The 126,691-nt window shown below is 40.4% G+C and overlaps 13 protein-coding genes and 1 long non-coding RNA gene across 28 annotated transcripts; 8 read left to right on the top strand and 6 right to left on the bottom strand.

Moving 5' to 3' along the window:
* The first annotated feature begins 2,573 nt into the window (after nt 1-2,573).
* On the top strand, nt 2,574-9,418 carry LOC115583375 (translocon-associated protein subunit alpha-like). The gene is made up of 9 exons (XM_030420147.1): nt 2,574-2,731; nt 4,279-4,400; nt 4,492-4,585; nt 4,695-4,822; nt 5,958-6,092; nt 6,463-6,539; nt 8,103-8,181; nt 8,467-8,560; nt 8,687-9,418. The coding sequence occupies exons 1-9, from the start codon at nt 2,662-2,664 to the stop codon at nt 8,749-8,751; spliced, it is 864 nt and encodes a 287-aa protein (XP_030276007.1). The 5' UTR covers nt 2,574-2,661; the 3' UTR covers nt 8,752-9,418.
* Nucleotides 9,419-10,567: 1,149 nt separating this feature from the next.
* Nucleotides 10,568-17,040, top strand: LOC115583382 (neuritin-like). The gene is made up of 3 exons (XM_030420164.1): nt 10,568-10,976; nt 11,771-11,924; nt 12,662-17,040. Exons 1-3 carry the CDS (start codon nt 10,925-10,927, stop codon nt 12,894-12,896), a joined length of 441 nt encoding a protein of 146 aa, XP_030276024.1. The 5' UTR covers nt 10,568-10,924; the 3' UTR covers nt 12,897-17,040.
* Nucleotides 17,041-17,591: 551 nt separating this feature from the next.
* On the bottom strand, nt 17,592-23,115 carry sys1 (SYS1 golgi trafficking protein). The gene is made up of 4 exons (XM_030420163.1): nt 22,987-23,115; nt 21,145-21,407; nt 20,983-21,050; nt 17,592-20,188 (listed from the first exon to the last, which is right to left on the bottom strand). Exons 2-4 carry the CDS (start codon nt 21,304-21,306, stop codon nt 19,948-19,950), a joined length of 471 nt encoding a protein of 156 aa, XP_030276023.1. The 5' UTR covers nt 21,307-21,407; nt 22,987-23,115; the 3' UTR covers nt 17,592-19,947.
* Nucleotides 23,116-23,875: 760 nt separating this feature from the next.
* LOC115583369 (peroxisomal succinyl-coenzyme A thioesterase-like) lies at nt 23,876-32,669 on the top strand. 2 transcript variants are annotated; one of them, XM_030420130.1, is made up of 12 exons: nt 23,876-24,108; nt 25,526-25,648; nt 27,262-27,471; nt 28,055-28,154; nt 28,512-28,702; nt 29,130-29,305; nt 29,434-29,550; nt 30,313-30,398; nt 30,569-30,662; nt 30,761-30,841; nt 31,077-31,212; nt 31,324-32,669. In XM_030420130.1, the coding sequence occupies exons 2-12, from the start codon at nt 25,540-25,542 to the stop codon at nt 31,422-31,424; spliced, it is 1,401 nt and encodes a 466-aa protein (XP_030275990.1). In that variant the 5' UTR covers nt 23,876-24,108; nt 25,526-25,539; the 3' UTR covers nt 31,425-32,669. The 2 variants fall into 2 exon arrangements, with proteins under 2 accessions (XP_030275990.1, XP_030275989.1); XM_030420129.1 differs by having other exon boundaries at nt 25,521-25,648.
* LOC115583384 (protein S100-B-like) lies at nt 32,277-33,206 on the bottom strand. Its single transcript, XM_030420167.1, has 3 exons — nt 33,134-33,206; nt 32,827-32,970; nt 32,277-32,470 (listed from the first exon to the last, which is right to left on the bottom strand). Exons 2-3 carry the CDS (start codon nt 32,953-32,955, stop codon nt 32,333-32,335), a joined length of 267 nt encoding a protein of 88 aa, XP_030276027.1. The 5' UTR covers nt 32,956-32,970; nt 33,134-33,206; the 3' UTR covers nt 32,277-32,332.
* A 2,337-nt stretch (nt 33,207-35,543) lies between these two features.
* Nucleotides 35,544-41,661, top strand: inpp1 (inositol polyphosphate-1-phosphatase). The gene is made up of 6 exons (XM_030420139.1): nt 35,544-35,828; nt 36,506-36,711; nt 36,796-36,856; nt 37,090-37,290; nt 37,385-37,559; nt 39,349-41,661. Exons 2-6 carry the CDS (start codon nt 36,508-36,510, stop codon nt 39,839-39,841), a joined length of 1,134 nt encoding a protein of 377 aa, XP_030275999.1. The 5' UTR covers nt 35,544-35,828; nt 36,506-36,507; the 3' UTR covers nt 39,842-41,661.
* Nucleotides 41,662-41,665: 4 nt separating this feature from the next.
* dnajc14 (DnaJ (Hsp40) homolog, subfamily C, member 14) lies at nt 41,666-51,120 on the bottom strand. 2 transcript variants are annotated; one of them, XM_030420117.1, is made up of 7 exons: nt 50,953-51,120; nt 47,580-49,019; nt 47,371-47,477; nt 46,937-47,056; nt 46,585-46,745; nt 46,353-46,455; nt 41,666-45,158 (listed from the first exon to the last, which is right to left on the bottom strand). In XM_030420117.1, exons 2-7 carry the CDS (start codon nt 48,801-48,803, stop codon nt 44,864-44,866), a joined length of 2,010 nt encoding a protein of 669 aa, XP_030275977.1. In that variant the 5' UTR covers nt 48,804-49,019; nt 50,953-51,120; the 3' UTR covers nt 41,666-44,863. The 2 variants fall into 2 exon arrangements, with proteins under 2 accessions (XP_030275977.1, XP_030275978.1); XM_030420118.1 differs by lacking the exon at nt 50,953-51,120 and adding an exon at nt 50,447-50,938.
* A 2,047-nt stretch (nt 51,121-53,167) lies between these two features.
* On the top strand, nt 53,168-62,813 carry nab2 (NGFI-A binding protein 2 (EGR1 binding protein 2)). 2 transcript variants are annotated; one of them, XM_030420126.1, is made up of 7 exons: nt 53,168-54,023; nt 54,268-55,227; nt 55,341-55,474; nt 56,445-56,496; nt 56,658-56,772; nt 56,883-57,068; nt 61,153-62,813. In XM_030420126.1, the coding sequence occupies exons 2-7, from the start codon at nt 54,316-54,318 to the stop codon at nt 61,248-61,250; spliced, it is 1,497 nt and encodes a 498-aa protein (XP_030275986.1). In that variant the 5' UTR covers nt 53,168-54,023; nt 54,268-54,315; the 3' UTR covers nt 61,251-62,813. The 2 variants fall into 2 exon arrangements, with proteins under 2 accessions (XP_030275986.1, XP_030275987.1); XM_030420127.1 differs by having other exon boundaries at nt 53,169-54,023; nt 54,305-55,227.
* A 3,018-nt stretch (nt 62,814-65,831) lies between these two features.
* On the bottom strand, nt 65,832-71,028 carry LOC115583378 (uncharacterized). Of its 9 annotated transcripts, none has more exons than XM_030420154.1 (5): nt 70,918-71,028; nt 69,114-69,226; nt 67,363-67,497; nt 66,898-67,271; nt 66,343-66,804 (listed from the first exon to the last, which is right to left on the bottom strand). In XM_030420154.1, exons 3-5 carry the CDS (start codon nt 67,472-67,474, stop codon nt 66,628-66,630), a joined length of 663 nt encoding a protein of 220 aa, XP_030276014.1. In that variant the 5' UTR covers nt 67,475-67,497; nt 69,114-69,226; nt 70,918-71,028; the 3' UTR covers nt 66,343-66,627. The 9 variants fall into 9 exon arrangements, with proteins under 9 accessions (XP_030276019.1, XP_030276018.1, XP_030276014.1 ...); XM_030420157.1 differs by having other exon boundaries at nt 69,122-69,226; XM_030420153.1 differs by having other exon boundaries at nt 69,114-69,239; nt 70,918-70,977.
* A 12,548-nt stretch (nt 71,029-83,576) lies between these two features.
* Nucleotides 83,577-90,058, bottom strand: LOC115583363 (probable nuclear hormone receptor HR38). Its single transcript, XM_030420119.1, has 7 exons — nt 89,935-90,058; nt 87,557-88,393; nt 86,689-86,818; nt 86,269-86,432; nt 85,904-86,106; nt 85,632-85,810; nt 83,577-85,528 (listed from the first exon to the last, which is right to left on the bottom strand). The coding sequence occupies exons 1-7, from the start codon at nt 89,941-89,943 to the stop codon at nt 85,266-85,268; spliced, it is 1,785 nt and encodes a 594-aa protein (XP_030275979.1). The 5' UTR covers nt 89,944-90,058; the 3' UTR covers nt 83,577-85,265.
* A 4,956-nt stretch (nt 90,059-95,014) lies between these two features.
* On the bottom strand, nt 95,015-110,873 carry dgkab (diacylglycerol kinase, alpha b). 2 transcript variants are annotated; one of them, XM_030420114.1, is made up of 24 exons: nt 110,469-110,873; nt 109,663-109,744; nt 106,742-106,818; nt 106,343-106,487; nt 106,123-106,197; nt 105,956-106,005; nt 105,061-105,135; nt 104,807-104,923; nt 104,584-104,701; nt 103,877-103,965; nt 102,510-102,620; nt 102,331-102,429; nt 102,169-102,219; nt 101,139-101,212; nt 100,816-100,890; nt 100,641-100,726; nt 100,374-100,463; nt 100,109-100,269; nt 98,959-99,023; nt 98,776-98,866; nt 98,492-98,672; nt 98,250-98,370; nt 97,655-97,715; nt 95,015-96,862 (listed from the first exon to the last, which is right to left on the bottom strand). In XM_030420114.1, the coding sequence occupies exons 2-24, from the start codon at nt 109,733-109,735 to the stop codon at nt 96,782-96,784; spliced, it is 2,166 nt and encodes a 721-aa protein (XP_030275974.1). In that variant the 5' UTR covers nt 109,736-109,744; nt 110,469-110,873; the 3' UTR covers nt 95,015-96,781. The 2 variants fall into 2 exon arrangements, with proteins under 2 accessions (XP_030275974.1, XP_030275975.1); XM_030420115.1 differs by lacking the exons at nt 103,877-103,965; nt 104,584-104,701; nt 104,807-104,923; ... (5 more) ...; nt 109,663-109,744; nt 110,469-110,873 and adding an exon at nt 103,624-103,836.
* A 1,690-nt stretch (nt 110,874-112,563) lies between these two features.
* stx16 (syntaxin 16) lies at nt 112,564-120,591 on the top strand. Of its 3 annotated transcripts, none has more exons than XM_030420144.1 (9): nt 112,564-112,998; nt 116,471-116,482; nt 116,615-116,722; nt 116,848-116,988; nt 117,106-117,268; nt 117,368-117,456; nt 118,009-118,152; nt 118,477-118,557; nt 118,812-120,591. In XM_030420144.1, the coding sequence occupies exons 1-9, from the start codon at nt 112,918-112,920 to the stop codon at nt 118,911-118,913; spliced, it is 921 nt and encodes a 306-aa protein (XP_030276004.1). In that variant the 5' UTR covers nt 112,564-112,917; the 3' UTR covers nt 118,914-120,591. The 3 variants fall into 3 exon arrangements, with proteins under 3 accessions (XP_030276004.1, XP_030276002.1, XP_030276005.1); XM_030420142.1 differs by having other exon boundaries at nt 112,564-113,043; XM_030420145.1 differs by lacking the exon at nt 116,471-116,482.
* A 539-nt stretch (nt 120,592-121,130) lies between these two features.
* LOC115583377 (EEF1A lysine methyltransferase 3) lies at nt 121,131-123,137 on the top strand. Its single transcript, XM_030420149.1, has 3 exons — nt 121,131-121,579; nt 121,678-121,789; nt 122,130-123,137. The coding sequence occupies exons 1-3, from the start codon at nt 121,418-121,420 to the stop codon at nt 122,522-122,524; spliced, it is 669 nt and encodes a 222-aa protein (XP_030276009.1). The 5' UTR covers nt 121,131-121,417; the 3' UTR covers nt 122,525-123,137.
* A 1,769-nt stretch (nt 123,138-124,906) lies between these two features.
* Nucleotides 124,907-126,006, top strand: LOC115583385 (uncharacterized). The gene is made up of 3 exons (XR_003984358.1): nt 124,907-124,926; nt 125,070-125,173; nt 125,687-126,006. It is a non-coding gene; the product is annotated as an uncharacterized LOC115583385 (long non-coding RNA).
* Nucleotides 126,007-126,691: the final 685 nt, after the last annotated feature.

Raw genomic sequence — 126,691 nt, 5'->3', positions numbered from 1 at the left:
TAGCATATTATCTAGAATGGAGGCCCTGTCAATTTGTATGTTGTGCTGGCAGCCGGTTGTTAATTTTACATTAGACAACGCCATTTCCAAACTAATGTAAGTTACTGTTGTTCTCTGTTGGTGGAGGATGTGTAAAAGTCACATCCTTTGGAATGTGGTAGAAAATCCGAGTCCTTTACAACCAAGAGAGACGGGTCGTGTTGCAATCCACTCACATATGGCCAATAATTACTACATGTAAACTGCAACATATTGCTACATAAAGCCTCTTAAATATCATCATTTTGTCATGTTTTTGTGTAACATATATTTGAAAGAAACAAAGGCTATGGGTGAAATCCTTTTCAAACCTCAACCTTCAGAGAAATTATATCATTATGTCAGATGAAAATTATGCTTTAATTCATCAGCAAGATGCAATGACACGTTTGCTGTTAGACCGAGACAGACCTCTTTATAAAGTACGCTGTGAGCTGCTCGGACAAAGCTAAACCAGTGATGACTGAGACTAGCCAGAAAGTTATTCAAAAAAAGTGTAGCACTTTTACCTTGAAGAAGAATATACCGTCTTTTTTTGTTTTTTCTGTTTTTTTACTTTTATCATAATGACCTCATAAAAAAGGAAGGAAACCTCAATGTGTAGGTGGAGCTGCTAAAGCTGAGCTATAGCCTGAAAAAAGATACTTTAAATTTGCAACTGTGAAACAAATGAGGTCTTATAGGAAGTAAAGGTACAGTAAACCAGAAATTAGGAGACATTTAAAGACATATGTGATAATATGCTGGCTGTAAGTCCTGGTCATAGATTTGAATAAATAATTGGCTGTAAACTGTTCAATTAATCAATTAATCTTTTTAGATAACCACTTAATCTTTGTGAGTAATTTTCTGCTGGTTTCTTTACATTTCTTTTCTTTTGTTTTCTTTGTTCATACATGCATACTGGAAACTTCTTCACATTTCAAAATAAGGTCAATCCAGTGGCAACACAGATCTGATGCATCCTAGCTGTCAGGTCTTTTTTGACATATTCTGCCCACCAACACCGGATGAGCAGTTTCCTGCAAGGTGTGTGGGCTAATAGGTCAAGCCTTGTCCACACTTCAAATCAACAAACAAAGTATTTCAAGAAATCGATCTGCATGAGTAAGAAGTCAGGATGTGCTACTGAATGCTCTTGAGATGGTTTTATGGCAACGTGAGAGATCAGGAATAGTTAGAGAAATTAAATAGATGCACCTCCATGAGAGCGGAAAAAATCTCAGGTCGAGGTGCAAACAAAATGTACACTGTTGTTTTTAGTGTTTGATGCAGAAACCAAAACTAGAGCTGCACTTATCACTGTGCAGATTTAGTTGTCAGATTTAAGTGTCTGACTTAGATGTAAATATATAGAGTAAGTTATAATTTATATAAGCTACAGTGACTTCTTGAGGTCTTTAGGTCTTTTTACACCCTTCCTTGTGGTTTCAGCCACTGAAGTTCAGCTCACACAAACTGGAGCAAATTTTGTGCATGTTCACAGTTCATATTTCAAGAACTAGTTCAGAGATGATTAAAGTTCACAATTTCAAAAATGTTGCGGTCCCTTTCATTTCCTGATTTTGAATCAGCTGCTCTGAGCTCTTCTTTCTCAGTACAATCTCTCACCCATCTACTCCCAAAAGTATTGCATTAGATCAATGTATCACTTTTAGCAGTAGAAAATGAATAGGCCTGAAATTATTAGATTTACTATGTTAAGAAACATGTTCTCGCCTGACCTCATTATTGTTCATGCAGACAAGACAACAAAATATGTCGACATACTTAATATCTCTGGCCAACCTGGAAGTTAGCATTGCCCTGGTTCAGTTATTGCCACAAATAAGCTCTGTGGCAAAGACAAGTTCATTAAATTTGGTGAGAGGGAGTCATGCTATGCGGGGTGAGTCTTTTACGGAAGATGGCAAGTGACTCTGCTGTCCTGACATTGGTCAGGAGTTTATTCCACCACTGAGGCGCCAGAACAGAGAAGAGTCGTGACTTCGCTGAGCGACCTTTGTTTGGTCTCAGCGATGGTGGTACCAGCCGGCCAGCTGATGTAGTGCAGCGAAGACAACCTAACAACCATTCACACCTGGGCTCACCTAGCCCCAGCAACCCACTTGAAGTCCGGTTAAGTCAAAGACCCACAAGTGTCCCTGATGACCCTGAATCTCAGAGCTCACGCGTGTCCTTAGTGACTCTGTAAGGACACTCCCACACAGAGATAAAAAGCCTGCAACTCCTCTCCAGCTAGTTAGAACTGAAGAAGTGTCTCGGATGCGACAAGTCCAGATGCCTACAATACAGCACCTAGAATTACCATCACCTGGATGACTGAGAACCATCATCAACTTCATCATGAGCAAAAGCAGCCTGTTGTCATTTCAGTAGTTTGCACAAAAATTGTAAGAGAACAAAAATGTTGGTACGAGTTGTCTCTTGTTTTATTACACACGCTAAACACACACACACACACACACACACACACACACACACACACACACACTATGGCACCTCCCACAGCTGCTCGTCACAGGCGGGTCCAGGCTCTTTGTCCCGCCCCCTGCTCCGCCACCGTCCTCTCCTCTCCTGAACGCTGATGTGTTACTAACTTCAGCTCCAACTCTGACCAAAATGTTCAACTTCGGATCAAAATTGCTGCTGCTTTTCCTCCTGGCCTTCCCCTGTGGCCTCATATCTATCGGTAAGTCACGTTTCCTGCTTCCTTTGAACGTGTCTGCCGTCGCTTCTCCTCGGCTAAAAGTTTAAAAGTTGTTAGAGAGTCTTACTAAACATATTGACGTGGCACAGTCACATAGCTGCTGTACGTCGTCAACACAGCTCTGCTAACCTGGATGTATGGACGTTTAATCCACAGTGTGATGCTCAGTTATGAGAGGCTTGTATCTCATAAACGTACTCTGAAATGAATGAAGGTGAAAGTCGTCGTCCAGCTGCTGCAGTTAAAAGTGTGAAAAAACGTTCTCGACCATTAAATGTGAAGTTAAAATGTCAGTTTTGGGGCTTTCAGAGGTGATTTTAGTCAAACAAAAGTCTGTGTGGATGCAGACACAGTGACCGGCTGCTGGGACACGTCACCATAGATAAGATGGTAACTTGTGTTTGTGTTGGTACGTTACAACTTTTTCCCGCTGACACACATTAAAATGGAGACTTTTTTACAGGCCCACTCATACTGGCAATAAAAAGTCAAGTTTCACTACAGACAAGGAAATACCTGGCAACAATGAAAAAGTAGCAACAGTTAGGCTACAAGCTGATACAAAATAGAAGTCTATTGATGTGAATTATCGACATGGCTAATAACCAATTAAATCCAGCTCCAACATCACTTTAAAATGTTTAATTCATTGGTTGATTCGTCTTTTTTGCATTCATTACTTAATGAATGACAAATTATCTTAGTATTATGTACAATTCCAATTATACAACCAACTAAAGAGAGCCTACATGTGAATTGTTTTCAAAATAGCACATCATGTTGATCTCACACATTTTTTCAAAGCCACACTGTTTTTTTTTTCCTGTTTTTTTTTAGTTAGAGCTCGGTGATATTGACAAAATCCGTCAATATTTTACCAGATACTACTGGGGATGCACAATATACATCGGATGGATAAGTTACCATTCAGATAATGGTAAACTTATTTTATTGGCTATCAACCTTAAATAGCACCCCAATTGCGAAGGATTCAGAGAGGACTGGAAAAGTTCACGCTCCACAAACACACCAAATCTTTGATGCTCTCGTTGAGCTTTTGAATATTAAATCTCCCATCTTTGCTCACTTCATCTCAGCTTTTTTTACCCTCAGGTGGCACGAAAGGTTTTAAAGGTACAAAAATGTGTAGTTATTGATTATCTGTATCAGTTGAAAAAATCCATATCGTCAGCCTTCTTTTCTGGTTTCTTTCCTCTCATATGAAAGTTAACTGAATATCTTTTGATTTTAGACGAAATGACACATTTAAGGATGTCAGCTTTGGCTTTGAGACACGCTGATCAACATTTTTGGCCATTTTTTTACATTTTAAAGACCAAACCCATTAATAATCAACTGATACATCAACAATCAATTGCTTGTTGCAGCCCTAGATCCATTAGTATGATAATGTAGAAGAAACCAAAATCCTGATGTGTTTAATCTGTTATTGCAATTCAACCATTATGTCAATCAACCTCTATTCAATCATCACTCATATGTACCTTTGTGTCCTCCGACCCACACAGGCCACGTCTCTGCAGACTCTGACTCTGCTGAGGATATTGCTGACGACCAAGATGCTGCTGTAGATGAGGAGGAGGAAGATGAGGAAGAAGTGCTTGTTGAGGAAGATCAAATACAACCTATGGTATGTATCTTTTCATCACACAGCAGTGTGGCAAACCATAGATTTACATGCAGGTGATAAAGTAACAATGTCATGTTGTGTTCCTCCTCAGGAAGGAGACGAAGATGACGCCGATGAAGCAGCTGATAAACTTTTGGCATCTCATCCTGAAGCTGACACAACCATCATCTTCACGACAGGCGAAGGTTGGTTTGGCTCCATTTGTCAGGTTTTTGAAGAAAATTCAATGTCATCCTGAACTAATAAGTCAGTGTGCCACTCATACTATGTCTGTAACATGCTTTTTAATTTTAGAGTTTCATGCCAATGAGATTGTGAGGTTCCTGGTTGGTTTCACCAACAAAGGAAGTCAGGATTTCAACGTCCAGTCGTTGGAGGCCTCCTTCCGTTACCCTCAAGACTTCCAGTTCTACATTCAGAACGTAAGTTGAATCTGAAATAACAACAGACAGACACTTCTCCACCTTTGGACTTTATTTTAACTTCTTATGTAACAAAACACAGAACCGTTTTCAAGTCTTTCTATATCAGAATATGTTCCACGCTCTAAACTGAGGTCTTGCTCATAACTAATTCACCAGTATTTTGACATGTATTAACCCAAAAACAAGTTCTACTAGTGAATAAGTTATGAGCAGGACCTCACTTTAGACTGGGGAACATATTTTAAGTTAGAAAAGACTTGTTTGTGAATTAAATGTTAATTTAGTTAACAGTTAGAGTTTTGTTTTTTGTTCCATGATATGTGACCATATTTATGAAGTGCTTTTAAGGGAGAATTACTATTCCTGTGGTGTTACCACCTTATAAGGTCCATACTGAGCAAAGTATGTACAACAACAGTTTCCTTACATACTGTCAAATAAACAGTAATAACTGAAGTTACATGTGGATTTTAGCTGCAAACTCTTCTAACTCTTACTTAGCAACTTATAGATTCATTAATTTATAATTAAGTGTGTATAAATAAGTGTGGTAGGATGCTTAGTGGTAGGTACTTTGAAGTCATGCGATCATGATGTAGTTCATTTACAGCCTTAGCTTAACTTTTTGTGTTTGCAACTGAGCTTATTTTCTTCAATAATCCAAAAATCCAATTGGAAAAATCCCATAGGCTTTTTCATGGGTGAATCAGGGCAATGCAAACTTCTGGGTTAGCCTACAAAAATACATCCCTGTGTCACTTTGTTAATAAAGTGGTTCCTTTCACTTAACACAATAAATACAACAAGAAATCTTTACCATGTCTTCGGTTGGAACAGTAGGAGATTGCATGGTCCAAAAACTGTCGCTGAAAATATCACAGTATTATGCAATTATTAACATTATCGTCAGTTGCAGTAACCCTGAAATGAATAAAGGCAGAAGGGTTTATTTGGTTTAACAAATGCTTATTGTTATTTAACAAACGTTCACGTTGTATTTCTATATGGTCAATAAGCTAATGTACATGGTATAAAAGCCACCAATGTTCCTGCCATTGACCTGGTTTATAGCTGCAACGCTAACAGTGTCACAGTTTCATATCTGTGTTTTAATGATGTGTTTTTTCTGTAGTTCACAGCTTTGCCTCTGAACACTATGGTGCAGCCCCAGGCTCAGGCCTCCTTCGAGTACTCCTTCATCCCAGCTCAACCCATGGCAGGACGTCCATTCGGTCTCGTTATCCTCCTCAACTATGTGGACGCTGAGGTAAAAGGAAAAAAAGACTTTATAGAAAAATATTGGTGGCTGATGCTTGAGGTCTGTGCAGGTTAACTTTTTAGAGAAAAGATGTAGTGTGATGATGTTAGACAGTGACTGTCGAGATGCTCTGCAGGAAGGTTTCTCACAGCCGACCTCAAATTTGGATGATTCATGAAAATCAACACCTGAAGAAGTCAGTCTCAGAAAAGCAGTTTGTCTTTGAGCTTTGACTGTTGTTTCTGTGCTGTTAACGAATGATTTGATAATGGCTGAGTCATATTGGTATTGTGATGTGTAAAGGACAGCTCTCAAAACGTTTACCAAAGTTCTTGAGAGTCTGAGGTTCTTCTTTACAAGATTTTGATTTCTTTTTCAGGGCAGTGTGTTCCAGACCGCCATTTACAACCAGACTGTCACCATCACCGAGCGTGAAGAGGGACTGGACGGAGAAACGTAAGGCTTCTTTCCCCTGGGGTTTATTTTATATTCTATCGCAGAAATAACTATAAATGAAAATGTAGAAAAGGCTTTTGCTTTTTGTATTATTTCACTGCAATAATGGGGAAAAGAAAATAGACTGCAAGCTATAAACACCAAAATGACTAAATCTCAGCAGACAGTGGGTGGACACATTAAACCAATTTCTGCACCTCAGTTCTTTCCAAATCATGTGTAAAATCGTATTATTTTGCCCATCTATTACTTATTTTCCATGTCCTTGAAGGCTACATTCAGCTCTCGAAGGCTTCACAATACCAGCCTCCCAAGACGATTGCAGCACATGTAGGAACCTGTAAAAGGGAGGTGTGAAATTGGCACAAAAGGATCAGTTGTCACAGTCGGGCCGCTAGTGCAAGACACAGAAACTGTCACCAGCAAATTAGTTGAGCAAAATAGATGTGGTTTTCCATCCTAAGATCTCAGTTCTGATCAGAAAATGTTGCAATTGCAGGTCACTTATGGGGACAAAGAAGCCAATTTTGTTAGACCGGCAATTATGCAAAAAATCTGCTCTTGAATGCACAAACATTATTCAGTAACTGCACACAGCTAGGAGAGTTTCCATACCGTCTTCAACTGGTTTGGTCGCTATGGATATTTAAATAAATGACATCACTAAAAAAGCACTTGGAACATAGATGGCTAAGAAATAAGACAATCCATGGTGACAGGTGTGTACGTGAAGTAAATTGCATTTCTGTCAAGCTCTAAATTATGTAGTCAGTCATCCAATAGCCACAAAAACACCAAGTAACACTTTTGATGATTTCTGATTAAAGGAGTAATAGGTTAGGTAAGGCCAGAATTTAAGTTTGAAACATCCAAAAATGTACCTTAGTGCATCAAAATGTAAAAAAACAACAGTTTTGACACCATGTAAAAGATGTCTGCGCACTGTGTTTATGTATCGCAGAGATGTATACAGAGCTTAAACAAGCTAAATTGTCTGTTTACTCCTCATTAAACATTCTTCACTCAAACTTTACATATAATTCACCAAAACTGTCTCTGTTTGTTTCTCCACAATCACCTCTGCTTTAGTCGAAATAAATCCTCAATGCACGGAGTAAGACATGAAAATATTCTAGCTCTACACCCTCTTTTCTCCTGCTACTGATGTCCATACATCTCGTGTTCCCACCTGCTGTGTATTCATGTTTGCTGAGCTGCCGTAAATCACCTCTGTATTGGTCCCATATTGTCAAATTCTCCTCCAGCCCCAGCCTGGTGTCCAGTAGTGTTCACTGGGAGTGGTTGCTTCACTGCAGTGGTCGTGTCCCAGGCAAACTCCAGTCAGCTAATAGGGCCACTAGCTCCAGGGCTAACTGAGCTAATTAGCTAACGGCAGCTAGCTACAGCCATAGATAGCTACAGAGTAGTGTAGGAAAACAATCTAGTAGACAATGAGCAGCAGTTAGCAAATATGATGCCTCTTATATTTTTGGTGCTACCTTGGACAGGTAGCCATGTCTTACATTTTCACCTTTTAAAAAACTTCTTTTGTTTATTCTGCAGGATGTTCATGTACATCTTCTTGGTTGGACTGGTGGCCCTGATGCTCTTTGGGATGTACCAAGTCTTGGAATCAAGGACGGTATGTGTTAGTCCTTTTTCAACTCTTATGTTTTTAATGTTTGGATTATATAAGATAATATGAGATGGATCAAGCAGTTCCCTCTGTTGTCATGTAATAATGTAATGTAATAAGATATTTTCATGTGTAAGGCCAACAGCAGTAATTAACAATGCACTTCAATAAGGAGTGTCATCCATCCTCCTCCACTGTAAAATGTTCTCCTTAAAGAGGCTCATGAATAAAATAGTTAAATAAATTAAATCAAATTGGACGTGTTGTTGTCTTCCAACGTTTGTTTTGCAGAGAAAGAGAATCCCAGTGAAAATCGAGAAGGGCACGGGTGGGATGAACGATGTGGACATCAGCTGGATCCCACAGGAGACTCTCAATGTCATGAGTATGTTCACTTTGATAGAAATGACGGGCAAAACACTTGTTTGAGATGTGATCTTTTTCTCTTATTACTGTTACCCTCTATTTCAAATGAACAACACATATGTGATCTTTACATCCTCTCTTACAGACAAGGCTTCCCCTAAAGCATCTCCACGGAAACGAACCAACAGGGCAGCGGGAACAGATCAATAACGTGCTCCGTTTCCATCCATCATATACTTTCCATCAGGCTTTTAAAGCTCATTTCCTCGCCACAGTAACACAATTACCATCTAAAATGGATCAACATTTCTGGAATCCAGTTCTCAAGCAATGTGTTTAAGATGTTTGTACGGATCTCATCCTGCTGGTTTGACGACCAGAGAGCATCCTGGACTCTACTGCTCTGATCAGAGTGTGACCATTTAGAAACTGACAGTACTGAGCTACAGTTCAGTTTTAAAGAGACTTTTTTATCAGTATGTGAAAGGTGAGCAAAGATAAACCAGTAAGTCATTATTTTTTTGATGGATAAAGAAGGGGATTGTGGTACAAACTGCCACCCCATAAGAAACTGAATACATTAACTCTCTGTCTGTAAACACTATTGTGCCTTATTTGTTCTTTACTTGCTGTGCCCTGCAAAGACATAATGTTACATAATGTTCAGATATGATACCCCTCTTACCTTAACATCCAGTCACATATGGCCTTAAGTTAAAATATTGTTTTACAGTGGGATGATGGCAGCTGCAGTAGCAACAAACATCAAAATCAGTGTTCGCTGGAGGTTTCTTCGGGTTATTTTACCTGTTTGTTTATTGATTTTATTGTTGTAAGAAGCTCAGTGGAGCATTTTCAAAAACAATAAAAGGGTGAACAAAGTGATTTTTGTCCCTTTTGTTTCTCTCTAACTGTAAAAGCTCTATTTTGTGATCATTATACTGTTCTCATTTTCACTCTAACAGTTTGTGGTATACAGTTCAGGCAAAGACGCATTTTATATGGTAGTAAATGATTCTCACATTAGTATAACTGAATACATCAATAAATAATACAGTTAGTCAAATAAATAAATGGGCCATTAAAAAACATAAGAATTGATACTTTTCCTTGCACCTCCAAACTGTATAAGTACATTTATTTTACTCACTTATTATTGCAACATTTTTTATTTGCTTCATGCTGAGCCTGTATGATTATAAAACGGGTGTCTACCTACTTTTTAACTCAACACATCCAATTAAATTTAAGTAAAATAACAGTGTATAATTTATACCAATTTACTGTACTTTCTCACAGGAAATTACTAAAATGTGTAAATAAGATTTCTCGTGCTCACAATCATTGCACTGTGATGTGAACAGGAGATTATCAGATTTAATATACAATTTATTGATTTAAATGTTTATTTTGAATTTGTAAAGAGCAAGAAATAACAGACAAGAATAACATTTCAAAAACAAGCAATCAAATAGATCAAAAGCATTCCGGATGGACAGGCAAAAAAATATTTAAAGACAATAAAAAGCATAAAGCAAAAGAAATTGTTACTTTTCTGACTTGAGGACTTTGTTCATATATCCAAACAGGGTTGAGAAGAAGTATAAACTCATCTAATCCCAATCCTTCTTCATAAATCATTGAATGATCAGCTTCCTTAATGGTCCAAACCTGTACTCTAATCAATTTTCCTAAAGTTGTCTAACTATAATACTGATTACCTCATACAAAAATAACAATATAAATTCGTCACTGATATATTATCCTTATTTCATTATTTATATTTTTTTTATCAAACATATATCTATCCATCTATATGTATTCATTTCATATACATGTATGTGGTATAACATAATATACCATATCTGATTATGTGTATAAAATACAATTTATAATATACAATATGATGATTTTGCCTTATTTTTGTATACACTTACAATAAAATAAATCTAAGGAGATTAAATAATCACCATAAGACATACAATAAGCAGCTCACATTAAAGTGTACAAGGTGTGATGACGGGGTGAGGAGCTGACAGGCGGCAGCGTCCTGACCGTGTTGTGTGAGGGTTGCAGGAGGGTTGCAGGAGGGTTGCGCGGCGGTTCCTCCTCGGGGAGCTGAGGGCTGTCCGGTGCTGAGGGGGGAAGATGAGCTCAGCGCGCGCCGGGGGGCAGGTAACGTCAGCAGTCGGCCGGAGCAGGCAAAGACTGTGCATACACACCCACCAAGTGTTTATCGCCGCTTAATCACTGAGACACACCGACTCACATTAATAATGGGCAGCTAATCAGCTCCGTGTGACTCAGCGCCGCTTTTCTAATTCCGATCCATGACAGCCTCGGCAGCATCCCGCGCCCTCCGCTTGGCTTGAAATGGGATGATATGGGATTTTTCATGTCGACGAAGATCGCAGGGATTCTTGCTTTTGCCTTGGGTAAGATATCTCGAGCTCGTCCGTGGGTTTATTTGGGCTGCGAGCCACTTTGGATGGTCTGACAGAGAAAACTGCCTTATATCTTTTCTTTTTTATGTTTTTTTTTTCTCTTTTTTTTCTTCGTCTTCCTGCATCGGAAATGCCACTGCTGTGATCTTTATTTATCTCCATCAGCGTTGCATGATGGTTAGGATGAGACCTGTGCCGTGGCCAACAGCTTGTAGTACACCCGTCGACGGTGGATGCTGGATGTCTATACTTAGGCGATAGTGTGAGAGCTTCTGGGGATGCAACATTCAGAAATAAAAGCACTCACACTGATTATTTTCTCTTAAATGACACTTTTATTCATATTTCCTGCTTTGTATTTGTGCTTGTTTTTGCGTTATCTCCTAGCACAGTGTTGTACTGTGGAGATATTGTAGCATTTAACCTGCAAATAGCTCTGAAGAGAGCATTGCACCCCATGTGGAAGGAATGCATTGGCTGCAGTGATCAGGGGTGGACGATTTTTTTTAAACTAAGGAAAATGCTTATAATCAAATAAAAGATTTAATGTTTTTTGAGAAAAAGTTGCATGATCATACGCCGTGTTTGAAGCCACTGAGAGTTGGGAGATTGTTGAGAAAGACGAACCAGACTGAAACTATTTCACACATAAATTATAATACATATAATAATTTTTACTTGTGCATTTGTCAGGAACAAGCTGCAGATTTGTCTGTCAACCCTCGTCCATTCAAAGAAAATAGTTTAGGAGGGTTCAAGAGTGGTCACCTGTGTCTGTCTTGCAGTTTTCCTCTCCCTGACGGTGTCGGAAGACTCTCCAGATGTGAGGTGTGAGAACATTTATAAGGACTTCTCTGACTGTGTCCTGGAGCTGGGAGAGAGCATGGACAACTACCAGGAGAACGTGACCAGTGAGCGGGGAGTGGCGGCCGTGTGCAGGTGATAATGACTTAATCGGAGAGAGAGAAAGTGTGTGTGTGTGTGTGTGTGAGTGTGTGTGTGAGCGAGAGAGATCAGCATGCAGCATCCTTTTGTGCACAATGGGACATCTCCAAAAAGAGTGTGTGTGTGTTTTTATTTCAACCAAGCATGAGTGAATTTAACCAGAAAAGGCAGGATTTGAAATAAAAGCCTTAGTGAAAAAAATATAATTTGCAGTTAAATTGCATTTCCATTTCAATTTGTGTGAAATAATGCAGAGAGATAGAGTAAGAGGTATGCATTTTATAGATAACTGCTGAAGAGGAAAAAGAGCAGATGCCATAATCTCCGAGGGAGAATAGAGAAATGAACGGTGCTGAGACACCGAGCCATTGTTCTAAATAATTTATGACTTTGCTGCAGCAGTAATGAAATTCTGGGGACGCTTTTTGTCATTGTTACTGCACGCACCCCACAACCCCGGCACGCTATATGGAAGACAAAGATTTACACACGAGCCTCCTGCTGAAAAAGAAAAATGCCCACTTGCAATATCATCTGTGATATTGTTTCCTGTGATATTGCAGTTGCCATGGTAATTAAAGCTCTGTTTGACTTAGCCAGCGTAGCCGTCTGCATGATGGATAATTGGCAAGTAAGTTAATCCTTGGCAGCCAGGGCATGTCTGCATGCTGAACTGTGAGTTACATGGCAGATGCGGAGCTGATCTGACGATGATTCTTTGTTTGCCACAGCCACTGGGAAGCCTTCCACACATGTGCCCTCACCGCGCTGTCCGACTGTCAGCAGGAAGTCAGCTCCATCTGGGAGACTCTGAGGCAGGACTCCAGGAAGATGCGCTTCCAAGGAAGTCTGTTCGACCTGTGCAGCCCCAGCTCCTCTCCCAGCATAAGTTATCCCCTCGCTGCTCTTACCCTGCCACTGATGGGCATGCTGGTCCTGACTGGACCCGACTGGTCCTGTATATAGACTGGGGTGGTGTTGAAGGTGAGGAGGGTCTCCAGTTCCCCTGGGTTCAGTTCGCCTGAGCTCACACTTAAAGCCAAGGATTTAAGAGGGATAAATGTTTTAATAATTCTGACACAGAGCCATGGAGGTCTGTGGCAAGCCAATCAATATTTGCCGTGATGAAAAATGTTTGAGATCTTCTCAAATACTTCAGCTTGATCCTTCCTTATGTTGAGAAACTGATAGAGTAGTTCAGAAAATTGCCTTTCCACCGTGTCATCAGTGCAGGCAAACTAAAGCAATCGCTCCAAGTATTCAAAGGATTCCAATGCAATCAAAACAGCTTACAGTCAGACACCTGTGGCTCTTTGTTACCAATATACAAGGGGTGGACATAATATCATGAACACCTGTATGATCTAATGCAATCCAATACAAAAACTTTGTTTTAAGGCAGTGGTTGTGAAGTCGTGCTGGTTTTCAATATGAGACAGCAAGGTGTTCATGTTTTTTTGTCCACTTCTGTAAGCATGTGTTGCATTGAATCATTTTATCATGATGGTTAAAGGAATAGTTCAACATTATGAGAGACAGCTGAGAAGATCTATGCCACTCTCAAGTCTATGCTAAGTATGAATAGCCAGCAGCCAGTTAGCTTAGGTTAGCCCAGGGTGCCTATGGGTGCTCCCAGTTCGACATGTAACTCTCCGCACAACCACAACTTGTCGTTTTTACATTTTAACACTATACGATTAAACAAAAACAAAACAAAAGTATTGATTTTTAAGTTTTAGTGGTGCCAGTGTGCCGATTTTGTAACCTTTTGGCAGAGCTAGACTTGTTGTTTTCACCTGTTCTGTGTCTTTCAGCCAAGCTAAGCTACCTGGCTCCTGGTTGAAGCTCCATAGGCCTATTTGGGCGCTGTCCACACATACACTGTTTTTTTTCTTAAAACAAGCTTTCTCCTTGTGTTTTCTTTTTTTGTACACACGAAACTCATTGAAAAATAGAGCTTTCCGAAAACTCCAGCCAGGGGGAAGATATTCATAAACTCTGTTTTCAGTGTTTACGATTTGCATAATCAGTGATACACAAGTTTATAAGTGTTTGTAGCATGAAACGTGAACTCAGGAGTATGAGATTTGATATTTGAGTTGTACGTCGACAGAATGGATGATTTCTTGTTGGACATTATATTTAGGGAGACAGACATGTATGATACAACAATGGAAAAGAGAAAAAGAACGGGTGCTTACAATGTTTTGCAGGATGATTCTGTCAAGAGCATTCACATTTCCCTGCCTTTTCTATAAGTAGGCAACCGACTGGAATATACAATGTCAGGGTTCTCCCCAGAAATTTTTAGTATAGCGGCGCACCATCAGTCGGGGGGGGGGGCGGACGCTCGTCACTGTCAGTCCGGGGGGGACGCTTGATCGATCATCGCCACGGTTGACAGTGACGAGCATCCGTCCGTCCGTCCGTAACATTGTTGAGTATAGCAGCGCTGACCTAGCCGTATAGCGGCGCAGCGCCGTTGTTCCACCGTCTGGGGAGAACCCTGAATGTGCTAGACACCAGCATGTGCATGCCCAGTGTATGTGAATAAGGGTGGGATTTGCATTTTCAGACGTGTTGTATGGATGGAGATAATTTCGGAAACTGCGCAAATACAAGGCTGGACAGAGGTTTTTATTTTTATTTTTCAAAACTCTATTTCCAAAAATATTGGTGTACATGTGGACAAGGCCTCAGTGTGCGGGCGCGAGAGTGGTATCGATTGTCACAACTTCTTAAACTCAAACTATTCCTCTCATTTACAAGCTAAAGTTTAATCTCCAGTGAGTTTGGACAAATACAGCCAAGCCATCATGGTGTAATCAGCTATCATGTCACGAGAAAACAATTAAAGGAGCACTTCACCAAAAATGAACAGCAATAGCTTAGTGAATCTTAACTCGCGGTTATCACGAAAATTGCTGAAATACGTGGCAAATTAAAAAGACCAAACTGCACGTCTAAGCCAGACATTGATTTTACAGACTTGATTGGACCAAAGCAGGTGACTAAATAATGTTCAGATGTCTCACAGGTGAAATGCCGCTTTAATCTGTTTCTAAGTGTAGTAAATGTTTGTGTAAGTGACAATCAAGCCACTTGTATAGAACTTTTGTCCCCCGTTCCCCTCAACACGTCAGCCCACTGTGGCTGTTGATGTTGCACGGCTGCTATAAAGACACCAAAAACAGACATCTGACACGGCATCATCACACATTCACCTCGCTCGGCGCTTTGGTTCTATCTTACCCTCGTTCAACCTCCTGACCGGTTGATGTTTGCGCAAGAGGAAGACCTGAAGATTTCAGAGCTCAGTGTTTGTTTCACTCATCTTGCTCACTCGTAGTAATGTGATATTTCAAGGACTTAACTTTAAAGCAACATTATGTGACTCTGTGAGTCCCACACTATGCCCTAATCACTTGTGTTCACACTATGTAACTCAGGCAGGCGGGTAGGATCGCCCAGGAGATGTGCGTAACTTGGCAGCACGTCACACAACTATGTTGGTGAAAATGGATCTTATTTAATGGATGTAATGTTTTCTGGTCTCCCTCTGACTGCTCTGCCTCAACTCTCTGTGATGGTTTACAAACGAAAGATAGCTCTAACCGCTAACTGCTGCTAACTGTAGCTGCTAACTGTAGCTGCTGTTAGCTGTTTAGCTCAACTGACATCTCATCTGATAAAATTGTTACACCTATTTGTTTTTCAAGTGGTGGTGTTGAAACTGTGGCGGCGCCAAAATGCACAAAATACTTATTCCTACATACTGTTGCTCTAAAGTTCTCTAAGTACTGCATGAACACAGTATGTGATACAGTACACAGATAGACTACACAGACGAGATTGTCAAAGAAGAATCTGTATAATAATGCAGCTAGAAGTGATCATGAAAATTCCCAAATTAACTTATTTCAATGGCTGAGTACTCCTACACAGTATTTACTTTACTTTAAACACATATAATTAATCTCTAATGAAGACAAATTAAACTAATGGCTCGAGTGATCCAAAGCAAAAGCTTATTTTTGTAAAATATCAATACAATACCTTTTGTATCAACAGTATTTCAATTCAAGATCTTCCCGTTAATGCACTACAAAATTATGATGTCAGACTAAACAGATTCCAAACTGTGGTGCTCCATTTATCTGTTTCGTGCTTTTAATTGATATAACTCTGGCCTGATGTTAAACAAAGTCCACGAAGCTTCAAAAGCAGCCAAGGACGTCTGCCGTGAGTCTCATCAACAGAAGTAAGCTTTGAAGCTACAGTTTGTTGCATTCCCAAAGCCCATAAACCCCGTGAGATATCGCTAATTGTAAAGGTCTTTCAGTAATACTAGATTTCCTTCATTGGACTGTTACTGCAATAGTCACCTAGCTTCAGAGCAAATTAAAAATTAACGAGCAATAGCATCAATTTGTTTTGTTTGTTTTTGTTTTTCTAAAACTGTCACCATTTGCATATTTCCTTTAACACTCATGGTCCCAACAGGCATTGCACAATTATGGAATGATTTCTGTGGTCCGGGATATTTTCCAAACTCTTCTATCACAACTGCATGATAATTTTAGTGACAGTGCTTCAAGAATAACAAACAGTCTGTTGATTTGGACAAAGTGTACAGTGCTATTGATCTGTGCATGAAGTTAAGCTATAGCCCCTAAGTGTATCCGCGTCCTCTTTATGCAGATGCATTACCCGCCATCCTTACCTCCATTAGCATGTTTGTTCTAGTTGTTTCTATTTATTTCACGTTTCCATTGTGTGTCTGGTGGTGAGAATACAAAAAAACAGTTGTGACGTCCTCGAAGCATGAGCAATATGTACAGTCACTTCCAAAGAGAGGTCTCTAATCCCCTCGTACGCTGTTGAAGAAAGCATGAAAACAATTGTGTTATCATAAAGCATCATTAGACCACAAGGAAGTAACCCTAAGGACAGTTCAAACATGGAAAGAACTCCTGAATGTAAAAACAAGTTCAGCATCCATGGGGATTTTTCAGTTTACTGATAGAAAAGCACACTATTTACAAATCTGTATAAAGCAATATATGGCAGAGTAATGTGTTTGTAATAATAAAGCACCATGTTTAAAACATTTAGTGTGTTTGTGTGTGTTTGTGTGTGTTTGTGTGCACCACCTTCAGCGCAATAATAGAAAGCAGAGATCTAGAAAGCGGTAAAATGAGGGAGCATTTAATCGATGCGGTAAGTCCTCTGCTGTTCGACTCATTTACTACAGGAGCTTCTGTTTTTAGACGCCCCTGAAGCAAAGTGTTGGTAATGAGGATCGGAACCAGCATCTTTCAACTCGTTAGAGCTCGCCCATCTGCTTCTTTCCACCTGGACACAGAGGCGGTGGTGGGAGAAAATGAGGGATCAGGGCCCCGGGGCGCAGATCCAAACACATGCTTGTGGTGTGCCCCTCATTAGAAAACCTCTCTCTTACATCTGAAGCATAATGGCCAATTATTTTTTCCACCTACAGTTTCTTGATCGACTTTTACACTTTTTGTCCAATTCATATGAACAGGTACTGTTTTAATACACAGCATAAGCATGAAAGTACTTACATTGGAGCACATGCTGGTGCCCCCACCCCGCACTTAAATCTTCAGAGAGGCGGAATAAATGTGTTTCTGCACTAGAAACAGGTCAGAGGATTTAATTATATGAATAGGTTCAACTCTCCAGTTCTCTGTATTCAAATACATTATAAAGCTTAAGTTTAAAGGAATACAAAGGGGGCATCACATGAAAAAGGAGCCTTTGCTAGAAAAAATAGGTGATGCTGGCTTAACATTACTTAAAGGGAATAGTCAACAATTTGGGCGATATTAGCGGTCTTGCTGAGAGTTAGATAAAATCAATATTAGGCTTGAGCGATATTCAAAATTTTATATCACAATAGTGTCCCACCCAAATATCGCAATTGACATTATTATCGTCGTAACATGCTTACAGCAGAGACGACATGTAGTGTCACTGGCATCTCTTGGCTTGCCATTCGGTCCTCCATGTCTGTATGTCAAAGGGCTGCGTGCATGCAGTTACGCTACAGTAGGCCAGTTTACCTGTAGTAACCCCCCAGATATCCACACACAGAACTTAACATAAACTCTGCTGCCATGACTGCTCTACATGTAATTTATTTTCAAAATTAAAGCCAGAAGATGCCATAACAGCTGTTGGATATTCGATATTGTGAAAGGCAAATATCGCAATTTTAGATAATATGACATTTTAGCCCAAGCCTAATCAATATTACTTTCATGTCAGTGCAATAAATACCACCAGCTGCCTGTTAGCTGTGCCTAGCATAAAGGCTAGAATTTTTTGACTATTCAATGTATCAAGAAATACTCTGCAGATGGATCGCTAATGAAAAATAATTAAAAGATGAGTTAGTTGCCAGACAATCTGCTGGTTGTCATCAACTTTATGGTGTCAAGACGACAGCAGGAAGTCACAGCACCCACACAGCCCAGAACGATTGGTCATATAACCCCTGTAAAAGCACAACATATCATACTTGAGTTTTAATCGTACAAGATATAATGTGTTCATTAGTGGGCTGTAGGGGTGCTGGGTTACATTTTGTTTTAGCTTTTTCCAAGTTTCCAGTCGAAACTAGGCACACCGCCTGCTGCCTGTGGATTCATATTTAATGGACAGACATGAGAGTGGTATTGATCTTCTCATCTCACTTTCAGCAAGAACACAAATAAGTCTATTTCCCAACTATTGTGCAACTTTTTAATATGAACTCCTGCACGATATGATGTACTTATACTAAACTTTAGTAACCCGATTGCAAAACAAGACACTGCATAGTCCACATTATTAAAGGTGACAATCACCACACAGGATAAAAGTATATAAGTGTATGTGTTGCAGAACCTGTACTATTCAAATAATAATTAGCCGTAATTTAGACAGGGTTTAAAAATGAGCTGGAATTGTTCCAGAAACCATCAGTGCTGCACATTTCACTACATCACGTCCCCACAAACAGTGAAAGTGTTCTCAAAGACGCATCCTGCTGTCAGAACACAGCTGGTAGCTGACAAAAACTGTCCCCAATGTGGCCACAGCGTCTGCATAATACATCATGACATAAAGAGACAGAAACAAACAACCCAGGCTGTGAGTAATGCTGTACAAGCTTGACAAGAACGGCTTAAAACGAGCATTGTAAGACTGAATGTACAAAATTCATCCAGAAATGTAAAAATAAGACGGATTTTATACTTTAGAAAAAATTATGTGATGAGATAATAAAACATGTAAAGTCTCTCCTACATTGGGGTTTACATAATTATTGATTACCGCATATCAGAAAAACTATAGTATAGCTGTTTGAACGCTGAACCTGTTGCCCGCCATTTAATTTTTAGCAGCAAGTATTAAAAAAAAAAGAGAAAAAAGCGTGATGGTTGACTTAAATTAATTCCAGTGAACTTTAAAAACAAAACTGTAACTTTTTTTTGCCAATCAAGCCAACTTGTACTTAAATCAAAACCACAAAGAGTGAAGAGAAATGTCTGTTGTTGACCTTCACTGCTTTGAAGTTTCACTGGGTCGTTTCCTGTTTGTGCAGATGTGTACATAACAGAAACAAAGAAGAAATATTTTCAATCTAAAAATGCGGGAATGGTTATGTACTTAAAATGTACACAAAAAAATGTAATTACAAAGAAAAGAACATCTTATCTATAGTCATTAGTTTCAGAGAAATGTGTAAACCGATGCCTGCTTTTGTAAGCATTAAAACATAAATCTTAATATGCTACAGAGTTAATACCATCCAACATTTATCGGACAGCTATGAATAAATAGATCAGTCCATCTGGTGTATCACTTGAAGAGGAAATGGATGATTTTCCAACATCCAGGCTGATGAAGGTTCATCCTGTATTTCTTCTGCAAGCAGTGAAAGACTTCCTCTGTGCCAGGTCTTCACGGGTTAACTGTCCACAGACTTTCAGTGTGGAGTCATTAAAATTCACAGGTTAGATTTGGGTCCACTGTTGACTGGAATAGCCCTGAGCTCACTCCGCATGCACAAGTACTCTCCAATCACAGCCATCAGTGCCATGCAGGCCACATTGACGAGCCACCAGGACAGGGCGCCTGGAAGATGGGCGTTATAGATCCAGCAGCCGATCATATGGAAGAAGTGCACAGTGACTGTGAAGTCAAGGCACTGTTTCCCTCGACGGATGAAGAACCACAGGCCAAGGGCACTGCAGGAACAATGAAACAGAAAAGTTATCTTACCAGCCATGCTCATTTTTATTTCAAATTTGTGTGGATACAAAGATGTGTTTCAATCTTTTCAAGTACCAAATCCATTGTAAGAGTCCTTTCTGTCTGTTTCGGTAAAGAACTACAAAGTGTCAAATTTTTAGTTTGAGATGACAATATTGCTGCACATCTATCATCAATAGAATCAGACTCAGGTGTGAGGCACGAGGATGCCAATCTTGATAAGGCTTTGAGTTTGGGACTTTGTATTTCATATTTTAAAATATATAATAATACTACCAAATTACAGGAGTACACATATACATAAATCTAAACATATTCAATGAAAGGCTTCAAAGAAAGAGTTTTTTAATACACTGAGTGTTTTAAGTAGAGAAGCAGTTCAAGGAGAAAGGTTGATCTAAAACAGTGATCTAGAAAATGTCTGTTTGTAGAGGAAAAAAACGTATAAAATAATGTAATTATTCAAGAGCACTCTCATTTTGATTATCAACCCAAGGTAACCGCTTGTTTAACATTACAATGCTATGAGCTTTGGGTAATTCCTTCAGACAAAGTCTTATGGATTTATGGAGAGTGTCCATAAAGGGCTTGAAATCTCTGCAATAGTGCACTCGTGCACTTGACAGTTTGACAGGAGGACAGGCCTAAACCAACTTTGACTTCCTGAGAATGCACTTCAAAGTCTGGAAGTCCGTGAGGAAGGACATTTGGGATTGGGGTGTTGTTTTTCAGCTGCTTTCTGCTGTGTGGAGAAAAAAAAAAGACTTACCAGGTAAGAGAGTTCAAGATGAATGCCATCATTGAGAGCCGGCCCTGCACTGTTGCAAAACCAAGGACCTGCCAAAGAAGAGCAAAGATTTATATACCATCTCAGGAATGTATAAACGTGCCACAATAAGGGTCAGATGGTCACAAAGACCTTATAACTTACGTTATAGCTGAAGATCTGGTCCAGTGACCGACTAGTTTGCACCAGACTGTCCACTCCAGCCATCCACAGGCCCAAGAAGCTGTAGTAGATGCACTGCATCAACACAATCTGACTCACAATGAGGACCGGGTCCCAGATGTAGCTGCGGAAGTTACTGGCCATGGTGGACTGATGTTACACATACAGGCCCAAAGGATGTTAACAGCTGGCCCCGACTGTTAACAGCTGGCCCGTCCAGTGTAACCTGCGTGTGATCACAATATCTGAAACACAGCAAGTTACATCATAATGATTAATATGCATCATGTCTTGAGTTTTGAAATGTAGCCCAACAGCTTTATTCCACAGACATAGGGATGCACTGATAGTGCTTATTTTGGCATAAATTGTAATTGTGATTTGATTCACAATGAGTGGAAATGATTTTTGCATCACAATTTTCACTTTCACTAAAAAAATCATGAGGTGACATTGGTCCGATCCGGATAAAAAACATGTTTTCTTACATCTGGAGAACAAAATTGGTAGACCAGGGCATCTCTGCAGAACTACAGCACTTCACATCATTATTATCTCTATCCTATTATCTCATTATTATCTGATTTTGATATCACGCCTGGCCATATTGCAATTTCGATGATATTGCAATTATTTGTCCAGCACTAACAATGACTGTAGCATTATAGCCATTTCAGTATCAACAGAGAAAGCCAGTCACTTTTCTGTGAGTAAGTTTCAAAACAGCTGATTCCTCATCTTTACAGATGGAAGATTAAAAATGGAGCATTACATTTTTGTGTTGCATCAAGTAGAAATGTTTGGAAAAACTCAGGTAAATCAAGCGCTGGAGCTTTAAGGAAGACAGTAAAATATAACAACTACTCTCTCCATGAAATGACTGCATGAAATTTAAAACAAATTGTTCTGGGGTTTTTTGGTGTGTAAAGAACATGTGACTTTTAGGGGTTTTATTTGCCTTCCTCCTACAGAGTCAACAGCTACTAATCATTGTCAATAGTCCAGGAACGTAAACCAGTCCAATCATGTCCCTTTAAATCAATTCTCTATCGAGTCTGAACTTTGAATACAGTTGAAAAGTTTAAATTAGAAACAGTGGGAAGCAAGGATTATAACCAGACTGATGCTTAATTTTTGAGGCTGATACTGATACAATAGTTAGGAGTTTAAAAGCCTCATCACATCATAACTAGGCAAAGATTACACAAACATATAATATGAACAACAATATTGATGTGGATCCTATACTCTCGATTGTATTGTAAATAACGATCAAGATACATACTAGCTGATCACGTGTTAGTGTTCTCCACAAAAGCTGTGTATAAGAGACACCGTCTCTAACTCTAGATTGACATTTCTGTACTGAAATAACTTTGTTTATAGGAGGGATATGAAGTCAAATGGATTAAATAAAAACATCAGAAAGGCTGTCATTAACCACATAAAGAATATGTGTTAAAACAAGCATAAACCTCTGTGTGTTGAATATCGAGCCAATTTATTACCACTACACGTCTCTCGCCGTGGCTGTATCACATATGCTGCATTTTCAAATCAAGCTAGCCCGGCTAGCAGCTAGTTTATGGACAGTTCTAGCGTGCTAGCATTGTATCGTGGGCGACTAAACTACAACCAGGCCGCCGTGACGGTCAATCAAAATGGAAATAAATGACAAGTTAAAACAGATATTAAACTGTGGGTGGAAACAACCCTAGTGTCTTTGTTGGTAACGTTAGAACAAGTTACAGCTTGTTAGCATGGCTGTTTTCTTTCGGAGCAGCAGGTGAGCAGTCTCAACAAAACAAGACAGCTGATACAGACCTGACGACTGGATTTCAAAGACGTCTGTGTGTTGTATTAATCCGTCTGGTTTCTTTATTTATTGAATACTCCACCGGTAATGGACAGGGCCTTGTAGTCGCCTGTCGTGCTAACAACACGGAAGTGACAGTAGTGGACCCGGAAAGAAAACTTTACAGCTAGCTCTTGATTTTCAAATTAAAACGTGTTATTGAGATTATCTGTGCTAGTTTTCTTGCGAAATTACTTATCTGCAAACAACGGCAGCAGAAAATATCCACATCGGGTTATCCACAATGTGCGATATTTTTCACACATTAAAATATATATTTTTTTTAATTTATCCAAGACCTACTAGTAGGTTATTTTTTTTATTTTGAAATCACTTCCCTTTATCCCCAGGAAGTTGTGACAGTAGTTCCAAATGTTGTCACACACTACAAAATGAAAATAAATCAGCCAGATAATTATTATAATAAAATATTATCGCTCCACGGAAAATTTCTCGCCAACAATTTATTTTGATGAAGTGATTCATCATATAAGTCGGTTAGCAAGCAAAAAATGTCAACCTTTGATTGGATTTAGCTTCTCAAAGCTTTTCTCTTCTTAATATTGGTGCAAGTTGACTTTTTTCTGGGTTTTGAGTAGTTGGCCAGACAAAAGTAATAGAAACAATAACCATGGGAACAAGAATGATTTCTGACATTGTATAGACATAGTTAATATTTACTTTAAAAGTAATCTTTATACCAAAAAAAAAATTAAAAATAATTATCTATCAATAAGCTCACAAGACCTGTCCATTCAAATGGAGAATGCATTTCTGTGAAACCTAAGTAATCCTGATATCTTACCATCTCGTTCCATAAAAAACTTCTATGTCATGAAAAGAGTTGCATGCTGGGTAACTTGTAAAGCTGCTCTGAAAACAGAGAGAACAGTGGTTTAATCAAAACTCTGGTTGATCGTGTAAAACATTGTGGCCACAATGAGTAAGATCAAGATCAACGTCATCCAAAGTAATAGCAGGGTGAAGCCCGGTCGAGCCCACCCCCTTCTTTTTTCACAGCTTCCTTGTTTTCTACCGAAGTTTCGTTTTTCAGCTGGACCTTTCTCTGACATCAAGGTGGACTCTGAGTGGTAAGATGATTTGATTTGCCAAATCACAGTTAAACTCCGTGACAGCACTGTACGAAAACGTTTTTCAATGTTTGAAAACAGAAAAGAAAAGCGAATCTGAAGTGAGAGATCAGGCCAGCCTCGATGACCGGACGACTGGAGTCAAGAGATTTAACATCCATGATCGATATCATGATCGAAAAGTAAAATACATTAAAATTAATCTCCACTGCAGATACGCATTGTAATACATGAACAAAAATATATAAAACAATGATAAACTATTTCTATAGCCGTATGTGTCCGCAGAGAGCCCCAGTGGAGTTTTGCTAAAAATATCCTTGACTTTTAACACATAACATTTAAAAACATTCACATTTTGGAGAACATTAAAGGAAAAGTTAAAATAAATTGCAACGCATTGAATATTAATTCATATTACTGAACTCAGTTCATGTTAGGATTGATGCTGACTGGGATCAGTTTGAAGTCACTTTATGTTGTGGGGTAAAATGATTTTAAATGGGAACGTCACCACAAAGTAGACATTTAGTAATAATTGTATTGTACATAGTTAATATCATAATTCATATAAAACATTTCTTGAGAAGGAGTTAAAATCCCAGAGAAATCCTGTTCACCAGAGATCCTGTCTGTGCCCATGTAAGATATTAAGCTATTTTTATGACAGTTTCTAAAAAAATTTAAGGAAGGTCACCTCAAAGAACAAAACTCAATGGTAATATCACCGTAGTCTAACTCTCATAAATCTTGAAGAGATTTGCTGAGATATTCAGTGGGATCCTTGGAATAATCCTGTCTATGATGTAAAATATGTGGTTATTTTACTCTACAGCTGTGTAAAAGACTAAAGGGAAAGTCATTCCAAAAATGTAAATGCAGTGTAACACACAATGTAACAACAGTGTGACAATTTCCTGACATCCAGACTTCTCCCTTAGGTTTAGTGCCTGGTTGTGGTCAGGATCATTCTGAACGAACCTCTAAAGAATATGTTCAGCAGTGCCCACAAAAAAACTACTTGGAAATGCTTGAGAGGGGAAGTAGTCTGTCTATAATTTAAGCACACATACTTCAAATTCTTCTGAAGCATTTTCTCCTTCTTTAGAGAGTGCTAGACTGAACTGTTTAAGGATGTATTTAGTTCACCATAACACACTGTAAGACTGGCTCGAACCTGCAGCCAAACTGAAAAAATCCAGTTGTTGCCAGGCTTAATCAGTCACAAAGCAACTTATCAGATCTGCTTCGTATTGCCAGACTCGGCTGAGGCGTTATTCAGGACAAAGGTCAAAGGTCGACAAGGGGGCCAATCGTAGCCTGAGAAATTCCTGCAGCTGAATATGGTTTAATTTTTAACTGTTGACGGGACAGTGACGCGAGTTTGATCTCTACTCATTACTTTTTTCTAGAGCAGACAGAAACGCCACGATGGTCCGAACACATTTGAGTGTGACAACAATACGGCAGCTCATAGAAATGAAGATGAGCACATGCATCAGAGTGCACAGGAACCTGGCATGTTTGCACCGTGCTGTGGGTAAGAACGTTTTTCATTCTTTTTCTGTATTTTTTCAAATGGGTTATTGGATGGCTTGTGTCTGAGTACAGCAGCCTGTGGATGTACTCCTGGACTTGTCCGTGACTATACGGTAGATGTGTTGCAAAGATTCACCCCTGTGTAACTACAGAGACTGATATTCTTTTTGTAAACGGCCATACTCACTAAGGAGGTTGTGTTATCTCCACCAAGTGTTGTTAGTGAGCAGCTCAAAAGCCTGTTAAGAGACATCTGGAGAGTTTAATGGAAAGTCAGAGCAGGAGCCAAAAAACAAACAAAAAAACAAAGACAATAAAAAAATAGAATTATTACCCTGTATTTCCTATACAGCTATTGTGATGTATATCACAATTACTTATGTACTTCAGTGTCCTTTACACATATTCAACTTCTTGATCGGTGACTTTCAAGAAATTCAGTGAATTGTCCCCAAAGTTTAAAAAGCTCTGTATTTTCCCCTTGGTGGCGTATGTCAGTTTCTCCATCGCCAGGGTATTGGAAAGGCTTCTTAACCAATATTCAACTGCGGGAGGCTCAGGGCTCTTCCAAGAAATTGCTATACAGTGTTTAGCCTGAAGGAAGCACAGAATGATAATCTTTTTATTTAATCTAACTCACTTGGGACTCGTCCTAGAATAAAAATCCGAGGGCAAGCAGGTAGTTTGGCGGATATAATATCAGATGTAGTTTGAATGACTTTTTCCCAGAATGTTAAAATTTTGGGGCAACTCCACAGGCAGTGAAATAATGTACCTTCTTCTTCAGTGCACTTAATACAGAAATCAGAATTTTTGTTATCGAAGCGATGTAACAGGACAGGAGTAATGTAAGTACGCATAATCCATTTAAATTGTAACAATTTCAATCTTGTGTTAATAGTGTGACTATGTGCATCTTGACACACTGTCTTCCATTCAGCTTGAGAGATTTCTGCATCTAAATCGTTAGACCAGGCCAATCTTTTACTGTCCGAGGATTCTTTGGATGCATCTGCAATTATTTTATACAGGTTGAGTTCAGGTTTTACAGTTGGCCCCGGCCTTGTAGATGCTCTAGTATGGTCTTTTCAAGACTTGGTTGAAGGTCATGTTGATGGAAAGTCAAGGTAAGTTTCGTAGTCCACAAGACATTTCTGGCGCCTCACAGCAAACAGCATTGCAGCATTCTCCATAACAACAGTAGCAGATGGGGACTTGTTCTAAAATGTCAAAAAAAATAATAAAGTTAAATATATAAAACGGCTCCTTACAGCTCGTCTGGTGTAATCTAGGTTTCTGGAAGTGCTGAGATCCCAAATTGGAAAGTAGTTTGTGCCCTCATTGTGCATTCGAGCCCTTGCACCCACTTCAGATTGGGTGTGAATGAATACTTTTAGCTTAGCAGCTACAGTGAAGATTTTGGTTTGTCTGCAAGTTATCTATCTTTACAAATCTATTTGGGATATTGGATTATGCCAGACAAGCTATCACTTTAAACACTTTAACTGTACGCATGAATGAAATAAACTTGTATGTATTCAAGAGCAAACATGAGTGAAATATCTCCCACAAATGCTTCAAAAGGTCTCAAGTATTTCTTTCTTCTACCTGTAGGTGGAGTTCGTTGGAAGAGCAGCTTTAGACAAGCCCCCCTCCTGACTGCTGCTCCTGTTCGTGGCCTCATAGATGAACAGATCAGCATTAAAGGACGTTTCCTGCCGCCTGACAGTCCCGTCACAGTTCGTGCACGGATGCATAGCGAGGAGGGTGACCTGTGGGAGTCATTCGCACATTACAATACGACTGCAGATGGCACTGTCAACTGTGAGTCACACTGAGTTTATAGAACAGTAAATTCCCTGATGATGCAACTACCTCAGATTTAAAGTCTAAATATATGAGATTGAACATTTAAAACAACATTATGTCAACATTTTTTATTGTACAGATCTACTATAGTGGAGTGATGGTTCCCTGAGCAGAGGATGAAGTCACACTACCTCTATGTGTGTTATAATCTGAGCTTGGTAACTGTGTCGGCTATCAAGTTAGTGCACGTTAGGAATTCTGGAGAAAAGTTAGTTGATTTTTTTCAGTCTCGTTCCCAGGTGGTCGGGTGACCCAAAGCGTCAGTATTTGAAGAGCTGGGAATGAGACTCAACAAAAAAAAACGTTGTTTTCCAGAAACTCGTACTGCACATTTAAGGTTTTGATTTTACACAGTTGCTGAAAGAGAACACAGGACGAGTATTATAGACAAAAGATGATTCCAATAAATGTTGGAAATGTTGGCATGATTAATTGTAGTTAATTACAGTTACCATTATTGATTTTTTACTTTGTAACATGAAGGTTTTAGACTTTTACGCAGACAGTTGTCTAACCTCTCCTCTCTGTGCCCTCACAGTGACCCGGGATCATTCAGTCGGGGGTTCATATTTGGGCTGTGAGCCAATGGGACTGTTCTGGGCACTGCAGCCGGCTCCTGGTGCAAGAGAAGGTTTAAGGCAGGTGATGAAAAGAAGCTCTCTGAGAGCTGCAGAGAATATTGTTTTTGGCATCAAACCCGACTGTCTGTTGTCTTACACACCTTCAGTGAAGACTGACATCTCTAAATAAACTCTGTTACTGATGGAGCTTGCAGTTGTTCAAGCACGAAACAATCATCATTTTAATAATCCAATAATATGCCACCACAGCCTGACTCAAAAACATACCGACTTTTTCCTTCAACATTCAAAAATGCACTTAAAAATGTCTTGTTTACGCTCCTTTTCCTGAGCACACCACTCACAGTACCACGGTAAATTGTTTGTCGTTGTCATTGCAATAAACGGTCACAACAGCTCTCCTTTTCTTCACAGGCTGAGGAAAATGAATGTGGAGACGCCAATCGTCATGCTCATGTCTCTATTGGAGGGCCACGTTTCCGCCAGTGAGGGACCGAGCACTGAGCTGGCTGTCGTAACTACAGAGCGCTGGTACATGGCACCAGGCGTGCAGAGAATAGAGATTCGGCAGAATGGAGTTGTGGGGACGTTGTTTTTACCGCCCGGTGAGCTCAAGAATAGAAGCGTTCACAAGTTTTAAGACATCTGGGCAGCACACGCTTTGTTTAAAATAGCTTTTTTTTTTTTGCTTTATGGCATTGTGTTTTACTCTCTTTGTCTACTTTGTGAACTGCATAAAGGGACCGAAACATTCTCTCATTTTCTTTAAAATTGCAATACAGGGCATTTTCTTGACATCTTGAGTGAGTATAATTTTATACGTATCCAAATAAAAACCCAGGCAGTTTAAGATATGTTTTATTTGACTGAATTAAAGGGGATTGTTGAACTTTGGCAGTGGGAATCAGATTGCCATTCTGGTTAGCTTTGCGTTTTGTTCGCTTCTGTTATACACTTACACTGTAACTGTCTTATGTAAGGTGCTTGAGAAATAAAGTTTATTCTCATTGTTATTGTACGGATTTCCTACAGGGCCAGGCCCATTTCCAGCCGTGTTGGACCTGTGGGGAATGGGTGGAGGACTGATAGAGTACCGCTCTGCCCTGTTTGCATCCAGAGGCTATGCTAGCCTCTCCCTTGCCTACATAGGGCACAAAGATTTGCCGGGGCCACAGAACAGCATGAATGTCGGTGATTCATACTTCAAGGTGAGAGACGAAGGTGGCTCTGCTATGTCCATTTCTTTCAGCATCACATGCCCCATTAAAAAGAAGCTCATGTTTACCTTTATTATTTTGTCACTCACTCAAAATCTACAATTTGTTTGTTTGAACAGTCAGCATTCCAGCTACTTGAAGATCATCTTCAGGTCGATGGCAGCAGAATCGGGATTATGGGTCTGTCCTTTGGAGTCTACCTGACTCTTCGAATTGCCACTAACCTTGGTGTTAAAGTATGTCTGTCTCTGTAATCCAATCTACAGTCTGATCAATACATACAGCTCCTTGTATGTATCAAATCAGACCTGTTTCATAAGAATGAATAGGTGCTTCATGTCAAGCAATAAATAGTAGATAATGACTTCAGTTGCAGGAATTATCGGTTGCTGTTAAACAAACCATTTATAAAGTTCCTCCCTCCTCCCATGCACAACTACACAGAGGTTGGTGGTGTTTGATCGAATGAAGGGAGGGAGCAGTGTTAGCAAGAACAAAGCAGTGAATCAGATAAATAAAATGTTATTTTCAGATATCTTCTACGTTTATGTTTTAAGGTACAAATAAACGTACCACCACAACTGCACAACCCTGCAGATTATGTGAGAATTCATCTGAAGCTTACACTTCATCCTGTTCACTGTTTGCCTCTCTGCTGTGTGTGTGTGTGTGCTTGTGTGTGTGTGTGTGCGCGCGCGCGTGTGTGTGTGTGTGTGTGTGTGTGTGCGCGTGCATGTGTGTGTGTGTGGTAAGAGTACCCGCAGCTAACAAGAGAGCAGTGTGACCTGTAACCTGGTCGCTATGCTACTACACACCACTGGCCAAACGTCAACCCCGAGAAACACACTTGTAGCAGGGCCTCAGTGATGACTGAGAGGGATTGTGTTTGTAATGTATTTGTCGATACATTATTTATTTATTTGTGTTTGTTTTAAGTCTGATCAGCATGTAGAATGAAGTTCACATCAACTTTTAACAATTTACGTCCTCCTTTCCAGCCATCCTGTTTGATTTGTGTCAACGGCCCTGTAGGAAGCACTTTAAAACTCATAGATCCAGAGGGCAGGGGCGGCAACTTTGACAGGTAAATTAAAGACGCAACTTGTAGATATTGATGTCATTAAGACATCACTGTTGAATTATTGCATGAATCCATCTGATCTAAAAGGATCTAGTTACAGGTGTGATATAAATGTCCAGCGTTTAGCTTTTGGTGGTTGTTAAAATATATGTCTCTGCTAACGTGTCTCTCAGTGAGCAGAAGTATTGGACGTACAATGATCAGGGCTACGTCAGTTTCAAAGACGTCTCTTTGCCTGCTAACCTGCTCCCTGAGAGCATAATGAAGGTGATCACAACACACGACACTCAAATCGATATGCAGATCAGTTCCATGTATCAATGATAGAAACGTCACTCCAGGATCACATCTTGTGTTTTTTGCAGGTAGAGCGCCTCACCTGTCCTTTAATGTACATAGTAGGGGAAGATGACCTGAGCTCGTCAGCCATAGAGAACGCAAACCTGGTAGATTATTTATTGTTTGTTTTCCTTGTTTTGTTTTGTTTTGTTTTTCCCAGTTTATAGAAATTATGTTCGATCAAAAGTATAGAATAGTGTTCTCTTATGTGGTTTTTGAGCATTTGAGCAGTAAAACATGGATTTTTAAACTTGTTAGCCGTGACTTTCTGTTAAATGCTTCTGTATGTGCCTGTTAATGGCTCACTGCGCAGTTATTAAGTGATGTTTTATTGGTCATCAGATTGAGGAGACCCTGAGTGCTGCAGATAAATCCCAGCTCTTCACCCGTTTGTCGTACCCTGGGGCTGGCCACCTGATTGAGCCGCCTTACACACCAAATGCAAGAATGTCCCTGTGGAGCGTCAAACCAAAAAAAGGTGAGCTCCGTCCCAGAGCTGCATGTAATCCTCTTTCAAGCTTGTGGTCATTACATTTGTCATTGTTCTACCATGAATAATAACCGCTGCCTGTTTTCCTTTCTCCTGCAGTGATGACTCTGTGGGGAGGCCATACTGCACCTCACGCTGAAGCCCAGGAGGACTCCTGGAAGAAGATCCTAGATTTCATGGAGTGTCATCTGAGACGGTGAATCTGTGGTGAATTGAAATCTCGAGATAGAAAATGCATTATCATAAATGAGACTGTGCTGCATTTATCTGATTGAGATTTACATACAGAGAACTGAGGCAGAAAGAAAAGAAATGCGTCTTTTAGAGATGTAAAGGACCTCCTAGAACTGGTGTGTGGTTCATGTATGACAGGCTGCGGATTCTCCACAAGGGGGAGCTGTGTGTTCGCTTAACCTGCCAACCAGCACCTGCAGTGGTGACAGAAAGTTGTGTAAGCAGCCGATGGACCCAAAAATGTCATGACAGCTCACAGTTGGATTAAAGGACCACTGTTTAGTTTTTGAGAAGAAATTCAAACTCATAATGAATGTTCAAAATGTTAATCAAACATGTTAATGAGGTAATAATTCATACTCAGAAATATTTATTTTACCCATAACCGAATAAACAAGCTGTTTTCAGAGTAAAATAGGGTCCCCAGTCAGTTTTATTTATTCAGGTTGTTTAGGCATAAAAAAAAAAAAAAAATCAGTTGCTGAAGGTCTATGATTTTATTTGATTTATATAATGATATAATTTCTTCCCCAAAATGACATAGTGCACTTTTAAGGGTAAAATAGAGGTTTTCAGACTGGAACAGATTCATAAATGCAGCCTGTAGATGGCTGATACTGACACAGTCCGGTTTCACTGTGTCCGTGTTGCAGTAAGTGTATGGTTCTTCATGTGTTCGAATTTTTATACATTTTATTTTGTGTACCAACAAAAGATTTAATAAAACATGTCATAAAGATCAAAATCAGTCAATACCTTCTCAGACACCTTGTTTATGTCCACTGATCACTCTCACGCGCTTAAAAAAATTCACACACTGTTTTTGTGATAAGTGCGTTTTTAATGATTAATATGTAAACAACTCATCACTGTGTTACGGCGTGAAGAGTTCTTGGCACGCTGAGGTGACCATGGCGATGAGGGCGATGAACTCTTTGAAGTCGATCTCAAGGTCTCCGTTCTGGTCGAGGTCCGCAAAGAGCTCATCCAGAGTGTCGCTGTCCTGGATTTTCTGTACAGCAGGATAAGTGAATGAAGGTGAAATATTTGGAGGATAATATGGATAGTAAATTTAACTACAAGTCCATTGAAATGCTTGTGACACCATGGGGTCAAACAGCTTGTTTCAAACAAAATTGCCAATATTGTGCCAAGTTTTCTGACGATTTGTCCAATAGTTCAGTTTAGACTAATAAATGGATCCAACAGCATCTACCAGTGCAGTTTTTTATCAACTTATTCAAGTAACTAATACCCAATAATACACATCTTAACTGTGGCGTATTGCTGTTTCAATGTACACATGTAACAAGCATTATAAGCATTACACATACCATATACATGCTGATATTTAGCTCCATAACATACCTTAATGAACTGACTCATCTCGTTGTTGATCAGCTCTTTAAGCTCTGCTTTCTTCAGCTTGCACTTGTGACCTGAGTATTTGTGGAAAACTTTGATAATCGTGATCATGCCGTTCTCCAGGTCCGACATATTGTCCCTCTAAGCCTGAAACAAACCAAACTCAAATCAATCCCACCTCACACTCGTGTTTTATTCAGTATGTTTTTATACATTTAATACATTGTAAAATGATCCATGCAGTTAACTTGTTATTATCGTGTAGGAATAGATGTAAGATATCTAAAAAATAAACTGTACTCTCTCTTACCTTCATCTGAAGGAACTCCTCTGCCTTGTAAGGATCCTGAATGCAACTGATGGCTTATTCAGTAGTGCGTTTAATGCCTCACCCAGTTCACAGTAGACACTTAACTGTATTGATCAACCACATGGCAGCTCTTCATCCGCCCTGCACTACGTAATGGTCGACTAATGGATACCAGTGGGCAGAGCCTTGACCAATAAGCATTTGCTCTTAAAATGTGTCACCTCACTGTAATTGAGTTTCCCCATTTCTTCCAGCAGTCTGAATGTCTGTGAGAGCCTATGTAAGTGACTAATGGGTGCTGTTTCCTGCCTCTTGTGGTCTGTTCACACCGCTCCACACTGTGTGATTTGGGTCTTTGATGCTTGATTAGTTCAGATAATGTCGAGCACACTCGGTGCGAGCCCAAAAAGCAAAATGTCTACAGAATTGAGCATATGTGAAGTGAATATGTGAGATTTGCAGGGTAGTTAGAGAGAAAGCATATTTCAGTAGTCATATCAACAGTTAGGCACACACAGACACTGAGAACAATAAGTCGTTTTATGTTTTATCAAGTACAGATTAAAAAAACTGTGTTTAAACTATTATCATGGTATTCTCCCTCCTTTCTACTGTTGGCTGTTTCCTCAAGTACAGACTGTACTTTGAACTCCTTTGCAGAGGTAAAGGGACTGGTTACTGCTTGTCAGTCATTTTCTAATTTATTTTTTGTTTGACTGGTCTTCTTTGAGAATTCATAGCATGAACGTACTGAATCAACAAAAGACAGGTCCTGTTTTACTAGCTACTTCTGTGATGGGTCTTAACATGAATAATGTTTGTTTTGTTCGACCAGCAGTCGGAGAAACGCACAATATTCAGTTTAGGATCGAATAAGAGAAATAAAAGCTACAATTTGTAGTATATGAGAAGACTGTGCCAGAGATTGTTTGGCCTTTTTATGTAATAAATGACTTAAATGAATTATCATTATCTAAATTATCATTATAAGTAAAAATGTTGTACTATATTAACAGTGAAAAGTAGATGCTCTGTCAGACATGAACACAACACTAGTTTTACAGTATCTTCCCAAATGCACACATGCAGTTTACCAGTGAGCAATACAGTGAGGACTTGAAAGGGGAGACAGTTTCCTTTCTTCTCTCGTATAATCTGTTGATAGAATTACTGGAACTCAATTGCTAAACATGGCAATATGGTTTGGCAATTTATGAAATGTGTTTCCTGGGAATAAGTCACCACCCTTCTGAGCACTTTGGCCCTCTGATATTACGCAAAGAGCAACTTTTCACAGAGATGTTTTTTAATTTACCATTTTCACATTTTATAAACACACAGACAATGATAATTAACTGCTATTGTAAATACATTTTAAAACAATGGTGAGAGTTTTTTTTGCTGACTCTCTTTGGACAATAAACTCAGGTGTGGGACCACTTTTAAAATGGCTACGTTCAGCAAACCCCATCATACTGCAAAATGTGCAAATAGGAGAGGCTATCAAGGGCTCCTTTTCCTAAATTTCCTTAGAGGGGCTTAAACCTCCTGAAGGTGTGCCTCTGGTCCTTTATGTGAAATTGTATGTTTATTTGTTTAAAGTTAGTTGTTGGCTCTTTTATATGCAACTGTCGTGGCCAGGACTTCCTTGTAAAAGAGATTTTGAATCTCAATGGAATTATTCCTGTTAAAATAAAGGTAAAATTTAGCAAATCATCATCACCAACGTATGGTGAGGATGAACAAACAAACAAACAAAACAAAAAGCTATTAAATCTGTCCAGTGTACCCAAAAGTCATACTTGAGTAAAAGTAAAGGTATTATGCTATAATATTACTTTGGTAAAGGTGTAAGTTACCTTTATGACTAGTACTTGAGTAAAATTCATAAAGTGGCTAATATTTAATGTCCTAAAGTATCAAAAGTAAAAGTAAATTATACATGTATTTACATGTATGTACTTTTTACAATGGGTCAACTGATTATTAGTTTGGACTGGTCAGATCAGATATTCATAGTTTTCTGTTTATCTCAATCAATTCGGGGTTGTTGTTTTCTTTTAAATCTGATTTCAAATCAAATCAATTAATATAAAAATGTTCTGGCTCTGATCCAGGCGTTTGAAAAGTAACTAGTAGCTAAAGTAATCAAATAAATTGAGTAAATGTGCTATATTTGCAAAATCTAGTAGAGTGGAACTATAAGTAGCAGAAAATGGAAATACTAAAGTGAAGTACAAATAACCTCAAAACTGTACTGAAGTACAAGTACCTGAGCACATGTACTCCATCACTGAAAATGTCCCACTCTAACTGAAATCACCCTACAATTCCCAGGGAAGTTTGAACGTCGCATTTGCATTTGAACGCACCACGGCACCACATCCTGTTGTCCGCACCTGGAAGAATACACCCACCGTGCTCTGTGCAGCTACGCGCCTGTCTGGACCTTGTGCTCGGCGGCCTAGATGTGAGGAGAGCGTCCGCCCTTCCTGCGATAGGAAACTCACTGACGTAAAGAAACCAGAGCAGACGGAGTCCAGTGTGTAATTGCTTTAATCCCAGTGTTTTAGTGAAATTCACCGTGCTTTTTACACTAAACTATCCGCGTTAAGTGACTGTGGGGCGGACTGAAAAACACAGCTACCGAGAGCGCCAGCCGGGTGGAAAATAAGCAGTGTGTGCACTGGTTTTGGTAAGGTTTCAGTCATTTCACACCGTTTTTGTGTCCTCTGACGTTAAAATTCCTTTGCTACAGTATCTAACCTCACACATGTTAAGCTAAACGCTAGCAAACACGCTCATTGGGATGCTAAGCGCGTAGGCGACAATATAGTCAGTTTACAGGAGTAAAGTTGTGTGCAGTCACAGGTCAAAACAGCTACATTTATCTTAGTTTTCATGTTTTTTTAATCCTCAGAGGAGATACAGGTACTGTCATTATCCTCTGACGTCACCACCAGCGCTCAGCACTGTGTAGGTGGATCTCAGGAGTCACTTTCTACAAACAATACTCTGCTTTTTGGTGTTTTTTCACACTAGAGATGCACTAGAGTACAGTTTTAATTGTGAATTTTAGCACACTTTCTAATTCATTAAGACATTAGAAATGTAAACGTGTTGTTGGAGAGGACTGTAAGCTGCATATCTGTTCTCGCTCTCTTCATATGCAGAGACCAGAAGCCACATCCCTCCTTCACACACTAGTCTTTTTTCAGAAATGCCCTGTTTTCATTTGGAGGCTATAATTAGCTCGGTGTGTGAAAGTGTGACCTGCCTCTTCTCTTTCTTTTTTTTTTCCTCTCACTCTTTCACACATAAAGTTTCCATCTCTGTGTTGACTAAACCCTCTCTGCTGTTATTTCTGTTCAGGCATGGCTGACCTGCTGAGGCTGCTGCTCCGGGTGGCTGAGAAAGCGGCGAACGTGGCTCGGGTCTGCAGGCAGGAGGCTCCCCTCTTTCAGCTGCTCGTTCAAGAGAAGACTGGAGACGACAAGAACAAGAAGTTCGTCCAGGACTTCAAGACGCTCGCTGACGTGGTGATCCAGGAGATGATCCGGCACGATGTCGGTGTTCAGGTAGGAGAAGTCGAACCGTCTGAATAAGCTGGAGCTGGACTGTGTGTTGGATGGTAATCATGTCCTGTCTGGTCTTTTGTTCAGTTCCCTGAGATGGCTGACTTCATTCATGGAGAGGAGTCCAATAAGTTTGAAAATGGGCTTGGTAAGTATGACTTACTATTACACTTAATATGGAAAGAGTAAGAAATAGCAGGACTAAAATCACATTTTACCTGAAGATTTGCACCTGAACCTCGCACTGACTGAATCATCTTTCATCCAAAATAATCAGCGTGTGTCTAAATATTTAATAATGCTACACATTGCCTGTGTCAATATTTAAAGTCATTTGTACTAAAGTAATCAAATGACGCTTCACTGGCTCTGTGTCACCAGGAGAGAGTGTGACGGTCACGGTGTGCAGTACAGAGGAGGAGACCGCCGCGCTGCTGGCCTCAGTGCTGGATGGTGACAAGACAGCAGCATCCCTGCTGGCTCAAGCGATCCACCAAGACCCGGCGACCATCGATGCCAACACAGACGGCCTGGCGGTGCCCCTCAGCCCCTCTGAGCTCGGCATCTGGATCGACCCCATAGGTGAAAGGCTGGATGTTGTTCTTTGATTAAGAAACTGATTCCTGTGGAGAGTAGAGCCTGAGTGAGAACTCTTTGTCCCTTGTTTTTCATGAAGATGCAACCAGCCAGTACATAGAAGGCCGAGAGGAGGTGCTGGAGGAGGGACACCTGTTTCCTTCAGGTCTGCACTGTGCTTTGGTTCTGATCGGGGTTTATCTCCGCAGCACAGGCGAGCCGGTCATGGGCGTCATCAACCAGCCGTTCAACTACAAGGACCCAGCAGGTGGACGGTGAGTGAAGACAGAAAACGCATTTCCTCTTCACCCTTGAGCTTCTGACAGGGTTAAACATTCAAACAGCCAAGAGACATCCTTAATCATGTGTAATAAACTTTAAACAACAGATGTCTTATTCCTTAGCTACTTCCATCATCAACTCAGGAAAAAAACAATGTGTCTAACACAATATTCCACCCCATTTGTGACTAAAAACATGAGACACCAGGAAAAACAAAACAGAAAGCAACTCAGCTACAGGCAATGGGAGTGAAATCAGTATTTGAATGGGCGTACTCGTGTTTAAAACACCTTCAAAAGCTTCAAAGAAAGTTGAATATTTAGTCAATTTTTAATGAGATTTCAATAACACCCCTTATGTTTGTGGTGGAACATTGTAGAATTTGATTGAGTTTCCATGAATGGATTGATAAGTGTTGAAGTGTTTCTGTCCATTATTTTAAATGAGGACAGTTTCCCAGGATATTTCTGAAGGTGTGAATGAGAGAAGTACAACACACCATTCCTATTTGAGTTAATATACTGATGTTTTAGGGATGTTTTATGTCAAATAAAAGTTGAAAATTGAGTTAAGCTGCAAAAAAAAGTGACAGAAGAATGATGTTAAAGAATTTAGAGTGTAGAAGAACATGTGGTGTGAAAGCAACCTTAATGCCTAAATACGTAATCCAATGAACGCCTTTCCAAATTTCCCCAAAACATTATAGGCATCTTAAAAAGTAGAATTTATAGCAATAGTTGTATAGTGCACCTAATAAAGGGGCCACCTCCTATGTGTCCTGTTTCAAAATGGACTCCGAGTCTAAACCAAAACACCACCCAGCTTGCAGTTAATCACCAATCGGCGACAGTGTTTAGCGGTCCGGTGCAGCACAGTGCATTCTGTTTGTTACAGGTTTTCTAGCTTTTTAAGCAAAAGGGAATACCACCACAGCCCTTCGTCTCTGTTTTCTTTGGTCACGTGGCACCAGTTTAAGAAATATTTGCGTCTTTCTACTTCCTGGACAGCCCAGTTTAGTGCAAGGGCCTTCTTTCCAGGGGTGAAATACCTCTTTATGATATCTAATAACAGATGTTTTCAATACATTATTTTCTTTCACTCGCAAATGTATACTCAACAGATCCTAAAATGATATCCTCATTACACTTCTTATGTGTGTGTCACCTTTCATTTCAGACTTTCAGACTGTCCAACCTAGTTAGACGACAGCTATGACTTGCAGCTCGGGCACTTTATTCCAACAAAAACATTTTCATCTTATTTCCATAAAGGAGCTGCATGTCTGAAAGGGCATTTTATTTATCAGTGACTTTGTGTGTTTGTACTATGTGAACCTTCCACATTCTCTGCCTTTATCTCTGGATCTTTTTCGCATCACCTCACACGGCCAGAACTCACATTTTGAGAGCAGTTTTTCAATTTCAAGTCAGACCAGATTCTCTACATGTCAGGTCAATCACAAAGCTGGGAGGAGTGTTTAGATGGTGAGGTGACTCACTACCTGAACGTTGTGAGCAGCTATCTAACCAAGATGTACTAAAGTTATGTAAATTATCAACTGTTCCTCAAAAGTTCATCCTAAAAAGTGATGATGACTTCACCCAGTAAACTATTTTTGTCAATATTTGACAGACATGTTTTTCAGCTAGCAGTGAAATGTTGGTTAATGTTGATGTTTTAGAGAAGAGATGAACTGTCAGTCATCTTGGGTATCATCTTGGGCTTTTTCTGTTCCTACAAGTAAAATATTCTCAACCCACCATTTATCACTTGCTTTCACAGCTGGAGGGGGAAGCATTTCTGGGGCGTGTCCTATGGCAGTGTCAACGTCTGTTCAGAGTCCCGGCCAAAAGATGGACCTGGGGGCAGGCTGTCTGTTGTGCTGAGCTCCAGCGAGAAGCTGGTGGTGAAGGAAGCCCTCACCTCGCTCTGCGGCCCGGACAAGCTGATGTACGCCTCTGGAGCAGGCTTCAAGATCCTCTGTGTCATTCAGGGCCTGGCTGATGTTTACGTCCTCTCAGAGGGAAGCACCTTTAAGTGGGACTCCTGCGCCCCTCACGTCCTGCTCCGAGCCCTCGGAGGGGGAGTGGTGGACCTGGCTAAGTGTCTACAGTCCAGCTCTGGGAAACCGGATCAGCAGACTGAACTGACCTACCACCAGCCTTACACCGAGCGTAAAGGAGCAGACCGCTGGGCTAACCACGGTGGCCTGGTGGCTTATCGAGACTGTTCTCAGCTCCCCAGCATCATGGGAGCTCTGAAAGGCAAGCTGTAGTTGAAAAAGCAGTGCAAGTAATCAGCACGAGCTGAAGCACTTCTTGTTGCATATATATGATCATATTAATGTTTTCTATATTAGTAGAGAATGGGACAGGGGTACAGGGTGAAATATTTTAATTATGAATAATACTGACTTATTTTGAACCAGATATATTTGCAAGTATATATTACAAGATGAACATCTGGTATGGGACAAATAATATTTTCAAATACTGTCAGGTCTTCAGTGGTTCTGAAGGGCGTAAGCTAACAGTGGGTGCATGATCAGGGGCAAAAAACATGAAGCTGAACAAGATTGGGAACAAACAAGTGTCCGATGATCCTCACACGACTGTAAAGATGCAGGTTAGAAAGATTTTTCCAGAAAGCAAAATGAGTACAACAGATCTCTTTTTGAAAGGGATGAAAAGAAAAACAGCTTAAAGCTGCTACAGGGAACTTCCTCATCCTCAGACACAACAAATTGCTTTAATTTTATGACTTATCCAACCTGGAAAAGTCAGAATCTGCCCGAGTTTGAACAGCTACACAAAAGTAGCCAATCTTTTCTCTGATGGTCCTGTTTGGTTATTTAGGTCGTCAGTATAAAGCTGCTGTAAGTGATGAATATATATTTGAACAGAGATCACTCTTATAGAGTGTTTAATCAGTAACCCGTGTCTCTCCTTCAGGAAATACATTATCTGGGATCCCAGCCCACTTTGTCCAATCAGGACAGAGAACTCCATAAAAGCTCAATACTTGGAGATGAGATTCTCCTGTTTGTACAGGAGGACAGAAAGTTGGCCCAAACGAGGAAAACATTTACAGCAGCTTGAAAATTGAGACTTGTTCATAACCAGTTAAAAGTTAACTCACATAATGAAATCCAAAATAGATATATAAATGTCTATATAAATGTGTTTATTGTTAAAATATCTTGTGTCGTTATGATTTTAAAAGCAAGAAACAGTAATTGTGTGTCATGGAGTGACAGGATGAGTGAAAAGGTTGATCAAAAAAAATAAGTTTGGGAACCAGAACCACTGATCTGCATCTTTCCAGGCGAGGGACACTTGGTTCAATGCAGTAGAAGTTTTAGACAATCATAGGAACGTTTTTCAGAGTCAGTTTTACAAAACATTTGTATGAGCGAGAAGTTGATGTGTGCTTCCTCGCAGCTTCATCAAACTGAGCATTATTTGTTTACCTCAGACCTGATAATCATTTATTTAACATTGCTTAGCTTTTGATCAGTCTGTCTACATGTCGCACTGAGGTGTAATATTAGTCAGAAAGTAGGGTGCTCACTGCTGGACAGCTGAGGAACACATCACTGCCAGAGGAAAGGTAGCGTGGCAAGATTTCTTCTGAAGGATTTCTCTTGGGATTTAAATTGCAATTATGAAAAGTGATATTACAAATTTTCAATTTTCCTACCTAACCTGTAAAAGGCTTTAAAAAGACAAGTGAGCCTCAGAAACAGTGTGCAGGAACCCGCACCTCTCTGAAACAACTCCTTTTAAGGAGCAGAGAGATAGATGTGCTCTGCCCTCTTTCCACAGCTGTAGCAGCATTAGTTAAAAAGGTCAGAGGAAGGAGAAGCCATATGAGGGAAAGCAGTGACACAGAGGGCCCTTTTCAGTAAAAATGAAATATTAAGCTAATTGTAGGGATGGCTCCTACGCAGGCTGACGAGCTCCTCTGAAGGACTGAAACACATTCTTATCAAGATGTTTGTAACCTTTCATTGTCACTGTATATGTTTAAACTGACGCTGTTAAGCAACTGATGAGTCATTTTTGTGTGATGAGCATAAAACAGAACAACAATGTGCATATATGGAAATCATCTTTATTTTGAAAACCAGAGAAAGCGGGGGGAAGAAACCCAACAGTGATATTTTTAAAACTGTTTGCCAGCCAGGGAACTCGCATCATAATTCCCTACAAAAAACCCTGATGATTGTCAGATATTTTTTGCAATACTTGCATATTCTGTTAAAAAATTGAAAAGAAACAAAAGAAATAATGTGTTGGCTCTTTCAATGATCTCTTCGAACTGCTACCTTTAACATACAGCGCTGTACATTCTCAAGTCAAGGTGGACATGGTGGGAAACAACGCGCTGCTTCACATGGTGGTTACAGCGGTGGATCCAGTTTCCTGAACAGGGAATGGGTTAGATAATTGACACTGTGTCATAACATGTGAACAGGAACTTAGATGGTCAAGGCCTAAACAAGGATGCAAGATGGAAAAAGAGCAAAAGTGTTTATCTTGATCTCTGTCGATCTCGTTCTGAATTTAAACCTGCCTGATTGGAAAAACAGAATAAGCTTAATTCTTATATTTAAAGTTGGTTTCATTTAAAAGGTAGGGCCTTTTCAGTTGGAAATAACTTGATGCATGTCTGGGAAACTTACAAGAGAAACTATTTGACACATGAAAACAAACATGGCAAACTTGGTGTCCTAGTTCGTTGAGCTCAAACAATAATTGGAACAAAGGTTTATCTTCTCAAGCTACCAGACAAACCCACATTACAACGCCATAAAACAGTTCTGATCTGTCTTTTATGGCTGTGCGAGTCAAATGTTTTTTCCAAAAATGTGTCACTCATTTAACATTCTGATTCTACCCCAAAGAAATAGAAAATCTTAATTTGCAAATGAGCTGTTAGCATAGTGAGCTACACCTCCTACTCAGCCGCAGCTGGAGGAGTCTGGTTAGGCTAAATTACTGATGACTGTTATGATGTTATTACCGGGGTTGGTGTGCAAATTAATACAAAAAAAAAAGATTGGACACGGTACTTTTCATCATCAACTGTCAATATAAAAAAATAGCCTTTATCAAATGCCTTATTACACATATTAGCCATTTCACTACACTCTCACAATTTTCCCATATCAGGTGTAAACAATATCAGATCTGTTTGCTTAAATTAAACTATGTTGAAAATTAAGTCGTTATTTTTATGCAATAACAAGAAACAAAAAACCCCAAATACAGCTTATTTAGTCTTTTCTCTTCTGGAGGGTAATCAGTTTTGATTTAGACTTTCTGTAAATGTGTGACTTTGACATTTTGAAAGCTGAACCATGTCCAGGAGGAAAAAAGCACGCGTTGATAGCACGACTGCGAAACTTAACAAGACACATGATTGGGTTTCTTTAATTGTAAGCTGTCAGGAGCCACTGAGATGTCACCGCAGACTAAAAACATAAATATGCACAAAAAAAAAAAAGAACGAGGGCGGCTAGAAACAAATCTCTGGCAGACTGTTTGCTGATTTGTCCTGAGCTGGGTGACGGTCGTGACAGATCACTGATGTAGAAGCTTCACATGCTCTGAAACAAAAAAATGGCACTTAGCGCGAAGAAGCAGGATCCTGGTGAAAATGGTCGACTAGAGCACTGTTTTCAAAGCAGGCTGAACAATTGCACAAATTAACTATGAAATTAACATGTTGCAAAAATATAACACTTTTTTTAGACTGTTGTCTCATTCAAGGCTTTTTGTGAAGTCTTCAGTGTTGAAACACAATGCTGATAGTAAACTAAACAGCATTGTTTTTAGGCTTACTTCAGTGTTTGTAAGAGAATAATATCAACTCAAATGATGTGCTGTTGTATTACTAACTTAGTAAATAAGTTTATCTGTGAATCAGCAGGGGGCAGTGTAGACCAATTAGATGCAGTCTTTTAAATAGTAATGAATCATTTTTTAAGAAAAAGATCAACATTTCAAAATGTCAAGGGGTCACTTTGAAGTTTTTGAGGCCTTCTCAAAGCAGCTCAGCTGGAGCTCCACTGAACATTGAACCAGCGCTGCGATTATAACACCAATCAGCAGCTGAAACAATAAACAGAAGGCAGACTCCGGCATGTTTGAATCTGAATAACTCAAAAGATTTCTTTTTTTTTTAATACATTTTCACTCATTCAGGTCCAGATTTCACATCTCGTCTACGCTGCAGGCTCACTGTCACATACATTTTCAGTGGGTGGTCTTATAATTCAGGGTGTGATTCTCTGGTAACTGCCACACAAATATCAGCATCCATTTTAGCCAAATCTTTAAATAGTTAATTTACTTACTCGGTTCTGAAATATCTAACCGTTGAAAGTGGACTACTAGAGAGAACAAATGTGTTATTTCAGAACTCAAGAGAGATTCAGGTAATATTTAATTCTGCATACTGTTGGTTTAAGAGACAATTTGCATGTTTATAGTCATACAACAGTGGTGCCCTGATGCTGGAGGCTAACTGACTGTGACTTTCATTGACGTATTTACACTGACATATGCATTGTCGGTATACTACCAGAGTTTCACACCAAACTGGTGGATTTTACCATAAAAGGCCAGCTTCAAAAAATGCAGTCGCTGCATGTAAGTTCTAGAATTTTTTGCTGTTTTTGCACATTTAGTTCAGATGTGTTGGGTTTGGCAGTTTTTCGATTCGTTTTTTAAATATGGTGGGAGGAGGTGAGTAACACTGACACAGTGAAGCTGCCCAGATCGTTAGTTTCTTCATGTTGATTATAGTGATCCATGTATCCCTCTTTTTCGACTGTCAGTCTCAGTTGGGAACCAATGCCAAACAGTAACCAACCTTATACATAACATCAATAACAAAAGTGATGGAACTGAGGTGTTAAAACACAGGTGAATAAATCATGCATCGCAGGATTTGGCAGGAAATTATGAAAGGTAAATGTTTTATTACAGCATCCCGATAAGGACTTCAATGCCAAGGCTACAGTCGTCTTAAGACCATCCAAAAATAAGGTGAAATGAGAGGTAAAGCACCATCACTGCTGTGTCTTCAACCCTCCTTCAATACTTCAGTCAACAGGCTCCTCTTCATAATCCAGTCTCTCTCTCTCTCTCCTCTGGCTGATCTGATGCAGCCTTACCCACATGAATCTGTTCAGATCTTGGCATGCCAACAGGCAGGCGAGAGACAAACATGGCCATTATTTATTGTGTCCCTGTGTTGTTATGTTGATACACTGAGAGGTCTACAGACTTCACCTCTGAAAGGGTTTGCGAACCTTCTTCCTCCTTCTGGGGGGTTTTCCACTTTCGGGCCATGTCTCGCTGGACTCTGGCCGGTGGCCCCCCGGCATGTAGAAACCTGTCTGGCTTGGGGGAGGGGAGAACGGGGGCGCTCCAGCACCAGGCGGCTGGTGATTGGGCGGACCTGAGGGGAAGAAGCCCCCGTTGGCAGCCATGTCATTTGGAGGTCCTCCCTTGAAGATGCGGTTGAAGAAGTCCTGTAAATCTGCCGGGTTGGTGGGACCGGGGGCGTGCTCTGAGGGCGCCCTGAAAGTGAAGGTTGGTAGATTCAGACATCTTTTGTACTGGAGCTTTGAATGTTTTTGCTTTTAGAAGAGTAACATGTGAGCACAATAAATTAACCCAATTATAAAGAAACTAAGGGTGGGATGATGATATATTTGAACATTAAGTATATCTCTTGATTAAAAGCGCAGGGAGTGAATTTTCTGCCAATATCATTAACACATCAATTGAAACATTAACATAAATTACTTACTTTCAATAGATGGAAAAATTATTGAAATGTAGTCATTTTGTTACCGTGTTTACATATTTTTACCTCTATTTCAAGAGTTAACTTCAGCACTAATCTTGTGTAAGTAATTAAAATATAACATTCTGCAATGATTTAAAATATAATTTAGCATCAATGTCCCCAAGGCCTATGGTGTTTGCTTCATATTTTCAAAAGAGGGAAACTAAATTCCTCAAAACTGCCAAAATCTCTTTGTGGATAAACCTGAGCTCTAAAGGAGGAAGAGGAAGATACAATTATAGATATTCCTCATGTTAAAAAAAAAAAAAAAATGTCAATCATGAATTTTCTACCCATTTCCACTTGTTATAGCTTTTTATCTTTCTTTAGATTTTTCTACTTTTGTGTGTTGTTAAGCACCGAATCACCAAGGCAAATTCCCTCTATGTTTAAAACTTTCTTGGCGATAATCCGGACTCTGATGCTCCACCACCATGCAACCACAACAACAACCCAGATGGAAATTAGGGATCATAATGATTCATTGATAAACCACCATTAGGAATTTAACCCATTAAAAATGCACCAAAAAGAATCCTATAATAAATTACAAATACTAGCTTTTTAAATGTATCAAAATAAAATACCAAATGCTTGAATTAGTAAATCAATTTAATTAAAATATATGGTAGCCTGGGTTGAATTTTGTCAGGCCAATTGTTGAATAGTGACAACAGGGCGCTCCACAATTAAAATGAAATCAACAATTTGTTTTTCTTAGTTTATCATCCAAGTAACTCTGTGTTTAATTTGTTCAATGAACCCCTAACGTAGCCTACTCGGATTCTGTGTCAAACATTCACGTCCAACATATCTAATATATTATTAATGATTAACAGATAATCGGTCATTGAGGCAGCTGTCTATCAATTAAAGAAACTACTTAAAAATTTGCAACCCAAATGTGAATACAAACAACGTACCTGTGTCGTGTGGGGTTGCTGTTGTTTTTCGAACCGAATGAGATGTGATAGGGCACACGGTGTGTGTCGGGAGAAATGACTATCCTTTGGCAACCTGCCCACTCTGAAACATGACAGCATCACAAGAGGTCACATGATTGAGAGAAAAAGTGCTCCGAAGCTTTCCTTAGTACATGAGCCCATGCAAACTACAGTAGCTGATTAAAGGGGAGCAGATTATTTTCATGTTCACCTGTAATATCATAGACCTTGCCGTCCATACAGGCAAAGTACGTGATACGAAGGCCCAACATGCTCGACTCGGCCCACAGGTCACCCTCCTCAGCACTATGGCAGCGGCTGCATTCGGCACAGAACCGGGCCTCAGCAGGTTCACGATCCATCTCGAACCGCCTGCGCACACACACACACACACACACACGCACACACACACACACACGCACACACACACACACACAGACACACACACAGACACAGATACAGATACAGGGTTACTCGAGACATGGCTCTGCAGTGTGTAATGCATAATGTTTGAGTTCAGTCTGAAGAAGTGTTGGACACAGGTTCATGATGACGTGGCGTACTTGTGTTTTCCTTCACACTTGGTACACATCATGGTGTTCATGGCTTCCTTCAGGTCATCCTGCAGTTTAGTGAGAAACTCGTTCATGGACTTTGAGAGCTCAGTTGCTGCCATACGCTTCCTGCGTGGGGAAGAAACAGGCTGGTTGGTGACACATGAACATAACAGGCCGAAAGGAATCAAACACTCTCTGAATATGTTTACAATTTTAGGCTCAATAACCAGAATTATTTCAGAAAAAAAAAGACTTACAATAGTTCCAATCAATTTGTATTTCTTATCACTAATTTGAATTTTGTATCAACTAACAAAAGACAAAAAAAAAAAAAAAACATCTCATAAACAAATGTTTTTAAAGATGTTTGATCCATTTTTGGTTTTGTTTTTCTTTACAATCCATGTGTCTTGTGATAACCGCTTCTTCTGTGCACTCACAACTCATACTCTCGTCGTGTCTCTGGGTTACTGACTATATCCCAGGCAGCCCTCAGTACTTTGAACGCCTCTCCAGCTCGTGGGTGTTTATTCTTGTCTGGATGGACCTGAAAGAGAGAGGACATGGGAGGAGGTTGCATGAGTAAAGGAGAGAAAATGTCAGCCTCAGATGCTGTTTATTAGTGGCTAATTCAGCTTCAAACACACACCTGGACAGCCAGCTGTCTGTAGGCCTTCTTCAGCTCAGCCTCAGTGGCGTGCACCTCCACGCCGAGCACTGTAAAGGGGTCGAGCTCATCCTCGGGTACCTCAGCCAACGCTAGCAGTCTCTCCAGCTCCTGGCCTGGCTGACCTCTCCCTGCTCTGCCGGGAGACTCAGGGCTGGATGGCGGTACAGGGCCATCCCTCCTGAACCTGATTCGGACTCTCTCCAGCAGGGACACCACCCTCTTCCAAAACCTTGACTCTTGAAAAGCTGTCCAATAGCGTTTTCCCCTCTCTCCACCAAGGCGGACCAATGCACCCTTTACCCACTGGGAACCAAGAACAACCAAAGCGCAGAAAAGTCTCAAACAAGATAAGGCAGCTGACTTTACCCACTTCACTGACCGAACTATTTTATCCACCAGGTCCAACACTGTGCATTTTGTCCATTTCAGAATCCGACTGGCATCTTCCTTCATTCCTGCTATGTCTGTCACCTTCACAAGAAGCTGCTGTCCAAAGTTGTAAAGTTTCACCCCTCCGGTCTCCACACCGACGCCACAATTGTGAGTTAATGTGACGATTATCTCAATCATCATGTGGACGCAGGAAATGCACCAGAAGCTCAGAGACTCTGACAGCATCTCCTTGAAAGCCAAGACGAGCTGGTTGCCTGTCCGCCTGCGACCTCGGTTCTGCTGATGGTGGTGGTGGTTACGTCTGCGGGTCTGCTTGTGCCGGCCACCGCTTGATGTAACATTTCCTTTTTGGACAGAGGAAAAAGCACTTTGACTGCTCTGCTCTGAAACCGATCCACTGCTCCTAAGTTTGAATCTCCTCCCGGCTCCCTCGTTCCTCCAACCAGACTCCCCATTCATGTGCTGCTGTTCCTTTGCTGCTTCATCCTCTTCTTGATTTATAACGTGCAAATTATCGTGATCTGTGTTGCTGTCATGCTCGAACCCATCTGAAGTCTCTTCATCATCCTCTTTGGCCTCTGGAGATCCATAAAACTCTGCTTCACCAATTCCAGAGTCTTGTGGAGTGGCTGGATTTGGGATGTCCTGAGATTTGAGATAGGCTGTTTTGTCCTCCAGATCGCCATCATCTTCATTCTGTCTGACCTCCCACTGTGGAGAACTGGTGACTGAGGCGGAATCACCATCAGGGGTCTCCTCATCGGCGTCTGTGACACCATCCATCTCCTTCTCAGCTGCTACCCTCTCCATGTTCCTTACAGCAATTTGGTTGAAGCGCTGTGAAATCTGAATATCATGGAAGGTGATATCCTAGATCCAAAAGCTGTGGCAACATTTTCCCCAGACTCTCATAAAGAAGTGAGACTGGGGGCTCCTAAGGGTCAGTCTCAGGTCCACCATATCAGCAGCCGCTTCCAGGTGTCAAAAAGCTTTTTACACACCTCACATAATGCACCAGGTCGTGGTCTGGAAAGCAACACATTGCGTTAAACATATTACAGAGTGAATAAGAATACTTTAATAAAGATTTTACTTCTTTCAGAAGTTATTTCTATTAAAATACAAGCTTTTACATTACACATTCTAAAACCTACAACAGACACAAAAAAGACCTTCGTGGAAGTGACAGAGAAAAAGGTGAGGCCACTATTATGATAGAGATTTATCAACCATTAGAGATTTTCCCTCACCATGGCAGCTGATCCTTTAATATCTCTGGGTACGTTTGACCATTATGGTAAAGTACTGACTTTAAAAAAAGAGAGAGAGAAGATATTTCTTTCCCTAGATTTGCCACAGACAGACATTCACATTTCGGTATTTAATCTATAGAGTTTCTCAACTGAATTTCCCCAAAAAGCTGCTGTATTATAGTACAGTACTTACAGTCATATACATCAAACATAGCCTAATAAGTTAGCAATCGTGCAAAAAAATGTCAAACATTTTACTCTTAACTGCTTTTCTCTGCATACAAACAGAATATCTTAGTGCTTGGCCTGTCGGTCGGACAAAGCAAGGCGTGGAGACATCAGCTCACACTCTACTAAAACTGTGACAGGCACTTGTCATTATTTTCCAACGTTTTAAAGACTGAACAGTATTATAGAAAAAAAAGACAGACAGATGAATCATTTAAGGTGCAACATGTAACAAACTACAATAATTAACAGAATGTGAAGAAATAACAGTTTTGATATTTTGACATCTGTGTACTGTCCACAGATAAATCCACTTATGTGAGCCAGCTACAAAGTAGCCTCAGCCGTTTCAACTCAAAGGTCCTGTGCTAGCAGTACCAACACCAGCACTCCCAGTGCTCCGAGCTCACAGTCCAGACAGACAGCTGCACAGTTTATCAAGCTAGCTGGCTAATGGCAGCTACAGTTAGCAGCAGTTAGCAGTTATTCTAGTGAGATGAGGATACATTTGAAAGGTGGCCAATTCTTACATATTGCACCTTTAAAATAATTGTTAGCTGAAGCCCTGTGAGGAATACATTTGTAATAACACAATGACACCATCAAACGTTTTTACCTTTCACTTTTTGCTACCAGTACAGTGAAGAAGAAACAATTTGGAGCCAACTGTTTTGCCACCAGTGTTCACTATGACTGTAAAATAGCACCTTCACCTTGTGAATGAGCTAAACTAAGACCTAATGAGTAATATAATCCCTAATGAATAACTTACATATAATGTAGACACATGACCTCATCAGTCCAGCAGTTGTGAAAGTAATCATAAATAAACTTAAGTTAAGACTTGCTTTAAAACATACATGTAAAAACAGTAGAATGCATTCAGTTATGCTGCTTAGTTGTCAGCTAATTCAGTTAACCAAAGAAAAACACAGTGCATCTAAATACGAGTAGCATGAATACACGACTGACCTTTAGGAACCAATAAAAAGCGGAAAAAACAGCCATTACAAACCCCTCGATCCTGCCTGGTGAGCAAGCTGACATACTAACTAAAAGGATAGATTTAACTCTGACAACAACACCAGATATTTTACAGGCGGCTAATGTTAGCAGACAGCCAGGGTGTTAGCATGAGGAAGCAGCCAGCAGGATGACAGACAGGCGCTACAGGGGCTAAAATTAGCTCGCCTCTGGCTGGCTAACCTGACAATATTCCGACTAAAAATGGTCTAAAACGAAGATTACACGACCGCGAAACAGCGAATTGTTAACGCCTTTAGCAAACAAACAACCAAACGAGCGGCTAAGTGTTAGCTAATAACAGTAGCGAGCAGGACTAGCTAATATTAACGCTTGTTTCCCCTTCCTGTGGGGCTGACGAGTAAGCTAGGGTATGTTTTGGACACCGCACTAGTCTAGTCAGGAAGCAAATTCATTTGCATTTTGTATTCAAGCATACTAGATGTCATATATACCTCTCGGATATTTGTGTAACCTTGTTTGTTAACAGACATCCAAGTGCCCGTGTTGTTTTTTTTAGCCACTTCTTCTTCTCCTGCTCCTTTTCCTACTTTCTTCCAGTTTCTTCTTCCTCCTCCTGCCACCTTCTTCTTCTTCTTCTTCTTCGTTGTTTTCCGGCGGCTAGCAAACAACTGAGAAAAGCACTACTGCCACCCACTGACATGTAAATAGAGCTGATGATTAATAATAGATCTTATTATTGTTTAATAGATTTTCTTATTAAATCTAGTATATATTGTCTTTTCCACACCATCCAACTTGTTAAAAGAGATAAACATAATTTTACCTTATATTAAAAAATATTATTTTGTTTTTGATTTTGTTGCTTTTTTAATTTTTGTAACTTTGGTTTTATGTATTGAAACATAACTTTTGTTTATTTACAAGACAACCCCTCACATTTTATTACATTCAGCACAATAGTGTTCTTTCAACTCTGCAGCAACTGTTCAAAGAAAGCCTTTGCTTGTGTGAGGGCCATTAAAAATGGTTGTGGAATCATTTGTTCCGTCGTCTTTTTTCGTGAGTGAAAGTCATCTGTGCTTTCTTCATGTCATGCCTCAACTACCGTGATGTCTTGTTCACCTGCACCATCGAATCTTATCCAGCACTGAATCTTTCAAAAAAAACACATTTATAGATCAATTATTTGCTCAATTTCTAATTTGTCTCTTCTGCTCCCCTGTCAGTTATAGGATTGACTGATACACTAAACTTATGTGGGTTTATTGTTTGCATGTCTTAATACTTTTGGCCATGTGGTGTATCACATCCTAAAACTGGTTTCTCCGTATCATGTGTGTTACTTCCTACTCACCCTGATCCTCTCTCTAATTTGCTGAGAGGAAGATGATCGAGCAGGAGCACAAAGACACAGAGACAACACACATCATGTTCTCAGTAAGCTGCAAACGCCCCCTAATGCGTTAAAGGGTAAGTCCATCAATTTTCCACATTCGAGTGTGTTCACAGGTCTTGGGGAGTACTGCTGCATATGTGACTAAAATAGTATAAAGCCTTTTGTGGCTCCAGATGAGAAGCCATCTGTCACCATCCTGCTGAAAAATGTACATCTTAAACATATACCAAACATTGTTCAAAGAGTAGTTTGGGTTTTATTTAAGAGTAACTCTAAAGTAATTTTACACATTCAAGTGTGTTTACGATCTTGTGGAGAACTTCTGCACATGTGAAAGAAAGTAGTAGGGTTTTTCTTTAGCTCTAGAGGAAGCTGCGTGTAATCTGATAAATTCCCTCCAGTGATGTCACTCACGGGCAAAGTTGCATTGTGGGTAATGTCGGCAGCAGGTTTTGAAAAGGTAGAAGAACGAGTGGAATAAAAAGGTGATATTTCTGGTTCTAATGTATCAATCAGATGTCCATGATGAGTCCAGCAGTGTCATACGAGTGCGATGCTAGACCAGTGAACTTTTTTCAAAACCTGGTGCCTACATTACCCATAATGCAATTCAGCCACTGAGTGACATCACAGGAGGCAGTTTATCAGATAACACGCAGCTTCCTCTGGAGCCACAAAAGGCTTTGTACTAGTTTATTTTTTCACACATGCAGTAGTACTCCTCAAGACCCGCAAACACACTTTAATGTGTAAAATTGTTGGAGTTACCCTTTAATAAAATCCTATGAACAATGTTTGGTATATGTTTAAGGTTTACTATTTTCATCAGGATGGTGACAGATGGCTTATTATTGTGTTCTATTGTTGCTGTTGTTTTTAACTGGAAACCGGCAAGGTTAAAGCTGCAAGCAAAGAACTGGTGCACAGCAAACACCATACAGTGCAGTCACTGTGTGTGTGTGTGTGTGTGTGTGTGTGTGTGTGTGTGTGTGTGTGTGTGTGTGTGTGTGTGTGTGTGTGTGTGGTGGCACCTCAGGCATTAGGCATGATGGTAATTATAAAACAGAAGTGTAATGAGCCCTGGTTTGCCCACTCAAGACAATATCACGTAGGAAAACTGTATTGTGTAATGTGATTTTGATATCAGCCGCTCCTAACAATACAACAGAAACAACATTTGCAGTAGAGACGGTGATACACGGTGAAGGCAGATCCTGGATGTGCACTGACAGACGGATGCTGCACTGATAGTTTGGGTGATTTGTGTGAATTGTCCCTTTAAATTTGCGACCAGCACTCGGAAAAGTACGGGGGGGGATAACAACTGGGTTTCACCTTTACACGTAGGAAAGAAAATGTACGACCACCCAGCTTCTACAGAAATAAGGTGGGAAAAAACAGCTCGCGGTCCACATCTGTCACGTCTGTACACTGTCCTCTGTGAGCCTGTATGTTGGTGTGATGACGGCTCGTATTGGGGGTCTGTGACACGGCAACCAAACTGTGGGAACCCCCTAAAGCCTCTGCATAAAAGACCAATCTTGAAGACGCAGAGGGTTAATTTCAAGCCCCCACCACCACCACCCACATCTCCAATTTGAAAGCCGCCTCTCTACCGGGAGAGGAAGGCTCTTTTTCGGTCAGATGGCGTGCTGCAGTCCGCCCCCGTCATTCTCCAGCCCACACAGACAGGGCAGCCAGCAACCAATACGGTGCGCCGGAGGAGGATTTCTGCCAGTGATTTCAGACGAGGTACGATACGCAAAGGGGATTTACTACGCCAATCTGAGCCGGGGAAGCTTTTTCAGCAATAAGGCGACAGGGTAAGAAAAAACGAACAGGAGAGCAACTGCGATGTGTGTCTGAGCGGGGTGTCTTCTGCTCAACATCTGGCTCCGGAGCGCTCGGCTGGTTTTTCTGTGTGAACTGTAGAGAATAATCCAAAGCGGGCTCCACTGGTCTGAACGGAACGTGCTGTTGTCTGGCAGACGAACCGAGATTAGTTGTTATGTCTTTGTCAGTTTCAGTCCGGGAGTAACGACCTGTGACATCGGGTGGCTGGCGAGACATTTTTCTTTTCTTTTTTTTGTTCTTTGTTTTTTTGTTTTTTTTTGCGTAAACACGCCAGCTCCCTCTGTGCACATCCGTCTGCCTGACCTGAAGAAGGTAAGAGAATTTCATGTTTCCTCAACTGTTTAGTCACATGAGGCTTTAAATGAAAAATATGTTTAAAAAGGTTGAAAGTAGACACAGTACATGGAGGAAGCTGCTCCAGAAACATGCACAAACTTCCTCTGACCTTGGTTTTATTCATGCTTGACCAACATAGAAGAGTGTGTGTCAGGTACACCAGGTGTAGTCCAAGTCTCAGACTAAATGAATAACTTGTAGAGGATTTCTCCACCTGCAGGTTCATGTCTTTCCTTTCTCCTGCCTAAACTTTCCAGTGCAGTGTGCCATGTCTCTGCCACGCACACTTGGGGAGCTGCAGCTCTATCGGGTTCTGCAGAGGGCCAACCTGCTGGCCTATTATGAAACCTTCATCCAGCAGGGTGGTGACGACGTCCAGCAGCTCTGCGAGGCAGCAGAGGAGGAGTTCCTGGAGATCATGGCACTAGTTGGCATGGCCACCAAGCCACTGCACGTGCGTAGGCTGCAGAAGGCCCTCCGAGACTGGGCGGCGAACCCTGCCCTCTTCAACCAGCCTGTCTCCAACGTGCCTCTCGGGGGCATCCCTCTGTTCAAGGTGGATGGGACGGGTGCAAGTGGACCAGCAGGTGGGCCCAGGAAGTCTGTGAGCAACGGGCAGCCGGGGTCTCCTTGTGAGAGGGAGGATCGGGCGTGTCTTACTCCAATGCACAGTGGGAGTCCCAGAAGCCCTTGCTCCCAGGCCTCCCCGCAGCCTCCGGACACACACTACAGGGAAAAACTGTCACCCATGGACCCGCACTGGCTCAGCCCGGAGCCTGATGGGAACTGCACTCTGGCTTCTGCATCTGGTATGGAAGAGGAGCCGCCCAGCCCTCCTCTGCTGTCCACATGTCCCCCAGGACCCTCCACATCTCCGAGCCCCTCGGCCTCTTTCGTTCCTGCAGCCCTGTCGGCCTGGCCTGGAGGACAGCTGGATGGGGAGACGGCGAGGGCAGTGGTGGAGAGCGTGGAGAGGCTCCTCAGGACCCTGCCCAGGTCCGATCCTGCAGAGGTGAAGACTCTGCTGAGGATGAACAAGAAGATGGCAAAGACTGTGGGGCACATATTCAAAATGGGGTCCCAGGACATGAACAAAGAAGAAGAGATCCGGAAGTATAGTCTGATCTACGGACGCTTCGACTCCAAGAGGAGAGAAGGGAAGCAGCTCACACATCATGAGGTAAATGCACCAGAGACAAGATGAAGCATTTGAATGTCTCAGAGAAAAGTATGTTGTGTCCTTATTGTCTGCGTGTCCGTCCCTCCTCCACTCAGTGCTTTTTTTCTCCTCAGTTGATCATCAATGAAGCCGCAGCCCAGTTCTGTATGCGTGACAATGCCCTGTTGCTGAGACGGGTGGAACTCTTTTCTTTGGCTCGGCAGGTGGCGAGAAAATGTGCCTACACCTCCACACTCAAGCATGCAAGGTAGGAGCACCGGCCATAGAATAGAGTGATGTGTTCGGTGACCAGCACACCTCACACCTGCTGAGTCCTGATTGCTCCTTGAAAAATCAAGAAGAAAATCTCTAAGTGAGTCGGGGAATTAAGTTTTTGTTCAAGTTAGATTCCTGCATGGCGGCATGGCAGAGTGGCATCGTGTTAGAACGAGCCACATGTGAAATATATGTAAATTTAAGTGCCACGTGGTTTCTGTGAGTCACATTCCCACCACTTTATTCATTTTCACAATGAACCTGGTTCAGATCACAGTGGGAATTAAACTCCAACCTCTGTAGTGTTCCTGTATAATGAGCTGAACATTGGAGCCGCACAGGAATACACAAATCCCCCACTGTGTGTGTGTGTGTGTGTTCACTTGCACAAAACATTTTTATATGACCTTTCTAAGAGTAACTACCAGCAGTTTTTTTAAACAAAATGTCCCTAATAATGAGTATTTGCCAAAAAAGCATATAACAATAACTAGCAATAACTAAATATTTATGAGTACTCATTAAATTATTTAAATATATCAGACTTGATAAGTGTTTATAGTGTCTTTGTTGAACTTTGTATTCATTCCAGATGATATTTTAGTTTTTTTTAGTATTTTCCTACTCTAGTCAGTGTTTAATAACCCTTCATCAAAAATACATTTGCAACAGTTAAAAATTATGTATCAGGTAATTTTACAAGTTCAATAAAAGTTGTACTCAGTGTGGATTCTTGTCTCTTGCGCACAAACATCTGCTTAAAGAAAAGCTTGTCTCAATTCAAAAAATCTTAAATCAAGGTAAATTTTTCTGAGCCTTCAACCTCCAACACCTTGCAGTCGAAAGCCCTGCAGAAACACTCTTTCGTGGACATTGAGTCAAGATTTTTTGTCAGGTTTCCTGTTTCCATGATCAACAATGAACTCTCACGTTCAACTGTCTGAACTGTTTATCTCCTGCAGAACAAATGCAGATGAGAACAGCCTGCTGCCCCACAAGAGAGCGAGACACGAGGTGAGTTCTTCAGAGCAGCGCTGCAGCCACCTGTTAACAACATGCAGCGGGGCTTCTTCTTCAGATGAATGTGTGATTCTAACACACAGCGCCGTGTGTAATTGTAGCCAAGTTTCAGGTTGTCAGATTATCAGCAATAGACTGACAGTGGTGTGTTTTAGGTGATTGTGCCCGAGAGTGTGTCATCTCTCCTCGGAGTGGAGGGCTCAGAGGGTTTGAATCAGAGAGCAGATGATGACAGCCTATCTGCAGAAAGCCTCGACAGTGTATCACACGGTAAAGAAAAAAAATGTGTTTTCTCTGCGCTCATCAGTAGATCATCATGTTTCTATAAGACCGTGGTATTTGACGACAGCATTTACACCCAAATCTGTCTGTCCTGTTAGACATCGGCTCACAGTGCAACCAGTCTCCATCGCCCCGACCCCACACTGACACCTCCAACCCTGCCAGCTGGAGTCGCCATCTCATACAGCAAACGCTAATGGACGAAGGGCTGCGATTGGCTCGGATGGTGTCACATGATCGGGCTGGCAAGATCAGCCTGGGGTCAGAAGGGACTCACTCTGCAGGTGACTTTTCCAATAATGACTCAACAATACTGTGTGCTTAGTGACGGACACTCAATAAAAGTCAGTTTGGCAGTCCTTCAGGTTCAAGGAATAGTTCAGCATTTTGGGAAATAGTCTTATTTGCTCTCTGGCAGACGATGAGATGCATAGATGTATCACAGAACGCTTCAAAAGTCTCTAGATTTTGTGGCCCACTGATGTGCACAGTGTTCCTCCTGCTGGCCCCGCCCATGGCTGCCTGCGCCGCCAATGGACTGTTACAATTTTTGAATTGCATTTCTTGGCTCTAGGAATTAAAGATATAAAACCTCAATGGATCAAAAATCCTAATTGACTTTATCTGCAGTTCAGAGTGTAATGTCCATAGTTATATAGATGTTATAGAAGAGTTTTACGCTGCAATACCACGATTGGCCACTAGGCAAAACTTGAAGCAAGACTGGGCGAGTGGTGCCATATTCCTGTCTTATAATCCATTTTAGATAGCTAGATGAGATGAAAAGGCTTATAGCTAGTTAGCTTATTGTAGCACATATACTGGAAAAAGGGGGAAACAGCTAGCAGCAAAAGTTGAAATGCAGCAAAAGTGCCCTCTTGGATATCCCTCTGTTAGATAAAATGTGAAAAGTGCCCTGTAGGGTGCCCTTCCAGTGCCCTTTCTGCTTTTGGTGCCCTTTTTATTTTTTTCCCCTTCCCCTAAATAATCCTGAGTCCACCTCTGGTTTCTGAAGTAGCCGACCCTTTCCCGTTTTCCAAGCGCATCGGACACAATTTTAATTTATGTTGGGTTACATAGAACCTGTTATCTTCTTCTACTTTGACTTTGTTTGTTTAATGTGTACCAAAACAGAACAGTGAAAAAAAATCACAATTTTGCCATTTCGCGAGGGGTTATGTGCTGAACTACTTCTTGGCTGGGAGCAGTTTTACACTTTGGATTTTGGAGAGATTTGAACAAACAAGATATTGAGTGTTAATAAGTGAGCTTTAGAGATGCGGGTAGGTGGATTTTGCAACCATCAGTCGGAGTCAGGCTAGCATTTCCCCCCTGTTCCAGTCTTAATGCTAAGCTAACTAGCTGCTGGCATTAGCTTCATGTTTCATGTACAGACATGAGAACGGTACACGTCTTCTCATCTTACTCTCGATGAAAAAGCCAGAAAGCTTGTTTTCCAAAATATCAAACTATTTCTTGAAGTTAAATTTGGGGTTGAATTAAAAACAAAGCATGTTGATGTTGGGGTGAACTGAGTGATGGCAGACAGAGACTCACTAACCTCCCCAAACAATGAATATTTTATTGCTCCAGTGCTTGAACTCTACTGAGTCACGCTAGGTGACGCCTCCCACCATGCACAGCTGAACTTCACCAGACTGTAAATTAGAGAGGGTAGAAGTTAGAAGGGGAAACAGAAGGAGGTGTAGAGCGAAATATAGAGGAAAAGAGTGAGAGAAGGAGGGTAGAGAAGATGGAGGGTGGAGGGGGGGTGTTACACTGTTATAGCACTTCCTTAATACCCTGTTACTGTAGCATTTCTGATGCATCACAGCTTCTCACAAGAAAGAGAGAGAAAAAAAAGAAAAGCAATGATCTGGGCAAGTTAGACGTTCTGGGCTGTGATAGCCAGTCGAAGAGATGAAGCAAGGAGAAGGAAGCCAGCAAAGACATGAGGGGGCGGGGAGGGAGGGAGGGAGAGGGGGGGGATAGGAAGTACTCCGTGGGTGGCAGAATCGGACCCCCCCTCTCAGCAGCGACTGACGTCAGAGTGTGTTAGGTGCGTGGGCTGAAGGGCGGGATGGATGGGGCGTGGGGGCGAAGGAGTGGGAGGTAATTGGAGGGGCGTTGCATTGACTCACCAAGCGACAGTGTACAAAAATAAAACCTGTGGGCAGGGAAATGGCACAGTCTTTTTTATACATCTTCTCCCTCTACCAAAAGGACTGCGGAAACAACAAAAAAATGACATATGTTTCATCTCTGACGTCGATCTCCCTCACTTTGTCTCTTTTCCTCTCTCTCTCTCTCTCTCTCTCTCTCTTTTACTCATCCAAGTTTCCTTCGCCTCATTAATCACAACTTTCTCTCACTTCCTTTCAACGTCACTGTCATATGCCATAACTGATCTTCCGCTGATGGTTCATATATTCAGGATACCGTTTGTCGTACATCATTCTGTACACACAATCTGATTAATCTAACCAGCTGTGTTTTTCCCTTTGTGCTGCTGAATGTGAGCTATTAAATTTTTGTGTTATGACAAATTGCCTTCTTCATAAGTTATTCCCACCTGATGGCTGAACAATGAGAGTCTTTTGAATTAGCAAATGAATAACTGAGCAGTCAATAAATGAATATTCTTTTACTCCATACACTTTTTGTGCTATGTATACACTCACAACCCAGCATCAGAGGTAATTGTGTCAGCACAAATACGCGTAATTATTATGAATAAATTCATGACTTGTAAACTCATATGTAGCACATTTTGTTCACTTGAGTTGTTGACTTCATCACAACCATATCACCAGCCCAAAGCTAATTACACTTGCAGACGTTTTGTTACTCAACAGCTTGAGTTGGTCATATGAACCATGATGACTTCACTCCACGTGGGAGAGTTTCTTGCTGAAATTCCCCAAACTATTATTCAAAGGTCTTCAAACAGTGGTTGTATCTTGATCACAATGCTTTATATTTGTCTTTTGCCTCGGTGTTACGATCATTTGCTGTCCAGCCGTTGATTTTAAAAGCAAAATTATGTAACTTTTATATCTTAAAATAACAGCTTCAGAATCATGTTGATGGTTCAGTGTCTTGGAACGGGTGAACGGTGTCTCTGTCTCAGCTATCACTTGTTTCTGCTCTATGCAGCTTCAGTGAGAGGGTAGGATCACAGCGTTACATACATGTTTACCGCAACACACACGTTCTCAAGACATAATTATGTTATTTTTGTTTGTAGTCAGCACCTACCTTACGTCTGAAACATAGTTACAGTCCTGGGATTTGTATTCACGAGTGTGGTGTCGCACTCAGAAACTGTGGGGGGCGCCAACTCGCGCAAAATGCCAATTTCTACATACTGTTGCTTTAAACATTAGGAGACCTTGACTTCCAATAAAATTTGCTAAAACACATTAAGTTAGAAATGTAATATTCCAGTCAATTGACACAGTTCACAGTAAATTTTAGGGTGTTACAGGCACCATCTACATGTAAGAAGATCCACTCGGTGCTCTTCATGTGTATTTTACTGTACTGTAGTTTACATATTTACAAAACACTCCTCAGCCAACAGCCTGGGTTTATTACATGTTCTTACCTAGAGATCAACTTTAGCACAGCACTAGATCCCAAGATTTCTTCATCAAGACCTTTAAAACCACCATTCTAATACCAATATTGGTAAACTAAAGGTGGCTTAAGCAGTTTAAGACTCTTTTAGCTGACTTGGAATAGTGTTACAGTATGTGTTTTCACTGACTGTTTGTTGTGTGGTTTGTTTATATTGTACATGCAATACACAATATATATTATATGTGTTGGTTTTGATGTTAAATTTACTTTTTCCTTTATTGTCTTATAAACACAGGGTGCGGATAAAAAAAGAGAGGAACAGCTCTCATTCGGCCACCCTGTATAAATAAAGGTTGAATGAATATATGTTTCATCGGTTCTCTGACTAGCATTGGTTCTTTAAAGCAACATTATGTAGGAATTGGCATTTTGCACGATTTCGCGCCCCCCACAGTTTCTGAGTCGACGCCACAGCCGTAAGCACAAATCCCAGGTCTGTAATGATGTTTCAGATGTATTGTGGGTGCTGACTACAGACAAAACTATGACATCATGGCAAGGTAATGTGTTGAAAACTTGTGTGTTGCAGTAGTCTGACTGAAGCTACATAGTGCAGAAACAAGTGATAGCTGAGACGGAGTGTTCACCGTGTTACAAGACACTGAACCAAAAACATGATTCTGAAACTGTTATTTTAAGGGGGAAAAGTTACACAATGTAGCTATAATTGACTTCTAGGTTAATTTCTGCATCATATCTCATCTGAAGTTTTACCTTTCTCCTCAGACCTTGACATTAAAGTAGAGAGGCGGAGTTCGATAACAGCGTGCAGGAGCAGTAGCCCCTGCATCACCAAAGATGACTCTAACCACCGTGGGAAATGAAGAGGCCCCGACGTTCATCAGGGAACTTGCTCTTAGGCCTGCCACTGAACTCAGCCACACAGCCTGTTGCTGAGCAGGGTTTTTTTTTTTTTCATCACTGACGTCTGATGAGGAGAAGACTCATACCTGCTTCAAATTCAATTCAGTAAATGTCAGAATTTACCAGCGACTGAGATCATAAACCTGCAGTGACTTCTAAATACTGAAGTTTAAAATGTTTTGACTTTATATTCAGTAAATATGTAGAGGAGACACTTTTTTTAAATACATGGACCATATGTCCAGATGATGGAAAAATCTGATTTTATCAAGAAAAACCTGATTATTTTGTCAGTCAATTTGTTGTGAGGAGTGTGTTTAAAGTGTTTCAGGTGAATTGGGCTCAACACAGCAGGGGGCACTGCAACTTTGGAAATGGACTCTGAACTCGCGCTGTGACATGCTGTAGTTGTGCAAAGGAAATGTGGTTTCACAGGGAGACTTTTATCTGCATTTACAGAAAGTTACAATATGAGAACAGTCTGATAACGTTCTAAGCAACTCCTCACCCTCAGGAAACAAATGGATGTTCTCGGTTCTGAAGTCAGTGTGTTAGATATTGTTTAAGACTCAAAAGATGAGGATAAATTAGCGTTTGTGACATATGTTGATCTTGATTACACTCAGACACCACCGTCAGGTTCAGAGGCCTTTTATCCTTTGCTGCACCATGAGATCAGGCATGCTGAGGTTCATGAGGTATAAACACCTGGTTCTTCATCGTCCACTCCCTCACATCTTCCTGTAATGATGTTTTTTGCACAAGCGGCTGATTTGGTGTTTGCAAGAGATAATAGTTCTTGCTTTTCATTATCTTTTACTCTGTGGAAATGTGCTTACAACACCTTTTCTTAAGTCAGCGGCATGAAACGAGAACGCAGATGATGACTTCATCGATCTCCAGTCGATTTTCCAGCTCTCAATAGTGAGGCCAGGTTTCAGGGTCTTGCTCGAGGGCCCTGCCCTACAGCAGCAATTGTACAGACTTTGGGGATTCTCCATTAAAAACTACACAGAAAGATTTTGAGACCACAGGAAATGTGGTGATTAGTGTAGTTTTTTGTGGGTAACTTACAATATGGAAGTGTGTTTTTAGGATGATTTCTGTAGTGTTAGATATTAACTAGGTGAACCTTATGTGAGTTTCCCTTTTATTTTTATTTCTTATGTCATTTGAGACTCAGTGAATTAGGGTGACTAATCTTTAGAAAAAGAAGAAAACTCATGCAGAGGTTTGCAGAAAGAAATCTCATGGTGCTTGACTCTTGATACAGCAGCTTCTACAAGCTACGTCAGCCTATTTGTCCCAGTTGAAATTGTTAAATGTGTTAAGACTTCATGTTATGACAAGGCTCGTGATAATGATTTTTGTAATCACAGAGTATGTCAGTGAGGTAGCTTGCTGTGCATCAGTTACACCTGCCTGTCTCTTGAGCATTAGTAACTTCCTCAGTTTATTATGTTGCAGAACAGATTATTTATTTTGTTACATCTCAATAAATGTTATTTTATTGCTTAAAGCCACGAAGTGTTGCATTGTTTTACCACAAAGGTTTTTTGTTTTTTTTCCTTTTTCTTGGCACTTCCGATGTGTCAGAGAGGCTGCAGGAGTTGCGTCACACAGCCAGCAACACCTCTGCTGCCGTCTTGTTTGTTGCACTGACGCTCTGCACCAAGCCTCCGTGCCGGCATGACTCACCTGTGCCAGCGATGTCATCAGCACTCATCCACTTACAGCCCTCCCTCACTTGATTTACAGACACCAGAGAAGATCAAGACACGCAATCTAAACCTCAGACAACTTCACTGAATTATTTGTTTTTTTGTTATTTATTTCTCTGTAGGTTAGCGTACAATTAATTAATTAATTAATTGTTCAAATCAAGTGTCGCTATTACGAGGGTGTCTGTAGGTCAGTCCATCACTGAAATATCTCAACTTTTAGCACAAGACATTCATGGTCCCCAGAGGATGAATCCTGCTGACTTTGGTGAATTTGCCTCTAGTGCAACCATGAAGTTGACATTTTTGCTTTTACTTAGAATATACTCCATAGGATGGTTTGGCAGGGAATGATTTACACGCATTTGTGGTTTCGAGAGGATGATTTAAAAAGATTATTTAAAAAAAAAGACAGTTTAAATTTAGTGCCACCTCATCTTAAAATGTCTGTTTGTCCAGTGCTTTGGATCAAAATACCTGCAAAGCTGATGACATTCCCACCAGTCTCAGCAGTAATTTATGTTACTGCTAATTAGCGAAATGTTAAAATGCTAAAACGCTAAACTAAGAATGTGAGTTATAAATATCAACATGCTGAGATAATCATCATTATTATCATTTAGCTCGAGGTAGCATACTGTAGACTCTCAGTCATGTTCCTGAGTTACACTCCCTCCACCACAGGACCAGTGAAGAGAGACATGGTCACATGTTACAGGGGATCTTTATATAAAAAGTTGCATTACCTTCTCTTAAAGGTCCAATGTGTAGGATTAAGCTGCATGTATCAGTAGCCCTTTTTAGATAGAAAAGGCGGCACATTTGCTCCAAGGTAAGGGCGGCAATGTGCCGGCCTGTCTTTCTAAAACGGAGGCATAATATTCCTCCTTTTCCAAAAGCCTCTGGGGTAGGCGTAAACATGTGACGTGACGTGAAGCTCGAAGTTGGGCTGTGAACAGTGACAAAGAATTTGTCTTCAAAATAAGAGCTTTACATTGCACCCCATTGGAGTTTAGAACTGGGTTTTTAGCGGGGGGCTTTTAATTTGAAAGTAGTGACCGTTCCTAGCTTGCCGCTATGACAACAAGCGAACAACGAAGACAGCTACAGAGACCGAGGCCGGAACATTTATTTATTGCATTTATTTTGTGGATGGGTTTAATGACATCCAATTTAACACAACACCTCTGATCTGTCAAAAATCTGGAGGCCGGGTCAGCACCTTGAGCTCTTTGTCATCTTCCTCAAACCATTCCTGAAACACAAAGGTAGGTGGTAGGTGTCAGAAAAATACCCACATGAATGCCAGGACTTAGGGTTTCCCTTTCCCATAGTGCATCCTGGTGCCGTCTCTTCCCCAGGTAAAACATACACATGCCCAGCCATTCATATGATGTAAAAGAAACCGTGATTGATGAGACCAGGTCACACTCTTCCTCTGCACCACAGTCTTTTTTCTGATGCTCAAAGATGGAGAGAGCATGGGCACTCTGACCGGTGAACAGCGACACAGCCTGATACACTTAAAGCTGCACTGTGTGTTCTGACGGCTTTCTGTCATAGTCATAATCTGGGTTTTTGGAAATGAGTGCTTGGTTGCTCTTCTGTAAGATCAGAACACTTCGCTCCTCGTGCCTACCATTGACCCTTGGTTCACTAGTTGTGCCTCCTTGGGCCACTTTTCATCGTCTAGACATCACAATTGTCCTGCCTCCAACACGTCACCTTCAAGATCAGACTGTTCTCACGTTGTCCAATATATCCCACCGCTTGACAGTTGCTCTGTGTAATGAAATGATCATTGTTATGCACTCACCTGTCAGAGGGTATGATGTTGTGGCGGGTCAGTTCATAAATAAAGTTATATGCTAACTGACTCACTTGATTATACATGAGCAACAATATCCAAGTTGTTTTTCTTTTTGTGTTTATGAGCGCAACAGATGAAGGGCACCGCCTTCATCAATCAGCTGTCGGCACCACTAATTAGGGAGTTCAATCTTTGAGTCTATTCTTAGCCCGCGCTGTTTCCTCAGTAACACAGAGCTGAGCTGCAGACAGCTGGTCAGTCTAATAACACTCCACTGCAAACATTTCAAAAGCAGCAAGATGACCACTGATTTAGTTATGAAGTCCAATTATCTGTATTCAAATGTCTGAAATATTCTTTAAGATTATCCAGATGAGGCAGATGTAGTTTTGAATGATGTTTACTGGGATGTACAATAATGGTTCAGTGATAAAATTAATCAGGTTAAATGACTTAATTTGTGTTGCTTATCCAAGCTTGAAAAATATGATTGAACTGGTGGGATAATTAAAGCAGTCTTGACAAGAAACTGTGTTCACACTGAAGTGCAGAGATCAGCCAAGACGTGATGATCAGACAGTCTTTATCGTGCAGAAACAGCTTTTTCTTTCCCTAATTAAGAGTCTGCTTATGAAATACTTGCATCTAAAACCAAAGCAAACAAAATTACAGTTACATAATATTATATATATTATATATATTCATTGGCCGGCACTGATGAACACATTTCATAACAAGTTAATCATGTCATCTTGTAACAAACGTGTCCGCCACATTTACAACAGACAGCAGGTGGAAACCTACCTATTATATTTCTAACAATTGTCTTCACAGTTATCTTTTCAAACAAGGACAACATCGTGTCTCCCTGTCCATGACCGACAGTACTGGCCAATTCATTAACAGCACACAGAAGGTCTAACAAATAAAAAAAACACAATTTACTGTCCCAAATAAACACTGCGGATATTTTTTGTCCTCCTGGCCCAAGAAAAAATAAGATTTCACAGTGAAAGGTAAAATTGACACAATTTAATCTTTTTATTTCAACAATGAACGTCCTATTACAATTCCAAGTGAATGCAAGCCATAAAGATCTACATGTTTTTGCTGTCACCAAAGTAGAAAAGGTGTTTTCACAGGTACTATTATGAGCTACATTAAGGCATCTGGGGAGGATCACAATCAGCGTACATTAAGTAGGGATGCTTCCACGTGAAAGACAGATGAATTACAAGAGGAAACGTAGTTCTTGCAGGTCGAAACTACAAACCGAGCAGTGATTATATATGGTTAATAATTAATGCTCTGTGTGAGCCACATAGCTTAAACAGTGAGCAAACTACTGGTATCTGGCCAGGCAGAGACAGTTTGGTGAGTTTTGGTATCATTTTGCTCAGGTCTGGATTGACTTAAATTTACAATAGTTTCGACAGAAAAAAAAGTATTTCTCTTCTAAACATAAATCTCAGAGACCTAGATCTCAAAATCTGGAAGATTTAAACCATGGCTACATAAGAGTACTATAGATGAAACAGTTTTGTATAATATGGGAAAATGGGTCTTTACAATACAATACCTCAGTATTTTGCATACATTTAAAGCGTAGGAAGTCTATCTAAACCCTTCAGTTCACATTTCAGAAACAGAAAATCATGCCAGCATCTGCACAGATCACCCAAACAGGCAAACAGCTAACCACATAACGAACAGGTCTACTCAGTGCTGTTTCCAGAGGTTGAACTGCTCCATCACAGCACATCATGTGAACACATATCTCATATTGGGAGAAAAAGTCGTATCGGTTTAGGTGATGTGGGTGTAAAGGTGTCGTAGGAACTCTCCTCTGGTGGTTGTGTCTCCGGGGAAAACCGCCTGGCAGAACTCACAAACGTTGGACTGCAGCGCCACGTCTGACATCAGCATCCCGTCAGACAGAGTCCGCAAGTCGTTGGGCAGGGAGGGTCTGTCTGTCCCAGGCATCTGACACAAACAAAGAGGGGAAGTCATGGAGGTTTTGAGGAACAACAAGGACAGATCAGAGAGCCCCTGCCCATGTCCAGTCAAGACACCTACCCTAACCGTGTGCATCGCCACATCTCCACACAGATGATCTGCTTGCAACACATTTCTTGAGGCATTCGAAGAAGCTCCTTGCCACATCAAGGAGTCCACGCTCAGCAAAGGTGCAACATTTTGCCCCAACTCCTGCTTTACCTTAGTCCGACGAGGCCCCTCCATACAGAGCTTGGACATATCTTCAGCGAGGAGATCAGAGAAAGTGCCCACATTTCTAGAGAGGCGATCGGCAACACAACACTGTGCTGCAGCGTTGTGTGCTGTGGCTGTCAGTGGTTGAGGATATTCAAGGAGACATGCAGGGATTTCTTGGGTGCACTGCACAGGGATGGACATCATATCACTCGCTTCCCCATTAGGGAGAGCTGCACCTGCAGGCAGACAGTTTTAAAAAAAAGCGTTAAGTGAATCCTGACTGACATGTTTCTAAGGGTTTGGTGTTACAATAGATTTCATACAGACCTTGCTGTTTCTGCAGAGCCGTTGCGAGTTGATGTAGCAGAGCTGCTTGTCTGAGGCAGAGTGACCTCAGGCGAAGGAACTCCTGGTACAGCTCACTGTACGCTTCCTCCATCTCACCAGCTCACAGATCCACAGCTAGTAAATACAGGTCAATACACAGAGCAGTACAGTAAACTTATATAACATACGCTTACATATACATGAATCACTCATCATGTAGACTAAATGTGGGAAAATATTGTTTACAGACATGCTTGCGGCTTTGTGAGTCTGTACTTTGGTACAACCGTGATATTAGAAAAATGCCAATGTTAAGGAAATATTCTCCGTCTTAATTCAGAATGTTAGCATGTTGGTTAGTTTGAGCTAAACACAAAGCACAGCTGAGGCTGATGTCAGTGTCTTTAGTTTGTGCTGGTATTTGCTTGTGAAACCAAACTTTTGGACGAATTGGTATTTCTACCTGATGATGGCGCTAGATGAAAAGTTAATAAAGTCATAAGAGCAAATATCTAGGGACCTGACATTTTCACAGTACTCCATCCAATCAGATGTTGTTGTCAAGATATTTCCGTCCAGCTCATGGTGGTGCCAGAGGAAAGGTTCAGGGGTCACTCAGGACCACTAGTAATACCAGTAGCAAATAAATAAAACAAATATATCCCATAGTTGAGGTGATATTCAAAGGTGCAGCCAGCAATCTGGAGAAAGTTAGTTGATTGTTAAGTCTCATTCCCACGTCGTTTAACGTCGATGCTTTGGGTTGGTGGCTTGGTTCGAGACTTTATTGTTTATTAAGTCTTATTTGAATGTGAATCAACAATCTTGCTCCAGAATCACCCACCCGACCTTTATGTCTGGATCCAAGTGGTGAACCGATTAACTGAAAAAGCCAATACTGCCATGTCGGCTAGTGCTGTTGTGGTGTTTTGATAGTGATGTCCATTACATTGTTTGATTTAGATGAGATCTGATGATACTGATGATGTTCATCATTTTCCTGCTACTTATAATGTTTAAGTGACCATTTGTACAATGTTTCTCCACTAACGTAATTACTTTTTTCCCTGCTGTACATCATTATCATATTATACATTTTGCCATATATAACCAAATCCAAATTATACAGTGCACAACAGTCAGGATTTTAAGAAATACAAAACAAAGAGTCCTCCACAAAATTACCAGAAACTGCAAAGAAGGCTTTGAAATAATAAACAAATACACTTCATATTTGATTTATTAGGTTAACTGTTTATATACTTTCTATGTATTTTATTTCCCAACAGATCTAGACACTTATCCACATTTCTGGGAAAATTGCCGAGGAATCTATTTTTGCCAGTAAGTGGTCAAATTAAAATATCAAAAGTATACATTGAGAAATAGACATAATGTCAGGATTGCCCCTGCTGCTCGTGGGGATCTTGGAGACTCAAATGTTTTAAGTGCCAAAACGTTCAAATTTCTTAGCTTATCATACAAAATATTTGTATTAAAGTCATCTCTCTTAGAAAATTACCAGTTTGTGCAGTTTGATCCTGGACCATATCTACTGTATTTTCATAAGTTACATTTCCTGGACAAGCAAGCCCTGAGAGGAGGTCTTCCGCTGACTGTGGTCTTACAGATATACAACCACAACATACCTTACTTTTAATTTGTCCTGTTTCAAACATGATGCATTGACTTTCTGCGGATACACAAGGTGATTGCATACTGTCAGCATATATCAGTTCTGATCTGCTTACCACCTTACAAGCTCATGTGTCGCTTCTCCAAAAGATCAGGACTGGCTTCTTGCAGCTGGGCTCAGGGTTCCTGTCGATCCTCATCGACGTCGAACAAGCTTCCTGTTATTGTCCTGCAATCAGACACTGTCTCACTATGTAAATCCAGACTCGAATCCCACTGAATTTGAGACAGTGAATCCATTCTTCAGATGACACCTTACCAGCCACAGTGACTGTAGGTCGAGTCTCTTTCTTCCAAAGTGAGCTAATGGAAATTATACTGACTTACGTATCAACACCTACTGCACTGGAAAATGTTGAACATAAGGAAGTAGCTCTTAAAAACAGGGAAGTGAAACTCCTGTCATATAAAAAGGAACCTCACCATCACTCAGTTGACTTGTTTAATGAGTGTCTGCAGATGCTTTATTAGCAATGATTACACAGAGGAAAGAGTCAGGCTTTATTTTTAATGTTAATAGAGCACTGTCTCTCTTGATTTCAAAATAATTTGACCATCAGCGATTGTTCCACTCAGTCTCTCCATCTGTGTTTTTTAAATGGTTTCGGCTGCTCATATGATTTTCTTGTGCTGTGACGGAGAGGAAACTAAGAAGAAGGCAACACAGCAGCGCGTTTTAAAAAGTTGTTAGTCAATAGAGGGACAAAGGCATCTCCTGCTTGCTATCCACAGACATGAATATTCCCAAATAAACTTGACAGGGACGTTATGGGTCTCCATAAAATCCCCGTGTTAGGCTCTGGATCAGTGAGGCAGTGAGGCTGCATCCAAAAACAAACAAAATGGATTTTCATAAACCTAAAAATTACAGCCGCAGCAATAAATCGATCAGTTGCCAACTATTTTAACAATCACATCTGTTTGATTAATTGTTTAAGGAAAAAGGTCAAAAAATTATTTGATTCCAGGTTCTTCAACGCGGATATTTTTATGGTGTTTGTGCATTTTACGGACCTCAATCTTTGGGAAACACAAATAAACATTTTTCACCATTTTCAGACATTTTTTAAATCAAAATTACTAATCGATTGAATAAAAATGAACATAATCGTCCGTCGCAGCACTGATGTAAATCGTACATCAAGTGCATAATGCCTCCCCACCACTTGTGAAAGATAGATTAAGATCTTTTACTCAAGCAAAAAAGCAATAATGCCCAAATAAGAGTAAGTACCTTCTACAGTCCTGTCAGTAAATTATCTTTTAGGATCCCAGTACACATGATAGGATAATTCCCACAGTAAATGTTATAAAATCACATATTATAGTGCTGGATTGATTATTATTAATGCATAGTGTGTAGACAGCATGGCATTGATATTGATGATATTTTAGGGCAGTAAATCACTACCAATACAACATATTTCTGTGTTCAGTAGGTCTATGTTTCTATAAATGCAATCTTAAGTTTATAATTGAAATATAGTGGACAAAAAGTTTTAAACTGTATACAATGGAAATGCTCAATACTCAGTTAAACCACAAGTAACTTGAAGTGCAGTACATTGAGTAAACGTGGTGTTATATTGTCCATGTATGGTCACATTATCATGTGTCAGTCAGTTTCAATCTTTCTAGCTCTCTGTCCGAACTCACATTTATCATAATTGTGTAATTTTCTCAGTAAAGTGGAAATGAAGAGTCACTCTTCACTTACTCAACCTGATTTCTCTGTTTCACTGAAAAACGCGGAACTCCGTCCGAGATGCATTTCACTTTGTGCCTCTTTTCCCAGACTCACATCATGTCAGGACAGTTTCCCCCCTCCCATGAATCACAAGAAACATCAAATGTACTCACACTCAAAGTGTCGTTTCATTCCCGGCAGGAAGTGCACACGCAGTTACTGATGATGATGCTGATAGTCATAATCCCTCTCCTGGCCGGACTGGAAAAAAGGATCCGCATTTTACTGTGATGACGTCACGAACCCAACCTTAAACCGGGAGTTCACCTGCGTCAAAGTGAGATACACCTGCCAAAATAACACTTCCTGCTCAGCGAGTCGCCTTCAGAATAAAAGGCGAACATGCTTGTAGTAGAGCCTTGAGAACTTTTCAGGGAGAGCTTTGAATTGAATGTTGGTGTCAATAAAAATGCTAAATACTACTTTTTTTTTTTTTAAATCAGCAACTGGATTATCGGCTAAATTGCTCCCACTTTGCCCTCAGGCCCCAAAAGGTCATATTTCTATATCTTGTTTGCATAATGATTATCATACTGTACAAGTTTTGGATCTATATCTTGTGTACACAGGCTAATGACTTGTGGGCATACAAATTATGATCTCATGGGACTGGAGACAATCCAGTTGCTGAATCTTCACTCATATTAGATGTTGCATAAGGGATGGATGGACTACAAGCAAGCTTTGAAGTGTTGAGCTGAAGACATCAGAACAACGGCAATACGAACAGAGCAGCAGGCCACGATTCACGCTGCTCTTTGTTTTGAGATTAGTAATACCTGGCCAGCTTTCCTATGATTCACTGGGAGCTAGGAAGCTTACATTTCAGCTCTGCTTTGAAACTAGATACCAGACGTAAAGATGGCACCCATTCAAAATAATGAGAACTGCTCGCCCGGTGCATACGACAAAAAATTGTTTTACTTCCCAGTTGTGCGGATCGTTAAATATGCACAGTAGAGTTTCTCCTGCTGGCATCGCCTGCAAGTTCCTGCTTGGTCCATGGAATTCACATTTTGATGACGTAAAAGATTATTAAAAAAACGCTTTTCTCAGCTCGAGGAGCTTTTTACAGGTATAAAACCTCCAAGGATCAAAATGTCATAATAGAAAGGGTCATTGTTGGCCTTGTTTGCAGTTCTTGGTGTCCTGTCAACACATTTACAGATGTTTCTTTTATAATCATGCACTAAGGGGAAAATGCTTTTGGGTCCACTGGGGAATTTTTCCTGCAGTGTATAGGAGTGGCCACTGGGCTCAGTGGTTTATTAAAATCCATGCTCCCCTCTCACATTCACTAGTTTGGCGCTTTGACACATGTAGGTGCTCTTATCTCTGATTGGTTGTAAGTCTTTCCAATTGAAAACAAAGCAAGCCCCCTGGAAGACCGCCAGGCTTTAAAGCCAATTCTATGTAGTGGCCAAACTATCACGTGATGCACTTTGGCCCAAAAGAGTTCCCACAAGCTTGCATAGTGAAAACAGGTGGATATCATTCTTTGAGCGTTATGAAACCAGTGGAATGACTCGCTTCCCTTTCAGAATTTGGTCTAATAACATTTGGAAAGCCTAGAAGAGCCGCACAATTGAATCATTATTATCCCCATTGAAGGGAGCAGAGGACTAAACCGTCAGTTAGGTGGCTCAAATGGCAAAGGGCCAGCAGAAATCTCACATGGAAAATCCCGGTAATTTCATGACGGGAAGTCAAACTTTTTTGGCTGAGCAGCTTTTATAGAAATGGACGGCACTCCACATCTGACACTGTTATCGGCAGTTCTTATAATTCGTCCATGGTACAGAGGCATTTCGGTCTGCACCCATGAAAATTAAATATGAAGTGAGAGGTTCAGGGAATACATATTTGCAAACTGGACCAGTACTAAAACTGATAGGAAAGTTATTATGGTCATTGGTAATAAACCATTCATCCATTTTCTTCTGCTTTTCTGTGGTTGGGTCATAGCAGCAGCAGGCTGAGCAAGGATTTTCAGATGTCCTTCTGTCCGGCCACATTTTCAGCTCAGCCTGTGAGTCGAGATGAATTCCCAGGCCAGATGAGATATGTAATACCTCCAGTGAGCTCTGGTACCATGGGGACTCCTCCCAGTTTGACGTACTGAGAAAACCTCCAAAGGACGGCACTCAGGAGGGATCTTCATCAGATGCCAGGACCACCTCAACTGACTTTTTTTGGCGCAAAAGAGCAGCAGCTCTACTCCATTCACATGTCTGAGCTCCTCACCCATAAGGTTAAGTCCAGCCACCCCATCCTCTGGCCCCATTTAGGCCTATTATGCAAGCTAGAATTTTGACCTCATAGTAGCGCTAGATGAAAAAGGGATCCACAAGGTTATTATAATTCATCCTGAGGGGAACATACACGTGTGTATCTGAATTCAAGGCACCCTATCCATAACAGTTATTCCAGTCTGGACCCAATTGGTGAACCGACCAACACATTGGCAGACTGTCATCTAGCCACACTGGTCCAGCTTGTGAAATCTGTAAAGTCATCAGCATCTGATGACAGGTGTTAGACTTGTGAACAGGTGTGTTGAGCTGGAGCCATGGTGAAGAGAGCCATAAAAGTGTTTAGTCATGTTTAGTCCTGTTTCCTCAAGGAGTGTGTGTGGCATTTGGGGCGTTCAGTCATGTGTTCACTGTGGCTGATATTAATCTAAAAATAGACCATCATTAATGCAGGAGGGCCCTATGGGTGGCATGCTAGCCTCCATGCCACCGGCCCACTCAGGAGGAACAGCAGTTTTTGCCCTCAACCCTTGACAGCTGAGTTTCACAGCCAGAACCTTGTGATCTGAGGACATGTGTCAACTCCCTCTACTTCAGACTGGTTATGTAACTCTGTGTGACAGATAGGCAGCCGTCTGATATGTCTCTGATATGTCTTTGACATGTCACTTCTGCTCCTACAGGATCCATTCGTGTCATTTCCTTCTTTTTGGCTCAAAAACAGGTGTTATGTGTAGTTTTTACTTTGTTATCATCATATCAATGTGTCATCATCTGCCTGCTGACCCGGTTAAGTGTAACGCCAAGTCAGAGCCACATCGACATTAACTGTTGTATCGTCTGTTAAGACTTTGCATTAGGGCCCATTATATAGGTGATCTATAATGTAAAGTGTTGATTGTTGTCCCCTTTTAAAAAAATTTCTACATTGTTAATTGTATGTAAACAGCAGTAGAAATAAAGCTGCATAAACAAAAACAACAAATAAACAAGAAAATAATACAACAATTCAAGAAAAGAGTGATAAAAATAAAATGTTACTGTTATAAGAGAAGAGAATTTACACAGTATTTATCACAGAAATTGACATTGGATCTTCACATGGACATTGGACATTTAACCTGTTGGGCCATAAACCACTGATTTTGATGTTAAAATCAGAGTAAAGACTGGTTGCCAGATTTAATTTCAAACTCTGTTAGACATAGTGAAACCAGTTTTCTCCAGATGTAATACATCTCTTAATTACTTTGGCCCCATATCAAATGTTAGCAGCTTCTCAGCATTCCAGAATTGTGGCAACGGTTTTCTGGCTAGCAGAGTGGATAGAGAGATGGAGCAGGCTACATACCGATCCCTCACACTACCTGACTCAACCACCCTAAATAGTGCGGTAGAGGAACTCGGGGAAACTCCCGATTACAAGTCAAAAAACAAAACAGAATAAATGATTCCAAAAAGTTAGTGAGCTGTGATATTGTAAGAACTGGAAAGAACGAGTTTCTCTGATCTATGAGGGAAGTATTTTATTTGAAAATGTTTTGTTATCTAGCAGGAGAGAAGTGTAATCTATACACAACTTTGACCTGTTTGTTGTATGACCAGCATTTACAGAATTAATAGTAATATTTAAATACCCTGAATATTTTCAACATAGGATTTCCACATTGCATCTGTAATTCCAATACCCTATTCATTCCATCAGTCTACACATATGAATGAATGAATCAAAAATGGGACAAAGAGCCTTTAATAAATGGTTTAATTGTCAAGACACTGTCAAAAGCAGCATGAAGAGGTTTCTCATACAGTGGTTCATCATATGAGACCTTAAAAAGTGTTGCAATTGTAAAAGAGGAAGAAAAATATTAAGTTTAGAGCCAAAACATCTGTTGCAGTTGCAGAAAGGAGGCAAGACTATCATTACCAGAGAATTCTCCCTTAGACATGATGCCCTCCTCCTCCTAAGTTGTGACGACCAGGTCCTCTTGAACTGGTCAAACTGGTCTGATCAAACTCTTATAAGAGGTCATTATGCTTATTTGTGGGTTCATGATTATATTTTGGCTTACTACTAAAACAAGTTTGCTTTAGTGTACAAAAACACTTTTCTCAGTTTTCTCATACTGTCCAGTTCTCCTGTCTCTTGGAAGCCCCCCTCCTGAATACCCAGTTTGCTCTGATTGGTCAGCTTACATATGCATGAGCCAGCACTGCTAGCAACAACGAAGCAGCTGTGCTATATTAATTGCGTGCCAAACTAGCTGCAGGGCACAAATTATGCAAATGTGACCTTTTTAACTCTCAAGATCTTTCACATGTACAAGAACATTTATAAAACACAAAAGAAAAGGAAAAAATAAAAAAATATGATAGGGCTCCTTTTAAAGAGCTGTGGATTAAAGTGTTATTCCTTTACATGTCTGTCAGTCTCTGCTGGACTGTCAAGGAGTGCTGGAAGACATTAATGAGTGCAAGGAGGGTGGTCAGTCTGAAGCCATGTGGGCAACCAGGAAGAAAAAAATAGTTAAATGGACAGCCAGATGCTGCTACTCTACTGACGTCCGCTGCATGAGTGGAGGCACCTTTGTTTCATTCAGGGAGGCCCTGATCACATTTGCACAGATTTACACATTCACACATGGAACCACAGTCTGATCTGTTGGCCACTGTTGGGCCAGTTGGAGTCAAGAGCCTTGATTAAGGGTAGTGGTGGTATTGAGGGAGGAGCAAGCACTGGCTTTTACTTTTCCCACCCACCCGGGGAAATTGAACCGGCAACCTTCTAATTGTAAGCTTGCCTCTCTACACTTCAGGCCACCCTTGGCCATAAGGTATTCTCAGGCCCATGCCTTTGAATCAAAGTGTGAAACAAGACAAAGCCTCAACAACAGGCAAAATGTATTTATGTGTACGCACAAAACACATCTGATTTCAATTTAGGCTGAAAAGTAAACAGAAATGATGTACGTGTTAATTTACATATAGAGAGGGAAGTGAGATCTGATCACGAGTGGTCACTCGAGACGTGTGGAGAAGCATGATAATGTCAGCCGTGGACTGACGTATTTGAAGCGGTCCACTCAGGATCAGATCACCAAAGATGTATGTTAATGCCTGTTATAAACAGGCCTCATGTGACAGCCTGTATGTTAAATCCTATTTTTAACAGCTCGTCATGTTTCCAAGGACGTGTGGGATCAGTTCAACAGATGCAACAAGTAACGTTACTTCTCATAATGATGAATAATAATGGATTTACAGCACACATCACAGTTAAAGAGGCTTCATCTGTGTCCGTCCTCAGCACAGTGTGAATCGTCAATTGATGCTGTTATTTACATCTGTGTACCACCTGTCTGCGCTAGTGTGTTTGCTGGTTTGCACCATGTGTTTGCCCTGACCTTGACCCCTCCCTCAGCGTGAAAACACACACACACACACACACACACACACACACACACACACACACACACTTGCACGCCACAACACACCCTGTCCACCAGGCCCCCTCCTCTACCACCATCTCTTTGCACTTGATCCCTGTGTTGGGGCTCTCTAAAGTGTGTGTGTGTGTGTGTGTGTGTGTGTGTGTGTGTGTGTGTGTGTGTGTGTGTGTATGTGTGTGTGTGTGTTTTGTGTGTGTTGGGGCTTTGCCGTGAATAACTTCCAGGCAGGCTGCCAAGAACTGTCATCTGCCAGTGCAACACTATCCATCCTGTCAATCTTGTTTTATAATTGTAACATTCTCATATTCTCCGGCTGAGCAGAGAGAAGTTTCCAACATAGTGAGACGCACATGCACAAACGCACGCACACACACAAACACCACACACACACACACAGACACACACACACAATGTCTTTACTTTGCTTCTTCAGCAGCGTCCTCACATCGTATCAAGTACTTTTTTAAAGCCATCGAGTTGTATTGTTTGTGGTTTGTGATATAAAACAGTCAGTGATCTGTTTGCGTTCACTTTTTCAGTTTTTTTTTTCCTGTTTGGATGTTGCTCCAAACACATTTTCTCTTCTCTTTTTTTTATCAAACAGGTTTGCAGAAGTGACATTCATCATTGCATTAAACAGGAAGAGTGTAAATTCATCTGACACACTCCCATTGAAGCTAATATTAGTCTTTTTCTCCCCGCCACAGTATTAATTTCATGGCTGTGAAGCACAAATACAAGCAAAATAAGTGCTGCTTGAAATCAAATGGAGACTCAAGGCTGCAAACTGCATGAGATAGACTGTCATATACATTAGAACCATTGGGGTGTAGCTTTGAAGAACGACACCCGCTTCCAAGTGGTGACTCGATAGAGTTGTAAGACTCAAGGACACAACGAAGACAGCCATTAAATGTCCACCAGGTTTTTCACCACGATAATTCAGCCAGCTCACCATCCACTTATGAATTTAATCCTGCTGGGACTATAGGCTTAAGACGGGGACAGTTATCACAAGGATGGCATGAGCAATGACGTCTGCCAACTCATTTATCACCGGACTCTGTTAGTGAGAGAGACCAGATCCAATTACAGAGGTTTCTATGGGCTCAACAATGGCCTGCTATAAATACACTCACAGAGGGTTTTCCACACTCAACAGCACACCCACACACATACTAGTACTGTGGCACAAATACACAGTACGTGTACAAACGAATGTGTGTTTGGATGAACATGGGAGACGATTGAATTGTGATGCCAACTTTGTTGGGCACATTCATCCTTTTTCTGAAACGTGGTCAGTGACCCCGAGACGCTCTTAAAACTAATATGAGTATCTGCTTTTCTGAAGCGTATGTGTAGGTGTGTGTGTGCAATAAAAGGTATTTAGAATAAGTAAAAAAAGAAAAGGGAGGAAGGAAACACAGAAGCCCCCGCTGAGCACTAAACAGCTTCACAAAGTTATTTACAGCTCAATCCATCAATAAACGACAGGTGCAGCATCCACACAAACAAACCTATTAGCTTTCCTCCCGCTGGAACAATGTCCTCTCCAGCAAATCAGATGCACACACGCACACACACACACACACACACAGACTCACGCACCAACATCTTTGTGACAGACCAATTCATAAGTCTTTTATGTTTCCCGAATGTGCTTCATTCATTCATCACTGTAAATGTAATTCTGGCAACACATTCTGGTCTGACATTCAAAGATTTTTCTTGAGTAAAAAACAGGTAAGCAAAATACACTTCAAGGTTTTAAAAGGAAATACTTTTGTTATGTTATAATTCAATATAATATTTCACTTTTGTTCTGACATTCATCGCCCTCAGAGGATGAAACCTGATGACTTTGGTGAACTGTCTTCTCATCAGCTTCGGCTATTGGAAAGATTGCCATGAGCAACCACTAGGAACCGTAACCTTTTTATTGCAATTTGGCCGATGTTAGCATGCTAACATACTTAAGATGGTAAACATGGTATTGTAAACCTCAGAATGTTAGCATTGTCACTGTGAGCCTGTTAGCATTTAGCTCAAAGCACAATGTAGCCTTAGTACAGCCTCACAGAGCTGCTAATCTGTCTTAGTGTCATTGCTGATGCATTTAAAAACTTTAAATTTTAAGACCCTTTTTTTTTGCAATTTCAATGTTGTCATGCTGTGAAGAGACTTTTGGACCAGAGACTTTACTGCAGACAAGCCTGGGCTGTCTTTGGATTTATTGTTCTAATAGCCTGCAGGCACTGGGAAGGGTTCTTTCATAATGATGATATTAACACTGGTGTTCTCTGGTTCACCTCTTGTGTTTCAAAGCCTAGCAAGTAAACAGCATTATACTTATTGCATAATCCGGTCAGTAACTGTAATGCTGTCCAATAATAAAGAAGCTTGGCTTTATCAAGTGGGCAGGATTGTACATGTACATCTTTTTCTGCACAGTGTGTGTATTGTGCAGCTGCATTAATAAAAGAAACTGATTTAAAAGTCATCGTATTTATATTCGAGACTATAGGGGACATCTTTAACTTAAGGGGGGCATAAAACCCAGTGGCTACTCGACCCCATCAGCATCCCTCCCGTTGATGACACCTCTGGGTGGTGGGTAATACAGAATGAACTCACATTTGGCCCAGTTGCTCCAAACCGTGCAAATACGATTGTCCCTCCTCCCCAGTGCCATTGCTGGCCTGCACTCGCATTGTTCCGGCCCCAACAGGGCCTGAGCACCGTTACCTCTTTACATGTCTACGTTGCATTAGAAATGCAATGATAATAGTAATTTAACAAATGCCATTTCTATGAGCTACAACAGGTTCTAGTATTACAGTGTAATGCAGCTCAATACATTTTTGTGCAAGACCTTGGAGGAGGATGACAGTGTAAGACATGATGAGACATCCTGCTTGAACAAAATGCTTTATTGAAAATATGTTTTAGAAATGCAAGCTACTAGTCAGCAGTTGGTGATTGATTGTTACACACACAGCTTACTATTTTGGTTAATTCATCTATCACAATTGCTAACTTTGGCCAGTACCACCATTTTAGCTGTTCATGAAACAATGACTTGTTTCTCTGGGGGGTTGGCACTCATTGCTACAAGCTGTCCATTCTCTACATAGCCAAAGTGAGAGCTGTGTCCTTATACTTTGCACTACGTCAAGAACGTTTCTGGTGGGTCTTGGACTCTACCAGGCTGCCCCTTGTCTCTGCCCTGTTTGTGATTTTCATGGACAGAGTCTCAAGGTGTAGATGTGGTGAGGAGTGTGTTCAGTCCGTGACCTCAGAATGGCATCTTTGCTCTTTGCAGAGCAAGTGGTTCTGCTGGCTTAAGGACCCAGTCTAGATGCTTCGGGCATTTGATTAGGGTACCTCTTAGACACCTCACTTTGCTGGATTTCTTGACACAACCAACTGGGAAGACACACAAAACCCGTTGGAGGGATTATATATCTCATTTGGCCTTAGAAGACCTCAGTACCCCCAGGAGGAGTTGGAAAGCATTGCTAGGGAGAAGGACATCTGGAATACCCTATGTATGGATGGATGGATGGATGGACGTAAGTTAACTAGTATACCTTCCATAGCTAACGAACAGCCTGTACATGCTTGTCATGCCTCTCACTAGCTTTCTGTTTATATGATAATGGTTATGGTTGTACTTCATTAATCCCTCATCGCTGCCATTGTATACAATGAAATAGAAGAGCTAAAAACAGAGCATTGTAAATGTAGACAATGTTTTACAATATATATTATTAATGAGTTATTCTTAATTAATCCAATGCATTATTGAAATTTAAAGCACTTCCCCCCCTGGAGTTCAAGGCTATGATCTGCAGACGCCGACTGTAAAACCTGTAGCTCAACATGCCTGTGCAGCAAATCACCATGACAAGTGAGCGGCATATTACTGGTCAGAACATAATCTGTCCTGTGTGTTCAGGGTGTAAGGCTACAGTTTGTACCTGAATGCAGAGTGTTGTGTGTCAGGGAACAGGTCAAAAGTTAAGGGGCCAATGGCAGCTCCAGATGGTACCTTTCCACTTTTGGAAAGAGGTGGTGTCAAGGAACAGTAACAGTTCAAACACGAGATGTTTTCACAGGGGAATGTATTTTGAGTTTGGGTTTGAGCAGTAAAGTTAAAGACAAATACAAATTCAGTTGGAACCAGTAAACCCTCTTATGAAACAGTACTCGTCTGCTGTTCCCATTACACCTGACTTGGTCAGCGTGCTTGCCATTTTGTAACATAATGAACTTCTCAATGTTAGCAAGCTTTCATACTGCCTCCTCCTCTCTTCTCCCCTTGCCCCGTTTTTTCCACTCTGTCTGCCAGTACCAAAATCCAGATGACTGGAACGTGGTGTACAGTAGGATCAGGTGTCGAGCGGCTGAATGCAGTCGGTCCTGCAGTCTGCTGTGGTTGAGGGCGGCATGGTGTCGTCTTCCCTTTGGTCAGGGATATTGCCAACATTGACGCCATGTGTGACAAAACAACACAGAGTCCGTGAAAAGGAGATGAAGGACTACTTTTGGTCACTTTTCATCACATCATTAATATGTAACACGCTTCAGCACGTTGAGAGCTGTGCTAAATTGCCTCACCTAGCCAGACTTATGGCCACACTTTGTTTTAGTGCTCTGCCAGCCCATGTATCCAATACAGCTTTCCTGTTTCCTACGTGGCACCAGTAACTGGGAAACATTTTCTAGATTCTTCTTAGGACACAGACCTAGGGATGTTTTAAATTTTTCTGTCAACAAATATCATCCCAAAAAATCAGTTGATCTTACAAACAAGTTTAACCAATGGCCAAAGCCTGATATAGCTTTATACAATGACAATTACTGAAATCAGTTTCAGTTACATTTGCTTTCGACAGCCTGACACTCATTAACCAGTAACCTACTGGTGGAAAAAAGGTAAATGTTGTGAAACACTAGAGGCGCTGTGCCTCAGGGGTAGAGCCAGCGTCTTGTTACTGGAAGGTCGCTGGTTTGATTCCCCTGGTCTGCATTAGCCTTATCAAGATACTGAGCCCGAAAACTGCTCCTTATGTGCTGGTTGGCACCTTGCATGGCAGCCACCACCATCATTGTATGAATGTATGAATTACTGTGAGTGGAAAAAAGCGTCTGCTAAATACTCTAAATGTAAATGTAATGAAGTTACAGGTAGTTGTACAGTTAACTTTTGCGTGAGAGCTGTCCAGCAGTCACATGAGTCGCAGAGCTAACGTTAGCTATTGCTTTTAGCTCATCCTTCCATTTCTCAAAGTGCTCTTCTATGTGTTTTGTCACAGTAGCTCTGGACCACAGTGACTGCAGTATCTGCTTGGATCACCGCATCATACTTTCACCCCAGGCTGGCAGCAATGTCATCTTGGGGTGCAAGCCATGTTCAGACATGGCAAGATGGTGTGTGTTCTTAATGTGGTAATAATATTGCTTGTACTACTACTAAACAATTTAAATTTAAATGTACATCAGACTTTGTTGGCTTTCTGGAGGAAATGCTCCCACACTGAGTTTTTTTAATTGTGCTTCACTTTGTACCTCGGACTGCACTAGTGAAGCCATTGCAGACGTGTGTCTGATAGCAATGACACTGCCAACAGTGGAAGCTGAAATGTTTCATTATCAAGATCACAAGCTAATTATTTCATTATCTTGAGATAATGAGATGATCAACCCTGTATCATGAGAAAACAAACGGTTGTTTCCTCTTATTACTTATGATTATTAGATATCAGGAGTGCCATGTCAGCATGCAAGGTGGTCTCTCAACAACAGAGGCAGCTGATTTACAAAAATATCAGATCAAGGATTACCTATTATTGATCAGTGTAACCTCAATCTTGCAAAGTTATATTCAAACTTTAATTTACCATTCAAACACCCACTAGTGTGGTTCTCATTTTTAGTTTGTATCAAACTGGACGGTAACTCTTCTTAAGGTGACTGATGTATGAAAGCTGCACGTTCACTACAGACAGCTGTAATGTAAACACTCTCACATCAAATCACAAGGGGGAAATGGAAAACGTTTATGAAAAGGGGATATTGTTTGCTCTGAAAGTCCCAAAGCACCCCACAGTGCAGTGCGTATATGTCGTGGTCCAATCTTATGACTCTCATGAAGTGTTTTCCTTCTTTTGATAAATGATGTTGCTATTATCAGTAAGAACACCTTATTATCACAGCACAGCACAGAAATTCTCAACTTCTCTACAACAAAATCAAAGTATTGGATAAAAAGTTTGAACTGTTCGTGGTTCCAGAGGAGAAGTCCTGTGATCACTAGAGTTATTAGGGGAACATCGAGGCATTTCACTGAATACCAGTGAAAGCCCAAAGTCAGGGGATTACCAAAAGTCACCAGGAATCGTCTTCTGGGAACCATTGGTCTTTGTTCAAAATTTCATGACAATACACCTAACAATAAGCTACACACATTTATTGACGTGTTCTTACCTAACAATGAACATACAGTTCTGCTGCTTCAAATACTCATTCATGTGACCAATCCACAGCTGAAATCAACAAATAGACAATGTATACCAGTTTGAATAACATTTGCAAGAAAAACTACAGTGTTCAGCTGTGTCAGGAAATGATTTAGTCTCTTTAGAAAATAAAAGTCTTGGTGATGATTAAATCTTCAGTAGAATATGGGCTTGTGGCTGAGAGAGAGTGGGGAAGTCAGAAAGAATGAACAGACGCACTGACACATTGTTGGTTTTGGTCTTTTCATGTGATTAAATGTCACATGAATATTGCCAGCCTCATCCTGTAGACATCTTTGTTAGCAAATACTTCCAAAGACAGAATACAAACTACACATCGCTTGAATTTGACACCTGGATTCAGTTACGTTATAGAGAAACGCTGTTCTTCCCCTTCAGAAACTAGAGAAAACTAAAAACACTCTGCAGAGGCAGAACATAGAAAATAACATTTTTCGAAGGTCACATGACCAAGAGGAACTATATCATATACATACCATATACCATTTATACCATTTACCAGAATTTAAACAAAGGCAGACAGTGGTGTATTTTCAAAAAGATTTAATATCAAATATTCTCTTTTAATACTCCAGCACCCTTTTTACGAAAGCCCCTGGCATTACTTTCAAAGTCCACACACACGTCCCAAACAACACACATACAGTAGGAGAAACAAGTATTCTTCATACTGATTGAGCACCGTTTTAAGTGCTCGTAGCTGCTCATCTTCTCATCACATTTCACCGTGACTCCTTAAGATATTCCTTAAGTTCATTTTGAGATGAAAATAAAAAATAAATCCAACATGTAAAAAAAGAAAAAAAAAACACAAAAAAAACCTGCACAATTCAGAAGAATGTGGAAGACAGTAGGAGAGTTTTACGCACAAGGAGCTGAGGTTCATAACACATGCGGCCAAAGACAAGGAACAATGTCGAACGTGAAACGTCTGCTTATGCATGTGGATTTTCAAGCGCTGTTGGGGTGAAAAAACAAATCACAGAAAAGGTAGACTGTGACTAATTGTGGATATGAAGAGACTCTGAAATGTGCTGTGACTTAATTTTAATCTGAACGGCTCTACTGTAGTCATGAATTTCCCTGGCTCACATGTGAACAGGATTTAGTACTTGCAGATCCTAAACCACCTGTCATCGCTTGGTGTCCTTCCAGTTTAGCAGTGTGAAGAGTGTGCAGTCAAGTATTATGTGCTCTTTGTCAAACTGTACCGACACTTCCTTCAGGCACATCGTATCAAAAGCTGGCGCTGCCCTGACCTCACATTCATCATTCATGAGTACGAAATTCATTCTGATTGTGTCATTGAAGCAGATCGGTTAATTTCTGCAATATATGGGTCTCCCTGCATGGGATGTTTGGAATGAAAATTCACTTAGTGTCACTTATTACAGTTCGAGGGCCGAGGCTTTATAAAAGGCACTTTCATTCAGCAAGTCCATTTTTGTTCTTAAAAGCCCTAGAAATATGTTGTTACAAGAAACAATGACCCTGCCAGCATCCGCCTTTACAAGGTGAGCAAAATGGCAGCACAAGAGCTATGGCAGAACGTTTAGTTTAGTTTAAGGCAACAAGGTTTGTAACTGGTAGTATCAAAATAAGAGTAAACTTTGGTCCGAGACCTTCCACAGGAGCACAATTAGGACTAAAACTATCGTTTGTGATACAAAGAAATTAGTAAAAATTTTCCCTTTTGAAAAGTAGGACTCTATAAAGCTCTTTCTCTAGCTCAGCTTCTTAGTGGGATCGAAAAGCGACTTTGAAAACATGCTTTTTAAGAGGTTAGTGTGTTTCTTTTGTTTTTAGAAAGCTGAGTATGTAACATTGCATTGCATCCACCCAAATATCCACGTCTTACTAGCTGCATAGCAGGACACATTCACACACGTAGCACAGCAATAAAGACATTTTACAAATGCACACAAAAACATATATAAACTGTGATCTGAACTCTAAATACTATCTCTGCTCTGTCTATGACAGTTTCATTGAACTGAAGTAAATCTATATAAGGTACTCACACAGGTACCATGTATTAAATTTAAACTTAATGTTAGAAAAATAATGGTCTCTTGAACAATGTCAGACATTTGTCGGCACACACGTCAGTGTGATAGATGGAGGTTCACCAGTAGAGTCCAATGATAAAATCTCACATTAAGTGCTTTCTGTCTGTCATTTTTACAAATATCACAGTCATGTTCATGTTTTTTTTTCAGAAGGGAAGAGTATCCATGAAGATTTTCTCCACTATCGGTGGAGGGGGGACCAGGTCCTCCAGTTTCAGGTAGAAGATGCGCTGTAGGCCTTGTGTGCATAGAGTCCTCAGTTCAGGGAGTTTACCCAGAAGACGAGAAAGATAGTTGGGATGGGTCCGGCTGGCTTCTGGTCCGTTCCCGCTCACGTGTTCCCTTAAACAAGTGATCAGATGATTCTGAAAGTCCTCCACCCGTTTGGGCTCTTTGAGGCCATGGCGATCTAGATGTAAAATATGTTTTTTTAAAAAGACAGTTCTGAATATAAACATAAAATTTAAATGCAGTCAGATTCTCTGGGATGAAAAGCAAACAGAAGCTCTCACCGGTGATGATAACTAGCGCTGCGAGGCAGGCGAACAAGGAGATGTCTAAGTTCATGCGGTGCAGGCTCTGGGAGAAATCCATGATGGAGTCAATCCAGTCACCAAAACTGCGAACACACTGCAGTCGGTGGAGGACCATGCCGTTACAGAAGATCAGCTTGTTCTTTTCAGGATTGGACCTGCACAGTTTCAGATCAAGAGAACAATCAGCATATTGAAAGGTGCACATGAGTCTAATGAAACAGAAGTTAACGTTGTTAAAAGCAGCCAACCTGTATGCGAGTCGCAGAATGAAGAGCTCAACAAAGGCAGATTCAAGGAGCAGCTCCTGGTCCTCTGTGCAGAAATCTGTGAATCCCGGGATGGTTTCAGCCCAGATTCTTATCACATCCAAAGAGCCCGTCAGCAGGTCATAAAACTGCTGGATGTCACCAGCATCCTCCTTTTCTTTCAGGTTGACAACTGTCTCCTGGTACTGAGGGGAAAGAAGTGGGGAGAGTCAGTGCTATTGTACAGAACTGCAAACACCCTCAGTGAGCTGCTCACTGTCTAAGCTTTCAGCCTCCATCCTGTATTGAGGTAACTGTAACTGATCTGATTGATACAAAGGAGCTCTGGTGCAAGTCGTGAGGTTTACCTTGGAGTAGTCGAGCTTGCCAATGGTCGGGTTTGAGTCTAAATGAGCCCTCACAAGAGAAGCTATGATGTTGACACTGGGAGTTGTGGATGAAGGCTCAGCCAGAGTCTTGGGTTTGGAGGGTAGACGACCCCGGCGACCTTTCAGGCTGTCTGTGCGAACAACTAAGAAAGAGACAGAAAAGAGGAGAGAAACGCTTAAAGCACACATTTGTGACTCTCACATGGCTGTCGCTGCACAAAGCAATTTAAAAAACAACTGCTCTATCAGTTTCAGTTTCCCTTTTTCTGCAGCTGGCACTGTATAGCTCTGGTTACATGTGTCGGTCATTCTTAGCTTTGGTTTCACAAGACTGTCATCACAAACTCCTCAGTTTCTCATCATCACTGGTAGCTGTAAAAGAGTCTGACTTTGCATTACCTTCTTTGACCATTCCCACTACGAGACATTTCTGGAAACGGCAGAACTGGCAGCGGTTTCTCCTCCTCTTGTCCACCGGACAGTCTTTATTGGCGAGGCAGACATACTTTGCATTTTTCTGTACCGTTCGCTGTCAAACAAGGAAAAAAGAAATACATTACTTTCAGTATACCGTCCTGCATTTTTATTATTGAGTAATTTGTCCAAAAAGCTTCGCTAGTCTTGCAGCTGCAGTTCTTTTGGCGCCTTTAAAATTTAGGACTCTCAGAACAAAAATACATTTAGTATTGGTGTTACCCAATAACCACTGGTGCATGACTGGTAAAAGCTTTATATTATTTCATTGAATAACTCAGTAGCATACTATGACCAACCACTGTATTTTCAAAGCTGAAACATATTAATATTTCAGAGTTTAAAAAATTAGAGTAATGATACTATTTTGATGCTTCCAGATGTTGTGGCATCAGCTGACTAAATGAAATGCACTCGTTACCTCGAGTAAAATTACGGATTTCTCTTGGTTTGAACATTGACGGAATCATTTGGGATAATTTACATCAACAACTTAAAAAAATATATAACAACGGTCATGTCCTTTTAAAGTCGTTTTATGCAAAAATATTGTATATTATGTCTTCACACAAAAACACAACACAAGGAAACACTTATTATAAGGATCACTTATGTTTGTGTTGTAACCAAGATGCGTCTGGTGCACAAACTTTGAACATTTGAACATTTCTTTGCCGTTTCTGTACAAACATTTCTTGTTACTTATTGAGATGTACACTGATATAGATATATGGTGTCTCAGTCAGACTCTACTCTGTAAAATAAACCAGCAAAATGCTATTCAGTTATTTACCTTGAAGAATCCTTTGCAGCCCTCACAGGTGCGGACTCCATAGTGCTGACAGGATGCATTGTCACCACAGACGGCACAGCGGCCCTCAGTGGATCCTGGGTTGTGGGTTTTTGGAGACATCAAGGTGCTCTCCAATAGCCTGGGGCTCTCCAGCGGCCTGTGCTCCAAGGACATGGGAGGACAATGAAGAGGAGAGAGATGCTGCTGAGGGGACAGGAAGAAAGGGTCATCCTGGCCTGGCTGAACATCCTGATGCTGCCCCAGGGGAGAGTGCTGCTCTGGTGTGGGGCTGAAGGTGAAAAAGGAGAGCTGCTGGGCCATGGCTGGCTTATCAGCCACAGAGGATGGGGGGGGCTGGGGGTAGGGGCTGAAAGGGGAATCCCAGACAGGTGCAGGTTGGGCTTGAAAGCTCGGTGTTGGAGGAGAAGCAGCAGCATAAACCGGGCTGCCATAGTAGTCAGAGCCACATGAAGACAGTGTTTCATCGAAGCAGCTGAGCGCAAAGGATCCTGGGTAACAGCCATACACCTGGAGATCATCCAGCTTCAAGGCTTGGCTCTGCATCTGAGGGCAGGAGTTTTCGGCTACCGCGGCGGGGCTGAATGAAACAGTAGAGGCAGGAGAGGAGGTGGTAATCTTGCAGGAATATGCATCGAACTCCCCCATGTAGCCAGTCCCCACCAAGGTATTGATGCTGGGCAATGAAGATGTAGACAGCTGGTCCTTTTGGCCACTGATGTCCATCATCAGCTTGGCACTTAGGTCAGGATTCAGGAACTCAGAGCTGAAGTAGGCGTCATGGGGCAGTGAGGCATACTGGGCTTGTACACAGGGCATCTCTAGGACGGAGCACAGCAACAGTCAATGAAAGTAATTCCAAATGCTTGTCCATGTGAGATACATTTTGTTTATGTTTATATTATTTTATGTCATACATCTTATGTGATTTAAGGCTATTTGAATCAAATTAACTTGACTTTAACTGACTTAAACTTGATGTAAACAAATTCAAATTTCAAAGTTGTACTTCCAATAAAACCCTATTTTTTTCTAAATAGAAGCATGACCTGCTTTTGCTTTAACATCACTGGGGATAGGTAGCTGATAAGAAGTTGTCTGCTTAAACATATGCACTTTATGTGACAGTGAAGTTCAGACACCCTAATAAATTATATACTACTTAATACTTGCTTATAATACTTGCTTAAATTAGTTGGGTCAGCATTTTTCTAATCCTCCCTCTGAAACCATCCACACAGTAGCTGACACTAACACCCTGAACATGCCATTTCTCTAGCTTTAGGGCCAATCTTTAGAGAATGCAGCGGGTGGTCCAGTGGAGCAATCAGGTCAGATATGTTGTCACATATTGTGTTACTGGCTGTTAATGCTCTGAAAACCTCTTTCAGTGCAGGGGAACCCTTTTACACAGGGAGTACTGCAGATTATATTTCAAATTGGGCTAAATGCCAGCTGAAATGGGAAAGGTGGCAAAGCCTTTTTTTGTGTGTGCGTGCGTGTGTGTGCCTCTGCACGGTTGGGTGAATGGGCGTGTATCCGCAAGTGCAAACTTCCTCACTCTACACACCTGAGCATTGTTCCAAAACTGTTCAAACTTAAATCAAATCGTTAAATTATTTTCCTAAACTTACAATCAAGCTCGACCTATGTGGGGAACACACTGTTCAAGTGTCCAACATGTGTCTTGTGTCCTATAAATACACCACAGCGCACTCTATACGTCTTCCAGTCCCAGATAGCAACAGTAATAGACACATGCATGGAAGATACAACACGAAAATCATGTGAAGGTTGTTGCTGGTAATGTAGATCAGTCAGCTGGAGCAGCAGGAATGACACGCCACTATGCTCTACTTTACTTGAACTAATAATCATGTAACAAGACTTGCTGTTTGCGCTCAGTTGGCGAATTCCTTTGGTACACCTAATGAGCTAAAACTAATTTTCAGCAGAATGTAGAGGCTGGAATTTGTGTTTGTTATATTTCATACACCTCATTTATATCAGTGAAGGTAGTCTAGTTGAATCAACATCACTAGGAAATAGTTTTCAACAGATTTTATCTGATATCTGTTTATCACTACTACCTTCATAAAGATGGGAGAGGCAGTATTAGTTTTAGTAAGGTACAACAACAAACTTGATTGTATATCCAACAAATAAGTACAAGTATTGGGCTGAATATGTTTGTTTTATTCAGTCAGTCTTGTTCCATGTGCTTTAATTATTATAGAAGTAGTTATAATGATGCATAAAGGCAAACATACACATATAACCCTCACCTCAGCATTAATGTACCCCACTGAATAAATAAATATTCATACATGCAACAAAAAAAATAGTCCATTTTCTCTCACCTGGTTCATGTAAATATCCAGATTTTGAAGCTTTTCATTTATTCCAAACGAGTGAAACTGATGAATGTCACCTCTGCCAGCTGCTGTCAGCACACACACTCATTCAAACACATTCACACACACACACTGGGTCAGACCAATGCAGGAGAGTCCACACACTCTTGTTTTATTTTGGCTGCTTCGACAAAGGGCGGGTCCCTGCCCAAACATGGTGAACGGGGCGGTGGAACGTTCCGGGTCGTCAGCCAATCGGCGCCGGGATTGGCACAGACGTTCTTCCGTGTGACGCACGCACGGGATTCCATTGACGCAAGAGTCGGGGGAGCGTGCGTTCTAAATATAAACCAGAACGACAGCGGGGCTCACGTGGGGCTATTACTAGATGAAAAGTGCTAAAAATAGCTGTAGTTTGGAGGCGCAGACGTTTTATGACTGGAAATGAAGATTATGGTATATTACGACAGGAAGGTGTGTTATCACGTGACACAGCAGGAAACACCTGAACGTTTTCTGGATAAAATGTCCCACAAAACTGTGCCATGTGCCAAAACTAAACTTTTCGAGGAAAACGTACACACATCTATTCAGGATCTACATTGTAAACACTTGTTTTGTTTTTGAAACAAACACTTAATATATTCATTAATGATTAATGAATACATGACTTTCATCAATAAATGGTAAATTTATAGCTGATTGAGTTTAATTCATAGTTTTTTTCTCTTTTAACAAATGATAAAATGCTTTATAAACCATTTATCAAGCAATTGTTTGTTTATTTTTTGCAAAAGTGAAACTGATGTTCATAATACTTTGTAAATGGTTAATAGGTAATGTGTAGTTTAACTATAAATATTATTTGGGATGGCCATTGCAAAGTTGCAACTGATAGAATAGAATAGCTTTTTTTGTCCAGCCAAAGCAGGAAAGTTTCTCTGGTCTCACTAGGAAAATATGTTTGTGAACCCTTAAAATTGCTAATAAAATATTTTTAAATAGCATTTCTTTGAGACTCTTGATAAATTCTTTAACTCTTAAAATGGATATGTAATATAAATGGTTATAAATGAAGCCACATCCAGACAGACTGTATTGTGCCCTCCACATAATTAGTCCCACAAACAGGGCCGTAGCAAAAATTTCTGGACTCTAGCTATTCTCTGTGGGCCTCTCACCACATCCAGGGACGTTCATTCCCTATTCACATGATCAGAGCCCTTTACTCAGCGCCGCCTCAGTGATACACGCACCTGACAATTACAAATGTTTACCCTTTAAATCCAAGAGGTATGAAATGACAAACCATGCCCATGTCACATCCATATGTCATCATCATCAACAGACATTTTGCACTATGGATGTCACAGCCTCAGCTGTAGGTGTCCGTTTCCCAGCATCAATTAAAGCATCACCCAATACCCTTCATGTCATAACTTTTCCACATCTACCAATAAAACCACTGTACAGTAACACCCGAACCCTCTCTGGGGATCTCTGGGAGTGATCTGTTTCCTTTACGTATGACGAGAGTGAGAGGGATCATTCAGGGCGACAAAACAGTTGTGATTTTCTCGGAAGAGGAAAGAAGCTGCAGCTGATGCGACTACGCAGCTTTGCCTGAAATGAATGGAGTTAATTACAGGGGTTGGACTGTGACGCTGTGTCAAGAACAGGATGAATATAATAAAATAACAGACAAGACCAGACATGTTCTTTCTGCAAGTCTCTTCCATTTGTCATGCAGGAACACACACGCTGACAAATAGTGCACGCATATCCTACAAGAACATTGTGCATGGTGCAAGTGAGGACATCTGCGAGGTTAAATCATTAAGACTTAAGCATACTGTAATGAATGTAGTTGTGTTCAGTTCAGTTTATTGTTAAAGGTAGGCATGCACATGTTTAATTCTCTTCACGTCAGTATGCAGAAATGATGATATACATTGGTCTTTTATACTAATTATCAGTGTTGGAGAAACTACTTTGCAAGCGTAACTTGTAAAACTACATGTAGTTCAGCCTGGCAGTAGTTTGAACAAACTACATTTCTCGAAATAGAAAATGTAGTTTCTCGAAATGTAGTTTGTTAAACTACTGCTAAAAAAAAGTAGTTTAAGCAGTTTAAGCAACTACTTATACTCATTATACTCATTTAACTCAGTGTTAAATAAATCAACATATGGTGTCTGTGAAACAAAATATAATATCCTACAAAAAAATTCACATGCCAGAAGAAATATGCCTCTCAACTCGAGAGGAAAAAGTCGAAAGAAGTAAAAATTATTGTTGTTTTCGGCTTGCAGGGCTCACACGTGAACACGTAGCTCATGTCTGTAGATGCATCTATAGCCAACATGTACATGCTCAAATATGGCCGTGGCTGGGCTGGTGCGTTCGGGGCGCGTCGGTGGGAGCGGGAGGGCTGTCCATGACATGCTTGTGCCATATGAGCACTGCCTTCCTTGGCACAAAGACCCACCCACTCTGTGAAGCATTTGAGTGCTGCCAGGGCGAGCCAATCAGAGGCAGTGTTGGCTTGGCATGTCATGACATGTTTCATGCCTTTTTTCAAAGAAAAATAAAATAACTTATGTTATATAGTTCTTTTTTAAATAAAAAATATTTCATGTTATTGGTCAAAATTGTAGTTTGTATATTGAGTAGTTACTACAAAAAATAACCCAAAAAGTAGTTGAATTACTAGGCGCAGCACAAAATATGAATGTAGTTTAACTACCAGCAAGTTACAGCAAATTGTAGTTAAACTATGTAGTTCCACTACATGTAGTTTACATCTCCCCAACACTGCTAATTATACGCTAATGAGGCTACAGATGTGCATTGTTTGTCTGTAGTGGAACAAAGTACATTTACTCAATTACTTAAAGTCGTTGTGACATATTCTATATCAAAGAAGTGTTAAATGGCTATGTATTCCAACAGTAGTCACTGTTGTAGAGTGTTTGGTCAGTCTCTCCTCCCCCCACTCATGCAGGGATAGAGAAAAGAAATGTTGTGGTATCCCTGCCACTTTATCCAATCAGGACAGAGAACTCCATAAGGAGGTGGCCCTGCATGCTTGTGAATGCGCAGAGAGCAGAATCCTCCTGTTGCCGATTCTCGCTGTGTTCATGTGGTGACGAAGAGAGGAGGGAGGGGATTGCTGACTGCAAATTGCACAGGAAGTTAGCTAAATCCCCGATAACACTTACAGCAGCTTTACACACAAGTTGAGACGCGCAGACTTTTTGGAATTCTACTTAAAGTGAAACTCAAGTGAAAAAAACTCAAAGTGACATTTTTTGTATATCAGTCAAACCTTCATGTAAAAGCATAATTACGACGAAAGAGGCACTTTTAAGATTGACTGTATTTTTCATTTTCGGCTCAAACTCATTTTCAATGGGAGTGCATGGGGCACTTTTACGGGAGCATCAAAATTGCTATTTTTAAAACATTAAGAGGGTTCGACACAACACGAAACTTTGCTTGTAGTATCACCAGGGTCTCTACACATGAACATGAGCATTGAGAACAATGTTTGTGTACACAGAGTTTACTAAAAAGAAAGTTTTTGAACAACTCACCTTAGCAGTAGCTTTTTCCTCTCGCCGTTGTCATGGCAGCCCAGACGTGTCGATCTCCAAATGTGATGTAACATGGAGGTCAGTTAAGGTGGACTGCTCCTAAAGCTTAGTTCCATATAAATGCACGGATAATTTGTTGTTTTGTCGTTAGCGAAAAACAATATTGGCGTTGAAGTTGAAAAGGAGCCTCATATAAGAAACAATACTCAGATCAAAAGCTGGAAAGGTCACATGTGATATCGCGTGGATAGGAGCGACTAGGAGCGGATCAAGCTACTGCTACTATGACTTCGGAGGTTAATACTGTATGTTTTATTCCACAGATCTAATTCGAATACAAAAATACAAATCAACTAATGAATTTGGATGTTTTGCTGTGGATCAAGCTACCCAGCCAGAGTAATTGGACTCAGTCAAAGGCATTGCTTTGTGCTGCAAACTGGTGAGGACATAAGGGTTTGGGTGAAAAAAACATTATGAATTGTCTTAAACACATACAATATTAGACTAGGTAAAGCGTGGATCATATGAGGTCAGAGTAGACATTTACAGCAGGAAAACGATTGCATAATGTTACATCAAAATATATCTAATCTTACTTGAGAGACATGCCCCATGCATTCCCAATGTAAATTAAACCAGTCCCACCTTTACAGGCTGAAACATTAAAATGTTGAAGAAACGTGTTGTCAAGAGGTTGACCCGATTTTGTGATTTACCTGAAGCATGCCCACTGTCTCTTTGACAATCTCACTTGTTCTGTCTAGTTTCTTCCACATTCTTGAAACATGTCAGTTTGTATGCATATTTGGTTTATATACAGTTGTTGACTTCAGGCCAGAAGGCTTGTAACATTTCTGAATATCTTTTACAGACATATTTTCAAAGACATGTCCCACACATCTAACAATAAGCAGACCAAACAGAGATAAAAACTTCTGATCCAGACAAGCCGAGTGACCTTTACCGGAGCAAATTCAGTCTTGCTTCATCAGCTCTGAATAATCCTTTATACTCAAAACAAGTCTGACAAGATTTCAGCTCTAAGTATAAGATTATTCCACTTTCTCGTTCACATTTGCATTTAGATTTTCATTTGCAGTGTGTGCATATGGAAATATATTTGTTTAATCTTTCATTTCCACCAGCTCCCCTCTCTGCTCTTTCCACCATCGTCTCCAACCCTCATTGTCAGTCGCTTTTTATGTCTGATGCCTTCTTCCATCGCGCACACACACACATACACAGACACACATGCACACACGCGCACACACGTCATCTACACTGAACTCGCAGTAAACCTTTGCTGTTACCTCTGGATTAGTCCTCCTGCTTCCTCTCCCACACCGACACAAAGCCCGCCTCATTGTAGCTGCCAGGCTTTGGTATTAAAGCGATTTAAGGAACTTAGATCTAAAACTTTCAATAAGTGGGCTGCATGTAGAGTCATACCGCTTATACACAATACTGAGAATAAATCCACCAGTCAACACTTTGAAATATGAGCATTGTTCAGTGCTGATAAACATTCTTTCTTACAGACAGGCGTGAGAGTACATGTCATACATGTTTTTACAGGCAAATTTTTCTACATTGCTATAAGCAGCGTTTAAGCAGCATATTACTGAGATCCGTTGTCTTTAAGGTATGCTGCCATTTGTCATTAGTGCAAGATTTTGATGAAAACTAGGGTTTTTGTATCCCTGTGACGAACACTGCCTCATTCCACTGTAATAACTCCTTTAAGAGCTTAATATTTAGCTGCTTGAAAGTCAGACAGTGTATTACAACAAGACAAATGTAAATCCTATTCCTTTTTAAACAAAACCTGTAATGGGCCATACCTGCCATATGAGCCTCATGACAGCACATCATTGTCAAGACACACATACGAAAGACAATTACACAATTTTACATTTAGACAAGAAAATAAATGAACATAAAAGCATACCATGTGTATACAAGTACAATGAAAAGTTGACACATTACGCACATCACTGAAACAAAATCTTATGTGACAGGAGAAAAAAAAGTATGCTAAGCTTATAACATTCATATTCTATTTGCATGACCAGTTTTAATCAATGTGAGAATCTCATTTAAAGGAGACCTATTATGCTTTTTTTCCTTATTCCCTTCCTTTCCAATGTTTTATTCCGTTTTTTGTTTATGTAAAAGATCGTGAAAGTTGAAAAGATAAAAGTCCATGCCAACAAGAGTCCCTTTCTACCACAGAAAACACTGCTCCCGAAGTGCACAAAATGCAATGTCAGTAGTCCTGCCTTCATTTCTGCGACTGTGTGACATCACTACATCACCCTGTTACTGTGGGTCACATTTGCATTACTTATGTCTATATTCACGGTAGAGGGGAAGCTAATTGGAAAACACAGCTTGAAGAGACAGGAGCTAAAACAGAGTGTTTCAGACGGGGGGGGGACATTGTAGCAGTAATGGACAGTATGAGAAAACTGAAAAATGTGCATAATATGTTTCCTTTAGAAGATGATGCAAAGACATAAATTGTCAACAAAGTTACTGGATGCCAATACAAGGAAAACTAACATCACTCTTGTCTAATACAATGGGAAGCTGTTACTGATACTAAAGTCAGTGGAGCTATATCAAAGCCTCTCAGCCAAGTACTTCCAAGACTCATTTCTAATGAAAAGCCAATCTTTATAAAACCACATTCAGTCACAATCCAGTAAGTGTTTCTCATGTTATTTCTTCAGCCTATTTCAGAAACTCTAAAAACACTGACATGATAAATACTTTTTTTCCAGTTGGATGAACAGTGACATTGACGGACAGGAGAACATACAGGTAGGAAAGTGTTGTTGGACGAGGTAAGTGAGCTTCTGAAGGCTGAACAAAGCCGGTTCGTCACCAGTTGCACCAGGAAGTACACATGAAACAAGACACTAGTCCAAGTTATAAGCTATAGTATCCATATACACAACATGCTCTGCTCTTATATTTACAATAACAAAATATGAATGCGATACAATTAGTTGGCACACAATAGCAGCGATCAGACTGAGTGTGCACTTTTGTTTTGGTCTGTCAGTGTGGTCTCTGCCTAAAGTGTCTGAAATAATCTAAATATACATACACACTAATACCTAACAATAAAAACACACAATTACACACTTAGCGATGGATTATCTCTTTTAAATACTCTTAAATACCTGCATAATTTTTCAGAATAGTACAGGTGGTCTGCTGTGACGGACGACGCAGTGGAAACATAAAATCTACTTGAGATGAAAGAAGCCGGATGGTTTTGTTGCTGCAGCCATCAGCATGTTAGCTTGGTTCTTGTGAGATATGTGGATCTATGATGAATTGAAAAAAAAAACAACACAATTTTGGTTAATTCATCTGATCAGCACATTGTAATTGATAAGTTACGCAAAAAAACTTTGAGTTTAGAGCAAGTTCGTCCCCTTTATCTTTTTTCCTTTATTCCCCTCAACTTTATTGACCAGCAAAAAACTCAAACAACAGCAATATGTAGGGGCATAGGAGGAGAAATAAATATCGATTCTTCCCTTTGTCCTAAAATAAACTAATTGTGTGCTTTTACTTTGAAGACACATCACTTCCTGTGTTACAGCAGCTCCCTCTGGCCCAGCTCCAGTATCCACCCTGAGCAGCCAATCCTACCTGCTTTAAATGACGTCAGATGCTTAATCAGTGTGTAAAGGAGAATGCACTGGCTCCAGACACGAAGCTGACAGTTTACAAGCTACATGTGGTTAAAACTAATGCAGTTCAATACAACAAACCTGCAATAAATCCTCAAATCGTGAAAAGTTACAATGTTCAGTTTTTTGTTGAGACTGTTTTAGAGAGTTCAGATCATTTTCGAGGCTGCAGATTGTGGTGTAGTCGAGTTGTACAACCTCAAACTCAATATCTTGTATATCCAATATTCATCAATGAGAGCAGAGTATTTATTATCTCACCTGGCAGCTGTTTTTGATTTTGCTTTACTGTAGTAGTGACTGAATTAACTCAACAAAGCTGCACCATACAACACTGTAACCACTTGGATTATTTAATATAATATGGAATATTTGAGTCTTGAGATGAGGCATTGGATTAGAATGGTTAATAACACTTACAGTACATGGAGGCTGCATCCAGGGCTCCCCATCGATCTGCATGGGCAGGGGTTTGATGGTCCTGCATAGAGGGAGGAGAGACAATGAGATTGAATAAGGCTCGACTTTTTATACTGTGTGTGAGCTTGATGTCAGGTGTGTGTATGTTGACAGCAGACTGCTCAGAGAGGGATAAAACACAGTTACACAGAACTTTGTTATAATCTTTAATGTTATTTTTATGACTTCACTATGTGGTCATTTTCTTTTGGAGTTATTGTATGTAGCTGTGTTATAACTAGAGTCAAACTGAATTACTGGCCAAGTGTTTTCAATTCAGTGTTTCAGTCATGTTTCAAGCAAACATGCCAAACATTTGCTGCTTCTTAAATGTGAGGACTTGTTGCTTTTCTTTGTCATGTATAATAGTCTTTGGGTTTTGGACTGTTGGTTGGACAATAGAAGCAACTATAAGGCGTCACTTTGGGCTTGTGATGAACATTTTTTCATCATTTCCTTACACTTTATAGATTAAACATTTAATCAATTAATGGTTAAAATATAATGGAACTAGTTGTTAGTTGCAGCCCAACATTTGAAGGTAAAAATACAGAACCTGATGGTAATTTGGGAAGTCTGTGCCAGTCTGTGCCCGGCACTCTTCAGTCCAGTGTAGATCTGGCCCATCTCTATGACTCCTTCCAGCCCCACCACCTCCAGACGCTTATCGCTTATATCTGTGGAGCGACAACATGCACAGATCCAATTCAAATAAGCTGATGGCAACCACATGCAAGAGGGCAGAAGGGCTTATTGACAATATTAGGGACACTAAAAATGACATGTGAGATCATGCACCTTGTGAGATTGTTTTCAGCTGTTCAGGGTCAGTGATGACTTCACTTGACTCCACGTTTGGCACACCCTCAGGCTTCTTGGACTCGCCCCAGAGGTTGGAGCCTCCGTGCATGCTGGGTATGTTAAGGACAGCTATGCCTTCCAGGGACATGCTGCTCAGGTCCAGAGGTCTCCCACAACACTGGTAGAAGCAAAACAACAATTGTTTTCTGTGCACAGAGTTGAAGAAACATTATCCATCGTGTGAGTGTCAGATGATTCATTTTGGTATTTGAAATTCAAACCTCAATCGTAAAAGAGTCCTTCACATTCTTGCAGGAAGAGGAGATGGTCTCAGAAGTGGCAAACTCAAAATACCAAAGTTTGTTCTTCATTCTTAAAAACAACAGAGAACAAGAACGTTATTGATTATTAAATCTGCTTCACTAGCAAACAGTTTGGTTCACTCAGTTAGTGTGAATCCTCACCTGCTGTTGAACCTCTGGGGGTGTTTCTCTCTCATGGAGTGGAAGCGATGAGCAATAGAGGCGTCCTGCACACATGGACACGCATGCAATCATATTAAAGGGATAGTTCTGTTTTCTTGCTGTGGGGTTGTAAAAGGTACTACTCCGTAGTCAGTGTATTACCTACAGTAGAAGGCTGTTGGTGCAACCCCAGTTTTGAGAAGAAAACTGTGAAGACAGCCCTTTCTGAAGGGAAACTGAGGTCTCTTTACATACATCAATGCTCTCTTCAAAGATGGAATTTCACTAATGATTAACACCCTAAAGAACTTACAACTTATAACAATATTATTGCCATGTCTATTGAAAATCTAAATCTACGTCTAATCTTAATCTACAAGGGTAGGGAGGTGGAGAGAGAGTCTGTGTAACTGAAACTGTCATGACTCTAGAGTAATGTCTTGGTGTTATGTTCAGATTTTGGTTTTGTCTTGTATTCTCCTGCACTTGATTTCCATGCCTTTTTGTCTTGTGTCATGTTTTGATTTTCCATGCCCTCTTGTGTCATGTGTCCTTTAAGTTCTCCTGTGTATTTCCTCAGTTGCAGTTTGTCTCCCTCTGTCTGTCCGTGATGTCCTCTGTGCTCCTCCCCCTCGTTACCTCACCTGGCCTCCTCCCTCCTCTCTCTCCTCACCTATTCCTCATCTTGTCATTAGTGTCTGTGTATTTAGTCTGTGTCTTCCCTGCAGTCCATGTCTGTTCATTGCTTCTGTTTGTGTCTATTCATGCCACTGTCTGCGTCTATTCCTTTCCAGTCCCCTTGTGGTATGTTTGTGTTTTGAGTTTTCCACGTTTGATTTGTGCTTTGCCCTTTTCTTTGCACTTTGTTGAACTGTTTTATTTTGCTACTTTGTCTTCACCAATACCGGTATATGACGAAAACACTACTTCAGAGCCACCAGACTCCTTTGACAAAAACAGCATTTTTACCATGCAGAACACAAAACCTGCTGGTCTACTGCTGCCTTAATAGGTTAGTTTGTTTGAGTTATGGAGTGACTATAGTGTGTCATAACTAACCCTTTCATTCAATCAATCATCCAATAAAACAAACTATCTTTTGTTTTATTTTAGATTTCATTATTCCCCCCTTGCAGAGGTGGTGACTCACCACTCCAATGGAGAAGTAGTTGTTGATGATCTCGTAGGGCACAGGGTCCCCTGCCTCTGTGGGGTCATCCGGTATTACCTGGACGCGCCAGCGGTCCATGAGAACCAGTTCGCTAGCTTCGACCTCCTTCAGGATCTCTGTCAAGCCTGTTCCTTCATAGCCTTTTTTTGGAATTAAAAAGAGGCAGAAAATTTGTATCAATTAAGGCTCCAGTGGTGGTGCGAATTCCTCAGTGTTGGTTGAAGTAATGTGTTGCTGGTTCTACCTCCTCCCCAGCGTAGACAGCGAGCCAGGTCATTCCCAGTGCCTAGAGGCAGGACAGCTACTGGAGGACGCACCTGGAGGTCTTCTTTGTCTGAAATCACAGGTACACTTCTTAAACCTTAGATATTATTATTATTATTATCATTATCATTATTATTATTATTATTATTATTAATAATAATAATAATAATAATAATAATAATAATAATAATAATAATAATAATAATAATAATAATAAACCTCTGAAAAAAACAAACACCTGAAGTACCTATAGCATCCAGGAGCCACCCGACAGTGCCGTCTCCTCCACAAGCCAAGATCCTGTACTGGTGCAGATTGCGAAAGAAATGTAGTCTGTAGAAACAATGACAACATTAATGTGAAGAAACAAATGAAGTGTATAGTCCAATTGTAAGTGTCATAGTGGTGAAAGTCCGCTGTACCCTGGAGCAGGACCCCCGTTGGAGAGGTTGTAGACTTGACGCGGGTTCAGCAGATACTGAAACTTCCTGAGCACTCTGTGGACAACATAAAAAACATAACGCACACTTATCAAAGCATCCAGACAGAGTGTGAGAGGGCCCATTATATTGGAAAAATGGCAAAACATCATAATTTGTGTTCCTGAGGAAAACATCTAAAAGTGTACACATTTTTTCAGAAGTACTGCACATTGCAAAAAATATACTACTAATACTACTTATCATTTATCATTTGTCACCACCGTTCCCACCATTATTTAAAGCATATATTTAAAGCTGCTTACCGTTCACCCTGCTTTCCGCCACTTTTTGGGTTTACAAACACCAGCAGAGGGTGGGTGTCTGGAATTGGAACAATCTAAAGAAAAAGATGAAGATCTGATTGATTATGTAAAATATTATAAAAACACATTTATAATATTTTAGGAGATGAGGACACATGCTGTGAGTTGAATAGATAAGATTTAATTTTTTTTTTTTGTGTTTCATGTTTGCGTCCTATCTCGCACTAAAAAAGCGTTTTCTTTCTTTAACATTTAAACATTATAATGATAAACTGTAATCCCCAGAACAGATACTTAAATGCCCAGAATATTCAACAGAAACATGTTGGCAGTGAATGTTAAAAAAATGTACTTAAACTCATATTTTGAAGAGAGGTGTCTCTCCAATCTTTTAAGTCTGCCATGACAACTTGTTATCGTTGCAATAGATTGAAACCAACAAGATTTGAAGCTGCTGAAAGATGTTGCTCTTTATAAAGGAGATGTGTAACAAAACAACAGCCCCTTTTCAAGCTTATAATAGGTGAGGGTCTGGTCCTTTTTAACTTAAAGGTGTGTGTGTAGGATCTATTAACAGAAATGAGCTCCCAGTCTGGACTGCTAGAGGTAACAGTCAGCAGCTGTTACAAGGTACTCTCATGGCGTGCTGCCCTCTATTTGTTTGGAGTACAATTAGACAGCTGGCCAATTCTTACATATTGTACCTTTTTAAAAGATGAGTCATGTTCTCAATGTTAAAGGCCAATAAATCTGACACAATGGACCTTTAAACAGTGGATCAGTGGGTATGTCCCTGAAGAAGCGGAAGTCACAATGACTTCATCCAACACACTGTTCTGAACCAACATGCCCACTGGAACAGTCCTTTTAAAATATGACGAATCATGAAAATTGGAGATTCTCCCAAAAGCAGCGATATACAGATGGTAGTGTGCGCAGACAACTTGAAAGGGACCTCACAGGGAAAACACATGGGTGTACAGTTGGAAAAGGAATAAAAGTGTGTAGGACGATTTTAATAACACCGGACCTGTAGGACATGGCCATCAGGAGTGACATTTAACAAGCTGGTGTCCTCCTCCTGCAGGAAACAACAGACAATTAACTCTCAATAATATGAAAAAATCTAAAAAAAAAAAAAAAACTGCTTGAGTGTGTTGGTGTTTTTTCGTTTTTTTTTTCTTCATTTTACCTTTGAGACAGCGTATATGGCCCATGGAGGGAGTATATGATCTCTCAGTGGCCCACAATCACAGGTCGCTAAGCCGGAGAGAAGACACTCATCGTGACGCTAAAAGAGAGACAAGACTCAGTGAACGTCCTCCCTCTAATGCATTCGTTAATGTCCACAGAAACTAACACAGTCCTCACCATCTCCTGACACCACACACAACGCCTTCCCACTAAAGCTTTTATCTTCTTGTGGCAGACCTGACACTTGGTGGAGTTACAGTCAGCTCTGATCCAGTCGTGAGCTGCTACCTGAGACACAGAGGAGCAGGAAAAGAGAGGTGAAAATGTGTAACACGTCACAATTTCTTATATCCTTAACACAAGTATAACAGTGCTCACTCCAGTGGTGCCAAACAACAAGACAACCATGAACGAATGCAAGAAAAAATGGTGCTGCTATAGCTTAATGAGAGAGCACACCACACCCTCTGTAGTGTAGCTGCGAAAGTTGAAGACGGCCTCAGATTCGTGACTTTTTCAGCTAACCATCGACAGGCTGACATGCACCACCAGATCAAATATGCTAAAGCACACTAGCTCCTCAAACCTTCCGAAGCAGCTGAGGGTAATTTGGCACAGTGTGATTCAGTGAGTTTTGGCTGTGACTCTACACCGGAAAAGGACAGTGAACAGATCATTGTCTATGCTTGTGCAAAATCAGGATATTTTAACAGATGTACGGAGCAGAATGTGCTGAGCGTAAAAAAAAACACTGATGGATCTCAGTTATTACTGACTAATGCATCGTAATGTTCCCTGTTGTTAATGTGTTTACTGCTGCTGCCACTTGGTTTTTGGTCAGTGAAAAGGGAACTGACGTGAATTAATTCACATGACAAATATCAGCTTGACCTAAAAAAACTGTAGTTCTACAACAATAATAACAAATGAAGGGTCCGCTTACCCTTAGTTTTTATCTGATGCGACCAAGAGGCTTTAAAGGAGAAATCTGGTGATATTCTATTTTAAAAAATTTTTAATTGCGGTTGGTGTTTTCTTTTGTTCCAGTGTACATGCATACTAAACAATATATGCATTGTTTATTTTAAAGGATAAGTTCACCAAAAATGTTAATTTCAGTCTCTATACACTATGCCGATGGCAAGTCGGGTGAAGTTTCACAGTCCACAAAACATCTCTGGAGCTTCCCAGCAAAACAGTGTTAAAGCGTTCTCCTAAATAACTGAGGAAGATGATAACTTGTTTTAAAACATAAAAATACAAATACAATACAAATAAAAGCTTGTCTTACCTAATCCAAGTATCCAAAAGCCCCAGTATCCCAAATGTATGTGAAAAGATGGGGTGTTAGAACTGAGAGGCGGACTAATGCATTATTGATTTTGGTCTTTTCATCTGCATTGTCTGACAATAACAAAAATACAGAATATCACCTGACTTCAAAAGTCAAAATCTCTTTAAAATGTTTGAAAAAGTCATAACCAGTCATAAAGACAAATGAACGTGAGGTTCTATGAGAGAAGTAGGGTCGTTGTGCTCCTTACACCAATCTCCTTTTTAGATTTGACGAAGGTACGAGCACAGGCTTCAGGATTTTTGTTGGCACACTGACTGTGGACGGTGTACTTGCAACCTGTAGAAGAAAAATTAATAGTACAGAGATAAATGAGTTCAAGACAAATCTGAGTTTGTCTGCCATTTAAAACTGACTGGAATAAATGATTTTGTTCTTTGTTGATATGAACTGAAACACCAACCATTGCTGCTGCTGCTCCTTTAACAGTAATATGTCTTAAAAATAAGGTTGATTTTGAGTGACTCTTTAAGTAGTTTAAGTACACAGAAACTGCTTATGTGTCAAGAACACCTGATTTACATTCATTTAGCTCAGGTTTTGAGAAAATGTTTCATTTTGAAAATTAAGATGAATTATTAATTAATTAAGATTAAGCTCTCATGCCAAGTCTGTCAAAATCAAACAGGCTGCAGATCTCTTGTCATAAAAACCTTTTCAACGACCCAGAATTGTCAAAATAGTTTTCTAGTGTATCAAAGATCAATAGTTAAAAGATGAAACTAATTCTTCAGACAGCGTCAGTCTTGGATTTGATGTTGTCCTGTACTCAGTTAAACTCTCTCAGAGAAATTCCTCAGATGAGATAAGAGACTGCTTGAAACTGAACTCCTCCTCTTCATCAGTGCTGTGTGTGAGGAGCGTGGCTGCCCCCTAATGGCGGGTGTGAGGTCTTACAGTTGCAGCAGAGTCCCTGCTTCCCGAGGCCGAGCAGCATGCTCTGACACACGCTGCAATAGGTCGGCTTGTTGAAATGCTTCATACTCCAAATATGCTGCCCATCTCTCTCTGTCATCTGTGAAAGGGGGAGAGAAAACATTTCAAAGGATGAAGGAAAAGAAAAACAGGAAAGTCACATGGATGTTGGTTATGAAGTGAAGTCAAATGTTTGCTTTGTGACCTTCAGTCCAAGCAGAACGAGTAAAGGCACATTGTTCATGCCTCCCTTCACCCATTCCTCCAGAGTGACTGTCCCACTGTCGTCCACATCGATGGCTGTCATCATGTCTTTGAGCACCTGTCCAATTACAAGACATCTGCCCATTATTTATCATCCAGCTCCTGTGTAGACAACATCTTTTTTGTTTCTTTTATAGAAAAAAATCACACTGTACAAGCTTAATAATGAACAAGACATAAAAAAGAGACTCATACTGGTCTGAGTTCAGTCACATCCCAGCCCAGGTAATCAGCAGCTCGCATCATCTGGGTGATTATACGATCCACCTCCTGATGGAGAGACAACAAGGCTCACATTCACAGTGGACACTGGTGCAAAATACTGTACCCTATTATTATAGCATGTGCTGGACATCCAAAAGCAGGCACTCAGTCTCAGCAAGTATACAACTCCACAAAAACATTAATCCTGCAGATGTGGAAGCCATTTTCTGATCTAGTACCAGTGCTGTAAAAAGCAAGTAATTAAGTAACTTAAGTAAAAGTAAAGATATTGTGTTAAACTTATACTTTGGAAAAGTAAAAATGATATTCTTCTTCTGATATTAAATGCACTTAAGTATCCAAAGTACAAGTAATAAGTCAATTCTACATATATTGACATGCATACTGTATGCTATAGGTGAAACGATTATCAGCCTGGCTGAATATCGCGTCCAATATTCAGCATTTTACTGATTATCAGAATCGGTGCTTTTTTTAAATGCGATTTCTGATCAAATAAGTTATTTAAAAATGTGATATGATTGCTCTGATGCAGTATGTAATATGCAAAGAAACTAGTAACTAAAGCTATCCAAACAATGTAGTGGAGTAACAGTACCATATCTGTCTTGTAAATGTAGTGGAGTGGAAGTATAAAGTAGCAGAAAATGAAAATACTGAAATATCAAATCCAAATATCAGACATCAGTCTTCCTTCAATTCTACTAGTATCGGCCCTGAATAAACATATTGATCAATACCTAATTTAGATGTGAGAATACAATATTTGACTCAATTTTCTTTGCAGGCAGAACAGTGTCAGCTGTTCCCACCTCTGGAATCCTGCACGTTACTGAAAACAAACAGAACAGTTAGAGTAACTTACAGAGCTGTCGAGAAGTCCATTGTTGTCTTTATCGTAAAGTTTGAATGTAACTAGAAATGAAACAAAAAGTCAGTCAGTAATCAAACCATTGAACAAGCATTCATTCAGTGCAGTTATACAGTATAAACATTTATCAGAAATGGTGTAAAAAGGTTGATTTAACCAACATTCAAGCTTCTCTCTGGGCTGTCTTTCCTCCAGCACTGAGAAGTAACAGGACACATCACGAAGAAAAACCCCACCTGAAAGAAAAGAAGAAGTGGACAGCACCTTTTGATAAATGGCATGAATTTTTGTAGTTCTGCAGTCTGAAAGCAAATATTCTCAAGCCCAGTGCTTTTCTTTTAACGCTGTAAACAAGAAGGTGAGACTTTCAAAGTAACATACCCGCTTTATGCAGAGTGCACTTTGCGGCGCCATCCTGATCTACACGCTGAAAATAGCAAAAAAGGCGTTGGCAGAAATCTGCAGGGAAGTCGTCCACCTCTAGGTAGGTCTTCAGAAAGAGACAAAAGCCCTGCGCATCGACGCACTGAGGAAAGACAGAGTCATTGTCAGGAGACTCACAATGGGATTACTCCTCGATAGTTTTACTTGTGATTTTGTAGAAAGTTTCAGGGAATAAAATCTTTTAAATTTGCAACAAATTACAGGAAAAAAGGATGCGGCCTACTTCAAATGGACAGACTCCATATAACAGCTAATGCAACTGAGTGCACAAGATAAGAAGAGAGTCGATACTTCCAATATTAAAAAGAGGAAAAAAAGAACTGGTGCATGACTCACCTCTCCAAAGCTATGCTGAGCCAGCCGACCCCTGGGGTGAAACTCCTTAATCACATCTTTCACACTCAAAGTGCTATCTGCAAAGAGAGGTCAGAGAGTGAATCGACAACAAACAGCAACATAAGAAAAGAATAAAATGTTCCAATGGACTGATTAAAAAATTTTCTACAGTCAAACTGGGAAGAGAAGGAGCTTAGTGACCATTCAGCCCTTTACCTGTTTGTCCCACACATTAATTACATGGCTCCTGAGTGCTAAAACTGGAAGCAAATGTCAGATCATCACTAATTGTGGACATGGACGCACTGTATGTACCCTGCTGTCAGAGGTAACACACAGCGGTGCTGTTCTCAGGTCCAGAGAGGAGCGGGTGTAATTATTCATCCATTATCCAACAGTGCAAATAACCCCCCCGCCCCCGCCCCCACCCCTTCAACCACCGGACACTAAAAGCCTACACACCCATTTCATTTCTTTCAAAGCCCCTGAGTGTACACAGAACATTTTTAGCCTCGTTACACGTTTAGCTTCGGGTCAACAGGTCTATCAAATTCTGTAAGCATGCACTCACATTTAAGGACGTGTTGTTTTCCGTTTTAGCTCTATTCTGTTGATGCTGAACGATCCTCTAGAGGAAAGTCATGGAGGGTTTTTCTGTGTTGATGGTGCTTGAATATGAGGAACCTCCTCAGTTATTTATGTTACAATGCTGACGTCTGATGCTTAATGATGACTGCTGCTTTCCCTTTTCAGTGAAAAGTGACTGATCTCCAAAAGGAGAGATTCTCAAGTTTGAAAGTATGCGGAAACACATGGAAGTATATCAGTGACACCTCAGGATGATTTCATCTTTCTCCTCTCGATCTCATCTGTCTTTTCAATACATTTACAGTTCACCTTCCTCATTCTCTCAGCATTTTACTTTCCTTTACTCTCCCCTGCTGGACACACAGTATAAACTAAAATAATAAGATTAAAATAATATTTTTGATTGATTTAAGTGTGTGAACTCTTGTTCTACTCATCAACTATTGCATTTACTTGTCTTTGTTCCTTTTCTTCTACCTCCATGACTCTTGGGTCCAACTATTGTGTGTTCAGTTCCTCATCACAACTCCTGATCATTATTGTTAGAAACTGTCAACGGTGGACGAAGCATTCAGTTATTTTAACGTCAGTTAAAGTACCTGTGTAGGAATACAGGTAAAGGTCCTGCATTCAATACCATAGTACAATGTACGTAAAGTATCTGAAGTAAAAGACAATCTGACTGTGTGTACGATTATTGTATTGGATTTTCTTTTAAATTGAATCGTGCTTTGCTTTCAATGCCAAGAATAAACTTGTGGAAGCTACATTTCTACCTGTGATTGACTACAGTGACATATTGGAATGCAGCCTCCTCCATTTTATCAAGCATTGACTCAGTGTACAGTGCATCTTTATGTTTTATTACAGAAGCAAAGACTCTTAGTCACCATTGCATTCTTTACGACCTGGGGTGACATCATTGTGGTAATGCCATTGTGGCATTGTGGCAACAGCAGTGGTATGTTTATATCTATAACACGATGCTGGGTTAACTTCTAAATTACCTTGGTACCCATCTCTGTCTAAGCTCTGTGAGTTACCAGCGATGCTCCTCCAAGTGGATGCTTTTTAATGCCCCTAGAGAGATTTTTTTTTTTTTTATATATTTTTTTTTGGCCTTTTGTGGCTTTATTGATAGGTCAGCTGAAGATATGACAGGAAACAGGGGGAGAGAGAGGGGGAATGACACGCAGCAAAGGGACCCGGGCAGGGAGTCGAACCCAGGTCCACTGCAGAGCCTCGGCACACGCTCTACCAACTGAGCTAAACGGCGCCCCAAGGGGGGGGGGGGTTGTGACAGATGTTCATTCTATGCACCTTGGTCATGGAATAACTGGCAAAGAAATCTGAAATTAGACACATACATAAATCTGTTGATGAATGTATGATGAATTTTATGATAACCCTATGATATAACCTAACCTATGATATAACCCTAACCCTACCTCAGACTGGTCGCTTCTTGTAAAAGAGATCTTGACCTCAGTGGGACTGACTGGTAAAATAAAGGTGAGATACAAGAATAAAACATATTACATCGAATAATTTAACTATTGTTACCGTTGTATTAATGTGGAAGTAGTGTTTACTGTTACAGCTCTAGCTGAAACTAATTACATTATATGCAGTTGGCTGCTTTAATCTGGAACACTGTGTCACATTTTATCAACTGATTATGTTCTGTAATTAAAATTCTCATCAGCAAAGTAACTTGTGGCTGTCAGCCGGATGTAGAGTAGCAGAAGTACACAGGAAGATGAAATACAAATGTTTAAGTAGGAGTACTTCAAAACTGTACCTATGTCAATGTACTTGTAGTTTCATTACACCACTACAATCAGTGTTGTTTATGATTTTAGTCATAAATGGATACAAAGGCAGTTGCGCACTTCCCAACCTATACTCAATTTTGGGGGCTGGTGCTGAAACCGTTGCAATATATCAGCTGATACGTACAGACTATTGCAATGTGGTTATCCAACACTTATGACAAAGATATGTAATAGAGGTGTGGTATTTTACATCCTAACGATAAAGCTGGTTGTCTAAAATGACTGACACTGTCAAAGTTTTCATATCAGCGCGTATCGGGCAACATGTAGGTCGACATAACTGTGATAGACCAATATCAGCTGATCGTATTTGTTAACCAATGCATCAGTTTGTCAATTGATTTCCCAAAAGAGAGATACTTTCTTTGCTTTACCCCGACAACACAGTCAGGACAGCCTGAGCTACAGAAATCAGATGGTCTCTTTATCTTTAACATGCAGTATTGACATGCTAGTAATACTAAGAACTGCAGAAGTAAGTGAGGAGGTGAGACTTACACTCCATGTACTGCTGCAGCTGGATGAAATCCACGGGAGTCAGAGTCCCCTCTGTGTCGTCGGACGCCGCCATGCTGATCAGCTGAATAAGCAAAAAGAAGGCAGTGACAGGGAGGGGAAAAACCAAAGGATGAACCTCCAGACAAGCCTCAGAAAACAAGGAGGTAGGTCTTAGGTCACCCACTGTTGTGACGGTGACTCACGTTAACTGGTTTGCCTCCATTCCTTCGATTGAACACAGCACTAATACGTCACAAACACACCTCTCTTCACAGATTGATCAAACACAGTGTCTGGTTTCAGATACTGAGATAGGCTTGGGTTGAAATGAGACCTACTGTACAATATTTAACGAGTTTATGACATTTCTATCATGCAGATTTCACACTTTCACACAAATGATCAGAGGTTTGTAACAAGATGTGAGAGGAAGAGAAGGCGCCCGCACGCAGTTACAACATATGTGTTGCAAAGTTTCCACTGATGGACAATCAACTGTCACCAGCAGGAAATGTAAAAGATTAAACTCCAGCCTTTATGGAGTTGATTGAGCTGTTAAATGTGTGCAGCTGTGCTCTCTGCACATCCCATACAGGAGCCTCTGAAATATCCAACCAGCTTAATCAGCGAGGCGCAGGACATCCAGAGAGAGAAATCAGAAATTAGCAATTAACATTAAAGGGGCTCATCCATCAGACGTGATTATTATTTAAAGTCGGGGTACCGGACTACCTGACAGGTACGACTTCTTCATTCATTCTGCTCTCTACAGCAGACAGGAGGACAGGACACCTGAGGCTTCTTACCTTTGTCTGTCCTCACACTTCAGCAGCAGGTGAATTAAAGGCTGTCCAGAGCTCCACAACACGGAACTTTGCCGGTTGTCTGCAGCTGGTGCTTGTGGGTAAATGTCTGCCGCGGTATTAGCGGATATAAGGGATTAAGGATGGGCGGAGGAGGAGCTTTTAGCGACATAATTACAGATAGTGGCACCGCCTCGCGCGTGTGCGCACACACAAACACATACGCGCAGCAGGCGCGCGCACTTGTTTGATATGTTGAACCCTCTGAAACAAGCCAACAGTTTCTCTAAATACTGCGGCTCTCTGTAAGCCTAAGCTCAGCCTAGGCTACAAATATTACATGTGAACTCTCAAAACTCACATGCATGGTGATGGAGTGTTACTGAAGACCAGCTTTCAGGCCTCAACATTTAAGATGAGCGGAGAGGAGTGCCATCGTTATGCTGTTGACAAGAGGCAGCAAGTTGTTTCATCAAGCTATTAAATAACATAAGAGTAAAAATAAACCGTGAGCTCATTTTGTTGCTTAATAAGGTAGGCTGAGGTACATGAAGCATAGTCGAAACTAGAACCAGTGCAATCTCGATAAGATCAAACAACTGGGAGAGGAGAACCAGTTGGCAGGTCAAAGGTTGATCCGGTGAGGAGGTGACACTGCAGGTACCTCTGTGGTAAAAAGGTGAAGCGAATGGATGATAAATTAAATGGCCCCAATACCTGTGTCCAATTAAAAGAGCAAGATTTACCTTTGAGGGCTCTGACAGGAGGAAAAACGCAAACATAAAGGATTATTAGTATTATTAGATGCAGGGTCAGTGAGTGGAGTAGACGTTCGTCCCGATTGGTTATTTATTTCACATATGTTCCTATTATATTTGTATGTATTCAGGTATATATAAAAACTTTTCCAAATATTTAAAATATATATAAAATTTAATGACTTGTAATTGCATATATTAAACATGTTTCTACTTCTGTTCTTTACAAAATGAGAAATCCATGTACTTACATGTCAAATGTGGACTTGAGTTCATGTTTGTTTTCAGTCTAGTTGTTTTGTTAATCTGGCTGTCAATATTTCACTTTTTTAAAGTGATGGGGAGAGAATATTTTTATTTTATTCAAAGGAAATTAAGCAAGATATTTTGTTTGATTGTGTTTATTTCTAAGAATCTCAATTTAAAATTCACATTAATTGTCATACTTTTTGAATAGGTTGGACAACTTGGATAATATTACAGGTACTAATACCTTGTATTTTCTCTTTATCAAAACTGGATACTGCAGGTTGTCTGAACTTTCTTGCATATGGAAGAAGTTACGTGACCTGGGACTTGACTTGCTTTAACTCGACTTGACTTGACTTGACATATCCTGTAGCTTGGCTTGACTTAACTTCCGAAGAGAAAATGACTTCGGCCTAGCTTGTGACTTAAACTAATTGAATTTAGTCACATGTCTTCATGTGACATCACTGTTTTTCACATGGGATATCTTATATTTGACATGGACTCTGGCAAGTCAAGGTCCAAAAAAAAAAGATGTCACCCAACTCTTTCAAAAATCCACTCTCAGTGCCGCTGCATTGAAATGTTCAGGTTAATATCATACGTTGCTTATTAGACTATGACTGGCACATATGTGCACACATTTAACTCAGAGAAAGTTTTTTCTCCAGTAGATGAATTTGAAAAAAACCACAGTGCCACAATTTGCACAAACATATGACATAAAAAACAACATTTTGGAGTGGATGAGTGCTTTAACCTTCCCTTGGACAAGAAACCCTACAAGCGCTATGGATGAAATCATAACAGCTACTAAGCTTGCAGCTCAACAGATCTATTTCCATGACAATCTGCTGATGAAGACAGTTTAAAACAATTGAAAGCTCTCAAAAAAGCAAGAAAGTGGACTTTAAGCTGTCAGATTAATGTTTCTGAGGTCAGTACTAATCTTTACAAGTAACATTTTGTAAAACAATCATGGAAATAATCATAGTAAATACAGACAGACTAATGTCTCTCGCCGAGGCGGCAGGAGGCGATAATGAGCTTCAGTGACAGATGACAGCTGCAGTAAATGAGTAGTAGAAGAAGAAGCAGTAGTTACGCAGGTGTTTACGTTTTCCTACTTCCGTAGCTGTCCAAGCGGAGCAACGTTACTAATCCAACGTTAAACCCAAAAAAAAAATTTGAGGAGAAACTCTCGGTCATGTTTGTTATTTTGAATTTAAGTATTAGAGATGTCTCTAAGATGAATAGTATTTAGGTCGTGTGCTGTCCACTGTAGGCGCTGTATCGCGAGTTTTGCTCATCATCCATCGCAGGCAAAGCTAAAGCTAAAGCTAGCGGTGTTAGCTGCGGGTCAGCGGGCAGTGGACATAATATAATAAATCATCGCCTGATCCGCACTTTGTCCAGTGTTAAACTAGGTATCAAACAAGGCAGTCATGGCCACTAGGCGTCTGACCGATGCCTTCTTGTTAATGCGGAACAATGCAATCCAAAACCGGCAGATATTGGCTGAGCAAGTGAGTACATACGACCCCCGTCTGAGTACACGTAGCAATGCTGCGGTGAGTGGTCTGCATCGTTTTGACATTTTACTGTGTGTGTTTGCATATAGCCAGTCACTGAGCTGTGGTAGCTAGATACAACTGTGTGTTCGTAGCTGTTAATAATTACTCAGGAAGATGCCTGTGCCCCGTAATTTCACCTGAGGACTGATTAATGTGACTGAGTGAGGTGATGGGGGAGGATGTGGAGGAGTGTCAGGCATGTTATTCAGCCATTCATAGCTACTTGTCAACACTAAACGTAAACAAATGAAATAAAACTAGCTAAGAAGTAGTCTGTATTTTCTCATTTCTAGGTTAAAAGATAACATTGTTAAATAGAATGTTGTAAAAAGTTAAAGCATGCTGTTTTAATGTCACATTGTGCTCCTCCATAGTAGAATGTGTGCTGTGGCCAGTGCGTAGTCATTTGATTTAGTCTAGATCAAATCGTGCCTGTGACTTGTAATCGATTGTTCCCCCAGAACATAGCTGGGGTTCTCCTCTAGTTAGTCATAACAATGTTTGACACAAACTGAGGAAAACTGCTGCATAAAATTCCTGAAATCTGCTGCTTGTCATTCAAAAATAATGGGTTTTCTCTTGTGGATCCATTATGAAAACCAAGAAGGCTCCTCAGCAATCTTCTGGTGAAACTTATACTCTATAGTATACAATGAGACTTCATTTCCCCCTCTTCACTGTTCTTCAATAATAAGAATTAGGGATGTGCTGATCTGAATTTCTCCCTTCTGCCAATTTAAATATATCCCAACGCAGGGGACTGGATACCAGCCTGAAGCCATAGCTGTCTTTTTAAATTAGTACAACAGCTACCTCCCTGTGAGAAAACTCATTAGAGTTGAATAAGACAAGATTCTGCACCAGAGATTGTCTTGCCACTGAATTGGAGCCTGAGCCATACTGGATTTTTGTGGCCCAAACTGTTACAAATAATACACACACATATACATAGACACACATCTTTGCAATGATCCTTTAAATTATCCAACACAACAATATGTATGTTATCGAGGCAGGATAATTCACAGTTAAAAAACGGTGTTGTCCAAAATGACATCAGAGTACTGAAACAGTACACTTCATTTTGAATTTAAGACAAACTGCTCTGCTCCATAGATTAATAATTTAGCATCTGTGTCTTCATTATGTTATGGGGAAAAGAGAGTTTTCATATCGGTGCTGGATGTGCTGATATGATAAATCCTTGACAGGCCAATACTCACTGACAGACATATCAGTGAGGCTCTTGACTGAACGAATATAACTTATAGCAGAAACAGTGTTTTTATAGTAACATTGAGAATGAAACTCTATTAAAATCAGTCACAACTTGACAGTCTGCACGATATTGTCAGTGTCAGGGCTGAATGCAAAACGTCACATTTTTCTTTCCTAATTACTCACATTCAGTCATTTTTAAAGAAACGCTTCACCCCATTTCAGACTTCTGTCATTATCCACACTGCCAGTTAAACTCCATTACCATTGTTATACTACAAAGCACAATGTAGTCAACTCACTGTTAGGACCTTGAACATGAGCTCTCCTGTGTTTGGTCTGGAGTTCACCTTTTGTCTAATGGAGGAGACCAGGTGCTGGGTACACTTTGCAGCAAGCAGCTGTAGGATGTGTGTGACAATCCACACCCAGTTATGAACATTTTAACCAGTTAACTACTCGCTGAGGTAGATTCATTTCTGCCAGCCTGTACTGCCTGAGGCACTCAACATGTGAGGTGCGTATCCCATCAGTTGTATATCGCAATTCATAAAATAAACTGCAGAATTTCAGCTGCTGAGCTGGTTGATGATTTTTCCTTTCCTGCGGTTACTGACGGCTTGGAAAGGCTCCTCTTTCTCCTGGTTGCATATTGGCTTATTAGTGCTTGTCAGTGCAACTCTGTGTATGTAGAGTGGCATGCTGGGGTTTACCTCAGGATCATCAGGAACATCAGTACTTAGGCTCGGAGTAAAAAATGGGGGCGATGCTGTGGCCTGGTACTCCAGTAAAGTAAAAATGATTCATGCTTGACAGTTCATTAGATGAACTGCTTTCTGCTGTCAGCGTAAGTGTCACAGCAGAGTCACCTGCATTTATACAAGAGCTCCTTCAGTAAGGTATCCTGCTTTTTACCGTTGCCTATTCATTCATACATTCAAGCTTTATTTAAATTTCGAAAAATCATCGACGGCAAGCCCTCATTCTCAATGATGTCGAGACCGCAAATACACAGAATGGGTTCAAAAATGTGATAACAAACAGAAACAACTAACATAATCACACATAAACTTCGAATAAACAGAATGAATACATAAAAATGATAACAGATAAGAAGAAATATGACAGAATACAAATAAAATGGAAAACATTGCTTAAATTATAAACTGCAGGCAAACACACATGACAAATAATGATGTATACATCATTATACCACCTATTATTTAATAAAAATATAACTTAAGCTACAGTTAACTTTCACACTGATGACATGGTATTAAAGTGTTTTTTGCCCTGCAGCCATCTTTCACCTGCTTACAGGACACTTGTTGCACTGTTTCAACCATGTTGTGTGTTGGATCGCTAAAATGGAGACATTAAATGTTAAAAATGATTTTTGTAGTCTAATATCTCATTTGTTTTGAACGGTCTGTTCACTGTATGTTTGGTCCTGTTTTCTTTGTATCAGGCTTCATTCTTCAATGTTGTAAAACAGTGTTGATTTAAACGTGTCCGCACTCTCCGCCAATGTAAGAGAGAAAAGTCACTAATGTACAGAAAGGATATGTAATATAGGTGTTACTTAGTTGTTAGTTGTATTTATGTTGCATCCAAGTCACTTTATTGTAGCATTATACCACATTCATTTCATTTTGCAGTAGTACAATGATGACGCATCACATATCCTCAGGCTCAAGTATATTTGCACTGGCTTAAAGGCAATGACTCAACTACAACTACTGTTTTCCATATGTACACTCAGCGTACTGAAGCTGCTTTACACTCAGGTTAACAATAACTCACTGTGCTGGAATAAAGTCAACTTCCCACTCATTTTAAATTGTCTTGAAAATATTTCCTTTCTTGAGGCAACTATTTCAACCTCTTTCTTTGTTACCATTTCTCTTGCTTTTAATGATTTGTTTAAAATGTAATTATTGATCAGATTCACAGTTTTACACTTATGTACATATACAAAACTCAAGGCACATGTGAATTAAGTGAAGGTGACCCTATGTGCCTCTGCTTTACTTAAATTATCATTCTCAAAGTCATTATTTGTTCATAGAGGTGGATGCAAAAACACTTATTTTGATATTGACTGTCACATTTTCCGGGGCTCACTTCCTGTTACTTCTGTCTTTTTCTCTCCTTTTCCTTGTTTTCTATTGGATGGGACCAATCTGCTCTCTGCCAATCACATTAGGAACTTGATGAGGTACTGTTGTTTCACTTCATGCTAGAATTACTAAAGACGCTTAAAATGGTGGACCTCGATCATCATCATGTTGAATTATAAGCCTATTTAAAAGGTTTTAATAGAATAATTTGCTTTCCATTTCTTTCCAAGATGGCTGATGATCGAATGGCCCTGGTGTCAGGAATCAGTCTGGATCCTGAAGCTGCCATTGGAGTCACCAAGAAACTGCCGCCCAAATGGATAGAGGGGGTTGATGAGGTAAAACAGAGGCTTTGAACTGGAACACTAGTAAGGAGACCTATCAGTAAGAGGCTGACCGATTCCAGATTTAACCTAAAGCTCACAAACGCATCTGTTTGGATTCCTTTTAACCATCATTTCAGATCCAGTATGAGATCACACGGGTTCGGCAGAAGATGAAGGATCTTGCCTTACTTCATGACAAGCATATGAATCGTCCCACGCTCGATGACAGTAGTGAGGAAGAGCATGCCATAGAAATCACTACGCAGGAGATAACACAGGTACAGTGAATTGTTTGCATGTATTCAATCATTTTAATTGCTCTATATTTCTTCTTGTGCACACAGTCTTAACAGCATGATAGTACTGCTCACTCCCTAACTTTGTGTTCGATGCAGATGTTTCATCGATGCCAGCGAGCCGTGACGGGTTTGCAGTCTCGCTGTGGCCACTGCACCGAGCAGGAGGAGAGGCTGTTGAGAAACGTGGTGTCGTCCCTGGCACAGAGCCTGCAGGAGCTGTCCACCAATTTCAGACACACACAGTCCGGCTACCTAAAACGTAAGAACTGCAGTTCTTCTCTTGTATCGCATCTCTTTCATCTTCAAGTTGTTTTGTTTTCATTCCATCTAAGCGTCATGTGAAATGCTTACATTCCAGGTATGAAGAATCGTGAGGAGAGGTCAAAGCACTTTTTTGACTCTGGGCCCCTGATGGAAGAGGACGAAGAGTTAGCTGTTTATGACAAGGTGAAAGGAAAACCTCTTTAAGTCAGTCAAATAAAGCCCCCTCGTTTTTTTCAGGCACCTTTTTACAGAACAATAAAAACAGCACAGTCAAGGACAGACAAGACAAGAAAAACAAACATCCATTAAAATTCTGGATGCCCACTGTGTTATACAAATGTAACTGTTGACCATCAATGTTGGTAACTTCGTGTTAATCTCATTAAAAGACAGGAAAGGACAATGAATAAAGTATACTGTATGTTTGGTTAAATGTAATTACAATTTCTCTCTCTACAGTTCATAACCAGGGATTTTTTTTAAGAGAAGAAATTAATGACCAAGTATTTATGACATTTAAGCTATTTTAAACATTAATGTACAGATATCTTTTTGCCTCAGTCTTCAAGGTGTATGCCAAAATCTATTGATAATTAATTAAATACAGCATCGCTACTTGTTTTTCTTTTCTATTTTGACATAAAATTACATTTGGCCACAATGGATACATGTGTTGCTGCATTTGTAGTAAGAATTGTTACTGTATAATCACTGACTGTCATTCTTTGGTTTCAGGGGTTCACAGACGACCAGCTGATGCTGGTGGAGCAGAACTCAGTAATGGTTGAAGAGCGAGAGAGGGAGATCCGACAGATAGTGCAGTCCATCTCAGATCTGAATGAGATTTTCCGGGACTTGGCTGGAATGGTGGTGGAACAGGTATTTGAAGCTGTCGTGACACGTTCTCACACACACACACACACACAGTTAAATAATATAACTTTGACTACAGACAAACTTTCTTGTCTTCCGTGTATTAAGGGTTGGGTTGTCAGTGAGCTTGAATGAGAATTATTAGTGTTAAAACAAACCCAAGGTTAGATGTTGTCTGGCAGTGCTGCACTAGACTGCTAACAATAAACCTCCTCATATTATTAGAATATAACAACACTTTTTCCTTTTGAAAATTCTTGATTAAAATAACTAATCTACATCTAAATTGCTATTCCTCTACTAACAAATTCCTTGTTCTTCTTTCCCAAGGGCACCGTTCTTGACAGAATTGACTTCAATGTGGAGCAGGCATGTGTTAAAACAGAAGATGGATTGAAGCAGTTACAAAAGGTAAATACAAAATGCTTTGTCTCCATTAACATTTAGACTTCTTGGTTAGGTAGCTGTCACCTTTTTTAATCACAATTTTGACAAATCACAGGTCACATTGTTATTAATTAAAGACGTATTTCCTGTTGACACCAAATAGGATCAAAAATAAAATTTAGTATAGTGGAAGTAAAGCAGCAAATGTAAAAACTCATTAAACTGAAAGCAAGTGAAATACAGTATTTGATTTTTTCCTTTCTTTGTGTTCTTTGCAGGCAGAACAGTATCAGAAGAAAAACAGAAAGATGCTGGTCATTTTGATCCTCTTTGTCATAGTAATTGTTCTAATTCTTATTCTTTTTGGAACAAAGTTTTAATTTTGCATTCCCCTGGCGTTTGTTTTCTGTGTGGGTGTTTGTTGTGCATCTGTGTGGACTTGGACTCTGTCTCAGTTCTACTCAAAACAAAGATGACTGCCTTTTAATACCCACAAGGAAATGAAGAAGAAGAATTCCACGTCTATTTACAGGTGCACTTTGGGCTGTGTGTGGTTGATTTTAATGAGAGAAACAATCAACAATGCGTTTGAGCCAGGGCTGTTTTATCAAGTGACTTGTACCCAGATCGCCAAGACTCTGCGACAGAGGTTTGTCAAACCTGACTATATAGACATATGTGTCTTAACAAAAGAAAAAACAAAAAATGGACTACCAATGTTTAAATGCTTAAGCAGACCATCCTCTGCTTAATCTCAAAGCACGAATTGTGATGTTTGTTGTGTGACTGCATCGTTTCTGTCCAGTATCATTGCAAACATTTTGTTTCTGTGAGGAAGATGTGATGCAGTATGCAATTGCAGCAGATCTAATTTTACTGCAAATTCACTTTAATCCCAGCATTGCTTTCATGTCCCGGCTCAGTATTTTGACCTTGAAAGACTAAAAGAAAGTGTCTGTATTAGGACAGTATGAGACCTGATTTGAATAGTCATTCAGCACCAATTATATTCCTTTGGTTGAAGGACCACTTGTTATATTTTTTTTTATGATTTAACTTCCAAGTTTAAAAATAATAAGATTGTTTCACTCCACTGTTTGCCTGATGAGGGTTTAGACAGCCATGAGCTCCTTCCAATTCATCTGGTAATTTTAAAATCAAACCCAAGTCACACCGGATGCACTTTTCATAAAGTGCCCATTTCAAAAACACTGTCTTGTTTTTCGTTGGTCACGGTCCTTGCATAAAGTGCTACCTTTTTTAAACTCTTGCAGTTTGCACATATTGAGGCCTGAGGGGAGAGAGGGTGGCTGTGTTATGGATGTAATACTACTGTCATCTGTGTGATGAAAAGAATTATTTATTTTTTAATGACTACAAATAATCAGGAGGTTGGGACGTGTTCTGTCTCAGGCAGAATTACTGTATATTGAGTAAAGTGTATCTGTAGTCTAAAACCCAACAGTTATTGTACTTTCCACTGAGAAAACTGTGATATAGTCCAACACAAGCAGACAGTTAAAGACGGCATTGTTGTTTTATTTTCAGATTGGACTTATTACATTTTGGTTGGAAATTCTTTACATGTGCTTGTGTTCTATAAAGACTGATAAGCTGGAACGATGAAGAGCTTTATTTGACATATCTGTACTCGACTCTACACTTTATACACCTGTTAAAATCATCTTTGTCATTGATGTGAAGTTGTGTGTGAAACCTGGTTATGTCTTAGTGGTACAATACTTAAGTTTCGTTTTCCAGACAAAATGGGTGAGGAGACGGAGACTTGTTTTTTTTTTTTTTTTTTTTTTTTTAAATAAACCTGGAATAAGATGGTGTTTTGTGTTTTTCATCTGCAGCACCGATGCTGAATATATCTACAACAAATCTGATCCTTTATTTTGATCATTTATTGTCAATGCAAATAACTTTTGAAGCAAAGATGCAGAACATGTCATGGTTTATGCTTCTTACGTGTGAGGATTTGTTGTTTAATATGACTGTAAATTATGTGTTCAGTTACTGTTAATTTGGACAAAATAAGCATTTTGGACATCCTTTTTGGACTCTTGTGATTGGCATTTTTCCTAGTTTGACCAACACTAAGTAAATAAAACAATTGGCAGATTCATGGTGGACATAATTGTAAGCTGCAGGCTTACGAATGTATGAATGAGATCATGCATTGTTTTGAGAGCAGACACTTGTCTGGCTGAAATTGCCGGCTATGAAAAAATAGGATGAGGATGATCTGGGGTTTTTTTTTTTGGTTTTTTTTTGTGATGCACTGATTTGAAGTCTGGCAGCACATTAATATACCAAGTAATAGTAAAGCAATACCTAAATCTCAGGGTTACAAATTAAAGATTCAATAATATGTACGTCATCCGCCAAATAACATCAGCAACATCTTATGTATAAAGTTTCTGTATAAAACAGAGCATTTAATTATGCTCCTCCATGATTTTATATGTAATGGCAACACAGTGAGGACTGCACCTAGAGTTAACATGCGACTGGTGTGAAGAGTCCTAAAGTTATTTTTGGGAACTTATCCCTGACCCGGAAACTAAGAGGGTTTGTTTTGCATTTCAAATTAAAAGCCTCGTATACATCATTGGATGTATAAAATGCATTCTTAAAACAACTGCAACTAAGCATCCATTTCCCGTTAATAGAGTAATAATACATGTTTATAAAATGTATATCAGTCTCTGAAGGTGCAGACTAAACGTTAAAAACAACCTTAACATGTGAACTAAATAACAGACACAGTTAGCTAACGTGAGATGCTAACAACTGGACCTGGAAGGCGACTTACTCAATGCTCCTGTTTGTCGCTAACGGTACATCAAGTTAACCATTTTAATTTAATCTACCAGGCATGATTTGTTCAGAGGATGAAGACGACCCCTTCCCCGTAGACGACGGTCTGTTTGCCGACACATTTTCTCAAGACACTGTTTACAACTTAGTCGGCCAGGAGCTGAAGATAAGACAGGTGTTCGGGGCCAACCTCGGCGTGGCTGCCCCGGTCTGGGAAGCTGTAAGAGCACACTCGGTTTAAGTTAAAGCCATAGAAATGTACGTGCTACAAGTTAGTGTGAGGTTTGTGTAACGATAAGTATGTTCGTGTGTACACAGGCGTTACACTTGTGTCGTCACTTGGAGGAGCAGTCGGTGGAGTTGAGAGGGAAGCGCGTCATCGAGCTGGGAGCAGGGACTGGTGTGGTCGGGATCCTGGCAGCACGACTCGGTGTGTTTGCACTGCAGATTGTTCTGTTTATGAATGGAATGAGAGGCTCCTGGACCTCTCCTGACTGGTTTTACACAGAAAGATCTTGATGTAGAAGTCCGTTAACTGTCATACTCAGCTGTTGATGCAGCTCTCACGTGCCTCCACCAGAGGCGCTGTACACCTGCTGCAGCTACCACAACAGCTGATGTTCCCAAAGCGTCAACATACAAGAACATTACTTGTCAGAATTCTCACAACATCCTTTCAATACATGTGTAGTTCCTGAATACATATATCTGTAAATAAGATCAACAGCACGTTTTGAATCACACTCTCCTATCAAAACCACCTTTTGCAGGTGCAGCTGTGACCCTCACAGACCTTCCTCTGACTCTCCCTCAGCTCCAGGCCAACGTCTTGGCCAACATGCCACCCGGTGGTTGGCTGACCACCCCTCCCACCGTCCTGCCTCTGTCCTGGGGCGAGGACCACGTGAACTTCCCCTCTGACTGGGATCTGGTGCTTTGTGCAGATATAATTTACCTCCCAGAGACTTACCCACTGCTTGTGGAGACACTAGCTCATTTGTGCAAGAACGGAGCCGTGGTGTATCTGTCATCCAAAATGCGAAAAGAGCACAGGACTCCATATTTCTATGAGGACTGTCTGCCAAGCAGATTTAATGTTGAGCTTGTCAACCGTGATGACAAACAAAACAATAATATATACAGGGCATCGCTAAGGAAAGAGTAGTGACAACCTGTCTATGAGTCTGGTGTCTTAGGTGCCTTTTAAAATATATATTTATTTATGTATTTATTTTTTAAATATATGTTTTCACTGTGGAGGGATCAGATCTGCTGTTAAACTGGCTGGGGTGAAGGTCTGCTCATAAATACCTGATTTCAGGTTCTTCCTTTTATCACTTGTTTATTTTGTCTTTTTGACTTCATGTTGTCATTATTAGGCACACTTAGTTTGGTAATGTTGTCAAAGAATTTCTTAAAATAGGGTCAACAGCTCCTCTCGGGAATTTTCTGCCCTTCCTCTGACATTAAAATGTCATATATTATCACCTTGGATTATCCTTTATTGTTAAAACCTTTAGGGTCTCTCCAGGTTCATTTTATCAGTACAGACAACATAGGGGCCTGTTCGCACATGATCACACATCCTGTTCTGTTTTATGCAAGTGTCTGGAGCATGTTACAAAGTTGTTTGAGCTGCCTTATCCTCAGATATGACTCAAAAAAGACATCATCACATCTTTACAAGCCCTGGAGAGTGATCTCCTCAAGCAGCTATGTACTGTGGTTGATTGATCGTATATGAATACAAACATTTAAAAACATTTTTATTGATTTGATGTGACATGTCTGTGTTGGTATTTTTGTGTTTAGTCTCCTGACTGGTTTGAAATGGGTGGAAGCTAGTGATGTCAGGCCACTGCCCACCAAATCTGATCAAATCACATCCACGCAATCCTGAAGAAACACATCTATGGAGTGTTAAACCTTATAAATAATACCTTGTCTTTTTTACAAACTTTAATTTAAAGTGCCGCTTGTCTAATCATGAATATTTAATGTTGTGCTGTTTAAAGGTCTTTAAATTAAACTAAAACCAGCCCTCGCTCCACAGGACCTGATGGGGTCCATCATTCACTAAATATTGTCATGATCATCTCTGGGATAAAACTTTAATGTACAACCAGTGTCAAAGCTCAGAAAGACGCAAAAAAAATTAATTTCCTTAGTAATGATGGAAACATAATGCAGTTGATGTCATACTGTTAGTGTGATCTGTCTCTTCAGTCTAGACTGGTCTCTATTTTATAGGCTGTTCAAATTCAGTTGCAAACAGCTAATATCTCCAGGAAAACAGAACACTTTTACTGTGCTTTTACCACAAACAAAATCATCTTTGGATTTTAGTTTATTTCATGCATTTTCAGTCTTCCCTCTTACTGTTCTGTTGTATTGTTTTCTAACATGGATCCTGATCTCATCTGAAATGCTTCTAGCGATAATCAAGCCGGACTTAACTATATGGCAACATCAACCTTTTGGTATATGTGCTGTTGATATCCAGGACAGTGTTGTTTTTATTGAGATCTATAAAACCCAAAACAAAGTTCATCCGATCCCCAACTATTGTGTCAACATCAACAGATTGCCCTCCCTGCAGCCTGCTGTCTGTACGTACTTCATCCCCTCCCTCCTGCTCTCTGCTGATGTACAGACTTTCTGTTCAGAGAAGGAAAGCCTGTTTGTTACGCTGGAGAGTTTCAAAGAAAGGGAGACAACCCGTCCGCTGCCCGTCTCTCCCTGTGCTACAATTCAGCCGACAAAACAACAGATCCCTATCTCCATGCAGAGTCTGCTCTCCATCACGCCGAGCACCTCCCACACGAGCCAGAGTCCTGCAAAGTGCACATCACTGCTTTTGTTGTTCCTGATCATTTGGGCAAAGTTATGGAAGCAGCTGCTAGTAAATGGTGACGTTGATATGAACATCTACTTAGAAAAAGTTGAAACAAATTATCTCTTTAAAAAGTTGTTTTTTTCCCCCCCAACCACAATCTTAAATATTACTTTTAATTTGCAGCTGTGAGATTAAGGGTCTGAAATATTCAATTCTAATATTCAGCCTAATCTACATAATTACCATTAATGTCAATACAATTATGTCAAAAGGCTTTTTCACCTAAAGCTTATGCATGCATAAAACTATAACAGCAGCCTCACGAGGGCTGTTTTTATCTGCATTTTAATAATTTAGTCAGTCTATCTGAACTAAATTCCATGTAAGTTTGTAGTTAAACTTTATACTAAGTTGTTAAAAAACTACCGTGCTGCTTTCCCCTTGAAGTCACCTTTGTACGATTTTAAAGAGTAATGATGTAGCTAAACATAGCGTTCCTAAAAAAACCTGATTAAAAAAATTCCTCTGTGGTATTTGAACTGGGCATGTTGTCTGGATGAGAGGAGGATGGGCTAACAGTGACAGGGGAGTGTGTGTGTTTGTGTGAGTGGAGTGGGAGGGGGACTGAAAGCCACTGTCCTTTTAAAACAAGTTGTAGTGTTAGGATTTCATTAGAGCTTGTATCACCTTATGAGCAGCGAGGACAGTAATCTTGAAAACAGCTATTAAAGGTACGTGTTTGTGTGTGTCGTGTCACTCCATTTGTGTAACAATATATAAACTGCAGGTGACACTTTTTGAAATCTTTTTTTCATGGTCAGTGTCACAAAATGTACTTTTTAAGCCATTAAATCTTTATTTTCCAACATTTCAGATCTGAGTATCAGACCAAAAGATGGAGTTCTGGCCCGAGAATCAGGGACAATCATCTTTATATTCAAAATTTGGTACTGTTCCTGGAAGAAACTGTACACATAAGTGAGTTCAGTGTTATTATTACTTTTACTTTATTTTTTTCATCTCTGCTTTAAGGGGTCTACTTACTCAAAACAAGGGTCTATGGGCAGAGGGTGTCGTACACTGTACAGATTGCAAAGCCCCCTGAGAAACTGACTTGACTACTTTATAAATCAGTCTAATCTTTGGATATAGTCTGTTGACATTGTTCAAGGCTTGTTTGAAGGAGCTTAAACTTAATTTGTACAGTATTGTGTTGATTAAAAAAAAGTAATGCTCAACAAACAATTGGTTGCCTTTTTAGCTGCATCACTGCAGACTTTTTGACCCTTGACCAACTTCAACACTGACTTATTCTGCGATTTATAGCAGTACATTATTTTTCATTTGTTTGATATTATCAGTGGACCATACTGATATAGTAAAGTGATACCAAAAGGAGCCACTTGTTGAAAGATTTTCTGAAAGATAGCATTAAAAAGGTTGTGAAAGATGGCTTTGAATTTACACACTTTTCCACCATTTTACCCACAGCTACCATGACAGACATCAGGCAACTCATTACCCATTGTACTATGGCGAGCAGCAGGATCAGAGCAGGGAGTCCAGTTACTGGACTGTACCAGGATCAAGAGTTGCAGGGGCTCCACAGGAGTACACTAACTGGACGGACCAAGACCTGGCTGCCGGTGCTTCTTCCCACTTCCCTTTTATTCTAGATCGTCACCCTCAGCAACACCAGGACCTGGGAGAATATCAGCTGCATGAAGCCAGAGAAAGAGAGTGGACTGTAGCTCAACGAGCAGCAAGGGATTATGAGAGAGGATTTCTGAGGGAGGGATGGCAGAGGAGGTGGGAGCCCTGCAGTCCTGTCCGCTACAGCAGGGAAGTCTCTACTAAGAGGAGTGACAGCAGCTATCGAGAGCTGGAGGCTTGGGCAGCTCGATACAGCCATTCTCTTCCAAGGAGGAGACGTATCGAGGCAGAGTTGAGGGGTGCCTCTCAGGGGCTCTTGGAGAGCAGCCGGGCCCCAGACAGGGACAGCAGGAGTGGGACAGATCCTCGACTCGCAGCACTGCAACAGGTCATACAATCTGCAAACATGAGAGAATCAGGACTGTGGGATAAAGGGGATAGACAGCAAGCTTCGACATATTATCCATTACAAACTCCTGCCACTCCTGACACAAGCCACATCTTGGACATGAGAGAAAAGGCTGGCTACCAGAAGAGGATGTTCAGCCAACCACCTGGCTATATTGCTCCTCCTCCCTATAACAGCCCGCATAAAAGTACACCTGTGTTGCACCACAGTGACACCAGCTGGGAGCAGGAAGGTAAGAGACAAACCTACTGGTCACAGCCAACACTCAGAAAGCAGGTTGTCCCTGTAGATCACCAAAAAGGAGAGAAAGAGGACTTCACAAAACAAGATGTAACTCAGTATACCTTCCCAGAGCTTGAAGGGCTTCAGCACCAGACACAGGAAACGGATGCTTCTCAGGCAAGCAGTCCTGTTAGTACCCAGAAAGTGCACAT

Source organism: Sparus aurata, chromosome 6 (genome assembly GCF_900880675.1).
Source record: "Sparus aurata chromosome 6, fSpaAur1.1, whole genome shotgun sequence".
Classification (NCBI taxonomy): domain Eukaryota; kingdom Metazoa; phylum Chordata; class Actinopteri; order Spariformes; family Sparidae; genus Sparus; species Sparus aurata.
The sequence above is the reverse complement of the archived record's forward strand: the minus strand, read 5'-3'. Positions and strand labels throughout refer to the sequence as shown.

What these genes read in the sequence shown, in the direction of transcription:
- LOC115583375 (XM_030420147.1), top strand. Translation starts at nt 2,662, where the DNA reads ATGTTCAACTTCGGATCAAAATTGCTGCTGCTTTTCCTCCTGGCCTTC. An exon ending in CTGTGGCCTCATATCTATCG is followed by an intron (nt 2,732 to 4,278) that starts GTAAGTCACGTT and finishes CGACCCACACAG; the next exon opens with GCCACGTCTCTGCAGACTCT. An exon ending in AAGATCAAATACAACCTATG is followed by an intron (nt 4,401 to 4,491) that starts GTATGTATCTTT and finishes GTTCCTCCTCAG; the next exon opens with GAAGGAGACGAAGATGACGC.
- LOC115583382 (XM_030420164.1), top strand. Translation starts at nt 10,925, where the DNA reads ATGGGATTTTTCATGTCGACGAAGATCGCAGGGATTCTTGCTTTTGCC. An exon ending in GATTCTTGCTTTTGCCTTGG is followed by an intron (nt 10,977 to 11,770) that starts GTAAGATATCTC and finishes TCTGTCTTGCAG; the next exon opens with TTTTCCTCTCCCTGACGGTG. An exon ending in GGAGTGGCGGCCGTGTGCAG is followed by an intron (nt 11,925 to 12,661) that starts GTGATAATGACT and finishes TGTTTGCCACAG; the next exon opens with CCACTGGGAAGCCTTCCACA.
- sys1 (XM_030420163.1), bottom strand. Translation starts at nt 21,306, where the DNA reads ATGGCCAGTAACTTCCGCAGCTACATCTGGGACCCGGTCCTCATTGTG. An exon ending in ACCAGATCTTCAGCTATAAC is followed by an intron (nt 21,051 to 21,144) that starts GTAAGTTATAAG and finishes CTTCTTTGGCAG; the next exon opens with GTCCTTGGTTTTGCAACAGT. An exon ending in ATCTTGAACTCTCTTACCTG is followed by an intron (nt 20,189 to 20,982) that starts GTAAGTCTTTTT and finishes TTGTTCCTGCAG; the next exon opens with TGCCCTTGGCCTGTGGTTCT.
- LOC115583369 (XM_030420130.1), top strand. Translation starts at nt 25,540, where the DNA reads ATGGTCCGAACACATTTGAGTGTGACAACAATACGGCAGCTCATAGAA. An exon ending in GACGTTGTTTTTACCGCCCG is followed by an intron (nt 28,703 to 29,129) that starts GTGAGCTCAAGA and finishes GATTTCCTACAG; the next exon opens with GGCCAGGCCCATTTCCAGCC. An exon ending in AGGGGCGGCAACTTTGACAG is followed by an intron (nt 30,399 to 30,568) that starts GTAAATTAAAGA and finishes CGTGTCTCTCAG; the next exon opens with TGAGCAGAAGTATTGGACGT.
- LOC115583384 (XM_030420167.1), bottom strand. Translation starts at nt 32,955, where the DNA reads ATGTCGGACCTGGAGAACGGCATGATCACGATTATCAAAGTTTTCCAC. An exon ending in AGATGAGTCAGTTCATTAAG is followed by an intron (nt 32,471 to 32,826) that starts GTATGTTATGGA and finishes CCTGCTGTACAG; the next exon opens with AAAATCCAGGACAGCGACAC.
- inpp1 (XM_030420139.1), top strand. Translation starts at nt 36,508, where the DNA reads ATGGCTGACCTGCTGAGGCTGCTGCTCCGGGTGGCTGAGAAAGCGGCG. An exon ending in GGCACGATGTCGGTGTTCAG is followed by an intron (nt 36,712 to 36,795) that starts GTAGGAGAAGTC and finishes TCTTTTGTTCAG; the next exon opens with TTCCCTGAGATGGCTGACTT. An exon ending in AAGGACCCAGCAGGTGGACG is followed by an intron (nt 37,560 to 39,348) that starts GTGAGTGAAGAC and finishes TTGCTTTCACAG; the next exon opens with CTGGAGGGGGAAGCATTTCT.
- dnajc14 (XM_030420117.1), bottom strand. Translation starts at nt 48,803, where the DNA reads ATGGAGAGGGTAGCAGCTGAGAAGGAGATGGATGGTGTCACAGACGCC. An exon ending in ACAGACAGCTGGCTGTCCAG is followed by an intron (nt 47,478 to 47,579) that starts GTGTGTGTTTGA and finishes TCTCTCTTTCAG; the next exon opens with GTCCATCCAGACAAGAATAA. An exon ending in AAGTGTGAAGGAAAACACAA is followed by an intron (nt 46,746 to 46,936) that starts GTACGCCACGTC and finishes GTGTGTGCGCAG; the next exon opens with GCGGTTCGAGATGGATCGTG.
- nab2 (XM_030420126.1), top strand. Translation starts at nt 54,316, where the DNA reads ATGTCTCTGCCACGCACACTTGGGGAGCTGCAGCTCTATCGGGTTCTG. An exon ending in TCCACACTCAAGCATGCAAG is followed by an intron (nt 55,475 to 56,444) that starts GTAGGAGCACCG and finishes TATCTCCTGCAG; the next exon opens with AACAAATGCAGATGAGAACA. An exon ending in CCTCGACAGTGTATCACACG is followed by an intron (nt 56,773 to 56,882) that starts GTAAAGAAAAAA and finishes CTGTCCTGTTAG; the next exon opens with ACATCGGCTCACAGTGCAAC.
- LOC115583378 (XM_030420154.1), bottom strand. Translation starts at nt 67,474, where the DNA reads ATGGAGGAAGCGTACAGTGAGCTGTACCAGGAGTTCCTTCGCCTGAGG. An exon ending in GGCTCTGCAGAAACAGCAAG is followed by an intron (nt 67,272 to 67,362) that starts GTCTGTATGAAA and finishes GTCTGCCTGCAG; the next exon opens with GTGCAGCTCTCCCTAATGGG. An exon ending in TGGCGATGCACACGGTTAGG is followed by an intron (nt 66,805 to 66,897) that starts GTAGGTGTCTTG and finishes TGTTTGTGTCAG; the next exon opens with ATGCCTGGGACAGACAGACC.
- LOC115583363 (XM_030420119.1), bottom strand. An exon ending in GCAAGCTCGACTACTCCAAG is followed by an intron (nt 86,107 to 86,268) that starts GTAAACCTCACG and finishes CTTTCCCCTCAG; the next exon opens with TACCAGGAGACAGTTGTCAA. An exon ending in ATTCTGCGACTCGCATACAG is followed by an intron (nt 85,811 to 85,903) that starts GTTGGCTGCTTT and finishes GAAACTGTGCAG; the next exon opens with GTCCAATCCTGAAAAGAACA.
- dgkab (XM_030420114.1), bottom strand. Translation starts at nt 109,735, where the DNA reads ATGGCGGCGTCCGACGACACAGAGGGGACTCTGACTCCCGTGGATTTC. An exon ending in GGCGGAAAGCAGGGTGAACG is followed by an intron (nt 100,891 to 101,138) that starts GTAAGCAGCTTT and finishes TGTTGTCCACAG; the next exon opens with AGTGCTCAGGAAGTTTCAGT. An exon ending in CCCCAGAGGTTCAACAGCAG is followed by an intron (nt 98,867 to 98,958) that starts GTGAGGATTCAC and finishes GTTGTTTTTAAG; the next exon opens with AATGAAGAACAAACTTTGGT.
- stx16 (XM_030420142.1), top strand. Translation starts at nt 112,918, where the DNA reads ATGGCCACTAGGCGTCTGACCGATGCCTTCTTGTTAATGCGGAACAAT. An exon ending in AGTTAGCTGTTTATGACAAG is followed by an intron (nt 117,457 to 118,008) that starts GTGAAAGGAAAA and finishes CTTTGGTTTCAG; the next exon opens with GGGTTCACAGACGACCAGCT. An exon ending in GATTGAAGCAGTTACAAAAG is followed by an intron (nt 118,558 to 118,811) that starts GTAAATACAAAA and finishes TGTTCTTTGCAG; the next exon opens with GCAGAACAGTATCAGAAGAA.
- LOC115583377 (XM_030420149.1), top strand. Translation starts at nt 121,418, where the DNA reads ATGATTTGTTCAGAGGATGAAGACGACCCCTTCCCCGTAGACGACGGT. An exon ending in CTGCCCCGGTCTGGGAAGCT is followed by an intron (nt 121,580 to 121,677) that starts GTAAGAGCACAC and finishes GTGTGTACACAG; the next exon opens with GCGTTACACTTGTGTCGTCA. An exon ending in GATCCTGGCAGCACGACTCG is followed by an intron (nt 121,790 to 122,129) that starts GTGTGTTTGCAC and finishes CACCTTTTGCAG; the next exon opens with GTGCAGCTGTGACCCTCACA.